Below are 144,179 nucleotides of genomic sequence, written 5' to 3'. Positions count from 1 at the left end.
CCGTCGGGTGTGTGCAGCGCACGCGGAGGCAGCGGCTAGCAGGTTGGCTGGTTTGATTGGTTTCGTTTCGTCCCAAAATAAACTGAAAGATCAACTTGTTTTGTGCACTTTTTATTCAGAAACCAACCGCCTCTGGTTCTGAACGAGAGTAGGAGTAGTAGTCAGGCTCAGAGTTGGACACAATTACAAAATGGTGACAGAAAAAAAAAAAGCTAAACAGTATATTCATAAACGAAAAATAGTTTAATAATAATTATTTATAAACTTGTTTGTAGCTGTAAAAAAACAAGGCTAAAAAATAAACCACGATGAAAAAACCCTCAAAATCATAGTTTATTTTTCATATTTTGTTTTTAGATAGCTAAGAACATGCGTATAAAAAATTTATTTATAAATTATTTTTCTTTTGCATATATTACGTTTCGCTTATTCCTTAGAAAAGCTAAAAGATGAGCACCATTGGTCAGAATGTATCTAAGTTGTGATTTATTTTACCATTAAAGATTATTTAAGCATAATCTATAATTTTGCATATTTATAACAAATAAGTAATCAAACTTAGATTGAAAAATCAACGGCGTCAAATAAAAAATCAATGGAGAAACTGGACTGCTATTGCCCTGAAATTTGTGGATTTGAAAAAAAAACAGGTCTTCAGTGAGATGGCTTGAATTATTCCAGACGTGTACTTAGTTCATATCCAAATTTGTACGTCCATCTTTTCGTTTTTACTTATGCGTATAAACTAGAATTTTAAATTTTAAATTTAAATTTAGAGTTTTTATCGTAGTTTATTTTCCAGCCAATGCTTTTAGATCGGCAAGAACATGTATATAAAGGTTTATTTATAAATTATTTTTCAGGTATAAATATGTCATTTGGCTTTTCCGCTGAAAAAACAAAACAGTAAGCCTTCCTCCTCGTTTCTTCTTGAAGGGATTCGAATTCCTTGTTGGGATAAATTCAGGAGCGAAAATGTCGCTCGTCGGTGGTGCAAAATGCAACATGTTAATATGTCATGTCCTCGCAAAAAAAAAAAAAAGAAAAGATATAAGTAGGAGAGAAAATGTGCCATGTTCTGTAATGACAAGGGGGGATAACAGCAGCGCCAGCCCAAGGCCTGATGGGCCCATTGTAGGCCGAGGAGAGGTGAAAATCAGCCTATGAATATGCAGTTTGCTGGCCCATGTAATTTGGATTATTACATTATTGGCTCTAGCCCAGACCTCCTCCATATATCTTGGGTCAGATTTGTCGTTTGAGACTTTTCTCTTTTTTGAGGAAAGATCGTTTGAGAGTTTTCAGCGGGGTTAATCTAGTTTTATTTTTTTTATGAGGGTTAATCTAGTTTTATGATTGTGTACTACCTTTAAAAGGTATATCGGCTCTCGATGAAAGCCGAAAAATTTTCTGATTTTTAGTCATATAGTTATTTAATGGTATAATTGATGAAATTAATCACAATAAAATTAAAATCTATTTTAGAAAGGTGAGATAATGAACTTGTATATAATAACTTTTTATGTAATAGTTTGGAACGAAGCATGCGTCCAAAAGCCGAGGAAAAATATGGTAAGAAAACACAATTATCCTTTTCCACGATTTTACTTTCGGAAACCTTGCAAAATTCAAAACTTTTCATTCCATTGAATTTAAATAGAGGTTTTATTTTAAAAAAGTCAGTCAATGTTATTTCAAATTTTAAATTTTTGTAAGACGGCTATCAAGATCGAGCCAAATAAAAAACAATATGGGCAAAAATTATGCTTCAAACCAGTACAGTGTGACAGGTGCAAAGGGTAAGCTCGTGGGATTAAGCTCAAATTTCACCTCCTCCTGGTGGCAACCCCATATAAGCTACATCGATCCACTCAAGCTCTACCCCTGCGTTTGCCATCCTTGGCTCCCATTAGTTCCAAGACTGTGGTCGCTCCCCATTGGTGTGGTCTTTCATGTAGCTCAAGCTCTATCTACTACTCTCTCTGTTTTATAATATAATATAAAACTTTATAATTTTACCTAGACTTATATAGATACTAATAAATCTAAACACATATATAAATTATATACATTCATCAATTAATGAATTTATGCAAGACTACAAAATCTTACAATATGAAACGGAGGTAGTAATTTACTCAAAGCTCGAGATCTGATGGGTGTTAGTTAGCCATATATTCCTCTTGATTTTCGTCTCTACGTATGGGTAGCCTCTCAAATAACGCTACTGGAGAGGGATTGAGACAAGAAATAGACACAGACAAGTGAGACGCAAGTATAAAGTTTAATGTTTTAGTAATAAAATCTAGATTAAATAAAAAAATCCGAATAAGAAATGGTCCAATATAAAACCATGACAAAAAATAGATACACCAATATGTATATTCTTAAAGAACCCCAAAGTCGGATATGCGATAGATAGAACCATATAAATATTTAAAAATCACGTTACATGTACACAAAGCGTCAACTCTAATTTTGCCAAAAATAGTCAACTGGAACCAACGGGTATATTCTATATAAGATAGAAAAATGCTATACATACTATGTTATCTTCTGATATTGGTATAATCAAATGTAACGGTGCTTAGGGTAGCAGAGAAACGTAATAGCATTCATGGACCCCTAAAGTCCAATACAAGAGAGACGTTTTACCATACAAACATCATATAAAAATCGTTGTACGTGTAACAGTGTTGTACAGGATATGAGTTGTAGACCGAGCCTGACTTCAAAAATAAAAACATCATGGCATTATTTGTCACAAATGCCTTAGGCCAGTAGGTAGCACTTAGTAAATCAGTAGTACTGCTCTCCGCGTTTTATGTTATAAGATTTATATATGTCTAGATTTATTAACATCAAATGAATATAGGATAAGATTAAAAATTCTTATAATATAAGAATGGATGGAATAATATTTAATAACCAAGTTAGAAAACAATTCCATTAATTGCTTTTGCTGTCAGAGTTTGCAAATGATCTCGACCTCACTCATTGCAAATCTTTCCTCATTCTCCAAGCTTGGAGCGGGTACAATAGCAGAAGATAAATCAGCTAAAAGAGGAGAGAGAATAGCAGCAGATACAAATCTATAGCCAGCTATAACACAGACTCCAAAACAAATATATATATAATAGATAAGACCGAATACTAATTATGTAATATATGACTATTATATAAATTGACTGTTAAATTCGTTATGGAAGATTTATAGCCAGCAGTTGCTCTTAGGCCTTGTTTAGTTTCTAAATTTTTTTTCCAAAAACATCACATCGAATTTTTGGACACCTAAATAAAGCATTAAATATAGATAAATTAAAAAACTAATTACACAGTTATGGAAGAAATCTTGAGACGAACCTTTTGAGCCTAATTAGTCCATAATTAGTCATAAGTGCTACATTAACTAATATGTGCTAATGACGGATTAATTAGGCTCAAAAGATTCGTCTCGCGGTTTCTAGGCTAGGTGTGTAATTTGATTTTTCATTCGTATCAAAAATCCCTTCCGACCTCCAATAAAATATTTAACGTGACACATCTCCCAAAAATTTTCTCCATCAAAACACCACTTAACCCAAGCGGTGTATGCATGCAGTTGGGTACACGCACTCCTTTCGCTTCAACAAACGGAAAAGCCTGGCACCATGTATACGCCGATCACCATTTGACATATAATAAATTAATTTCGTCGCGAATTTCTCTGTGAGGGTGACATAAAGCGGGTGAGGAGATTAGAGTTCCGTGGGCCATGGCATGGCACTCTGATGCCGTCGCGATCGCATCATTAGGGGGGCAGCACCACCTGACCTGACCACAGGGTGCTCTACGTGCGTGCTGCGAAGCCTTGCATAGATCTTCTTTTCGCCTATATGCTTAGGCAGCGTTTAGTTTGCAAAGAAGGTTTTGCAAAAATATCATATTAAATCTTTAGACACACATATGAAGTATTAAACATAGTTTAATTACAAAACAAATTTTAGATTTCGTCTTAAATCTTTTAAGTCTAATTAATCTGTCATTAGCATATGTTGGTTACTGTAGCACTTATGTCTAATTACGTCCTAATTAGGCTCAAACTCACGATTTCTCCCATAACTATGTAATTAGTTTTAATATTTATGTACATTTAATGTTTCTTTTAGATGTCTAAAGATTTGACATGATGTTTTTGGGAAAAGTTTTTTAACCAAACAAGCCCTTATTTTATGAACTAAAATTTGAATATAACTTTAAATTTAGAGCTGTCTAGGTTTTTTATTATATTTTATTTCTAGATCTTTACTTTTTAAATTATTAAGAATAAGTATATTAAATTTATAAATTATTTTTTTGGTTTGAACAATGATCACCAATATTTACCGTGTTGTTGGTGTAAATGGCAAGATGGATACGGATGTGCAGATTTGAGCTGTGCGGCGAGGTGACGTTTGTAAGTGACACCGTCGCGTGGGGCATCATGCATGCTGCTCCTGCCTGCCTTTTTTGACCGGGCCCCAGCCCACAGGTGCACGGGCAGGATTTCATCGGATTAGATAAGCCTCACTAAAATATCATGTAAGCACGTAATTATGTAATATTTGTAGACACCCGAAATTACTGATGATATTATTTTGTATTTTTTTTCCAGCCATGTATGCACCACGTGTTATTACACAAAAGCAAATTAAATTGGGGACTAGTTGACGAGTATACACAGTCTAAAAACTAGCAATTGCGAACCTATTGTCAAGTACAGCCGTATGATCTATCTAAGAAATGCCAAGGTGGCTCGTGTTGTCACCCTTGTGCAATAGGGGCAAAACCATAGCACCCAGGTGATAGCATGCTCGACAATAGATCATTTAGGAGAAGCTATGGATGTGATAGCATGCTCGGCCATAGATCATTGAGGAGAAGTTGTGGTGGCAGCCGCATCCCAACCAGGTTATGGCAGTGGTTTTGACATTGTTAGGGTTGAATCTAGCTCTTGCGGCTAGATCTATGACAGTGTGTGATGATAGTAAGGCCGCGTTCCGGGACATGGCTTTTAACTAAGCCTACCTCGTTTTCAGCGTGCATGTTTTCTAAACTGCTAAAGGGTATATTTTTTATAAAAGATTTTTTACCGGAAAGTTGTTTTAAAAAATCATATTAATCTATTATATTTTTTAATAATTAATAATTAATTAATCATGTACTAATCTATTACTATGTTTTTCGTGATAGGGCTCAGGGCATAAATTAACTTATGCCCACGTAACTAACGCGGCCTAAGGCGTGTGGGTATGGATTATGTACAAACTTATAGTGGTGTTGCCAGTAAGGAGGATGTGGTGACGATGAATGTGTTGTTAATTCCATGGCGCATGTTGTGGGGCTAGCGAAGAATGTGTTGTGGTTCATGAGGAGGTTGGCCGACGAGAAGAGGCAGCAACAACGTTGGTCCTCACGGTAAGGGCGGGTGTGAAATCTCTAAAAGAGATCACAATGCAAAAAGTCCAATGTACGATGGTTTGTTTGTTTTTATTTTCTTGATTATGTATACATCCTCGTCTTTTCATTTTTACTTCTGCCTATAAAACAAGATTTAAATTATTAACCTTAAATTTAGAGTTGATTTTGAAGTTCTCATCAAATTTAATTTCTCAACCTTAGTTCGCTATTTGTACACACATATAAAGTTTTATTCATAAATTATTTTTCATAATGTCATTTTTGACTTTTTCATTCAAAAATGCAAACGATCACCCACATGTAGTCTTCTACGGTTTCAGTTTTGTAATTTTTATTCTTTCTTGCTATATGCCAATCTGAAACTTCACACTGTTGTTTGCAAAAAAAATTAACAACGAAGTTTACATACATACATACGTACGTACGTACATATATATATATATATATATATATATATATATATATATATATATATATATATATATATATATATATATATATATATATATATATATAATACTATTTGTATAGAATATTGTTTCGCTGGAGCTGTTTAGATAGATCAGGGACAAAACGAAATGACTTGGATCGCATGCTTTTGGTCATTTCGGCCATTTCTTAATTAATTTCTACGCACGTCGTGATCAAATCAAACGTTAGTGTGTACTCCGCCTGCACGACGGCACACGGGCTTTACAGGACGAAAAATTCCCACAAGCCAACAAGCTAGACGACGACGATATGCTACGTTCCTACGTGACACTTGCTGTGATATGTATGATGCCGTGTCGGGCCGTTGGATATGTTTTTTTATACAGCTTATTCTCGTTTTTTTAGCTCGTGTTTTTTAAATTGCCAAGCGATCAATTTTTAATAAAAAAAGTTTATAAAAAGTTGTTTATTAATTATTATCATCTGATTTTTTAAAAAAATATAGTTTTTTAACTTTAGCCTCTTCATCTTTATTCATTTGTCACCGTTGATCATTATTGTTTTAGTTTTAACCATGATAATCTTTAAATGATTAGTTGATGACGAGTGAAAGTTGTATAATTATATATGTGTATACTAGTCATCGCCACTATAACATATTATAGATATACATAACATTTTTTCCGAACATAACCTTTTTTTCAGAAAACACGACCAATCAAAGTTAACAAATAAACAGTAACCAGTGATGATTAATATTTGAAACTGGAGGAATTAATAGTTAATTTCATCATTTATACTATTAAATAGTTATAAAAAATCAGATAATTTGTCATCCTTCATTTTTCATCCAAAAAAGAATTATTAAGTTCCAGTCAAATAAAAACAACTCTTTGCAAATGTCCACAGGAATCACCGTTCCTTATCCAATGTCCAGGGGCGGATTTAAAGGGGAGCTAGCGGGGCTCTAGCCCCCTACGCGCTGGATTCCATGTGGAAAATAGAGAGGAGGGGAGGGGAAAAAGAGGGGAGTAAGAAGAAGATGTGGCTGAAGGTGGAAGAAGTTAATCAACTTCTCCAACCTTTGGATCCTAGATCCGCCACTGCCAATGTCCATGGATCAGCTTTTGAAACAATTAATGCTCCCTCCACTTTGAAATCTAATTTTTAAATATGTGATGTTATTTAATTTTATATATGATGTTTCTTATTCAAAAATTTAGGTGAATATATAATATAGGTGATGTTTAATTACCTTTAACAATAAATGACACTTCTATATCCTGTAAAAACTATAAAAATAAATTTATTATAGTTTGAGGAAAGATTTTTTTAAAGCAAGATGGATAGTTAAACGAAAGTATAAAGTTCAACTGTGTCGTATATTTAAAATGAGAAAGTATCAAGCTTAGGGAATAAGTTTCCAGGTCTTTTGTTGCGCTTTATACAATTGGCCGTCTTTACAATAGGACAATTACGAAAGCTAACATCTATAGGTTTTTTTTTTCTTGGGGTGGGGTGGGGGGGGGGGTCGGGGGTGAGGAATCGTAGGAACTTAACTAAATAAATTTAAGGTGTAATTGTTTTTTCCCTCATCTTTTCAAAGAAATTACCACCGCTTATTAAAGTTGTTGGCTCAGAAAATATTTAAAAATTAAATACTACAGTACCAAGTAACAAAAGATAACAAGATGAGATACAGTAGTCCTACTGGAAGGTCTCTACTCGAATTTGAAGAAGATTTATATAACCGTTGTTTCTGCTCATGCTTATAATCTAAGATTATAGCTTTAAATTTAGAATTGATTTTGAGATTTTTTATCGTAATTTATTTTCAGACTTTGCTTTTAGATTAAGCTCGCATATAAAAGTTTTATTTATTATTATTTTATTTATAAATATATTATTTGTCTTTTTCACTATAAAAACCAAACCATGACCCTTATATTCTGATTTACAAGAGAGAATTACTTTCTGGTAAAAAAAAATGCATCAGTACATACACTCCTACGACATAATTTTACCTTCTTCCTCGGATACGGGTAAAAAGAGGTAATACTCGCACACCGAGACCTTTTCGGCTTCCCGAGCGCCTCGGCCTTCTCCTCGCGATCTTCCTCCGCCTGCCATGTGGGCCCGGCTCGGGCCCGCAGCACCGCCTGCGCAGGTCGAGCGCCGTACTTGACCCCATCACTGACAGATTGGGACCCACGAGAGAGTGGGCCCACGGTCAGTGACCGTGGGTGTACCAGGCGTGGCGCGCGGCGGGGGGAGGGCGGCGGCCGGCGCGCGCAACGTGCGGAGCAGGCGGCGGCGAGTTGGCGCGTAGTTTTGGCGGGAGTTTTTGGGTTTGTGGCGGGTGCGGCGGGCCGGCTTTGGCGGGAGACGCCGTCTCGTTGGCGGGAAAGGGCTGCCTGTGTTCACACTCGCTACGAATCTCTCCCGGCTCCTCCGGCCGGCTTGCTCACTCTGTAATCTGTACTCTCTTTTTGGACACCACCTGAAAATATAGATTTTGGATTTTGGATTTTTTTAGGGGAATGACTTGTGAGGACCTAAATAAGCATGTTTTGTGTGAAAAAAAAGGTTATTTGTCTTTTTTAGAGTAAAATTTCAATTTCAATTTTGTCATTGTTGATTAATTCATTTGCACCCTGAAATAATTATAGAAAATAAACATTCTGACAATACAAAATCTTTAGAGGTTTTAAATGGGGCCTTATTTTGAGGAACACAATGGTGTGATTATTAAATTGTGAATAAAGTTTTTATATATGTATTCTTAGTAATTTAAAATTTAAGGCTGAAAATTAAACTTCGGCAGGAAAAAATCCTAAAATTAACTTAAATTTAAGATTAAAATTTTAAATTATGTCTTATATGCATAAACAGAATAAACAAACAAAGCGAAATGAATTCTATCATGATAGGATGGGCCCACCCAATTATAAACTATTACTCTACCATAGAAGTACATTGTATCGGGGCATGGTGAGACAGATCATTGGAGCACACCAGCTTGAACAAAAACTGGATGTGGCTGCTAGTGCATATTAAAGATTCAAAGCTCGACATAAAATGTGCAGAGAATAACGATAATCTTTTTTTAGTAAATTGCACATTAGGCCACTTTTTATTACATATTTTTACTTTGGCCTATCCTTAAGTTTATCTTTTAACTTTGGATTAGTTAAATTTATAGTAGTTGTTATTTGGACCACCTCACCACACAACTCTCTTCTCTAGCTATATCGAGCATTCTCTCTAGCCAGTATATGAACTGCATATAGATTTAAGAGTTCACGGATGTACCAAAATCGATGTGTTAATGTCATTCATGTGTACGTGTGTGTGTATATATGTATATGAATATGTATATGTATACATATGTATGTATGTGTGTGTATATATAGGGGCGGCAAAAGAAGGCAACAATGGTAAATTTATTCAGTCCAAAAAAAAAGGTCTAACTGTTTAAATGTGGTCCAAATAAAAGTATAGGCAATAAAATGTGGTCCAATGTATAATTTACTATTATTTTTTGCGATGAATGACATTACTAAAGACTCCCTCTGTATAAATATTTAATGGCTATTTTGTTTTGTTAGGATAAAACACCGACCAACAATTACTCCATTGGAATTTTTTTTATGATGTGAATCCATATTTTCCGTATTTTGAAGTGCCTTTTCAGTACTACTATACTTTTATGTCATATAAATGATATATGAGTAAAACAATTATTTGTCAAAGTCTAGGCCGAGCAAAATAAAACACAACCTATATTTATAGGGTTCTCATATTTATATGGAGGGAGTCACTATCAACTAACGTTTTAAACAATTCAGTAGAAACCAATTTCTTTTTAGAGAAAACAGGAGTTAATTATGGGATTACGAAGTAAAAAAATCGACGGTAATAATCAGAATGCACTTGGGAACAAAGACAGAAGCCGTATGCAGCCTATTACTATCTCTGGTATGAAATAAGATCATTTTTCGTTTTTCCGTGTCCAGCGTTTGACCATTCATCTTATTTGAAAAATTTATATAAAAACTAAAAAAATTAGTCACGTATAAAGTATTATTCATGTTTTATCATCTAGTAAGAACAAAAGTATTAATCGTAAAAATTTTTTAAATAAGATGAATGATCAAACATTGGACACAGAAAAACAAAAAATAATCTTATTTCGGGATACTAGCTAAGCTGGCAGCATGGGGTTGTGTATTGCTGCCTCCAACCTCCAAGAAATTCCGTGAGGAAGAAGATGGATACGTGGAGCGCACGCTAGCAATCTCAGCTTATGTTTATACTTAAAAAAATAATTTTTAACCTTAAAATTAAAGTGTATTTTATATTTTTTCATCATATTTTATTTGTTATATTGACTTTTTATTATTAATAACATATATATATAAGTTTTATTCACAAATTATTTTTTATTTATAAATATATTGTTTAAGTTTTATACGTTAAAAAACCAAACGATCACATGCTAATGCTAGTAGTAGCAGGGTGCAGATGATGATGTAGCCGTGCAGGTCGCAGGGGGAGACCATACCGCATAGCGCTAGCTAGCTCCTCTCGCCGCATGCATACTCCATACCATCCATCTCTGCATGGACAGGAGGCCAGTCCTGCATCTGCATATATATGCAGTGCATGCATGCGTTTCCTGTCTCGAGCAGCAGCAGCCAGCAGGCAGCAGCTGCTGTTGAGCTGTCAGGAGAATTGGCACTGAAAATGACCTTTTAGGTGCGTTTAGATTCCAAAATTTTTTTTAACCAAATATTATGTTAGACTTTTACCAAATGTTATAAAGGGTTTTTGGACATAAATGAAAAAAATAAATTATAGATTCTGACAAGAAACTGCGATAGATGAAATAAAAAACTAATTGCACAGTTATAGAAGAAATAATAGCTAATCATGGCCTAATTATGCTCAAAAGATTTGTCTTAATGCTCTATTTATATGTCTAAAGATTTGATATGATGTTTTTGGAAAACTTTTTGGAACTAAACAGGGCCTTAGTTTTCTCCAGAAAAGAAATTTCAGCCAAACGATATATATACAAATAAATGAACAATACATAAATAAAACTTTTATATACTTGTTCTTTACGAGTTAAAAAGCAAATGCTAAAAAAAATAAAGTACAGTTTTCAAAAATAAAATCAACTCTAAATTTAAGGCTAAAAGTTTAAATTTTGTAAGTATAATATAAACCAAAAGGTGATTCCATTTGATCGATCCATAGTTGCATGCTGCTCGATCGCCAATCGGCATGGACGTGGCTCAGGGCACATCACACCATGCAGAATATTTCGAACGCTGCTAGTGTGTTGCAGCTATTGGGAAGATTGTGAGGCTCGTGAGCTGCATGCTGGAGAACGTGCATGTGAGCGTGAATGTGGCACCTTGTACCTGCATCGATGGGTTGGTTATCTGCGTCTAATTGTACTCTCTTAAAAAATAAATCAAAAGCTACAATCATTGTGTCAATATTTATTCACATCGAACAATTTTTCTATGGATTATTAATTTTCAGTTAGTTAGTTTTACCCATGTTTCATATTACGAGATGTTCTGATCGATTCCCACTGGATTTATACCGATGCTAATAAATCGAGACACAAATATAAACCATATAGGTTGATTTATAATGAATTTAGACATAACTAAAACATCTTATTATATAATATGGTAAAGCTAGAGTACATGAGGATGCAATAAATAATATCCCCTCCATGTCAAACTATATGTTTTTCTAGGATTCATTTTTTAATCATAATATAAGTATTTTTTATCGATTCTCATGACTTGAATCATTATAATGTATAATTCTATAGCCAACAATTAGATGCTTAGAAAAATTCTTATAAATTCATAGGTCAAAAATTGACCACTGAATAGTTGTAAAAATACATTCTTTTGATATCTTCTTAGTCTATATTAAACAAGTAAAAATTATTATATTTTAATACAGAGTTAGATACGTACGTGGTCTCTACTGGCGTTGGGCATGGCTAGCTCTACTTGGGATCGGCACAAATCCATTCCGGGAAGCCATGTATGCAACCAAAAACAGGGCAGGCAAAATACAATGGTCACAATGTCGCTTCTCTTGGTATATAATATATTTCTCTGAGCAACAACGGTTGGGAGCCGTGTAACGTACAGTACAGCAACACGGCATGGGCATGGCATCGCATCCTTACACAGTAACCATCATTGTGCAACGTCCATTTCTTTAAGTGAAAAATGACATCCATGGCATGCACGTATTTGTTCCATGCATTGAGTACAAAAAAAAAAAATCCAAATCGATCGATCTGTTTAAATAGGCAAAGATAATTTGATTGATAATTCTTTTGGGGTGGGTAATTTGCAACTATACGTGAATAATGTAAGTTTTCAGAGTCTATCATAGACCTAGTGTACATTAAAAAATACACACGCACACATATATACCACTGCAGATACGGGCAACCTTTTTTACTTTTGTTTATGTTTGTAAGTCAAAATTTTCGAACGAGTAGATTTTGGTGTTTTTTCATCACAATTTATTTTTCAGCATGGGCTCTTAAGTCTCTTGTAACACATATATAAAATTTTATTTATAAATTATATATATATACCAGACACACATATCTATAAGTTTACCTCTAATATTGACACTTATGCGTTAGTACCGATAGATTTGCCACCCATCTCTCATGGAGTGTTATGGGTGATTGGGACATTTTCAAACGTAGAACCTATGATTGATTTTCTCTTATCCATGCCAGCAATAAGAACTCACCTTATAATGTTGCGTAATAAAAGGTTAAGTCACAGCATGTTTTCTTTATTAATATAATAAAATATTTTGTATTACCTTTATTTTTCTTTTTATTCACCTTATACGATAAGAATTTCCCTAAATAAATACTAAGAGTCAACTTTAAGCCGTTGTCGTATATGACTATTTCCTCAGTTCTCTTTCATCCGTACCATCATATTTATTTACATGGCGACGAAGAGAGTCGGCTGCTGATAGTCGTCTTTCAACAAGCACCTCCAGCCACCCAGCAAAAGTGACAAAAGAAATTAAGGCCTTATTTAGTTCCCAAATTTTTTTTTCCAAAAACATCACATCAAACTTTTAGACACCTAAATAAAGCATTAAATATAGATAAACCAAAAAACTAATTGCACAGTTACGAAAGAAATATTGAGACAAATATTTTGAGCCTAATTAGAAAGTGATTAGCCATAAGTGCTACAGTAACAACATGTGCTAATGACGGATTAATTAGGCTCAAAAAATTCGTCTCGCGGTTTCCAGCCGGAATCTGAAATTTATTTTGTAATTAGACCACGTATCCGAAAACTTGATATGATGTTTTTGTAAAAAAAATTTGCAAACTAAACACCACCTAAATTACCCTAAATTTATAAACTTTTGAAATGCACGCTGAAATTCATGCATGGAGATGGAAGAAAAGAAAGCTGGAAAGGGCAGTACATTCAGTGCTGAATTCCGCATCGGTGATCTCATCTCATCTCAGCAACGTACACACGCTCGGCTGCCACTTTGGACGGTGCAGCACGGCACCCGTATATGTACGAACTGCACGGGTTAAAAACTTTTTCAAAAACATCACATACACCTAAATAAAGCATTAAATATACATAAATATTAAAATTAATTATACGGTTATGGGAAAATCGCGAGACAAATCTTTTGAGCCTAATCACGACGGTGCTACAGTAACCAACATGTGCTAATGACGGATTAATTAGACTCAAAAGATTCGTCTCGCGGTTTTTAGACGGAATCTGAAATTTATTTTTAGTTAGACTACGTTGTCTAAAAGTTTGATGTAACATTTGTAAAATGTTTTTGAACGAAATCAAACGCCAAAGTTGCCGTACGCGTGCACGAACGGCGAGATATATGGAGTTTTCATATCAGGTTTTTCTAAAAGAAAAATTAAAATTCCTTATGAACAGTCATAACAGAGAAACGACGCTAGCTCTGCTAACAACTCTGGCGCCGGCGGCTTTGCCTCCCCTGAACTTTGATACTCGTCAAAATTTGGTCGTCGTTGCTGTAGATATTTTACATGTCGCTGGAGAAAACGTCACGGTTGGTAAGCTCTTTTGCCCATCTCTCTATTTATGCTTCTTTATTGGGTTGCTGAAGGGTTGAAGAACATGTCTTAGGCTGAGTTCTTTTGGTCGATGAAACATCATTTAAAAGTTGCTTCAGTTATTTAATGGTAGAAATGATGGATTAACTAATATAAAGTTAAACATCTACTTTAGAAATATGAGATGATAAATTTCGGTATTGATTTATTTTAGTAATTTGGGAAACACGTGTACAAGAGAGAGGAAAAAACCAAGAATAATCTGCCAAAAGGATACAACCTTAATGCAAATCCAACCGTACAGAAGCAAGTTTTGATTGACAAAATTAGTGTAATTATATTCATTATATGTCACTCTTGTGTAATATAACATAATTTTAAATACTTATTATTATTTTCTGGATAGAAAGTTCGAAGGAGGATAATATGCAATGATAATTACCTACTCATGAATAATATACTATTTTTGGGACGGAGCTAGTGTATATATATATGGAAGAAGACCGGTTCCTCTGTAGTAATAAAAGAAACAAGAACAGTAAAGAAACATTATGAACAGTATCAAAATAACATAGTAACGATGTTGCTAAAGTACTTGTTCATTACTATAGCTTTAAATATCAGCCATCCATTTTGATTAAACGGTTACAGGATAAACAAATAGTACATGGGACGATCTTATTCCTTTTATTCCTTATAGGAGGCTAACAATTTTGAAGGGGGAATTCTCTTGTGGCGATAGACGGGAGCACCCACACGAACAGGACGGCCGGACGTCGCAGCGGCAGCGTCGAATGGAAAAGAATCTTTGAAATATTTTGAGAAGTATTGTCAGGTTGTTTGGTACTACTGGTAGCTGGCTATTGCAAGTCACTGTCACGTCATGAGAGTGGAGTGGTCACTGCCACACAGTGGACTACCGCATCAGTAATAGAGCTATAAACATCGTTTATAATTTGGACCTTATGTGATACATCAAACTAGATAATTATCGAGGCAAATTTTACAACTTTGTAGGCACCTCGGTCTACGCTTAAAGACCTATTATGTATTTTACTCTGGAAAAAAATTTGATCAAATATAATTAGTCTAACTATAGAGCTTTATGAATTAAAAGTTATACACCTTCTCTAGCAAAATGTGAATGGTAGGCCATTACTGAAGTATTTTTATAGCAATATATTGCAACGTTTGACCATTTAGCTTATTCAATGATATTTTCATAATTTCTTTAATAAGACAAACGGTCAAACATTATGAGAAAAAAGTCAAACATCTTGCATAACATTTAATTTGAGGACGATGATCGATCGATAAACAGCACGTATCGGGCCTTTTGGTTTGAGCTTTTTGAGGGAAAGGGTACATTATATATTTATATGTCGAAACTTGGCTTGGCTCAATGAATGTAAAAAAAAACTTGTGTCTTGTGGTAAAATCTTATCTGTTTACTTTTCCGCGTGTATTAAATTAGGAATCCCTTAAGCTCCTCCCCCCCCCCCCGATTTTGCATTTCCATTTGTGTGCTTTCTAAGATTTTAAACAGTGATTTTTTTCCTCAAAAGTTTTCATACAAAATCTTCTTGGAATATATACTTAAAACTTTGTAGGAGCTAACTTATTCACTTGTATTCTTTAAAAAATTACGTAATGCATTAATCCATTAATTTAAACATGCCTAAGCTAATTAACAGCTCAGATCTCCTGATGACGATCTAGCACACGGTGACCACAAGAAAAACCAACCTTCGAGCGACCGTAAAAACAAGTGCCAATTCAGTACATTACAGATATACAGATCAGCCAGAGAAGAAGCTAAAGGGAAATAGAGGAGGGTGTCACGAGTATCTGAATTTGAATCGGAGGAATGAATATATGGTAAAAATTCATAAACTTTAGTTAATTTTTTTTCCGAATGCCTTCTTGTATGCTGAGTATGCAGCTTCGCCACTTAGATCAGCGCTGCTATACACGATTTTTTACGATGTTGGTATACTGACAATTTTTTTCTTAATTGCGCTTTACGGCCCAGGAGCGTTGTTACTTGTTACGTTTTTCTCCAGTCATCCGCGTCGTTAATTCGTTATGTTTGATTAATTGTACTATGATCGAAAAAATATCATACGCATAGAATTTTTCTTATATACTCCCTCCATTTCATAATCTAAAATGTTTAATTTTTTTGCTAGTAATGTTTAACCATTTATCTTATTCAAAAAATTATAGAAATATCGTCTATTTGGCTTGTGACTTACTTCATTATAAAAAAAACTTTAAGTATGACTTGTTATTTTTTATATTTATATTAAATTTTTGAATAAGACGAATAATTAAAAGTTGTAACCAATAACGTTAAATATCTTCCGTCCTGAAACGGTCCTGAAACGGAGGCAGTAGACCGTACAGCCCGGTGCTATCGTATTTTTCAGTAGTGAACAAAGATTCTCGCAGCATTGGATTCTAGCGATCAAGGCGTACATGAATATTCCTGATCTGCATGCCTTGGAAACAGCATTATTCAGGCCATGCATTTTGACTGACTAAATCGGAGTTATTTTGCCAGTAATTGATGCAACTAAAACTAGAGTACTACATCCCAAAATACTGCCTTCCTTATAATTTTTAAGGTGGATGCAGTATACAATTCGCATGCATATATGCTGAATAATCAACACGATGCACGTGGTGGATGAGTTGCGGCCATGACAATACGTACTGTGATGTGTGGGGTTAAAAAAAATATTTTGATTACATTTTAGAAAGCTACAGAATTTTGCAAAAAAATGTTAATTTGCCGTAATGTTAGCTAGTCATTTTATAAAAGAAAGTAAAATGGTACTCCCTCCGTTTTCCGTTTTATAATGTAAGATGTTTGATTTTTTTGCTGGTAATGTTTGACCATTTATCTTATTCAAAAAATTATAGAAATATCATTTATTTTGCTTGTGACTTAATTTATTATCAAAGAACTTTAAGCATGATTTGTCATTTTTATATTTATGCTAAATTTTTAAATAAGACGAATGGTCAAATGTTACAACTAAAAAAGCCAAACATCTTACATTATCATACGGATGTAGTATCTGCTAGTTTTATTTTAAAAACTGTAAACAACTAAACTAAGGCCACGTTCATCCATCCCTCTTAGATAACTTACCACCCTCGTTTTCCACGCACACACTTCCCGAACTGCTAAACGGTGTATTTTTTTCAAAAATTTTCTATAGGAAAGTTGTTTTAAAAAATCATATTAATCTATTTTATTTTTTTAATAATTAAAAATTAATTAATCATGTATTAATCTAATACTATGTTTTTCGCATCGGAGTAAAACTCAGTTGTACTGGCCTTGTTTAGTTCTCAATTTTTTTTTCAAAAACATCACATCAAATTTCTAGACACCTAAATAAAGCATTAAATATAGATGAACCAAAAAACTAATTGCACAGTTATGGAAGAAAACTTGAGACGAATCTTTTGAGCCTAATTAGTCCATGATTAGCTATAAGTGCTACAGTAACCAACATGTGCTAATGACGGATTAATTAGGCTCAAAAGATTCGTCTCGCGGTTTCTAGGCTAGCCGTGAAATTCGTTTTTTCATTTGTGTCCGAAAACCCCTTCCGACATCCGGTCAAACATTTAACGTGACACTTCTCCTAAAAATTTTCTCAATCTAAACACCACCTCAGGGTCACATGTCATGCACATATAGAGTTTTACTAACTCCATCCAACGACTTAAGAATGGTTGGATTTTTTTTTTAGATACGAAGGTTGAGAGAATAGAGTATCCTGGTTGGTAGAGACTGGGAAACAACGTAAAAAAATTTAAATGATCGATGAGAAAATTAAATGATCAATGGTTATGATTGAGTGAGATACTAGTGGATATATATTATATTGCAAAATTAAATGATCGATGTTTGTTATTAGTTAAAATGATCAAACTTTTTTGTTATTGCTGTATTTTGTTCAAACGATTGATGTTTGTTATTAGTTAAAATGCTCGACTAATGTCGCAGCAAAACGATGACCGGCCTGTTAATTTTGACCAAACTAATAGTTACGGTCCTTTTCAAGTTTACTCTTCTATCACGTTATCATGCATGCGTACGTTCAATACCGAAACATCTTGTTATAACCTAGAAAATCTACTCTGTAAATTATGAGATAACAAACTTTTATATAACTATTTTAAAAAATAATTCATTTAGTGCTTCGGAAAATATTCGTGTAAAAGCCGAGAAATATTAATCTGGCTGCAACGAACGCAAGCTGCGCAACGAACAATGTTACGACGAAACAGTGCTGGCTTTGTAGGTTAGTGTGGTTTCAGAGACATCTGTACTACGCTCCCTACCGGCTTTTGGGCTTCAGTATAACATATAGAAAATTAATATACAAGATTCTGGCATGCATGTATACTATATGTGCGCGCGCATATATATATATATATATATATATATATATATATATATATATATATATATATATATATATATATATATATATATATAGACACACTATCTCTGTCCCATAATAACCTTATTTTTCGTTTTTCCGTGTCTAAATTATTTGTCTTAATTAGTTTATGTTTTATCATCTAGTAAGAATAAAAATATTAATCATAAAAAAATTTCAAATAAGATGAAGAGTCGAAACATTGCATAAAAAAAACTAAAAAATAATCTTATTTTGAAACGGAGGCAGTACTATTATCATAATAATTTTAGCATCGGATTGCCAGGGAGCTAGGAGAAGAGTCTGCACTGCACAAGGTAGAGGTGAGGCGTTTGATCGTGTGATGACGCGCATGCACGTAAGAATGCCTCCTGCCTGCCTCGATCGATGATCGGTCGCTGTACGAATGAACAATTAAAGGGAGGAGCAAATTATAAACAATGGCATGGCACTACTATTGTTGCAAGAAAAATTGTCCTAAGGTTTTAATTCCCGTGAACCGAACAAAACCTAAGAGTTATCGTAGTTGGTCTATTACCGATCGATCACCGTTACATTACAGTGATGTGATGTCATTTTGTAGTTATTCTGCAGTCTAAAATAGTCTATTTGAGTTCGGACCACGTGATTTAATTTCTTATAAGAGCATTTTTAAGAGCTTAGTCAAATCTTGCTCTCCAAATGACTATATGACCACTAGTCATTTCATCTTTAAATTTCCTATGACAACATATTTCTTAGCGGTGGTGCCAGGCATCAATTGGCTATTAAGGATTAAGCTTCACAAATAAAAAATAATTTCTAAATAAAACTTTTATTTATATGTTTTTAGAGTTTTAAATGTAAATATTAAAAAATAAAATAAGATGAAAAAACTCTATTCACTATAATTTGAGATTAAAAGTTTAAATTTTAGCTTTTAAGTATACACGTAAGCGAAAATATATGCGCAGCGCATGTGCTTTATCCTCTGAAGTACATGTACGAGTACCGTGTATATTTATATACGTGGATCTTGCATGCTATTTAGCCACGTGTCACTAGCTAACACAACATTCAAACACATATATTCAAACACTAGCTAACGCAGTATAAGACAAAATTTTAATTTTTAACATTAAATTTGAAATTAATTTTAAAGATTTTTTAACCAAAATTTGTTTATAGTCTTTGACTTTTAAATTAGTAAATATATATATATATATATATAACTTATACTTATAAATTATTTTTCGTTCGTGTCGATCAGCCATACCTAGCGTCAGGGGCAAACCTACGTATAGATTCTCGGGATCCTCAAACCCCGGATAAATTATGATATTCTTACTAAATTATATCAAATTAATTAATATAAAATATAAAAATTAGATAATTAGTACTTATTGGATCCGATACCTTTTGTTATGGGTTGCCGCTGCCCAGCGTGGTACAGCTATATATGCAGTCAGAGTTGTATGACGGCCATGTCGGATCGATCCAGGGCAGTGAGCGAGAATCCTATGATGATTTCCGGTCGGGTGCCGGTGCCGCCGTGTGTCCCAGTTGTTCTGCGCCATGCCGTCCACGTACGCTGTTCAAAGTGGACAGCCACCATCATCTCAATATTGTTGCTACTATACAGTACGCCGGCCTAATTCTTAAACCCGTTCCATCGACGACTCTGACGTCCAAAAGTTCATTCACAGTCTCAGACCAAAATGTGATGCATCAAGCCTGATGACGTGCATGCCTGCATGTCAAACACACGTAGATAGACGGTATATTTCCGGCGTGTTTAGTTTTCGAAAAGAAAATATTTGAATATTACATTGAATATTTAACTGGACGTCAAAAGCGGTTTTTGATATAAATAAAAAAATTAATTTCATAACTCGTCTGGAAACCGCGAGACAAATCTTTTAAGCATAATTAATTCGTCACTAGCACATGTGGATTAGTGTAGCAATTATGACAAATCATGGACTAATTAGACTTAAAAAGACCCGTCTCACGATTTCCCTTTAATTGTGTAATTAGTTTTTTTATCTATATTTAGAGCAACAACAATGTATATGGCAAAAGTAGTCCATACAGATAGGACCTGCATATATAAACTTTAAATATTGTAACCTTCACAATATATATGGATAGCAAATAGCATTAGAAGGAGAGAAGAGAATGAGAGAAATCATATATTTTATTCTCTATGGACAGCCCATATGCTTGTGGGTAGCTTTTGTTATTTATTTGTTATGGACTAGTTCCACAATGTTGCTATTGCTAGGTGGCTGAATGCTTGAATCACATATTATATTGTTTATTGACCATTTTTAAATCACATTATGGCATAATGCTTTAGTGTTTCATGTATGTATCTAAAGATTCGATGTGATGTTTTTTTAAAAAAATAGAAAATAAACAAGGACTAATTGTCAGCCTTGGTCATAGTTTTTTGATAATTTTTTTTTCAGGCCTGACACAGGGTTTGAAATTGCCTAAGTACTTGTTAGTACCAGAACAACTCATAAAAAAGAATTAGAGTGTTGGACCAATAAATACCCACCTAGTGATTTTCTTATGTACCTCGAAGATCGGTTAGAATTGAAATTGCAAGACAAACATGAACATGGTACATGTCTACGTGGATTTTCTTATGTAGTTAGTAATTTCTAATCTACATTGCGACGATGATTATCATATACAATAATGTGCCCAAGGACATTTACACTACAAAGTGGGGTCTCGTGGTATAGTCTTGAGAGCGGGTGTCACGGAGAATAAAATTGCGTCAAGAACGTCCGCTTCTTAATACTACCTTCATTTTAGAATATAATTATTTCTAGATTATTTAATAGATTAAGAAGAGATGTTAAAATAATACTACCTCCGTTTCATATCGTAAGACTTTCTAGCTCTATCTATATTCATCAATTGACGAATGTATATAATTTATATATGACTAGATTAATTAGCATCCATATGAACCTAGACAAAACTAAAAAGTCTAAAACGGAGGGAGTGCTTTGTAGTCACTTTGGTGGTTAATTTTTAAATTGATTAGACTTCATTTCTAAACTATTGGCTCTATAATCACATATACAATTAAAGTTTTGCAATAAGTACACTAATACTTCTATTATGTTATCGTACCTAGGTCTCCCATCGTTTCTTTTTTTGAGAAAGAAGCGAAAACGTGTTTTTTAAATGAAAAATAATTTACAGATAAAACTTTTATATACATATCCATAGCGATTCAAAAGCGAAATATGTAAAAAAACCATGATAAAAAAACTATAAAATTAAGTTCTAAAATTTAAGCTTATAAGCTGTTGCAACTGCCGCGAAGGAATAGAGCCCTAGGATACTGCTCGATCGTACATGTGGTTCTTGTGGTGTTGGCTTCACCGGGTGATCATGTGCCTTGGCACACACGCACACACACATCTCCGATGCTAGCCCCGGCTCCCGCTCGACTCTGACGTGGAAACATCAGGTTACTTGCCATGTCATCCAATGGTAATAAATGCACTAGAAATCATCAAATCAAATTATTCCTCGGTTTTTACGTGTATATTTTTTAAACCGCTAAATGGTATTTTCTAAAAACAATTTATATAAAATTCATCATCGTGCCTTTTAGAGTAGACTTTTAATTTTAGTATTAATTTCATCATTTATAATATTAAATAGCTATGAACAAATCAGATAATATTTCACCTTTTATTTTTCATCGCCAAAAGAACATAGCCATACGAGCTACTCCACAATTACACATCCACGGTCTCTTTAACGAATCTGTTGTTTAATTGTATAACTTGTTTAGTAACTGCATCACATTTTAAAACTATATTCTGGAATGGAGGGGTAAAATTTTTAATAGGCCCCCACTTACGATTATGTTTATAAGCTAAAGTTTAAATTTTAGAACTTAAATTTGGAAGTTGATTTTGGGTTGTTTTCATCTAGTCCATTTTTCAACCAATTATTTTACATCGCTAAGAACGTATATATAGAAATTTATAATTACATATTACATTTTTTAGTCGCTAATAAGTTGTTTCGTTTATGCTGACCGTGCAACTGAATCGTTGTGCTTTTCTCATCATAATATAAAGAGGGTGAAATCCTCTGCCGTGGCATCGATGAATGATATTTGCTCTAGTCCAATAAAAAGTACCTCGCGGTACCGAATACTTTCTGATCATCGGATCAAATGGTACACATCCTACTCAGCTAGATCCAATAGTAGTAAATGATTTGGTACCTCGAGGTACTGATATCTCGAGATACTTTTTGATAGACCGAAAATAAATTATAGTAAATGATTTGGTACCTCGAGATACTTTTTTGTTAGACCAAAAGCAAATCTCTCGATGAATAGTTTCCGTAGTAGAGCTGCAAAACACGAGCAACACAGGGAAGCTAGAAATAAACCCTACATGCTCTGGGTGCCAAGTGAAGACAAGTTGACCCCTCATGAAACATAAAACTTTATAGTAAAAAAGAAAAAAATTAATTAATCAAGCACCCGTCCTAATTACTAAACTGATCGGCTCTCATTGTTTGACCCAGCGAGAGAGAAGATTATGCCTTCTGGGCACTCTCTCACACACGAGAGTCAAATGCAAAATTAATTAAGCATCTGACCACCTAATTAATTAGATGCAGCGTAAATAAATATACTGTATACTTTAGGTGAGCCCGGTGGCAGTATCTAGACGTATAGAATCCACATTGTTTGACGCTGTGAAGCTGAATTCATCAAGACGGGTTCGGTTTTCTTGTCAAAGGCCGGCGCAGAATGCAAGTGTGGTTGCAGAGGAGGGCAATCTCAGCGGTTCGTTTAGATGGAGTTAAACTTTTTAGCCCTATGTCACATCGGATGTTTGGACACTAATTTGAAGTATTAAACGTAGACTAATAAAAAAACTAATTTCATAAATGAGTGGTAATACACGAGACGAATTTTTTAAGTCTAATTAATTCATAATTAGAGGATGTTTACTATAGCATCACATAGGCTAATCATGGATTAATTAGGCTCAATAGATTCGTCTCGCGAATTAGTCCAAGATTATAGATGGGTTTAATTAATAATCTACGTTTACTATTTATAATAATGGTCCAATTTTAGCCCCTTGTCTCAAACAACCCCTTAATAAATTATCAATGCTTGCAATTTAAGACCCACCCTTAGCTATAGCTTCTCCCATCGATTGTTCTTGCTATCCATCCATCGATGATCGATGTGCAAATATTCACCATGAAACTAATTTTCTTTTTTTATGCAAATATTAACTTTTATACTGATGTGTCACCTAACTAATGTGCATGACATCTGGCCGTATACTAGATCGAAAGTTTGCTTATATATCGTCCCAAAAATGGCGCTGTCGCATCTTTAATCCAAGTTGGAGTATGACATGCCTGGCCCCGTCCGGCCTGGCCCGGCTCAGCCCAGCCCAGCCCAGCCCAGCTCAGCCCGAGCTCAAAGTACAGTTCATTTGTAGGAAGCTCAAAGTACAGCTTGACTAGGCCAAAATGTGCTGGTCTACTAAAGATTTAGGATCATCATCGTCATGTTATGGAAAAGATAATCCCCGAATTGGGCCAGTTCAAGCCTGGCCTGAAACATAATTTCTGCATTTGCTGTTATATGCAAGTTTTCTTGCTATGATCAAATCATTCCCACACCCAGGTCCACAACTTAGAGGGAAAGGCTTTTCATCTTGTTTTTGTTTATGCTTACAAACCAAAATTTAAATTTGTAATCTTAAATTTCAAATTGCTTTTGAGGTTTTTCTTATCGTAGTTTATTTTTGAGTTTTAGCTTTTGGATCACTGAGAACATGTATATAAAGTTTTGTTCACAAATTATTTTCATTTACAAATAACTAAAGTTATCTATGTGCTACATAAGAGGGTGCGTTAGTAGTTTATACCATGTTCATGTTTTTTTTCCGTTCCAAAAGATAGTAGTCGGAGGAATATAATAATATAAAAGTTTATATGTGAGGAGTAAAGTAGTATAACGGTTGTTAGTCAAAGAATAAAAATATTTAAAAAAATCATGTATGTGTAGTAAAGTTATGTCCTAAAATAAAAAAATCCTTCATATTTTACGATAAAATTTAAAAGTAAAATTTTCTTAGAATGGATGGAATTATAAAGCTTCCTCATGTACCATGTAGGAATGGTCTCGTGTGGCTACATTTCCGATAGTGTGCACCGGCCCCGTCAACAAAAATAGCTTAACAACCTCAATTAATTAACCTGGCTGTTTCATTAGCATGAACATTATTAATTCGCTAGTTGCATATTTTACCTAATTAGAAAAGTCACCAAATTTACCATGAATACATCTTGGAACAGAGGCAGCAGATAGAACAATCGGTTTCCCCCGTGATGAACTTACTTCTGTTTGAGTGAACATATCCGGTAAAAAATGGGTTAAGCCTCGAAAACTCGTTGGCTTACATGAGGCACAGGCAAATTAATTTTGAACGGCGAAGCTATTTTTAAAAAAAGTTTATTTGAGTTTTTATTTGTCATGGTCTGCTTTTCAGCCTTATCTTTAAATAACAAATGATACATGTGTAAGAATTTTATTACCGAATTTTTTTTTGTTAATTTGTTTATTACTCTACAACTTACTAGGTCACTCTCAATGCATATGCATAGTTTCATAGCATAGTTACCAAAACTGTAAATTAGATAACCGAGTATGAAACTTCTCTTATCTTATGAAACTCTCTCATTCAATGATTCTGTCGAGTCAGTAATTTTAATGTGACACCCTATTTAACGTGCATGACATCCCTATAAGACATGCATTGAGATAGCCTTAGCTACAACAACAACTAACGAGACTTTTTTCACATATAATACTTATGTAATTTTCGAATAGAATAGGCCGAAATGCAAGATGATTTTTCTACATTCGGGCATTAGTTTGAGCGTACTGTACTATGCCGATATAATAATTACAGTACAAACCACTCAGCCGCTAATGCCACTGACCTAAAAGGACAATGCAACTACGGTAATTAATATAGCCATTTTGTACCAGGTCATGCCACTTTTGTTTCCCAAATTCCAGTACACAAGCAGGCTAGCTTCAATTAAGGAAAACTCCAGTGCAAATATAGCAGTACACACAACCTTTCATCATCTTTGCATCCTCATATTCAAAGTCCATATTATCACAGTCAGTGGATGGCAGTGTGTTGGATGGTCAAGGGCTAACAAACCATATTATTATGTGCTAACACACAATCATCCTCATAACATATGTTATTTTCCTACAGTGAGCAGAATTGGCACTTTTTTATCAGGTGAGTTATCTGATATCTGCACCACAACCTTCCACTTTTCAATGCCACCTTCTAAGATAGCAAAACAGAAAAGAAGAAAGAAAAGCTATACCTTTCCATCATCAACATCTACCAAACCATCACCATCATCATATCTTATATGCATTAATTCCTAAGGACATGCATGGATGATGGATCTTCTGGACCATGACTACCAAACTAGGGGGTAGAGAACCTTGAGTAACATCATTTTAACAGTAATTCATTTTCTTTTCATGGCGGTTAAAAATGAATCACTTGTATTTTTTTCAACTTTGACGTTCAACTAAGAGAAGCACACATACTTATTTTTGCAACTAAAAATTTATTATCTGGTTAATACCATAAATATGAGAGATGTTATCTTATTGTGTTATTCCATTCAATTTTCACCTCCGTCTTCATTAGAATAGCCTGAGAAAACTTAAGTACCTCAAAATATAGAGAAGATGGTTAGTTGCATGGGTCTTAGATTTGAGGGGAAATAGAAGTTTGGCCAAATCAAAGTTTTGATGCCATAAAATCCTTCCACCAAACTTTCCTTTAGCAGATATTGAGTCATCGATACAATTTATGCTAATTGAATTCCATACCAGTTTACATATATAATCAGAGGCGTATTTACCTCATAAATTGTTGAGATGGCTGCAGGAGCCCTAATTTCACACCTCATGAGTCAACAGCCATTACCATATCCATGCAACCTTTTTTTAGCTTGAAGCCATAGGTGGTGCTTCAAGAGATATGTATCTTGTGTGGGCATGGCTCACGTCAATGCACCTCCTCGTTAGCTCAATGCCTGCCCGTAGAGATATCTATCTTATACTTATACGTTTTGGACCGATTCATTAGCTCCAAGTCATTAACGATATCAGTGGAGATATGTCTTGTGTAGGCATTAGCTTAATAGATATGGTATGTGGAAGAATGATGATTGACCTTCCCTACATGTATATAGACAAAACTTAATTATAAGTTTATATAGGTAGATGATTCTTTTTCCTGCTTTTAAAGATCATGGTATAAATGAGGATGCAAAACGTTGCACTAGTTACAAGTGAACTTCATGTTCAGAGGCATAAAAAAAATATAGGCCCAGACCATGGTAAGTGAACTCCAACATTTTCCACCGAGAAAAATTATGAATTTTATTGAAAGCCATGATTCACTAAATTATCGCTACCATTATTAGGGCAAATTAAAAATATTAAGAAACAAACTTAATATAATCTTACCAATGTAACTGGAAAAAATCTTAGAGTACATAACCTGTGGCAACAATTTAATAAATTAGCCAAAAAATTCATCATCACCATCCAAGTAAACCAATTTCACTTAAAACATACCACCAGTCTAACCTTAACCACATGCTCAAAAAAATCCCTTTTCAAAAGGAATGGAAGAAAAAAAACAATCTTCCCTCCATTCATGAATCCAAGCAACCCTTTTCTTTTCCATCCAAAAAGAAGAAAAAAAAAAGAAATCCATCCAAAAGCAAGAACCCTATCTCTCTCTCTCTCTCCTCCCTTGTGTGTTTCTCTCTCTTACCTAAGCCTCCATCTCTAAATAGCAACACCCACCCATCCCTCCCTCCCTCCCCTCTCCACCACCAGGCAGCCCAAAGGAAAGGCCTCTTTCCTGTGTGCACGGGCCCCGGCTCCCCCTACCATTTAACCCCGCGGCGGCTTAGCCGCTAATGCGCCCCGTTTGAAATCGCTAAGCGCACCCGGAGCCCAAACCCTAGGAGGCGCGCCACCCACCCACCCACCCACCACCATGGGCAAGTACATGCGCAAGGCCAAGGTGGTGCCCGGCGAGGTGGCCGTCATGGAGCTCGCCGCCGCGCCGCTCGGGGTGCGCACCCGCGCGCGGGCGCTCGCGCTGCAGAGGCTGCAGAAGCAGGAGGGGGTCGGGGCGGAGGCGGCGGGGGAGTACATGGAGCTGAGGAGCCGGAGGCTCGAGAAGCTGCCGCCGCCGCCGCCGAGGGAGCCGCCGGCCAGGAGGAGGGCGGCTGCGGCCGCCGCCTCCTCCGCCGCAGCTGCCGTCGCGGCCGCCACGGCGGAGGAGGCGGAGGTGTCCTTCGGGGAGAACGTCCTCGAGCTGGAGGCCATGGAAAGGTGGGGATTTTCTTTCTTTTTTGCCCTTCTCTTCTGCGATTCTTTTTCTTGTGCGATTCTTGTTCTTGGTTGGATTGATTGTTTCTGCCGGAAATCGCGTGATTAGGGTTCAGGGTTTAAGCCGTACCGGAGTTGTTGATTGATGTTTCCGTGAGGTTCGTATCGAAAATTTGGGATTTTTTCCGGTGCTATTGTGGCGCTCATGCTCGAATTCCTGTGGCCTGTTTGGGTTTCGAAGGTATCCAAATGGAGGCAGAATCTTTTTCCCCCATCACATGGTTGTAAAGCCCTGATGCTTTCTTGGGGGGATTCTTGTACCTTTCTTTGCTAATTGAGACATGCAATTTGTGCTTTCTTGCTGCTAAAATTTGTTCTTCTTTCATGTTTCCGGTAGCCGCTGCAGCCTTTTCTTTCGCTAAGTTGTTGGCCTTTAGCTTGCCATGAACGCATTTAACTTCTGAATAGAAAAAAAAAGGTATTCCCAATTTGTAATCCAAATGGTTGCAAGAATTACTTACTTGTGACCAATTTTGCCTCAAAGAAGCCCCCAATTTGTTATTGTTTTCATTTGCAGATTAAACAACTTGTGCTCAAGTTTTCTCAAGTCAAATTATTGTGCCCAAACACCAATTGAAACTGATCAAATTGATTGAGCGCCCCCTCTTAGTGGGGTTTCTCCCTGTGGCCATGGCCTCCTTGCTTTTCTCCTTAGTGGAAAGGAAAAGCAGCATCCTTTCCCTCCTTGTTTTTTGTTTGGGGGAGGAGGTTTGGGCCTAATGGTGGGGATGGTGTAGTAGGGACCCCCTCAATCTTTTACCAATCAAAAGCTCTCACCTTTTGCAAGAAATTTCTCTCAAAACATCCTCCCAAAAGCAACCTCGCCTCTCTCATCTCTCACCCAACTCAAGGCCTCATTCTTGCTCTGTGCTGTGCTATGTGTGAGTGTGCGCTCTGTTTCCCTCACTACTAGCCTGTCACTTCTCTGGGTTCTGGAATGCGATGAAATGGCATGCCTTGGTAAAACCATCTTCCTGGGCCATGCCCCCAAATTGTCACCACCATTAAATGTTTGAGGTGAAAGGGGGGGGTGGTGTCCTCCCCTCCCACAAGTACTGCTAGAAGATGATTTGTGATCTTTGGTTCAAGCTAGGGTGATGGAAGAACATTTTAGGATCAGCTAGGAGGCTACTACTACTACTACTTGCTTCTGCAGTTCTTGGTTCTAGCATTATCTTGTGGAGGAGGTGGGGCTCCCTCCTCAGCCTAAACAGGTCAAAGTCCCTATTTTGCTGGCGTGCCGTTTGGTAGGATAGCTCCATTTGTAGCTTGAATTGTGTGAAGAAAACTACATGCGTTGCACCATCACCCAAGTACCCATGGTGGGGGCAACTTGTTTGCAAAGGACAAATGGTGTGCCGTATGCGAGAGAGATGAGCAGAGTGCTGCGTCATTTTTGTTGTCATCTCCGGTGCAAGATCACGGCTGCAGCTGTTCTTGGTGTTAGGACTTGGGGTAGTGCCATTGTCCAAGAGCACATTTATGTTGCACCTCTTTTTTAACCTCAAGGACTGTTGTCTTTGAACCAGTGTTGGATATCTATATATCTATTGTTTGTAATCCTTGGAACCACCATGCGTGGCCCAAATAGTACCCTGAGTTGGAGATGGTTGTGATCTGAACAGTGAGCAGCTAAACTAGCCATATGGCCCTCCCATGCATTTGCCATGGCAGCTGCTGCGCAGAGTCAGCGTGTGGTGTGGTTGCTGGGCCACTGTTGGTGACCGGCCTACCTTTTGCATGCAGCAGCAGCAGCTTCGGATGCCGGTGCTTGGGTCTCCGGATGGAGTTATGGCTGGGGGATCACCTGAGCTAGTCATGTGATTCAGAGATGGGAGATCCCTAGTCCAAACCATTTTCTTGTTTCACTTGGCCTTGTGTTTGGTTGTCTCCTAGCCTTTTTTTGGCATGTGAGCTAAATATTCAGATGTGGAACATAATTTATTTTGCAGGACCACAGATGAAGCTGATTTTATTTCAATATTACCAGTGCATTTTTCGTCTAGTTTTTGGTAGAGCAAAACAAAAAAAAATGTTTCTTTTGCATGTTCTGTTTTCAATTTTTGATTTTGTTTCTTGCAGGAGTACCAGGGAGACAACGCCTTGCAGCTTGATCAGGGACTCCGAGACGATTAGCACCCCTGGATCTACCACAAGGCCAAGCCACTCGAGTTCCCATCGCAAGGTGCAAACACAGGGGCGCCACAACATTGTTCCAGCCTCCGCGGAGCTGGAAGCGTTCTTCGCTGCCGAAGAGCAACGGCAACGACAGGCTTTCATCGACAAGTATGGTTTTTGCTTTGCACCTCAATTATGTTCAGTAAATATTCCTGGATGCATTGTGGCAATGTCCATTGCCTTGCAACTTAGAAATATGATAATGGTGTACTGTTGCTGTCAATTAACTGCTTTGTCGTAATCTTCAGGTATAACTTTGATCCTGTGAATGACTGCCCTCTTCCTGGTCGGTATGAATGGGTCAAGCTAGACTGATAGATTTTCAGGAAAAGAAGGGCACCATGGACCTCTCTGCTCCCTCCACAGCAGTAGCGTGGCAGAGGCGCTTACCGTCAAGTTAGCTTTGATCCTGTTGTAAAAATTTAGGGTTAGCCTGTAGACTCAATGGTCAATGTGTAACATACAGAACTGATGCTGAGTTACACCCCTAATCCCTCAACTACAATGTAACCCTTAACAGCTCATTCTGTAAGGAACCACCTCCCTCCTCTAGGGCCTAGCTAGCCTTATCATCTGTTACCAGTTGTTGGATTAATGAAGTAGAGCTAGATATTGTATCAGAGTTTAACTTTGTTCTGTGGGTGGTGGTGGTGGCATTTGCATATAGGTACATGGCAGTGTGTGGTGGTGCATGCTGCACTGCACCTGAAGCGCTGTAATTTTTGTCTATACTTCTGCTGTTGTTGTCCATCTGAAAAGCTGGTTGCAATGCTTGAAAACTTGTGGCCTTGACCTGTGCTCTGCCCCTCTCTTGATAGGGAGTGGCATCTTCATCAGACCCCAGTATACTGCCTGTGCCATTATTGCTACCATGCTTTGCATATCTGTGTGCAATTTGCTCATGCTCCTCCTCTCCCCCAGGTTGCTGCAATGCTTCATGTGAGTCTGGGATTCTGCTTGGAATTCTCTTCCATCTGGTGAATGTGTGTGTTGGTGCATGCTTACCTACCTTTGTGCAATGTGGTGCTCTCTTCTCAGCTTAGTGGGTGATCCTTTTACTGTGTAAGCTGCCAATGCTTTTGACTGTGATGGGCCATTTGGGCATGTTGCACTTGCACAGGGCACATTTGTCAATTGTCATCCTTTTTTTTACTCAGCTGGTGGTAACTGGTAGTGGTAAAAGAGGTGCCTTTTCACAGTTTATCCTTTCACCACAGTCCTTTTTGGTGCCTGGCCTGACCAGTGGCCTTTCACCTTTTCACTAACCTTCCTGGGCTTTCTTTTTGAGTTGAACCACAGTACTTTTTGATTTTCCATTAGATCACACTTTTTGTTCAAGTAAAATATAAGTAAAATTGGACTCAACTTCTTGAACTGCACACTGTGGCTTGATTAAGGTTTGCCTACTTGTTTGCATTGTCCTGTGTGTTGTTCTCTGCTCTTCTTGTTCTGAGTTGAGAACCTGAATGTCAGAATCTTCAGTAACATGCATATCTGGTCTGCATATTTTTTACATCTGAAGGTAGTGAAAGCTAGTATGCTGGTTTTTTTACTTTCTCATCATAATTTTTTTATCTCTATCTGAAAACACCATGATATTTATTGCGTTGTCTTAGTAGGCTCAATTGTTTTATCTGCAAAAGAGCTTTGTGTCTGTAGGAAAAAGAAAATCAAAAGTTCCTCCCATTTGTTTCATATAATATGCCAATATGGTGTGTCAGGTATCTTCTGAAAGTAGTCTGATAGATACAATACAGTGTTCTGCTGTTATCTTATCTCAAACAGTTCTTCACTTGGAACATTACTCCAAATTCATTAGAATCGCACTGCATGTTATAACAAATCTGGTGATGAGACAATTCATACATCAAACTGTTCTACTTTGACAATGTCAAAGCTCAAGACAAGGTATATGTTGTGGGGCTAATCATTTAATATGGAGCCTAGTAAATTCTTTGGCAGTATCTCTTCAAGTACGAGTACAAGTACCCCGACCAGCAAAAGACGATTTTAATTGCCGGTCTAATACCCACAATTCTGCTCATTAATTTTGTTGTCGCATATCATTAAAATATGATATATAATGTTATTTTTTATGAAATTTGTTCCATAACATGAATTTACCTGTGCAAACATGTTAGTACAAATTCTTGGCCAGGATGAATCTGACAGCTCCACTCTTCTCAGGTTGGAGCATCAGATGTAATATCGAGTTTGCAAAAATGTTTACTGCAGCTCTTCCAATGCTGAGTAATCAGTAATTTGGGGTCAGAAACAGCAGTTGGTGGATTCTTGTTGACAAGACAAATTTGAAGGAATCCTTTTCATGCATCAAGAACTGCAAAAGACAAGGGGGAGCTAAAAAAGTGTAGGTAAGAGCTGGGGATTCCCTATCATACACTTGTGTGTACATCTTAAAAGCCCCAATATGTGTACTTCCTTCTTGCAAGTCCAGTTGGCCTTATGATTGCCAAAGTACTCAAAACTTCATGTGTTTCTAGGGCTATGAAAGAGAGGTGCACAGGCATCCTTGCTGCTGTGATATGGAGAACAATTATTCCAGCACTATGCCGTGTCTAATCTGTATAAGTGGTACAAATTATCTGGATTTTCTCCAGCAGGTAATACTAATCAAGACTACATAAATCTTGAAGCACCCAAATTTGCCATTTTGTTCTCGTAGACTGCTCAAGTTAGTCTTTTCTTGATAAGCATTTCAAACATAAACAGCGATTTGTTTTTCAGACGAAGGAAGTACAACTTCTGGCTTCACATGTACATACCACGAGCATTTTTCCCCTCCTTGAAGAGACACCACTGTTTTTTATATAAAATTTGGTATCTCTTGGTACCTTAAATTTAGATACTAGAAAGTACCAAACTTTATATAGAAAACAGTGGTATCTCCTGGTACCTTCTCAAGAATGGTAAAATTGCTCACATATCACATAGTCATAAACAAAGCGATTTGTAAAATCATCAGAGAATCCTGAATATTTTTGTTGTCGTTACTGTTTGGAGGACTGCATCAAGCACAGATGTGTGGTGACTTTCGCACAGTGACGAAAAGGTTTAGGGTGTCCTGAATGGTGATCCTCTCCTTTGAAAGCTGTGAGGGTAATAACTTCTTGGATAGTACTTGGCCAGTCTTCATCAGAGGTTTGGAAGCCATACTACGGACGAATTTAACATGAGCTCTGTGCCGTCTTCAGAAGCAGCAGACTGGGCAGCATTTAGAACAAACATACTACCTATGGAGAGGTCCCCCCAATCACTTTGGCACTTAACTAGAGGATGATTTCATCTGACCACTTGGTCAGGTGTCACATAATTTTATAGTAATTACTATGGCTTTCAATGGAACTGAGATTTGATTGGTGCAGTTCCATACTGCAATGGACACTGCAGTTAATACAAGAATTAATCCATGTTTCTGGATACAGTTAACTACTATTACTACAACTTAACTGAAGCCATCCTCAAACCACTCTCTAACTCTTATTTGTTTCTTTATGTTCTTTTTTATTTACATTTTAGTCAGTAGATGAAAATATTAAAAAACACAATACTTATGGCTTGATTTTTGTTTCCTATCCTTGCCAAAAAAAAAAGGGTTACTATCCATTTCCTAAGTAGAACTTAATGATTATGTGGTTCAATTTCTGAATCTGATGGTGCAGATCACCAGAACCAGCTAAACTTTTTCTTACTTTATTGTTAGGAAACATTTAGCTTTTATAAAGAGTAAAAAGTCATGAATATTTAATAGAGACTTTCATTGATGACACCTATACGAACTGTAAGATCCTCAAGCCTTCTCTTGCATTCAAGAAGCAAGATACCCTGAGTCCCAGACAGGAAATGGTACTGGGTACATTAAACACTAGCAGGAGAAAAACCAGTCAGAATACCTGATTTCTTTTCTTGAAGAAACCTTAATAGTAACAACTGCTGGAATTAATATCTGAAAAAAATATCATCAAATACTACTTACCTTCCCACAGTTAATGTCATTTGCCAAATTTACAACCATAAACAAGGTGTTGATAATCATGAGGTCCATGGCAACACAAAAGCATAGCTTCTGCTTGCACTTGCACCGAAGAACCAAGAAGTTCATACTCCTAACTCATTTCAGAGAGATTCTGAAGTGAAAGACCTAACCTAAACATCTGCTGGATTCTCCTTTTTCATCAGCTTGTCAATGTATGTTCATGAAACTACATCCAGCTCTTTTCGGCAAAGATAAGACGACAGAGCAACCAGCCTACCACTGATCCTACACTACATGTACATAGGGCAAAGTCTGATGGAAAGATGCAGCTGCTCCTGCAGGTCTAGGGGGATCATGCACTGACTGCCATTGAAATCAACGGTCATCTTCACCTGGTGTGTGCATGTGTGCAATCAAGAGACGCCATACACTTGCTTGCACTGCATTTACATGGCACATTGAAAGTGTCTCCAGTTTTTGTTTATCTTGCTAATTTAAAAAGACAATATCTTCTTCTTATTATCATTTTTAATTATCCTTTTAGGGGCAAAAGAAGAACCATGGTGAGTGGGGAGAGCACTACTAGCCTGATATACAGCCAGTAGCCCAGTACTACCATTGATTGTCTCATTTGCTGCACTGTCTGCTTATCCTGAAAGTTTTTGCAGTGCTTGATGCAGTGTGCGCTTAGACCAATCATCACACATGCTGTGATTTTTGCTTTGGGCATGGAAGAATGAGAAAATCCATCCGATCCTCCTTGAGGACCGGGAATGGAGAAGAGCAAGAATGATTATGGTGTCCTTTTATTAGTGAAAAAAATTCTCTTACTGAAGCAATGCAGTTCCAAGCTGCATACCGAAATGGTGAAAAAGAGATCACAATGACAAATCTACAAGGTTTCGAATGACAACCCGTCAAATATTTACTCTGAACGTCTCAAAGAGAAGTGTCAGAAATTGAATTGTTTCCTTTAAAAAAAAGAATAAAATTGTTTCATGTAAAATCCATATATTATAAAGCATGCTATCTAGCTACCTCATCGTTCTTATTTATCAGAATAATTTTCCTGAAAGCTATCACGTAGATAAAATAAAAATCAGAGAAAATCGTATATCAGAAATTTTTTTTTTGCTTAAATCTTTTAACAGGTGGCCTAGCTAAGCTAGCACATTGGTTCGTGAATGGAGAAAATATACCTGCATAGGTTTGCTGTTCGTCGGAGGCAAGGGAGAGGCCCAAGGCCCATGGGCCCTATTCAGAAACCTAACCAATGGGCCAAGATTCACACTGTAGTAGGAGTACTAGGTCACTTGTACTTGCTATCAGATTTGCAACTTCCATTATGCCAAAAAAAACATCATATTCTTCCTGTTTGTTTTCCTTTATTATTAGTTTTTTTACAGGGCAAGAAGTTTACATGAATTTAAAAGAATGATCATTCTATGCCAATATACGTCTTTCACCCCATCTTTTCGCTTCTGTTTGTAAAATTTGAATTTTTAACTTTAAATTTAGAGTTGATTTGAGGGGGGCTTTTCATCGAAGTTTATTTTCCAGACTTGACTTTTGGATCACTAAGAATACATATATAAAAGTTTTATCCATAAATTATTTTTGTTTGCAAATATATTTGTTTGAGTTTTTTTCACAAAAAAGCCAAATAATCACCTCTTTTTTTTAGATAATGGAAATTTTGTTGAACTCGATCAATTTCATCAAGGTGATACAATTGTTCTGAGAACACTTCCGGCCTCTGCATAATCACCCCTTTGTGTTGTGTAACCCAAGAACCATCCCATCTGAGTTTCAGAGTTGGCGATAACCGAAATTTACTCGGTATTCCATTTGCTTATGGTTTGATGATTGGCCAAAGTGCAAACTTGACTGAATACCTGATGTACACACCAAGCTTGGTATCTCAACTTTCTCAGTTCTTCCCTTTGTTTTTTTGCTTTTGCGATGAGAGTAGGCTACTTTATGGACACTTTTAGTTTAACCACCCTCCAAATGACACATCATTTGGACTAACAAAAGAAGCTGCCACAGGTGTCTTTTTCCTCTTGTTCTTTGCAGGCAAGGAGGTCTTTTTACCTGTCATTGTTGAACAGCAAAGGAAGCTGAACTGTATCCAGACTTGAGGATTGGACCTGTCCTGCACATTACCTGTCATACAGGATGAGCAGATAAAAACGACAGGAAAAGAATTTTATGAGTAGGAAACACAGTTCAGTTCATGTTTGTTTCTTGCTATCCTTTTCTCTCTCCTGATAGCAGATGTCCTCTGAATCTCACTGAAATTCAGAAGTCTGAATCAATTGTGGGCACGCGGCAATGTACAGCAATCATCTAGAACACCAAGTCTGAACTTCTTTTTCTCTTTTGCAAATGCATTGATTGCAAAGACCCACAGCCAGCTAGAGCAACAGCACGAATGTCTCTTTCCTTCTTCTTCTTGCTATTGGGGGTCCAGATCGATTTGCATTTGTTTCTTGCTCTTTGGGTGCAGAGTGCAGATGGATATCAAATGGACAAATGGTCCTTTGTGTTGAGCACAGTGTAGTAGACTTATCTCATTCCTTTCACCGCACAAAATGGGGCATGGCTTGCCCACACAAGTTTGGTGGGGGAAAGGCTGGATTTTTAAGCACATTGTCTGCAGGTAAATGTGTAGAAAATGCCCTGGGATTTACCAAAGAGCAATTTGGTACTATAAATTTTTTTTACCTCTTTGTACAATTGCACTTTACCAAAAGGATTGTATAGGATTAGAATAGAATTAGAAAGCATGGGCTTGGGGAAAGGGTAATTAAGAAAAAAAAATCCAGATTTGAAATTTGGATAACTATTTTTTTTGGCGTTGTATTGGGTGGTATGTAATGTTGAAAAATTTTAAAGTAAGATGGTGTTTAGATTGAGAAAATTTTTGGGAGAAGTGTTATGTTAAATGTTTGACCGAATGTCGGAAGGGGTTTTCTGACACGAATGAAAAAACGAATTTCACGGCTAGCCTAGAAACCGCGAGACGAATCTTTTGAGCCTAATTAATCCGTCATTAGCATATGTTGGCTACTGTAGCACTTATGACTAATCATGGGCTAATTAGGCTCAAAAGATTCGTCTCAAGATTTCTTTTATAATTGTGCAATTAATTTTTTGGTTCATCTATATTTAATACTTTATTTTGGTGTCCAAAAATTCGATGTGATGTTTTTGGAAAAATATTTTAGGAACTAAACAAGGCCTAAAATTACACTTTGCGCCAGTTAAAGCGGGCTCTATTGCACTTTGGAATTTGGACCAGATATAGCATATGCTTTCCCTTTGGAGCATCTCCAACAGCTAATCTAAATTTGGTCATCCATATCTTTATTTGGATAATCATCTAAAATATTTTCATCCTTTATATCCCTTTGTACTCCAGCAGATCATCTATACATGGCATCTTCTATATCTATTTGGAGTATTGGAGAGAGAACATCTAAATATAGAGTTTCTCTCTCCTAACATGGATGACATCCAACGATAGATGATGAGATAGATGTTCTGCTGAAGCTCAACTTTTACTCTTTATCCTCTATTTCTAGGACGAAGGAAGGAGTAGATGAGCTGTTGGGATGCTCTTACACTAGGTAATAGGTTGTATTAAAAAAGATTTCACTTAACACCAGAGCACACCATCATATCTACATGAATTTCATAAAAAAATATGCAATCTGAAGGAAAATTCAGGAAACATAATCTAAATTTCAAAAGCTTCACTCATATCTTGTGAGATTTATCTTTAATTGTAAGCAATTGCGGATCTAGGGGTGGTCTGGGTAGACTCAGTACCACCGAAAAAAAATCAATGTAAAGCATATATGTACGTGAAAAAGTAAAAAAAAAAATATATGAGGAGAAAAAAAGGAAAAAAATCTCTTGATGGTTTTTTTTTATTAATTTACTACTTATCTAGTATATTTTTTGACCTGTTTTGACATGTATCTAATATATTTAATATGGTGCATTTATAATATTTAAATAAATATATATTAGTTGGGTCACCTAAACTTAATAAAATCAGGGCACAGAGCAAACTAAAACCTGCTAGGTGCAAAGTGATACACACTGACTCTACCCACTACAAGGCGCATCTCAGTATCTCACCTAATTTTAAGTATTCGAATTTCCATTTTAAATAGAAAAAAAAGATAGAAAACAAATAATCACCAAAATACCCCTCCCTTCTTTCTCTTTTTCCACACACGACTCTTCCCTCCCTCCCTCCCTGTTCCCAATCTGCACTGCTCCTCCCTCGCGCTTGCGGCGGCCGGCGAGCACGCGCGGCGCGGCGCGGCACGGGCGGGCTCCTCTCCTCCTCTCCTTCCCCGCCCCCCTCGCCTCCTTCCCCTGAGCCAGGACGGAGAGGCGGCGTGGCCGGAGCTGAACCTGACTGAAGGTATCCTCCGGCTCTTTCTTCTCTCGGTTCCTCCGCGGGCGCCTTCTCCATGGGCCAGGCGCTGGGCGCTAGGCTGGAGATCCGTCCTGGATTGGATTGATTCGTTTTGTTTCGTTTCTTGCTTGCTTTGATGCTCTGTGCAGTACAAAAGGAAGATCTTTTTTTTGGGGTTATAAAAAGAGTAAAATTTAGGGTTCAGATGACCCCCCATGTCCTACGTTAGGTCGGGAGTCAGGACTCGCGAATTGCTGTACTCGAGCTTGGTCAAAGCTGTGTTCTTGCTTTTCACATACCGCAAGAAAAATATCTCGTGTTGCGGAGTATCCGTGATGCTATGTGATTATTTACTAGAGTTTGGTAGTACGAGATTGCCGCCTTCTGTGCTGTATTATGATGCGAATCTTGTGGTTATCTATCACATGGGAAGTTGGTAGTAATCTTGAATGTGCTATCAAATGTTAGGTAATTGTGTGGCGAGATGGGAGGAAGACCTTATATGATAGAGAAGGATGGAGGGTAGGGAAAAGAGGGGAAGATCCAGGGGTGTTGTCCGGCGGATGGCAATGGAGTGCCTGTGCTCCGGGGAGCAGCTGAAGGGGGCAGATGAGATCCTCCGGTCACCAGAATCCGCGATCACCAAAGATTGCTCGGCCAGTGGGTACTCGTCCCGGAATGGAGAGATCGAACAGTACCTTGATAATGGTAACATTGAGGAGGCTGAGCTGTCCCTCCGGGAGGGCGTTTGCCTTAACCATGAGGTTTGTACCGCTTTTTCTGAAATTAATTTTGATCTTGCGACAATTGCTTGGTGAACTCAAAGTCTCTGAACATGTTTGTTGTGAATATATCCGTGCTTCCCTGGGAAACAATTTTATCATGACAGCCAATATGCTTCCTAGTTAAGTTAATCTTGATCACCTCTTTTTCATGTTATGCTCTCATTTGAAGACAATTGTATTTGTATGCAAAATTCAACATGTGCTGAACTTACATGTTTTTATGGGCTTACTTTAATACATGTACTCCTGTCTTATCTTCTACCAGAATCAACTCACTGATTACCTTCTGTACTTTTGATAGGTCATCAGCAATATCATTTTCTTTTTATGATTTGCCAGCAACACAATATTCTCTATTTTGCAATTCTTACGACCTGCAATATGCATGGCTGCACTGGCACCTCAGATGATTATTTGACAACCTCTAAGTCTCTCATTCTCTCTTTGAGGATCATATGCTAGTATCTTTTGTTACTTCACATATTCAGGATATTAGTATTTGTGACTTATTGATTGAAAGCTTGATGAACACCCAAACCGGTGCAAAATCATGAAATATATATTTAAATTTTGCAGGAAGCAAGGGCGTTACTAGGAAGGCTAGAATACCAACGTGGGCATGTAGAAGCAGCACTTCGTGTATTTGATGGGATAGATATATCTGCTTTAGTCCCTAAGATGAAAATCTCAATTGCTAGAAAAGCAGATCGTCGAAAATCTCGCTCTCAATGGGATTCTCCACCAATGCCCTTGCATGCTGTCAGCCTGCTCATGGAGGCCATATACCTTAAATCAAGAGCTCTTTATGATCTTGGAAAGTTCAAAGGTAACCCATACCTGTCACACAACATGCTTGTGTATTTGTTGTCCTTTGTCTTATGAACGAGAGCTGAATCAGTCCTGTTGGCAACTTGGCATTCCTACAATTTTGTGCAAGATTCTTGCAAGAATAACATCAATTTAATATTTCAATTTGGTTTTGCAGAAGCTGCACAAGAATGCAGAATGATATTGGATATTGTGGAGGCAGCAGTGCCTGAGGGCTTGCCAGCAGGCTTTGGAAAAGATTGTAAATTAAATGAAATAATCTGCAAGGCTGTAGAGTTGCTCCCTGAGCTATGGAAACTAGGGGGATTTTCACTTGAAGCCATTTCTTCATATAGGAGGTCTCTTCTAAATAAATGGAACCTTGATGGAGAGACCATAGCTCGTATACAAAAGAAATTTGCCATTTTTCTTCTATATAGCGGCTGTGAAGCACGACCTCCAAATCTTCATTCGCAGTTGGATGGTTCATTTGTACCTCGCAATAACATGGAAGAGGCTATTCTTCTTCTAATGATTCTATTAAGGAAGTTCAATCTCAACAGGGTTGAGCGGGACCCAACTGTAATGCATCACCTTACTTTTGCACTGTCCATCTCGGGACAACTAAAGCCACTAGCTGTACAATTTGAAGAATTATTACCTGGTTTGCTGGACAATAGAGAATGGTCATACAATGTTGCATTGTGTTACCTAGCCGAAGAAGATGATTTGACCGCCCTGAATCTTCTCAAAAGGATTTTGAAATCTGGAGATGATTCTGACAAAATCCAAGAACTCCTCTTAGCTTCGAAGGCTTGCACTGGAAGGAGTGCCCATACTGAAGGTGCTTCCTTCGCACGGAGAGCAATAACCAATATACAGGGAGGCTGTGAGCAAATGGCAGGTGTTGCAGACCTTCTGCTTGGAGTTAACCTTTCTAATCAAGCTAGATGCGCCCCATCTGATACAGAGAGAGCTTCTTGGCAGTGTGAAGCTCTGGAGGTGCTTGAAAATGCTGAAAAAAAGATGCATGGGAAGGATTCTCGAGCAATGTACAGTCTCAGCCTTGAAAATGCTGAGCAGAGAAAATTAGATGCTGCTGCCTTTTACGCCAAGAAGTTGGTGAAATTAGAGGCTGGATCAGAATTGAGGAGTTGGCTTCTTTTAGCTCGAGTACTGACTGCTCAGAAACAGTTTGCTGATGCTGAAACCATTGTTGATGCTGCTCTTGATCAGACTGGGAAATGGAATGAAGGAGATCTATTGCGAACCAAAGCCAGAATTCAGGCTGCACAGAGGCAACTTAGGAATGCTGTCGAGACATACACCAAACTTCTTGCTGTCATTCAACTCAGAAAGAAAAGCCTGAGTGCTGGGATCTTCTTGATAAAGGTGCTTTCAATTTCTATTTTGAAATCATAGTGAATCACATATTCTTGTGCAACATCTCTCAGATTAGTAGTTCTTACTTGTACTGTTTCTGTTAGATCAATTATCTGGTAGCATTTTCTACGAGCTGAACACAAGATTTTATGTTCATTTTAATTCCAATATCCATGGCAAGAGGATAATCCTTTTATGTATTGTTACCTACTTAATTTCTTTTCAGAAAGCAGGATAAGAGTTTCAAAAACGTCAGATTTATACATATGTAACTATCAATAGTCAGCACACTTTTCTTTTAGTTTTGTTTGTAATGAATTTGGTCGCATTCTTGCATGGAACAAATAAGCATGTTGACCATGCGAATGCTGAGCTTGTAAGCATTTTGTGTTGATTGTGATGCAGCTGACAAGTAAATAAAAGGCACCTCATCTCTGACAATCTATCTCAACTTTTTACAGGGCACTAAGGATGATAGAAGCCTGGAATTGGAAACCTGGTATGATCTAGCTCTCTTGTACCTATGCATGTCACAGTGGAGGGACGCAGAGGTTTGCGTATCCAGGATAAGGGTCATCAGTCCATATTCTGCCTTGGCTTGGCATGCTACAGGTGATTATTGTTTATTTCTCATAAACGTGTGTGACAACTTTAGATGTGGGCACCAAAGATAAAATTTCTACTGTTTTATACTCTCTTCCTTCTATTTGACATTGCAAAACGCAAAATGGCAACCCATAAGAAAAGCTTTAGATTCTTTAACATTATTCACATATATGTTTGCAGGAAAACTGTATGAAGCGAAAGGTCAGTCTAAAGAAGCTTTGGGATCCTATTTCAGAGCATTGGACCTTGATCGTAAACATGTTCCGAGTTTGATATCAATTGCTATTGTTATTCGAGAGGTTGGCAACAGGCCATTGCCTTCTGTACGGTGCTTTCTGACTGATGCATTGCAACTGGATAGAACAAATCATGTGGCTTGGTTTAACCTTGGGCTACTCTACAAAGAGGAAGGTGGCCGGTCAGCAGTAGAAGCTGCCGAATGTTTTCAGGCTGCTGCTCTTCTTGAAGAAACAGCACCTGTAGAACCTTTCAGGTGACATTTGTATGTACAGGTGCTATAGAAACTGTCAGCTATTGTTTATCTTTCGAAATGTTTTACTTGTATACGGATGAAAAGTAGATTGCAGAATTCCAGTCATGACCTTTTGGAGATTATACCATCAGAAACTGTTGGAAAAAAATGATTAACAATCAATATAGAGCCTCAGTGTATTTCTATGTAAATTTCTGGGAAACGATACTTCTCTCGACTTTAGAGCAACTTTGCTTACATAGATTTATGGTCAGGGCAAAAATGTGCTGTGAGTATATCTTGAGAAGCAAAATGTCTTCGGATCTATGGTGTTTAATATAAAATCTTCCAGCATTTAGAAACTTCAACAGCAGATGAAAAGTTGTTGATGCACTTACTACTAAGGTCCTTAAAATTTTCTGTAATCCAGTGGAACTATCGTATGACTGCATTTCTGTTTGAACTTTTGGACATATTTGTTTATATATATTTTTAAAGCATTATATTGTTTCAGTTTCAACAGAGCCTTTATGCTGTTTGAACTTCCCCTGAGGCATTCCTTCATTCCTCCATCAAGTTCCTTCAGCCTTTATGCTGTTCATTCAGCGGTCTATCTTGTACTGGTTTAAAATGAATGCTGGTAGATATTGGTCTCTTTTCATGTACTTATGGGACTGTCTGCTACCCACCAAAATTAAATGGTGCCTCAATCTTCTTGGTGGTTTTGTTGAGTCTGATGGCTGATGGATGGAAGGATTCCCACTCCTTTTTGTCTGGTAAGCTTGCTCCAAATTGGCCCATTTCTTTTGCCCCATCAATGAATTCCTTCATGATCTTGTACTGAAACAGGAAGCTGATTTGCAGCCACCTATTAATTAGTACCTCACATAAAACCAATTATAAAAAATTTAGCTAGCTAACTCATTTATTCTCACCATGAAACCTGTTCTTTTTGTGAAAATCCAGACCCATGCTGCTTAGAGTTAACAGTGCTTTCATTCTGGAGCAACTTTGGAAATGCATTCTGGACATCGATTCATGTTCTTCTCCTAATGCAGGTGGCAACATGTAAAAATAACTCTTACCATCCAATATGAAAATGCATTCTGGACATTGACTCGTGTTCTCCTAATGCTTCACGCTCACTGAAAATTTTATGCCCTTTGCTGAAGCCTTCTCCATCCAGTTCATTCAAACTTGGTGTGGATAAATGGTTCAGCGTTATTCCCTGAAACGTCAGTAAGGCCCTTGTGCATGAAATGCTGAAGTGTTCAAGGTTTTCTCGTGACGTCACTGTGCTGTCCATTTTATGACAAGGAGCGTTGTTTTTAACAGTCATGAAATTCCCATTGTTGTGTACTCTTTCCAATCGATTTTTTCTAGCTGAATTTGTACCAACTACCAATTCCAGTTCTGTTAAAGTATTTGGTCTCAGAACAAGAGTCTGTCAAGTACAGGATGCCTCTTGGAGTAGTATTTGATATCAAAACAAGAGTCTGTCAAGTACAGGATGCCTCTTGTAGTAGTTCTAAATATACTACTCCGGTCAAAGAAATATTTGATGTTTGGAATAAAATTTGGTCAAACCTTTTCAAATACAAAGAAAACATACACAAATATGTCTTGAAAAGTATCAAAGTGTTACAAACCTGTTCTAATAAAATAATTATTGTCAGAATTTTAAAATTTTGACATAATCTTATCGTAAACATAATGGCCGAAGGAAAGCACACACCACGTACCTAGCGGTCTGGCCTGTTTAGAATGGCTTTTAACTTCAGGATTCTTAGCAAACTGGAGTTTATTACATAAGATAAAACTGGTCTACTAGTACGAACATAGAACTACTATAAAATATGAGCAAAATGTCCTCACAACAACAACCTTAATTCAGTTCCATTAACGTCAATCACACCAAGGACCAAGCCATTCAGAGACAAAACATAAAAAGAAAAAAGAAAAAACGGAGAGTGAAAGAGGAGAGGAATCGAACCGGTTTGCCGTTCGGGCCCACTGGAATGTCGGCCCACGGGTCCAAACCCAGGTTCCACTACTTTCCACCGGGATCCGCATCCGGATGTCTATATTTCCTCCTCCCCCTCCCCCGTGGCGGCGGCCCGGATGCTCGTCCACTCTTCCGCGTGCGGCCGCCTCCCTCTCCTCCTCCTCCTCCCCCGCGGCGGCGGCGGTTTCCTCCCCTGCGCGGCGGCCACCACCACCGCCTGCTCCCGCAGACCCCTTGCTACCGTATCCGCTCGCGCCATGTCCTACCGCGGCGGGCGTCGCGGCGGCGGCGGCGGGGGCGGGGGCCCGAACTCCCAGCGCGGGCGCGGGCGCGGGGGTGGTGGGGGAGGGGGGAGGGGTGGTGGGGGTGGGAGAGGGGAGCAGAGGTGGTGGGACCCGCAGTGGCGCGCCGAGCGGCTCCGGCAGATGGCCGGCGAGGTGAGAGGGGGTGGGGGTGCCCGAGCTTGTTGGTGCCGTGGTGTTTTGGGGTTTGGATCCGTTGCTGCGTGGGTGATGATGTGGTAGTATGTGTGATCTAATCGCGATTCGTGATGCTTTCACGGGAGTTGGTTCGGCGTTAGTTTGGATCAAACTAATGTAGTAATTAATACCTTCTGGAGCTCGTAGAAAACAGCTAGTTGTACCCACTATTTCCTTTCATTGGCGAAAGCAGTGATACGCTCGTGCTGCTTGACACAAAATAGTTAGCTGCGTTGAGAATCAATTTTTTTAGAAGGTTTAAGCTTACCAGCTAGAGTTAGACTCCATGTTCATGTCCTGTGATGTTCTCTTCTGCACGAGTTTGATGCCAGGAACAGGTCCGTGTGGACACCAGCCGCTGGTCTGGTGCAATTGAGCCTGACATAAAACTTGACCAAGGCCCTGTTTGTTTCAACTTAGGATTATAGAAATAATCTGTAACAGACAATTAGATCATTGTGATAACTTATTATAATCTAGAGGCCATATTACTGTACTCTGATAAGCTACTGCGATGGTGCTTTTTTCAAATTATTGGGTGGCTAAAGACCCGCTACCCTTGGGTACTTTAAAGTAATTACCCACCTTGTCATCCATTACATACTCTAGCTTATAGTAATCTAGCTCAATGATCTAAATTGCAGTAATCCTAAGTAGAAACAAACATGGTCTAAGCTGCTTTAATTTCTTATAGCAACTTACACCCTCTATTCCAAAAATAAGCATTTTTAGATTGTTTAGTAGAGATTAAGATTGAGAGGAAAAATACCATGGTGCCCTTCAATAAATAAGGAATGGATGGGAGTAGAAGGGTAGAAAGGGATAAGATGGAAAGAATTTTGAATGGGAAGTGATTAATGGGACAAGTAGTACTGTGAATAGTGCTAGTAATGCTTATATTGTGGTACAAGATTCAAATTCTAGAACTGATTACATTTTGAAGTAGAGGGAGTATAAGATACATGCCTCTTTTTCATCTTCAGGTGGAAAAGGTTGATGAAAACGAGTGGTGGAATAAGATAATACAATTAAGAGAAGGGTCTCAACAGGAGCTAGTTGTTAAGAGAAATTTTGGGCGTGATGGACAGAACATACTGGCAAATATGGCTCAAAGACAAGGGCTTTACTTGTAAGGGCCACATTTCTATTTAGCCTTCTACTTTTCTTTACTAGATTCAACTCCTTGCTCTCATCACCGTTCTCAGATTTTGTTAATTGTAATTGGTGCTGGAACTTATTTAACTTGTATTCAATAAAGCGATGAAATGACTACCTGATAGTATCTAATTGATCATTTTGATAATTTGATGCCTTTTTCTATATCTATAACTCACACTTGGGGGCTGACAAATTCCATTTTCATTATCCCCTTTTAACCTGGGGGAAGTTAGCAATGCATACAACAAAGGGAAGACAGTTGTTTTCAGTAAAGTTCCACTACCTGATTATCGAGCTGACCTTGATGAGAGACATGGATCAACACAACAGGAGGTGTTATTTAGTTCCTTATTGATAGAGTATTGTGTACTCAAATAATATAGGTGCATTTTCTTATCATTACTCGTCTTGTTATATTTCTATGGACAGATTAAGATGTCTAGTGAGACTGAAAGACGAGTAGAGAACCTTTTGGCCAATGCAAAGTCGAATAGTAATGATTCTGCAAGCACATCTACTCTAACATTGAGACAATCTCGGCCAAGCGCATCTTCGTCAGTAACTGAATCAACAACATATATTAATAAAGAAAAGCTCAGTTCTGAGCTTAGGGACATGCAGAATTCAAGGAAGGTAATGCCCATGATTCTCCAGTAATGCAAACTCCATCGTTTTTAATTGTTGTGCCATGCATGCACACACACACACACAAAACACACACCCACACCTATAGAAAAAAATGCTGAAGTATACATTTTTCTCTGGTTGTTCTAGAGATCTTACCATCTGTGTTTTCCTTCCAGCTGATGCCAAGTGCTAGATCGATGCAATCTTTTAGGGAAAAATTACCAGCATTCAACATGAGAGAGGAGTTTCTAAAAGCAGTAGCAGCCAATCAGGTAAGAGACATAAGATCCAATTTTTCATCTATGTAGATGAATACATTCATTTCATATATTGAAATTGTGTTCTCTAACAGTACTGCACATATATCCTTAGCAACTACTTCTCCGTCCCAAAATAAGTTCATCTTTCTAGTTCAAATTTGAACTAGAAAGATGAACTTATTTTGGTAAGGAAGGAGTATTAGCTTATGTTACATTCTTTATCATTTATGGTTACTGTGTTTCCTTTTGTTCAGAAATCTAGTTTCTGAATGGGATCCCAATATTTTGTTTTGATAGATAGGTGGTAGCTTGAATATAGTGGTCCCAGATTTACCATATTTTGAACTTTCTGATGATGACATAGACACATAGTTAATGTTGTCCATTTTTGGTTTTTTTGCTGCTCATCTTTATCTTTTGCAATTTAGTGATATTTATATTATTTAGGGTTCTAAAATATGTTATTGCCTTATTGGTCTGCCAATTTAATCTTTGTACATGCCTTACTGGTTTTTCTTTGGTAATTTCAGATTCTGGTTATTTCTGGTGAGACAGGCTGTGGTAAAACAACACAGCTTCCGCAGTTCATACTAGAAGAGGAGATAGAAAACCTTCGTGGTTCTGATTGCAGCATAATATGTACTCAGCCTCGCCGTATATCTGCCATATCGGTTGCAGCTCGTGTAGCATCTGAAAGAGGTGAAGAGCTTGGTGATACCGTTGGATACCAGATTCGCCTTGAATCAAAACGATCTGCACAAACCAGACTGCTATTCTCCACCACAGGAGTTCTACTTAGAAGATTGGTATGTGTTTGACTTCACTGTTCACTCTAGTTAAGGTATTTATGATTTATGATTTTTACTCTTTTGTTTTGCACTGTTTTTTCTGTTGCTTTGCTTAAAATTGAACAAAGTCTACCTTGATTCATTTTTTTGGTTCATAATTGTTGTGCTCCGTCATGTTGACATGCTTCTTGCGTGTGTCTGTAGCTCCAGATTTTATTTCCCATTATTTCCATGTGGATAAGCTCATTTTGTTTGTTGCATAGCTTACATTTGCTGCAAACAATTATGAACACAGGTTCAGGAGCCAGACTTGGTTGGTGTAAGCCATTTACTAGTTGACGAAATTCATGAACGTGGCATGAATGAAGATTTTCTCATCATAATTCTTCGTGACCTTCTGCCAAGGCGTCCAGACCTCCGCCTTATATTGATGAGTGCAACTATAAATGCAGAACTTTTTTCGAAATACTTTGGAGAGGCTCCAATTATGCATATCCCGGTACTGTCACATTTCATGAGCATTGATAAAAGACATGCCAGATTAAGCATTATGCACTGCTTACATTTAAGTACTTTGAGCAGGGATTCACGTTTCCTGTTACTGAGTTGTTTTTGGAAGAAGTTTTAGAGAAGACCCGGTACAGGATCAAATCTGAACAGGACAATTTTCAAGGGAACTCAAGAAGAAAGAGGCTTGCATCAGTTAAGAGTGATCCAATATCTGATGCTTTTGAGGTAAACTTCAGTTACTTTTTGCATTGTGCCAGCCCAGCTACTTGATCCCTCCTGTTCAAAATATAAGGCATATAAATTTACTTTCATAGTATACAGCAAAGTGTGTCGCAAAACTAAAAGACATTTCTCTCAATTCCGTCGTCTATTTCCTTCTCTCTCTCTCTCTCACACACACACACACTCATTAGTGTTTATAACTAGACACTCGTTAACTAGTCTCTCTTATTCCGAGCACATTATAACAACTGGGCTATATCTACCATTCTTATTTTTCTACCAAAAATAAATTGATAGATTATAAGTAGTTTTGACGTCAAAGAATCATCCAATTTACCACACTTATTCAGTTCTGCTCTCACTAATTCTGTTATTCGTATTATCACTCTTGAACATTAATTTGTCGGAAAATATTGCCGAAGTGAAATTCTTGATTTTATATCCTCAATGACTGCAGGGAACACTGTTTTTTTACTCACTTATTATTTCTTCTCCAGAATGTCGACATTAATAAGGAGTATGGAAATTACAGCGCTGCAACTAGGCAGTCCCTTGAAGCTTGGTCTGCTACCGAACTAAATCTGAGCCTTGTATGTACTTTTACTGTCTACTCATTTGCATTGTTGCAACTAAGTGGAGATTGATGAAAGACATTGCCAAAGGGGACATTGCTCATTGCCTACTAATAGTTGTGCTAGTTCAACTTCATTCGTATTGAAATTTATCAGTAGTAAGAGCATAAAGAAAATTTTATCAGTAGTAAGAGCATAAAGAAACAGTTGATTATAAGGACTATTCCATGCAAATATATGTACAGCATTCTTCTCTGCAAATGAAACAAAACTGATGGAAATGCCTTTTATATTTCATTCATACTTGATTTATTTCTTATCTGTTTTTATATTATTCATCAGAAGATCGAAAACTAGTGAACTGCTCAACCATCCGGACAATACTCATGACTTTACAATTCTTTCATCTTGCTCATTTTGATTCGATTCAATTATATGACATTTATGTAGTGCTAAGAGGATTCAATCTTACTATTAGTATTGTCCTTGGTGATGTTCCAAGTGTCAATTGCTGCATTCTGTTTATTGCCTCTTGAATGGCTGCACTGCACCTGCACTCACATTTATTTGTTCTCAGTATTGTTTATATTATATATATTCACTTTTAAACTGCGCTAATGTAGAACATCTTTGTGCTGACATTTTAGGTTGAAGGTACCATTGAGTACATCTGTCGTCATGAAGGGGAAGGTGCAATCCTTGTGTTCCTTACTGGTTGGGATGAGATTTCAAAACTTCTCGACAAGATTAAAGGGAACAATCTCCTAGGCAATTCCAATAGATTCTTAGTTCTTCCACTCCATGGTTCCATGCCAACTGTCAATCAGCGTGAAATTTTTGATAGACCTCCAGCTAATATGAGGTAAGTCACCTAGGTACCTACCTAGAAATATATAAAAAGATGTTCGTTATGGATTTGTAAGTATGAATCTTTGCTGTTTAGTTTTTGTGGCTAATGCATAATAACTCATAACCAAGTTTTTGCCTTTCTACCTGGCATCCCTTCTTGCTTTCTCTGGTCATGTCTCTGCCATTGTACTTCTGTTAGGAACTTATAGAAGGATGCTGGGTTTCCTACCTTCTAATTACCTGTGGCAGTACCTGTATTCTCTAATGGTAAAGCCAGTTTTGGTACATATATGGTTGGTGCAAGTAAAACTATGGTTGGCAAGTGAATTTGTGGTGGAAAATTATGATGATAATAAAATAACTTGCAAGGCCTTCAGTTTCTTAAAAAGTTTCTACTGCGTTTTCTCAGTTTCCTTTTGAGCTATCTGAGTTTCTTAAAAAGTTTCTTATTCCCTGGCATTCAGTTTTATTTCTTTGCTTCATTTTTCATTTATTATGCTTGATTACCACTTTATTTTATTTTACTTTTTTTTGATGTTTTTATGTTTCATTTGAGCCAGCTGTGCTCTAGTGGCTTCCTGATTTGAACAACCTGCATGCTTATTCCCGTGACATGTATTTTCCAGGAAAATTGTTCTGGCCACAAATATTGCAGAGAGTAGTATTACAATAGATGATGTTGTCTATGTGATTGATTGTGGTAAAGCAAAGGAGACAAGTTACGATGCCTTAAATAAGCTTGCATGCCTTCTACCATCATGGATATCAAAAGCTTCTGCCCGTCAGGTATATTAATTCAGGCAATATCACAGTTTGTAAAAGCTGAAAAATCTAGTTATAGATGTACTTCATGATTTTTTGTGATGTTACACAGAGGCGAGGCCGTGCAGGACGTGTTCAGCCAGGTGTTTGCTATAGGCTGTACCCTAAAGTCATTTATGATGCAATGCCGCAGTTCCAGTTACCTGAAATTCTTAGGACTCCTTTGCAAGAACTCTGTCTTACTATCAAAAGCTTACAGCTTGGAGCTACAGCCTCTTTCTTAGCCAAGGCATTGCAACCACCAGACCCTCTTTCTGTTAAGAATGCAATTGAGCTTTTGAAAACTATTGGAGCATTGGATGATATGGAGGAGCTCACTTCTTTAGGTTTGAAATTTTGTTGCACCTTGTAGGCTTGTATGTTGGATCTCTTCCTTGATTTTGATCCAGCTGTTTTTACTTAGTTTGCGCATCTTCTATCTTTTGTTTATGCAGGACGACATCTCTGTACACTTCCATTAGATCCAAACATTGGAAAGATGCTACTTATTGGATCTGTTTTTCAGTGCCTGGATCCTGCATTAACGATTGCTGCTGCTCTTGCATATCGTAATCCATTTGTCCTTCCAATAGATAGGAAAGAAGAAGCTGATGCTGTCAAAAGATCCTTTGCTGGTGACTCCTGCAGGTAATTATTACAATATTTTCTTCCAGTTACTTTAGTGAGGAGCTATGTATTCATTTTTCTTTTGTCGTACTTGTATTGAATTTTTTTTCCGCCACCATATAATGCAAAGAATATCTATTTTTATATTTCGCATGTAGTTGAATATAACATTCTGTTCAATAATCAGTACAACAGGTACTGGTTCATTCATAATACCTATGTGATGGTTTTCTGTTTTTATTTACGTGCTGTTAGAGGAACCAAAGTACCAATTGATGTAGAATTCTGGGGTATGTCCTAGGTTATTAAAGCTGATAACATGTCATTTGACAATAACATTTCTACAAGAACATTTGTTTTGGTTTAACTTACGATGATAATTTCTTGTTAACTGATTTTGCCAGCGATCATATTGCTCTCGTTAAGGCATTTGAAGCATGGAAGGATTCAAGACGTAGTGGAAGAGAACGCTCTTTCTGCTGGGAAAATTTCCTGTCACCCATGACCCTGCAGATGATGGATGACATGCGCAATCAATTTTTCGATCTACTATCTGATATTGGATTTGTTAGCAAGACAAGAGGATTGAAGGTTTTGGCCTTTCTTTTCTATGCTACATTTCAAACATGTAGCTCAATCTATCATTTTAGAATTAATTAGATAGCTTCCTTCAACTTCTGATTGCATTTGTTATCTGTGTTAGTAAATAGCAGTATAGCCATTTCACCTAAGCTGAGGTCTATATTTCCCCACAAGGCAGCATTAGTTTCACTAGTAGTGTTGTTTATGCCTTCTTCTTTTCACTTATCCAAATAATTACTGTGATCTTGATGCTTAATACTGTCTGTAAAAAAATTATAGCTTTAACTGTAGGGTCACATGTAGGGCCTGTTTAGGAATTCCAAAATTCTGGCCATCCATGTAGATGGGCCAGGACTCTAGAGCCTCCCAAACAAAACAAGCCTATAATTATGACTGTTGTCATTTCACCATACTCGAATCATATCTACTTTTGTGTTCCAGAACATAAGTTTTCAGTATGGCTACTTACTTCCATGATATAATTTCAGGCATATAATTATTATGGGAAGGATCTGGAGATGGTTTGTGCTGTCCTATGTGCTGGGCTTTACCCAAATGTCGTACAATGCAAAAGACGAGGCAAGAGGACAGCGTTTTACACCAAAGATGTTGGAAAAGTGGATATTCATCCATCATCGGTCAATGCAAGAATTGATCAATTCCCATTGCCTTATCTGGTTTATAGTGAAAAGGTGAAAACTGCTAGCATCTATGTCAGGGATTCCACAAATGTATCAGACTACGCTCTTCTCCTCTTTGGTGGTTCCCTCAGTGAGAGCAAAACTGGAGAAGGCATTGAAATGCTTGGGGGTTATCTTCATTTCTCTGCACCAAGGCGTATCATAGAGTTGATTCAGGTATTGCTAACTTCCCTACAAAATAACTTGTTTGAACTATTTTAATTATTCTGTTACATTTTTTTATTCACTGGTGTAAAATTTATGATTCACTGTTCTGCACAGGAAAATGGCTTAATTTTGTTCGCTATGAGCAATAAGCTGTCGTTTTACATGTCCCTTAAATTTGCTGATTTCAGTCCTTCAAATTCGTTCTAGCGAGCATAACATCCTTTTCTTTTACATGTCTTCACAATACATGTTTTATTCTCTTGTTGGCACGAGCAATTGATGAAAATAGTTTCGGATTTACATGGTTGCAATAGACCTATGCCTCTCCTCTAATTAAGGAAATGCTTTCATTTGACAGAGATTAAGAGGTGAATTGGACAAACTCCTCCAGAGGAAGATCGAGGAGCCTGCACTTGACATATTTTCTGAAGGAAAAGGCGTTGTGGCGGCAGCAGTAGAACTGTTGCACAGCCAAAATGTTTACCACTAGGTGCTACTGCCTACCCATTCTGTATGAACGAGGTTTAGAACTAAAAAGTGACAGCTATTAGCTCTATACCAGGGAGTGGTTTTGTATACTCCCTTCGATTTCGTTTGCTTGTTAGAGTTGACCACTTTTTTGTAATTTTTTTGGAAGCAAAGCACTTCTTTTTATATGGACAGACTGGGATAAATGAGATAAATGAACAGAAAAAATAGTATGGACAAAAAGATAATTAAAGGTCTGTGCAAGTACATTACGAAACATTTTTTTTATCAATTGCCAGGAATTGTAGAGTGCAAAACTCATTTGCCAACGACGATGTCAGCGTGACCGAAAAGTTTGTATTAACGATCTGAAAGCAATGTAAGAACATACCAACTACCAAGTTCTCGAGTTGTAAGTAGAGGCACAACAGGATTTGATTTGTGGTTTGTTTCATGGCAAAGAAGCGCTTGCTTGACCTGATCCAGTATAATATTGAAAACTTCTGTATTTTTTTTTAACAAGGGGCTAAGTATTATACGCAAGAACACAAAATAGTATTTCTCGTCTATGCAGTTTATTACATTTTCTTTTGTCACTGGCGACGCTCTTGCTAAAAATCAGGTAACCAACGAACTTGAATCAAATTGCAAGTGCTTAACAATTTAATTTGCTCACCTGTCGTTTTGTGCTTTGCGAAATATGTAGTACCACGAGACAGTAAGTTACATGGAGCGACCGTCTAATCTGAACAAGATGGTAGGATTTTATGCTCTCATTTTTCATATATTGTCAACTTGCGGCATTGCACTTACTATAAACATATCTAATATGTTCACGCAACTTTATTTTCATTCTTGATACTAAATAAAACAAAATGGCTCAACGGAAACAAAGTGCAAATTGGCCCACTTGATTTCTCAGACTTTTTTTCTGTTCGACACAATGAAATGCAATTTAACACTTCATGTGTTGTTTATTAACTTTATTCAATGATAGAAGTAGTAAAGGTGACAACAAACTGTATCCCGACTTAAACAATTTATTCATGTATACATCAATACTTTTATTTCATCGGTTATTGCGAGTAAAAACATGCTCGGCACTTTCCCATCCACAAGCAGAAGCAGATGATACATCATGTTTGTCCCAACACCAGTCATCTCAAGATGTCCTGCGATTCAGCCTAGACATCATATGCTCAGATCTCTGCAGATATGAAAATTGCGTGATTAGAATTTCTTGTTAAATTCAGATCAGCAAGAAAAACAATAACTTGGAAAGCTTATAGTAAAAAGATAGAATGGCTATTACGATTAAACAAGAAACACTAACCTGCTCACTGTAAGGAAGATATTTCCCATCAAAAGTGACCACCACACGATCTTTTCCATCAGCACCCTGTACCTTGTCAACTGAACAGTAGAAGTCAATAGCTGACATGCTGCAGAAGGACAAATGCCAAAATTAGATGGTTAGTATCCTTGAAAGATGAAGGCCTTTATAGCATTCTGAAGAAAAAAAAATACTCCCGATACCCACATTTTAACATGTTACCAGTTACAACTATTAAGATATAGTGATCAATCTAGACAACAAAATGGTGAATCCCCAGGGATGGGTGTTAGAGAGGATACAGGCTTCACGCTATATTTATTCCCTTTTTGAGAGAGAAAGGTGCATGTTTTACATCAGTCCTTACTGTATATAAATCCTTAACTTTGTCCACGCGCAACTTACCAGGAACGTGAAGTCAAGAACTAATGCATAAATGAAGAGAAAATAGAATGAAACATAGGCAAAAATCTTACATTCCGTCGCCAAACTCCTCATTGATAATTTCCTTGATGCTCTCTCCAAAATGCATAACAGCTTCGTTCAATCTGCGCAAAATTGCATCGTTAAAAAGACTATCCACTAGGAACTAGAATGCTATTCTGGTGTGTTGCCAAGTCGCATTGCCAACATGAAATGAATGTACTAAAATTGTTATCATCTGGTAAATTTTCATATATTGGAAATCAGAGACAATATCTTCCAGTACAATAGCATATCATTTATACCCAAGTATTGAAATTAGTAGTACAAAGTAAGCCACAAATAGAACGAATCATTTTTTTAGCATATCATCATTTATAACTCATTCAAGTATTCAAATTTCAGAACCATGTATAGCACAAAGGAATCAGTGCTTAATTTTGGTGTCCTCACAACCCTAGCAAGCATGTTCATCCACAGGATCAAAATTTCACGCAGGCAGGCAGAAGGAAGCATTCGACATGTTGGCGAATGAGTAGAGAAGCAGCACCTGTATACGGCGGGCTCGTGGATGATGTCCGGGTGGTAGGACCGGAACGGCGGCTGCATCATGAGCGCGACGAGGTCGTCGGTGAGCCCCGGCACAGCCGCCCGCAGCGCCGGCGCCGTGTCGGGCTTGAGCTGCGCCTGCCGCCGCAGAAGCTGCGCCACGTACACGTTGGTGAGCCCCGTCTCGGCCGCGATGTCCGAGAAGCTCTTCCCGCTCTCCGCCTTCGCCGCCATCAGCCGCCGCACCACCGCCGCAGCCCTCTCGCCCTCCATGCCTGCGCGACGACGACGACGACGCAGCCCCCCCCCCCTCCCCGCCTCGGCTTCTCCTCCGACGCTCCGACGTGTGCTGTGGATGGCGCCGCCCGTCGCCGTCGAGGGTGGCTGGCGCGAGGAGGAGGCGGCGGCGGCGGCGGCGGCGCGACGCACGGTGGCCTCACACAGCTCAAGAAAGAGAAAAAGAAAGATAAATTTCGCACGGAGGGCGACACGACACGACGCGCCTGACAGGTGGGGCCCACCTTGCGCGGGCGTAGAAAGATGGCCCACATAGACTTGGCCAACCAAAGATTTGGATGGGCCTAGGCCCGTGATAGTTTAGGATGGGCCTGTGCTGGTTGGGCCTAGGCCTGTGATAGTTTAGGATGGGCCTCAGCCCGTGATAGTTTAGGATGGGCTTATACTAGTTGGGCCTAGGCCTGCGATAGTTTAGGATGGGCCTACTGGTGGGGGTTTGGCCCGCCAAAGCTTGGATGGGCCTAGGCCCATGAAAGTTTAGCATGGGCTTGTACTGGTTGGGCCGCCTAGGCCCGTGATAGTTTAGGATGGGCTTGTTCTGGTTGGGCCTAGGCCCGTGATAGTTTCGGATGGGCCTGTACTGGTTGTGCCGCCTAGGCTCGTGATAGTTTAGGATGGGCCTAGGCCCCGTGATAGTTTAAGATGGGCCTGCCAGGGGTTTGGCCCATCATAGTCTAGAATGGGCCTAGGCCCGTGATCGTTTAAGATGAGCCTGTACTAGTTGGGCCTAGGCCTGTGATGGTTTAGGATGGGCCTACCAGGGGGTTTGGCCCACCATAGTTTAGAATGGGCCTAGGCCCGTGATGGTTTATGATGGGCCTGTGCTGGTGGGTCTCCGTCTCTTAGGCCGGAGCCTTTTGGTTTAGGCTGGGCCGGTTGCAGGCCTGGTTTGTGCTGATGGGTCTACGTATTCTTCTTCTTTTTCTTTACTGATGACTAGCAGCAGCCCCCCTTTTTGTGTTATTGTTGTTGTAAACTACGTAGTAACAAAATGATTTTATTCCTTTTCAGCATAAAAGTAGTGGATTATAGTCATCCAAAGACCATTAATGGTTTTGGAGAGCGATTTTGCTATACGTCTATCTACAGGTTTTCTTCCAAAAATCTGTCAAAACGTCAAATTTATATATGCATTGTATCTTGTATATACATAACATATAATATAAGTATATAACGGGTAACTTTCATGTAATGGACCGTTAGATTTGTTCTGAGATAAACAAGCCGTAAGGGAAAAAAAAATCACAGCACACTTTGATCTCGTGACTCCACTTAACAGGCAACAGTTACATGTATAATTATACTATAATTGTACTCCATATTTTTTTACGCCATTGATTTTTATCTATGTTTTACAGTTTTTTTTAAATATGCAAAATTATAGGTCATTTTTAAAGTTTCTTCAGTAACAAGTCAAATCATAACTAAATTAATAATAATTATATAATTTTTTTAAAATAAGACAAATCATTACAGATAGATTTAAAAGTCAACGACGTTAAATAAAAAATAGCAAAATGAGTATTATATTTACACTCGGCAGATGTATATAAAGAGTCCCTTTCGAGAGAGAGAGAAAGAAAACGACGGTATGGTCCACCGGAGCATCCAGCGCCCTTTCACACATGTAGCAACACGGCAAGCAGAGGTTGCACACATGCATAACGAGGGGAGATGCTCAATTCCTGGTCCATTTCGTGCCAACTTTCCAGCAGCAAATGCATCCCAACGCCCCAATCTATGCAACCAAAAGCTGCACGCACAATCGTTTTATCTGATCTTGCTAGCTGCTGCCCACCACTGATCGAATGCATGGATGTATGCAGAGAGAGATCGATCGATCGATCGATCAAGAATGGCCAGACAATCGTGAGTTAGTTCATATCTCTGCATTGATCAGCCCTACGTTTTCTCTCAACATTTTTGACCTAGCTACTCCCTCGGCCCCAAAATAAATCTATTTTTCAGTTTTTGGATATAATATTTTAGTCTTTGTCTTATTTAAAAAATTACAATTAATAATAATAATAAATGATAAAATATAAATAATGCTTTATGCCTGATTTTTTTTAAAAAAACTAATAATATTTTAAAATAGGATGAATGGTTAAACAGTGGACTAAAATAATCTTTTTTTAGACAGACGCAATACTTATGTACCTTTCGATTGATCGATCGATCGTAACCGTCTAGCTCCATAGCATTTGGTCCATCTCCTCTCCTGCATATCAAGATTCAGAACAAGTAGCATTAATATTGGCCTGACTACATATAAATGAACTCGCCCTAATTAATTAATTAACTAGCTAGGCTACGTTTATATTGTACTTACGTGTTTTTTCAATGATCCATGGACCATGGCTAGCTAGCTAGCTGGAGATACTGCACTATTATCTGTTGCAATGAATACAGTATTATAGTACTAGTAACACTACTGATATTTATTGAGTTCTCTCTAGATTGCCAGAATGAAACCATGTGCTCCCATTGGTTGCGACTTTGCAATCTGCGTCCTCTGACGAGCACTGTGAATATAATGCGCAACTCTTGTTATTAGTACCAGTTGTCGTGATGAGATTAATTTTCATGCGTTCCAGACGAGCATAGCTACCTAGCTACCGCATGAAATTTACTGGATATATATCGTCAGGAAACGCTAAAATATAGAGTTGATGTTATATGCTATCCACTCCGTCGTGAAATAAACAAACTTAATATTGGATGAGCATGATGTATATTGCGAGGAAACGCTAAAATATAAAGTCAATGTTATATGCTATCCACTTCGTCCTAAAATAAACAAACCTGGTATTGAACGATATATATTCGAGTATTTGGAATTTGGACAAATATTTGTCCAAATTCATAAGTACCAGAATGTGTTACATTTAGTGCTAAGTATGTTAATTTTGAAACGGAGTGAGTATTACATGTGGAGTTATGAGTGTAAAAAAAAAATCAAATCTCTCCTGGATTCATCTAGGCTGGAATCACAGTTAGGTAACTCGCTGATATCTCCCACCAAGAATATATATAAATGTATTTAAAGTTTTTTTGAGAGATTAAAGACTAAGGTAAATTTTGTTAGAATTTCTATCGAATATAGTTATAATAGTTATATGTAGGATGGATTTAGATCGAAACAGATGCTGAACTAGGCTCGGTTTTTAAAAGAGAAAGGTCACTACTGTAAATGGGAAATGGTTAGGCATTGAGTAAAAAGGTAAAGTTATTTTGGGATTTTTTTTAGATAATGAATAGATATCTAGCCTTGACTAAAGTTATTTTGGGATAGCGAAAGTATATTCGTGGACACCATGAGAAGCCGGCTCACCTTTCATCTGCATCTATTTATCACTCATATTATTTTTTGGTTTTTTTACATGTTTACCGAACTGCTAAATAATTATTTTTTTAAAAAAAATTAAAAGTTCATGATTTTACTTTGTAAGGTAGAATTTTAATTTTATAATAGTTAATTTAACTATCCATACTATTAATATCTATAAAAATATTCTTTTATCTTTTACAAGAAAAAAAACACATCTATATCGAGGGGTAGATATATGAGTAGGGTATTTAGGGCTATAGCCCTACTCTTGATTCTAAATATGCATTAAAACTTTATTTTAAAACTTTAAAAACTAGAAAATAAAGATAGAATTATATAAATTCAACTAATTAAGCCCTACGTTTGAAAAAATTCTGATTCCATAGTATTTATATAGGCATCTATCTTCCTCTTCGGTGCTTCTTCATGATACATTCGCAGCCTGCAAGCCAGATCCAGTTAGCAGTCAACTCAAATGCTTGGTTTTCTCCCTGGCCCCTGTTCAACCGTGCAAATTTTGGACACTACTGCACCGTTTGATTTCTGTCTCATCAGTTCGGTTGCAATGATCATTGTTATGTCCTGTCAGTTGTCACAGGCTTCAAATGTCACAGCCTAATAATCCATCAGTAGTTCACAAATACAGTTAATTATCTGGAACATAGTGTACGTAGTATTACTGCTAAGTACTATCAGGGCAACCACTATAGAAAAAAAAAAGGTAATATCGTTGTCCCATAACTTTATTTTTTCGTGTCCAACGTTTGACCATTCGTCTTATTTAAAAAAAATTTATAAAAACTTAAACAAATTAGTCACGCATAAAGGACTATTCATGTTTTATTATCTAGTAAGAATTAAAATATTAATCACAAACAATTTTCAAATAAGACGAAATAAGACGAAGAGTTAAAACATTATATAAAAAAACTGAAAACTGAGCTTATTTCGGGACGGAGGTAAGCAATAAATGTTGTCTTTTTACTGGGTAACATACGTTGTGGAAGGAAATGATAACTATTGTCAACAATAAGTAAATATAGAATATTTATTGACTGTGCATGTAAGTGAGGATTGATAATTTTTCTTGTAGTGGATCCCACCTTAAATCTCTTCCAGTACACTTATACATCGTGGTGAGTGTGAATTTTTTTAATGGTGGGCCCACATGTCATAACCCTCTCTCTCCCTCTCCCTCTCCCTCTCCCTTCCTCTCTCAGGCGAACAGGGTGAGGGCAGCGAGCGCTCGGCGGCTCGGCGCCACGCAGGGACGGTCGGACTATGGGCGGGCGCGGGCGTGCGGGTGGCGGGCGGACGACTGCGCCGCGACGACGAGGTGGAGCAACAGGATGGAGGCGGCGGCGAAGCAAAGGAAGCCAGGCAAACAGCGGTCGGTTGGCCGCGCCGTGACGACGAGGTGGCGAAGCAGAGGTAACGCCGTCCGCCGTCCTCCCTCCCGCACGCCGCCGTCCACCGTCCTCGCCCCCGCCCGCCCTCGACCTCGTCCCCGCGCTCCGAGATCAATGGCATCGCCCGCCACTGCCGTCCCCCGCTTCGCCGCCGCCACGACGAGTCCTCCGCTTCGTCGTTGCCGGCATCCTTCGCTTGCCGTCCGCACGCCCGCACCCGCCCACCGTCCGGCCGTCCCCACGCGGAGCCGAGCGCCCGCTCGCCGTCCGGCCGTCCCCGCGCGGCGCCTAGCGCACACCGCCCTTGCCGCCTTGCCTTGTTCGTCCGAGAGAGGGGAGAGGGAGAGAGAGGGGGTTATGACATGTGGGCCCACCATTAAAAAAAGAAAAAATGTTGACTGGGCTGCCACGTAGGACAAAACCATTTTGAATTGGGTCGAGGGGTAATTTGCCCAATATTGAAAGTTCAGGGTAAACGATGTCTGATTTTCGGGTTTAGGGAGATAATTTGGCTGACCGCGATAGTTCAGGTGAGTAATTCGTACTTTTTTCTTAAAGAAATGCTGATGAAGAGTTTGTTTTTAGCTTAGAAACCCTGACCACAAAAATCAAGAAATTAGCTCACCCAAATATTCAAGTCGAACGGGCCCTAATAGTCGACGAAGCACTTACTGCTGTACACGCCCTTCATTTCAGTATTTGGAGTGTAGTGATTAGTTCCTTTTCTAACGAAAAACCAGCTTTTCATGAGATCGCTGGCTTGATGAGTCACTGGAGCCAATCTTAATGAGAGTTTTATGGATAACAAATAGGGCATCATGTAGACATTTTGATGATGTGACAAAGTACTAAAAGAGAGAGATAAAATGAGTTTCATGTAGGGATGAAAACGGATCGAATACGGACGGTAACTAGCTGTATCATATTCATTTTCATTTTTTTTTCAGATTCGAAATCGGAATCGGAAACCCCGGATACGAAAACGGAATCAAATATTGTCGAATACAGATACGGACCGAATATGAAACGGAACGAATACGGTAACGAATAATTTTTGGAATATGAAAACCCCTCAAACCACGCTTCTCAAATCAAGGAAGATATATTCCTGATTACCTTTTCTAAAATAATAGTTGTATAATTGACTTTCAATGAAACACATCATAAAAAACCATCGACATCACCCCATCGTCAGTTCATCACCACATTCACGTGTTGAAATTAGAAACACCACATGTAAATCACACAATTCATATCTGTCACAGATTCAAATTTAGAGAGAAGTACATAACAGCATAAGTTAATCATAAATAAGTTCATTACAGCCACAGCCTGTCACACATTCACACTTAGTTCATACATAAGATAGTTCATCCAGAAGAGAGCAGTAAAATACACAAACAAACACCAGTTGAGATGATGAATCGCTGAGTTAAGATGGCTCCACGACGATTCGTTGGTGGTGATGGTGTGGCAGGCGTCGTCGTACTTGTGGTGGTGCAGCAGCGGCGGCGTCACATACGTCGACTTGACAAGGCGTCGGTGGTGCCGCGACAGGCGTCGCCGTGTCGGCGCGTGGAGGTGGCGTGGCGGGGCGTCGCCGTATCGACGCGTGGAGGTGGCGTGGCGGGGGTGTCGGCACCGTCGGCAAAGATGGCGAGGAGGAAGACGAGGGGAGGTGGAGAGACGCCTGACGTTGGGCGACGGCGGCAGGGGTGGGCGCGCGGCGTGGGCATGTGGGGATGTGGATGCGCCGCCACCCACCAACGGCGTCGAGGGAGTTGCCGATGCTGCACTGGTCGCATGCTCGTAGTCGTAGCTTGCACCTCACGCATGCACGCACGTACTGGGTCTAGGTTAACTTGGTTATGGTCTTATGGGCTATTGGGCTCAATCAACAATATTTGGGCTACCTATGCAGCTGCGGATATCCGGAAAAAAAGACCGGATAGTTTCCGACGGATTTCGCAATCCGACGGATAACAACGTTACTGTATTCGAATTCATATCCGGGAAAAACTATCCGAATTCGAATCCGAATCCAGAAAAATCCGAACCGGCCCTATCCAAATTCGAAAATAGCTTCGGAACTCGAAAACTATCCGTACCATTTTCATCCCTAGTTTCATGGGGATAACAACGTTACCTAGACAGCTTGTGTCTTACATGTAACCTAAAAAACAACAATAGATGAAACTATGCATTAAGAGATAAGTGTTTTATTCTAGTTTTAAACTTTTTAGATGACATGTCACTCTAGATAATCGTGTCCATGAAACTTACATTGATGATGGCCTAATAACACATTCCCTTCTAAAATCAATATAAACATAGGGGGTGTTTGTTTCACTTTTTAAAGGTTAAAAAGAGTCATACGACATATTTTCAAACAAAAAATAATTTATAAAAAAACTTTTATACATTTCTTTAAGCAATCTAAAAGCTAAGCTAAAAAATAAATAAGAAAAGTCCATATCAATTTTAAATTTAAGATTTAAAATTTAAATTTTAGCTTATGAAAAGCAAAAAGATGGGGGCAGTACTCTTGCAGGTAGAGTGCATGTTTTTCATGTTCTCCCAAGTGGTATGGGCGCATGGACGATCAGATGTGATGGTATGTGCACAGTTGGAAGCATCAATTGCATTAATTTGAAGGAGGTGCATGATACTGTGTGAAAGTACGAAGACATGTAAACTGCTGTTGTTATTTGCTGGTGTTAATATGACATTAATTAATCGAATTAAAGTTTAACTCGATTGATTCTAGACACTTTTAGATTCTGATTGTCCGCAGGTGACCAATTAAAAGGAATATAGTTTACTGATTATTAATCCTAGTTTAGAATTATTAGACCGTGAAAAAGCTTAGCGCAACTGCAGACCGATTTACAACTCAATACTTCTTAATTGTTTTTCTTAAATAATTGTTCCGAAAAGGTAATTGTGACGACAAAACCCAATTACATCTTGGTACATATAAATTACTTATTTTTGAATTATTACATCATGAAAAGTGATAACTGAGAAAAACCGGGCATTGGTATCTACTAATATCAAATTTAATATCAACAAATTATGGAAAAGTTGTTGTACTGTATTATAAAGAAAACTTGCTCTACTTATAAATTCCTAACTAATAAAAGATAAATTAAAATAATATTCCCTTAGTCCAAAAAAATAACTTATACGAATGTGCTACCCATATAAGTTAGTTAATTCTTTTTACAATATATCTAGAGAGAGTAATGCGATAGCCCGTGCAGCATACGAGTTGACAACTAAGTTATTCAAATCGGCCGCTCAGAATAAGATAGAAACTACTAGCAAAAAGAAAACAATTAGATTAATTTCATAATTCTAGGGCTTTACTATATGTTATATATATATAACTGTAAATACGCGACCAGACGCGGTTTCTCAAACTTAAGTCAGAGGAATGTGGGTGAGCCCCATCGTCCACGGGCCCACATGTTAAGTTAGAAGATAGACCGCCATCTAAAGTTGATCTCTGGCAACAAACTTGTAGGGGTCCAGGTCTCTCAAGGACCGATCCAGAGTTCACTAGCTAGGGTAGCCAGCATGCCCAGCTCTCCATCAACTCGACCATACAGTAACATATATCGTTAAGATCGTACTTAATTAAGCTCATAATTGACAGGGCTAGAATTAATGTTTAGCTCTTGACTCTTCAAAAGCAGGACACATGCATTGAAGTCAAGTACTCTCGCCATCTCTGGTCACCGGGTCTCTTCCTTAGCGTTAGCACACGCACATAATAGGAGACGGAACCAGTTAGGAGTCACCACTATAGTTCAAATCAAGAGAACTTCTCCGATACATTCTACTACTACCAGTAAGAATTAATCTGAGACATATAATATGGTTGGTAATATAATATGGTTGGTAATATAATTTAATTGTAGTCATCCGATAAAAATAGATCAATGGTACGTGTTGATTAAATTCTACTGCCGGTAAAATGCACCGGAGAGGTCAGGTCAAATTAAATATGTTATTTTATCTAAACTCTTTATAAATTCATATTTTCTCTGAAATTTGCATAAAATTAATATAGAATTTGGAATTAGGGCTATAAACTGAGCCTTCGCTGTCCTTGACCCTGTTCCGCCCCTGGATCAGACGAAGGCTAGTATAATCACTGTGAGCTTATCGAGAGCTTTGTGTGCACACATGCTCAGTCAATTGTTTCCAACACAAATATGCATTGTCTGTGACTGTCCATCCCAAATTAAGCTCTACCCTCTCCGTTCCAAAATAAAACAAAATAAACTCTAAAATTTTTTTATCCTAGAATAAATCGATTAGTGTCGATCATCTTATTTTATTTCCTCTCGAAGATGGATCGTCTTCTTCCTCGATCCACCGTTTTCTCGCGCGCGGCGATGGCGATGGCGATGGCGGCGCGGCGTGCAGGGCCCGGCTGGCCGGCCGTCCATCGATTTCCCCTGCCTGCCATGGATGAATCGAGCACCGTGCAGTGCTATTCATGCATTCACGGGCTCGTACCTAGCTAGCTAGTAGCTAGGGTTTTTGATGTGATCTGACGATGGAAGACGACGACCTCCTTGTACGCCTCTGCAATCATCTGCACGCACATTGTCACCGAGCACGTACCGGCGCACGGCCGGCTAGCTAGCTGGCTGGCTCTGTAGCTATTGCACGCAATCAATGGCCGGCCGGCCGGCTGCGTGACCTCATTCAATGAAGTGGGCCGGCCGCCGGCGAACGACGACGACGGTGGTGGCCGAGTCATGATCTATTGATGTCTCCAAACCTTGTAACACAATAGAAGGTACGTATGTGTCTCCAGAGTCAGACCAATCGGGCCGCGTTCGTTGGTGGGAGTTCGTGGCTTTGTTAACCGGTGCGGAAAAACATATCAAAATATGATTAATTAATTATTAGCTATAAAAAACTTATAAATAGATTAATACGATTTTTAAATTAACTTTTTTATATAATTTTTTTAAAAAAGTACACTATTTAGCTGTTTGGAAAGTCTGCGTGTCGAAAACGAAGGAATATGGATTATTTAGCCGGGTAAATGAACGCGGCCTCAATAATATTAATTTGGCGTTGATTTCATAAACGTATTTTACGAACATATATAGAAATCAACATATAGATAGGTGTTTACTATCTCGGTTCCACGGAGACTTCTTTTTAAGCTTTATTCATTTGTCCCTAAAAATTACTTTTTAAACAATTATTGCATTGGAGGTTCGTAAAGTTGGGATAAATTAATGCATTGGGATTTTGCAAAAATAGGAGATAAAATGCATTGAGATTTTAAAAAGCAGACACCGTTATAGTCTTTGCGGATTGTATTGATTTGTACAAGGTAGATTAAAAATGAAGTTTTTTTTGGATGGATGGAGTAATTTTGTAGCTATAAGGTTATTATAACTTACCCCTATGTTCCAAATTAACTTCATTTCACATTCATCACACACCTGTAATTACAAAAGCTAAAAGACTAAAATAACCTTCAGTTTATTAAATCCCAATATAACTATCTCCTAATTTATCTTTTTCCAATGCATTTATTCTTTGATTTTCCAAATTCCAATACAATGATTATTCAGAATAAACTTATTTTGGGACAAACTAGAGCAACTAAAAATAAGTTAGGATTAATTCGTACGAGAAGCTATGACACACCTCTGAGCCCCTCCAAGTTACTAAAACACTGCAACGGAAAATTGACGTCGATCGCCGTCTAGCTTGTGGCAGCCAGCCAGCACGCCTCGCTGGCGTACGTACGTACCTCCTGGCTCAATTTCTGCCCTGCCAATTAAGTACTACTTATCCGTCCTAATAAAACTAACTTTTCGGTTTTTTTAAACATCTGACTATCCGTTTTATTTAAAAAAATTTAAGAAATTTTAAAAAAATAGTCACACATAAATTATTATTTATATTTTATCATCTAATAAAAATAAAATTTATTAATCGTAAAAGTTTTCTGAATAAGACAAAAAGTTAAATATTGTATCTAAAAACTAAAAAATTAATTTGTTTTAGGATTGAGGGAGTATTTGCTTTCAACAGTAAATATAGAGAAGTAGAAATCAGCCTAACCAGCCGAAGTGTGACAAAACAAAAGTCGCACTGTGTCACGTACCAACCCCTAACCAAATGCATGCACTGCACCCCCCTGCTCGTCTGACAACCTGATCGACCATGCAACCCAACGGTAACTTCTCAACCACTCTGAGATTTTTATCTCCCTTAAATTTAGATTTTTTACCTTATAATGAAGTTAATTTTAGGCATTTTTATTTTAGTTTATTTTTGGCACTGTATACTCCCTCGGTAACAAATATAAATATATATACACTATATTTAAATCTTATACTAAAATATAAGCATTTTTAGCACTGTTTAAACTACTTATCTCATCTATCACTTATCATTCTTTTTCTTTCAATTTTACCTCTCACTTATCCTTTCACGCTCATCCCGATCCATTTCTTATTTATTAACAAACACCATATTTTTTTTCTTTTCAACCTTTTTACTAAAGAAACTACAAATGCTTACATTTTATAATATTTCTCCTTAATTTCTAGCAAGATTGCTTTTAATAAACACCCGTTCAAGAATAATTACCGGGTCTGATCGAATGTTGACCGTGTTTATTAAGGGTCAATACCGAAAGCGGGGAGATTTTTGAATTAAGATAATATTACTAAAGTACTTTCGATTATCCAATAATAATTAAATTATCAAAAGTAATTATTGGGTTAAACAGGACAACCATATAGTCAAAACCGACTGTTACTTATGAACGGACGATTTCTCAAGAATAATGAAGGGACGTCGGAGTATATGCCAAAGGTGTGAGAAATATTGTTGATTGGTTCAATGGTTACTAACTAGTGATAGCAGTGCACATATAAGATATAAGATATAAGTATTTCCATCTTAGTAATTGTTGAGGTTGGATCAAAAGATGGTGTTTTAGTCACTTCAGTTGTTAATTTCTTAATTCTGATTCTGAGTTGCTTAGACTTCCCTTTCAAACATTCGTTTTGTTATGTAATATCAAAAACCGTATAAATCAGTGCGTAGATACTTATATTATGATGTAAAATTTAACTTTTAAAAAACATACTCTTTCTATTTTTTGACGCCATTGACTTTTTTATTTACGTTTGATCACTCGTCTTATTCAAAAATTTTGTCCAAATATACAAAATTATAAATCATACTTAAAGTTACTTTATAATAAATTAAATCATAATAAAATAATCAATAATTATATAATTTTTTTGAACAAGACGAATAGATAAAAAGTTAACAGCGCAAAAAAAATCGGATGAGGTATATTTTATACGGAGTGAGTATATATCTCTCTCGATACGTTTACCTATATTTTGCACCAATTTTGATTGAACCAGCTGCGTGGCTCAGGACGAGTGTACTGTGCATTGACAGCCAAACCTAATACGAAACCACGTTCTTTTCACATGTCCGTAATGTTGCTGCCAGCGTGAGCTGAACCGTGTGCATATGTCCAATAATGGCTGCGTTCGAAGTAGGATGTTGCAAAAGCTGATTAGCAGCACGACAAACGATAACGTAATTAACACATAATTAATTAAATATTACTTATTAAAAATTTGAAAAGTGGAGTTATTTGATGTTTTAGAACAATTTCTGTATAGAAAATTTTTGCACGAAATACACCATTTAATAGTTTAAAAAGCGTGCTAACGAAAATTGAGGAGTAATCTATCTCAACCTGGTGAATCAAACGCAGCCAATGTATTTATTTTATATTAGGAATATATATATGAAAACAATATGCATTATATATAAAAAATATAAATAAATGTCAAACGCTAGCTTGACTTTCAATTTTCAAATTCGGAAACCATTATCGATCGCTGGTAACTAGTCGATTTCAAAATTCCGTGGTACAATAAAAAGCTGGAAAGCAATCCATATGGTTCATGTGCATTGACTAGCTAGCTTGGGATGCATTTGTCATGGCTATTTCAATCAAAATTCATGTGCATGCATTAATTGTACCTTTTCTAGGCAGGTGTGAATATCTTAGGTGGGGGTTAAAAACTTACTAGAATGATGAATGTACTAGATAAAAATTAGAGTAAATTACGCTAACGATAAGTGAATTTGCAACACAGTTTTGTAGATAAACTTGTAAGATATTCGTTCTAGTACACGAACTTACATCGTATTTGTGAACCAAGTCTAACGATATACCATGAATAACCTACCTTTTCGTATATGGGGATATTGATTAGGAGATCAGGACGTTATATAGAGAGAAGAGCTTATGTACGTTAGTCGCATGTTTAACATAAGCTTGGCAGTACTAATCTAACATTAATAACTTAACATGATATTTTCAATGTCAATTTGTTTTCCATGAATTAACACAAATCCTAAATTATTATTACTCCATAAATCTGAAAAAAATTATCACAATTCTTTTTTACAATGACTAGCTATAAATGTAAACCAAAATGAAGAACATATTATTCTATTTTTAAAAGAAATAAATATTTAAAATGGATAAATTCTTCACAAAAATCATAACATTAGTTTCAATTTATATGAACTAGAATACACACCATGAGTGTCTACATATTATCCTAATCGGTATCTAACTTAGGAAAATTAGCTCTTGTATGACATCTTCACCTTGGTTCACACACACTATATAAGTTCCTGCACTAAAATCAACATTTTGCAAGTTTGTGTACTAGATTGCACCCACCTCATAAGTTTATGTATCACTGGCATAATTTACTCTAAAAGTTAAGCTAGTATAAATAAAATTTAGAAGAGAAGTACATATATCTATTAATGAATGGTTTACACAGTCATTTGTGCCCACAATATTTGCCATCAATTCCATTTTGAATGGATTGGTAGGTATTGCCAAAGTTTTACTATACCTTGGGCCACTCTTTGCTAAATACTTTTGCTTCAGACTAGGTAATTTTATCCTTTTTTGCGATTTGAATCACTCTAACTTTTATCTTAAGTACATGAACAACCTCAAGGTATACCATATACTAAAAAGTAAATCTGAAAGAGTTCTTTTACCTTATTTAAAAAATACCTTAAGGTATCACACTTTTTTAGTATAAAAGGTGTGGTACCTTAAGATACATGGTAGTTTGAGGTACCTAAAAAATTGTACTAAAATTCTTGGTACCTTGAGATATTTTTCAATGATGATAAAAAAACATTGTACTAAAATTCTTGGTACCTTGAGACACTTTGTAAGAATGATAAAAAAGCCTTAAATACAACGTCTGTGCAATCATCAAAATTATGTGCTTAATTTGGTAGCCTAGGAAAAAAACTAAAATAGCATTTTCACGATGGAATTCAAATACAACAATTATTTTTTCACAACACTAACCCATTTCAGTTAGTATGTTGCAAACAAAAAACACAAAAAGTAATTAATAGAGGAACCCCGTTTCTGGCGTACGTCCACGACCATATTCAAGAAGGTGATATATATCTTCTCCATTTCGCCGTTAAGGCAACCTAACAAATGAAGAAAATTTGCAAGATATAGTAAAAGAGATTTTCTTTGAGTCTAACAAAAAGTAACAAAAGTATCTCGAGATACCGGTATCTTACGGTACCAAAAGTACCTCATTGGATCGACGAGTCCACATCATACTCATCCTCATCATCCTCCTCATGCATGCCTGACCAAGTAATGGTGGAAAATAATTTGGTATCTCGAAGTACCGGTACTTCGAGGTATTTTTTGTTGAACCGGAGCAAATTTGATAGTAAAAAGTTTAGAAGTTACAGTAAAGAGATTTGCTCTGGTCTAACAAACAGTATCTCGAGGTACCGGTACCTCGAAGTACCAAATCGTTTCTCACTATTGGATCCAGTTAAGTAGGATGTACACCGTTAGATTCAACTATCAGAAACGATTTGGTACCACAAGATAACGATACCTCAAGATATTTATTTTATTATTTTTATTTGACTGAAAGAAATCTCTACGATAAAACCGTACTCTGGATTACTCTAGCTATCTCATCGACTCTGACACGTACGTACAGATTTGAATGCCCCTTTCGAGTTTATAAATTTAGATGCATCCTTCCATGGCGAGATCGGGCTAAGCTAGGCCGGCCAGTTCTCGCAGGACGACGACTCGATCGATCGATCTTGCGTGTGCACTACCGTCTGCAGCTAGCTGCAGGAAGATTCATCGTCGTGATCGTCGTCGTCGTCCAACATGGCCACGAACCCTGGACTCTTCACGGAGTGGCCATGGAAGAAGCTTGGTAGCTTCAAGGTAAGCCTCACTACCTACTCTCTCTTCAGTCTTCACCAACGACCATGCATATCCTTCTACTTCTCCGACTCCACTCTCGATCTTCTGCTAGCTCAAGCATGGCAGAGATTTCCATGGCTCTTTGTTCTTGCTTCAGTTCGCTAGCTTGCTTCTGTTCTGCACCATACCACACACAACACACTGGCGCATGTATCGACGGCAGTGGATGAGATTAATTCAATCTCTTGCATCTGCAGAGATATGATCCAGTTGTTAATAACACAAAACCAGCACGAAAAAACACTTGCCACGTCGTCTTTGCTCCGTAAAAAATAATAAAAAGGTACATCAATCATTGATTTCCGACCAGAGTTTATATACAACTTATAAAGGGTACATCAATCATACAACTTTCAACCAGGGTTTATAACATCGTATCACACGATTAATCTAAATAACTCTCTCTGATTTTTATTCGCTAAATTCACGAAAACAACTAGCGAGCTTGACATGTGGATGATTCATAGCAATTTAACGGTTCTTGACATGATACTAGGAGCAGTGTAAAATTGCTCAATCATGATAATGATGTGCGTGAATGCAGTACGTGTTGCTGGCGCCATGGGTGGCGCACGGGTGGTACGAGGTGGCGACGAAGGGGTGGCGCGCCGCCGACCTCGGCTACCTCGCCATCCTCCCGTCGCTGCTCCTCCGCGCGCTGCACAACCAGGCCTGGATCACCGCCTCCCGCCTCCACAACGCCCGCGGCCGCCGCCAGATCGTCCGCCGCGGCATCGAGTTCGACCAGGTCGACCGCGAGAGGAACTGGTAAGCAAATGCAACACGGCCGATCGCCATTGCTGCCGGCCGCCATGACCATCATCCTCATACTGATCATGCCGCCATTGTTTGAGAGGGCTGCAGGGACGACCAGATCATCCTGTCGGGGTTCCTGCTGTACCTGGGCGCGCTGTACCTGCCGGGCGGGCAGCGGCTGCCGCTGTGGAGGGCGGACGGCGCGGCGGTGATCGCGCTGCTGCACGCCGGGCCGGTGGAGTTCCTCTACTACTGGCTCCACCGCGCGCTGCACCACCACTGGCTCTACACGCGCTACCACTCCCACCACCACGCCTCCATCGTCACCGAGCCCATCACCTGTACGTAATTAACCTAACCTCCTCCTGCTCTCTCTCTCGAACACACCCATCCACCGATAGTTCATTCCGTCCTTCCCTTAATTCCATTGGACATGGTTCACCTTCAAGGTCTTCGACCTTTGAATACTCAAAGAACGTTTTGTTTTGGTTTGCGATTATATGACAGACGCGGACACACAACACCGTACGTACGTACTCACCGTTTATACGAGCAATTTTACTGTTCTTTATAAAAGAATTAGGAGTTACCATATCTTATATAGTAAATTTTCTTAATTTTGGTTAGTTCGTATCCTAAGATACCATAAAATTTTAAATGTAAATTTTGGTATTTCGATACACTTATTAAGAATGATATAAATACCTCGTGAATACACCCTTCACGTGGACTTAATAAGACGAAAATCAACAGCACATCACTAGTATGACTAAATTCACGTTGAAAGTCTAGTTGTATGTGCATAATATTATTTACCACCAAGACTTAATTAAACTCTGGTGAATAGCAGGGACGGTTCCAGCCAGCTTAAAAGGGTAGTTGCCTTCTTCGTCCTTCAACCCCTACTCTTCGTCCTTCTGCATCCTTGACTCTTCCCTTGAGTCCTCTAGCACCTAAATTGGATCCATCCCTGGTGGATAGAGTCATGCACCCATAACTTTATCACCATTGAAGCGTGTTGCATCATAAAAATATGTTTAGACAAATTTCATTGCTAGTAATCTAGCTAATTATTCAAAATTACCTATTACCAAAGTTAAACGGTAACAGTGAAATAACTATACTGAAATTTTTGACACCTCCCAACGTCTCCTCAATCACTATAAAAAGGCTTCCGTCTCTTCCGATAAGTATACGAAAACGGACGGAGGAAACAAGTTGTACTGTGGCCTCCAATTAATCCAAACAAGCTGGAGTACACCACAGATTAATTAGGGACTGTTTACGTGGAGGAACTTATTCACTTTAGTTCCTTTTAGCCTCTAAAATACCAAACAAGAGGAACTAAAAGGACTAAAACTATTTAGGTCCATAAGTCCATAGGAGATGTGCTAAATGGAACTAAAGGTTTATAGTACACATTTTTTACTACTCTAAGCCTATAGCTATGTGTGCATGGTGTGTACTATTGAGTATGTCATTTAATAAGGTTTTAGTCTCTTTTAATCCTCAACCAAACATGTAGGACTAAAAGCGAACGGCACATTAATTTACTACATGGATAAAACTAAGCCACGTACGTTAACTAATCTTGGTCCGGGCTGTGCTCACTTCCAAAGGAACAAAGTTAATTAGAGCAGGTCTTTTCCGGAAGGACACGAGCAGGGCGTGTACTCACTCGGTGAGATGCAGTTGCAGGAGTGTCGATCGATGTGCGTGTCCGTTCTTCAGGAAACAGGAGCAGATAGGAACAGTACATGGATACTTAACTCAGCCTGTCCTTCCATGCCTGAACTTTAATTAATTCCAGTGTTTAATTTACAGTTGGGATCAGTGACAGGAGAGAGAGTTAAGGACAAGGTATTTCAGGGGACCACAATTTGGAAAGCTGAGTAAGCTTAACTGGCCGAGATTTTCGTCGGTCGAAAAAAAATAACAAAAAATATCTCGAGGTATCGGTACCTCACGTACCAAATCATTTCTGATCGTTGGATCTAACAGTACATATTCTACTCAGCTAGATCCTACTTTTTTTTTAATGAGAACGATTTAATATCTCGAGGTACCAATACCTTGAGCAATTTTTTTTATGGACAGGGCAAATCTCTAATTGGCCCATCCAAACCGTAGCTGCGCGCATGCCTGACCAAACAGGAGCGAAACGTGGTCCATGAACAGGAGGAGCCTGGCCTTTTTGTCATGGAGAGAAATCCTCCGTTTTCCTTTGGTGTCCTCGGGTAACTTCTCGCTAGACATTAGAGAAGTACTATATCCAGTTGCACGGTTGGTTTATGTCGTTTCGAAGAAAAGTGTGGATAAACTTTTAAAACCTTGATTATTAATAACCAATAAAATATTTAGTTTGATACATGTATAAATGAGTCATAAAAAATAGTTTAAGTAAATTATTTATTTTTCAGATTTTAATAGAAAATTATAGCCAAAGATATATTTATAAGACCGTTTCATTTTCCAATACGACAAAAAATATCAAAGTATTTAGAAGGTACCATAAATTAGAAATTAGAAATTAGAGACCATTTTTGACAGTAAAATTTCGTAAGTCTACTAATCCATTGTTTCTTCCAACAGTTTACAAGTTGTATATGGTTTTGTCTTTCTCAAACTAGAAATCTGAAACATGCCGTATATATCTAAGGTATTTTGATGTGTATAATTTTACAAGGAATTTGTGGTCATTAAGGTACCATATTTTTTATTGTAAAACCTGGTACTACATATATGGGGATTTGCTCCGGTCCAACAAAAAGTATCTCAAGATACCAAATTATTTCTCACCATTGGATCTAGCTGAGTAGGATGTACGCTGTTAGATCAGAAACGATTTAGTATCGTGAGTTACCGGTACCTCGAGATACTTTTTATTACTTTTTGTTATACTGTAAAATTGCTCTACATATATACCTCTCCGTACATGAGACTGTGGTATTTCCTTTAATTGCCGTAAAACAAGGTTGCCTGCGTTACAACCTCCTGTAGAAGCAGATATACATATATATGTGTGTTCATGATCTTGCAGCCGTCATCCATCCGTTTGCTGAGCTCGTCGCCTATGAAGTGCTCTTCTCGGTCCCACTGATCGCCTCTGCCTTGACTGGGACTGCCTCCATCATCGCCTTTGAGGCGTATATAATCTACATTGACCTGATGAACAACATGGGGCACTGCAACTTTGAGTTGGTGCCGAGCTGGCTCTTCAAATGGTTCCCTCCTCTCAAGTATCTCATGTACACACCATCGTAAGTACTTCTGTCACTCTCATCATATGTACAGACAGACAACCTCAAAATTTTCAGTAATGTACATGTTCTTCAGATAATTTTCAGTAATGTGTACGTATCTGACAGCTGAAACAAGAAGGTTCAGCTAATGTATATGGATTTTCACTCTGCAGAACCAAAACTAAAGCTTATTACATCAGTGGTTAATCTGAACTTTCCATGATAATCTTAGGTACCATTCTCTGCACCACACCCAGTTCCGGACCAACTACTCCCTTTTCATGCCGTTCTATGACTACATCTACAACACACTGGACAAGTCATCAGACACTCTGTATGAGAGCTCACTGAAGGAGGAGGAGGAAGAAGCAGTGGATGTGGTTCACCTCACACATCTGACCACCCTGCATTCCATCTACCACATGAGGCCCGGTTTCGCCGAATGCGCCTCCAGGCCCTACGCCTCCAGGTGGTACATGAGGCTGATGTGGCCTGTGTCATGGCTCTCCATGGTGCTGACATGGGCATATGGATCATCATCATTCACTGTGGAGAGGAATGTCATGAAGAAGATCAGAATGCAGTCATGGGCCATACCAAGATACAGTTTCCATGTAAGACTCATACATGTTTAGTGCATGGCAGTGGGTGTGTGTGGATGATGATCAAGTTGGTAACCTCCTTTTTCTTTTGTGCAGTATGGATTGGATTGGGGAAAGGAAGCTATCAATGATCTCATCGAAAAGGCGATACATGAAGCTGACAAGAATGGGGCTAAAGTTGTTAGCCTAGGACTCCTGAATCAGGTATCTCATTTCCTATTTAATTCAGATTATACAAGTTAAATCATATCATCCATACTTCAAATGGTGGAAATGCCCACATATAATGCCAAATTCAACAGGAAGAGAAATATTAGTACTAAATAATTAGATATCTTGAGAAAATGGTTTAGTCAATAATATAGGGAAATAAGATATTAAATGGCAAGGGGACATTGACTGTAATCCAACAGAACAGAGAAAATGAATTTTGCACATTTGATGCCAATACAATATGTAGAGATTAGATAGAGTATGGTGTCATGCATAATTGAAATGGTAATTGACACTCAATATCTTCAATATAAGGCACATACCCTGAATAAAAATGGAGAACTATATCTGCTGAAGTACCCAAAGTTGAGAGCAAGACTTGTGGATGGCACCAGCTTAGCTGCTGCAGTGGTTGTGAATAGTATCCCAGAAGGCACAGATCAAGTTATTCTTGCAGGAAATATTTCCAAGGTGGCGCGTGCTGTGGCACAAGCATTATGCAAGAAAAATGTCAAAGTAATAATCCAGTACTCACTCTGCCTTATTTTAGAACATGCAAGAATGATATAAAAAATGTAAGAAACTACTCTCCTTGTACAGGTCACAATGACAAACAAGCAAGATTATCATTTACTTAAGCCTGAAATGCCAGAAACTGTAGCTGACAATCTTCTGTTTTTGAAAACAGGCACCGCAAAGGTAAGAAGGAATTTCTCCATTGTTCTTCCATTCTCTGAACAAACGAACAGGACTCACTGTGTAATGTTATGCCAAATAAACCAAAATTTTCAGGTGTGGTTAATTGGTGATGGTTTAGATGCTTCTGAACAATTCAGAGCAAAGAAAGGAACAATGTTCATCCCATACTCACAGTTTCCTCCAAAGATGGTACGCAAGGACAGCTGCAGCTACTCAACAACTCCTGCAATGACTGTACCAAAAACGCTGCAGAATGTGCATTCATGCGAGGTAACAATCTGTTGAAACTCTCAGCTCCAGAAGAACTTCACCTGATCTGATCACAAAATTTTGAACTTTATTTTTCTGGGGCAGAATTGGCTGCCAAGGAGGGTCATGAGCGCATGGAGAATCGCGGGAATTCTTCATGCATTAGAGGGGTGGGATGAGAACGAATGTGGTGACAAGGTGCTTGACATGGAGAAAGTTTGGTCTGCTGCAATTATGCATGGCTTCTGCCCAGTTGCTCAAGTTTGATGCTTCAGTTGCAAAGTACTAGAATAATCTTTTAGGTGGATATGCTATATGAGTTTGATGCTTCAATTGCAAAGTACTAGAATAATCTTTTAGGTGGATATGCTATATGTTCACTGAATCAGGAAGAGATGCAGCATGGCGCCTGAGTAGTTACATCTGCCATAGTTTTTGCCGTATTGTTCATCATCTCCTTTCATCAGATTGGCAATTAAAAGTTTCTGTACAAGTATCTGAACTTTGATCCATAATAATGTAATCCAGCAATGAAGCGTACTTGGCATTGTTATGCAGTCTCAATAATGTGTTTCCAGTGTAAGGATCAACATGGCCATAATCCATAAACAAGAGATAGAGCGCAATGTATACTCAGTTCAGAGTTTTGTCAGTATGTTGCCCTTGACAGATGCAAAATTCTAACAGAACTGCAGGACGTTCTCTGCAAGCACTTCTGATTTCTTAAACATGCATTCAAAACGCATTGTTTTAATAGTACTAAAATTTCTCATTAAGAATATTTTTACCATACTTGAGAAGGTTTCTTTAAGGTATTATATTTTCTAGCGTAAAAACTTGGTATTTTTAGGTATTAGTTATCTTTAGGTACTTCTTAAGTATCATAAAATTTCGCATTAGCATATCCACCTGAACTAGAAGATGGTGAATAGTTATGCTGATGAAAAGTGTCACAAAGCTGATTTAACCAGCTTGATTCTCCACACCGTGGCCATATACTCAAGCTTCTATCAGCTTAGCTTTCTGAAGACATTGTCCATCTCATCATAATGGTTGATCAATCAAATGCATCAGAAGTCCTTTCCTTCTTAAGACTTCAATTCTTAACTCCCAACTAAGAGATAGGCCATCATGTTAGAAAAGGAAAAAGAAAAATGAAAAAGAAACACTTAATACCCGCTGCAAGAGAATGGCGATGCTAACATGATTATATATCTTGTCGATGTTTGTGGCTAAGTGACTATACTAGCCAAGTAGTCCTATAGTACTTTCACCTTAGATTAGTCAGAAAACTTATGTACATTCGTGAAAAGACCATAGGGCCATTTTGGTTTGCTACCCCTACCCTACGAGAATTTTGATAGGGTAGCAAACCAAATATCCCTTCAAAATTTTGCCTACCAATATTTTTGGCATTACCCAAATATTTGTTTCTTATTGGCACAAATACTAACATAACTTATAGGGGGTTATCGTTAGCCTTTTTCATAGAAAAAGCCAACCGGTATTTTGCAAATGAAAAATAATTTAAAAAAAACTTTTTTATATATATTCTCATCAATATAAAAGCCAAAGCTAGCAAATGAACTTCGGTGGACAAACCATAAAATCAACTTTAAATTTAAGTTTGAAATTTTTAATTTTGACTTGTAAGCGTTAGCAAAAGCGAAAAGATGGAGGTGATAAACACTACCCAATCAGATGTTTTGCTGTGCCAAAACTTGCGCAACATTTGGCACTACCAGGGCATCAAACCAAAATGAGTGTAGTTTTTTGAACACAATGTTTCAAACTTTTATACATATCTAGCTACAAAATATCTTGATGAAGTTGGGTGTAAAACACACCATCACATACAACTCATCTTTTAAGGAGTAAAGATATGGAAAGCGATACTTGTACAAACAAATCCTTATAAAATATTTACAAAATCTAATGTGGCAAACTTAACTCTAATTGCATCTTGACCGCTCGATCATCGGTCCTCCCAAAACCTAAGTTGTGTACCGTTATGAATCTCAAAACGTCCTCTAGCAAAAGAACAAGTCTTTAACTTCTATAAGGCCCGACTAAAAATGATAGTCCCCTACTTATTTCTTAGCTTGAGCTCATATTGGGCTGATTGGGAGGCTAACTTTCCAATTTAAAATAACTGCATATGTCCAATTAGATATAGAGGCCAGGTAAAAAAATACCTTTATCTAAAAAAAACTAAAACTTGAGTGGCTATTTTCTTAGCCAAATATTTGCTCGAAGCTAGATATATATCCATCATCTCCCATGAATATTTTTTGAGTGGTGGCCATATTCCACCTTGGAAGGTAAACAGACCAAAAAGGTAATGGCCATGTTCTATCTAGGTATATCTTAACCAAATACATCCTCACTTATAACCACAGTAAAGCCAAGAAAACCCTCATAAAAAATTGCAGAAAATTTAAATGTATGTTTAAATTTGAATACAGGACAAGACGACGAGCGGTCGCGCCATATTGGCTTGTCGTTTGCGAATTGCAGGTTGATTCGTTGTGATGGAAGTGAAAATGGCACAAGATTGAAACTTTCAAATCCGTGCCAGAAAATTTTAGATATTCATACTTGTGTGGGGATTACACATTACAGTTCGTTAATTTCATGGAGACGATGAGGTGTTAATTCTTCCAAACTGCAAAATCGCGAAATCTAGAGGTGTAGCTACCGTCTTGCTCAGCTCCGGTGGGCAGGCGCCATTGCTGATGAGCTTGAGACGACGCCTTCATCACCGTCGCTTGGCGAGCTGGAACGTGCGCTTGAGGAACTGGCTGGCGACCTCGTCGTCGCGGTGGCACAGCACGCGGAGGATGGTGTTCGGGTCGGCGGGGTCCCACTGCCTCGGCGTCGGCGGCACCGGCGTCGCGCCGCCGGAGCCGCCGCCGCCGCTGCTGCCGTCGTCGTCGCGCTCCCCGGAGATGGACTCGCACGTGGCGTGGCCGAACTCGTCGATGAGGTGCTCCGTCGGCCGCGCCATGAGCTCCACGACGCGCTCCGCCGTCTCGGCCTCCCGCGCCACCACCTCCTGCGGAACGAGCCCCTCGCCGCACGTGCAGAACGCGCGCCTCAGGCTCCGGAAGTCCTCCTCCACCATGGCGTGGTCCGCCCTCGTGAAGCTCCGGTCGCCGCCGCCGGCGAGGAGCACCATCAGGAACGCCTCGAACGACGCCTTCATCACCTCCCGCACCGCCACCGGCTGCGCCCGGTCGGCGAGCACGGACACCAGGAACGTCAGGTTCTGCTTCAGCGCCCGCAGCGCCGTCCGGATCCGCGTGTCGGCGACGCCGCGCAGGTAAAGGCCGTGGTAGAAGGAGTGGCGCGAGTCGAGGAAGACGAGCCGGAACGCCGCCACCTCCGCGACGTGGGCGACCGCCGACTGCGCCGCGCCACGCGCGCCCTCGAGGCGGTGGGACGCCGCGTTCAGCGACTTGTCGACGGCGTGGAGGTGCGTCACGACGTACTCCAGCGTGTTGAGCCGCACGTACAGGCGCTGCGTGCCGCGGCTGATCGACGGCCCCGGGACGTGGTGCGACCCGCCGCCGCCGCCGACGGCGCCGCCGTGCACGCCGCCCTCCGGCGCCTGGCACGACGGCATCACCGCCTTCCTCCACAGCTTGAAGAAGCCTGAGTCCTGGTTGCACCTCGTCAATGGTGGCAGCGGCGGAACGTAGCTGTGCTTCGACCCTGTTACAAAACGTCTCCGACGTGTCACAAGCTCGATCCGAACGCTACAAATATCACGACGACGTTGCCGTCTTTACCGCACGAGGCGACGAAGGAGATGTATTCGTTGAAGATCGCCTCGAGGCCGTCGACGAGGTCTTGCACCACCTCGTCTTTCGCGCTCGCTGGGATCTCGGAGAACTCGTCGACGGTATACTTAGCCAGCCTCATCAGCTCGATCGCCGATCCGGCGAAAGGTTCTTCCTTGGACTTGGGTATCCAGCTCTGCACGCACAAGAAGCAGCACATTTGTGAGAAAGAAATTTTGAAGTTTGGCATCGTCAAGGTGTTCGGTGAAATTACTTCGGTTTCTTTGGCCCTGGTAAGGCAGTCCATGGCGATCTTGAGCTTGTCGTCCATCCACACCTTGAGCAAGCCCATCACGACGGACTCCACCTCGTAGGGCTCCATGTCTCCGACGACGGCCTTGGCCCGGTCGTCGGCGCAGTCCGCGGCGTCCTCCGCCGTCATCTGCGCCAGGGCCTTCTCCATCCTGCTCGCCGCCTGGAGCACGCGGACGAGCTCCTCCGTGAGGATGGTGACCTTGCCGAGGTACTGCCTCAGCACGACGCCGAAGCAGCCGTGCAGGGCGACCGCCGCGACCGCCACCGGCGCCGGGTGCCACCGCCTCATCACCGGGCTGAAGCTCCGCCGCTCGACCATGGCCAGCTGCTCCGTGTCCCTCGCCAGCTGCGTCAGCACCACGCCCGGCTCGTCGTCGCGGTCGAAGACCACGCCGTCGCCGTCGCCGTTGCCGTCGCCCATACCACTCTCGAGTATCTGAAAATCACATGAAATCGAAACAAAGATGAATTAACGCGGCAAATTGTGTGACAACAATGTGTGGTCCAAGAACTCACTTTGGCGAAGGCGTTCTTCATCGAACACCTGATGTAGTAGTCGACGCGGTCACCGGCGAAGTTGGCGGCGCAGGCGGCATCCCGGTCGGCGGCGATCTTGCCGGCGGAGAGTGCCAACGACAGCAGGATCTCCATGCCCTCGGTGGGGGCGCCGCCGATGCCCTTCTCGTAGCTGTCGTGGTAGTCCAGCAGCCGCTTCTCGGACCACTCCTGCATGGCGCCGAGCACGCTGAGGAGCACCTTGCTGTACACCGCGTCGCGGCTCCCCTGCTGCTTGGTATCGGCGGCCACGTCGGCGAGCACTGCCAGGGCGGCGGCGGCGAGGTCCGGCTCGACCTGACCGGTGACTACGTACTGCTGGAAGAAGGCCCAGGCGAAGCACACGTTGTGCACCGGCTTGGTAATCCCGAGCGTCGGCCACGTCTTCTTGATGAGCTCGAGGAGCTCGTCGACCTCGTCGAGCACGACGGTGCACTCGCGCTGGTCGAAGACGGTCTGGAGGAGGGAGACATATAGGAGCACGTTGAGAGGGTAGCCGTCGGCCCAGTGGCAGGCGTCGCCGCCGCCGCTGCCAACGCCGGAGCGCCAGGCGAGGGCGTGGACGGCGTTGGTGAGGGTGCGCATGGCGTCGGAGTTCTTGGCCGTGTCGATGGCGCGGATCTCGGTGGCGCGCATGACCTCGCGGAAGCGGAGCACGGCGGAGTTGAGGCGGTCGAGTGGGAGGGATGGGTGGAGAATGAGGCCGGCCTCGAGGAGCTTGATCTGCCGGAACTGCCACTGGTGGTACTCCTCACCGTCGGCGAACTCCGCCGGCTTCAGCTGCCGGAGGAGCTCCAGTGGGAGGACGATCGTGTCGGGTTTCCTCCCGACCTGGCCGACGACGGCGCGCATGAGTGTCCGGCGGAGCCGCGCGTCGCTCTGCTCGGTGACCCGCATCTGCTGCCGCATGATCTCCGCCGAGGTCATCGCCCGCCGGCCGCGGCCGGGGGACGCCGGCCCCGACGTCTGGCTCAGCGTGCGCACCATCATCGGCTGCGCCGACGACGACAGCCGCCTCGCCCTGAGCCCGAGCGCCTTCTTGACGCGGCTGCCACCCATGGAAGCAGCCGCAGCCGCCGCCGCGCCGGCCCTCGCCGCGGCCACCGGCGACGACACCTCCCCCTCCGCCGCCCCGCCACGCGCGCCGCCGCTCCCGCTCCCGCTCCCGCCGGACGACGAGCGGCAGGACATGAAGAAGATCTCGTACGCCGTCTCGCGGAGCTCGACGGGGCCGAGCGCGTCGACGCGGCCGAAGGGGCAGCCGAGGTCCGCCGCGGCGAAGTCGAGCTCGGTGACGTCCGACGACCGCGTCGCCGAGGAGCTCAGCGACGCGGAGCGCGAGCGCTGGTGACGCCCCATCTCCCCCGTCGTTCCGGCCGGCCGTGCGACGCGACGGAGCGACGAGCGGAGCGAGCACGCAGCGAGCCCCTTCGGGCGGGCGATGGCGAAGGCGGGGAGACGCGCGAAGACCAGGAGAGAAGCGGCCCAAGAAGGGAGGCGAGAGCCCAAATGGAGGGGGAGCTATTTCGGTGCCGGAGCTGCAGCCGAACCATCGAATTCCAACTCGTGTTTCAGCCTGTTTTTTCTCTCTCTCTTTTTAACGTTTCATTGAGATTATTGAGTCGATTATAGCTAAGAATAACTCCCTCCTCTTCGGTTTTAAACTAGTTTATATAAAAAATATAACAATAATTTTAACACAAAATAGATATACTATACAAAATATTCGATGATGGATTTAATTAAAGTAATTTGGTATTGTGGATGTTAATATATTTTTCTATAATTAAACTTGGTTAGATTTGACTTAGACATACCCAAACTAAGTTATAACTAGCTAAATACCTGTCCAAAAGCTACATATAAAATTAGTTATTTTTCAAACTTTCATCCAGAAGTGATTTTACATGGTAAACTTGTATTCTAAGCTAAAATAATATATTAATAATATGTAGAATGTTTTTTTAACATTAAAGGATGTAAAGTAGTTGTAAAAAAATCAAGGTAAGAAGTGAGACGCAAGACTCGATCCACCATTGTGTTTTTTAAAGGAGTTTATAATCGATATAAAGCATCGAAGGAAATACTTATTTAATTATGAAGATAAATTGAAAATTTTGATAAATAGACTTAACAAATAACTTCAAAATGAGCGGTTTAAAGTAAATTGGTATGGTGCGTGTTAATATATTGAAGAGTAGTGCAAATAATCCGTTTTAATAATCCGATGAAAAATCTGAAAAGGTATATATTTCACCTTCCTTGCTGACTGCTTTGCAAACGGCAGAGCAATTTCTTTGTTAGTTTCTAGTACACATGAACCGATTATTTTATGAGCTGTGATGTTTCGATCTCAGGTTATCAGATCTCAGGTTCAGGAATTAGAAGACAAAAAACCCAACTATATTCACAAGAAAGGCATTTTCCATTTCTGTGGAAGAAAATGACAAGGCTTTCATTATGACGACAAATAAATCATTTCACAACTGGTATAGCATAGCAATGTTACTCCTATTGTGTAGGAGGACCAACATTTTCTGGCAATATCCCAATGTTACTTCTAAGAAATCATATTCAATATAATTTATTAACTTGTCATGCAATGAGCTCAACAAACATCTCCAGATTGATGTCGACAAACGCCTGAACCATTCCATCAACAATTTGTAAGGTAGGGCATCAAATGGCTTCAAACAACTGGTCCTTCAATATAAAGTCACAACGCTGGTGTGAGGATCTCCATTAAGAACGAAATACATTGGACAAGCACAAGTCTTGTGGTCATCATATATGCATGGCCGCTACAATCATCTTACTTTTGGTGTATTTGCAGATGACCTTTCAGCAATCTGGGAGGCATATTCCATTGCATTGACTTCAAGAAAACGAGGTATTCAAAGAGGTTAATAGAATGATGATAATAGATCTGCAAATGATTGGTTATTTCAAATACATGAGTAAAAGCATATCACAAAAGTTGGGCTAACTTTATTTGCTGCATAAAGATTGCTTGATACTAGTGCAGTTATCAATAACACTTTCCACTATATGTGGTATATCCAGTCAAGTTTCCAATTTTCTTATTTTCATCAGGTTTACTACAGAGGAAAACATAACAGCAACAGATCAAAAAATATGATGAGAATCCATGAAAATAAGTTATATTATTTCTTCCCCAAAGCTATTAATAAAATCTAAGAGATGGCATAAATAGACTATTAAAAATTAAAGATCAACGATGCTCTCATCAAATGGAAATGTAATTGGTCATTTCCAAATATCTGTGGTAGTACAGTAGAAAATCCAGTGATTGAGCTCTACGGTTAAGATATAAAGCAATTTGGTTATATGATAATATGCCACATCACGTCCCCAAACACTGCATGTACTTTTATGGGACTGAGCAACTAGATTTATCTAAATGAAGTCTAAAGTATTTCAGATCTTAATCAAGTCAAACATCTGAGATGCACTAACATAATTTTTTCTCTCAAAAAGATTGTATATTTTTCACTTTTAGAAATAGTCAAATGCAAAGCTGATATTCAACTTTTAAACGTGTATCTCTGTCTATGTTTTCTTCTTAAGGAGATAACACATATGGTGGGATATATTTGGTGATTCTCATGCTGGATTAAAAATGCGTGTAGATATTCTGCTACTCATTATCTTCTCTGCTTGTTCGCCAAATCTTCTAAAAATAATACTATGCATGGAGAAACCACCGTCTCCTCCCTCCAGAACATACTGTTCCTCAGTTCCTCAGTCCTCACTTCTCCCACAACCCTAAATATGAAAATCCATTAGTTGGTAACAGCATAAGCACATAATTACGACATCATTTGTGCTTTGCCTGTTTATATGTTGACTTATAGGTTTAGATATAAGTGGATGCATATAAGTTGTAATGTTCAACAGCATGCTCAAAGCTTAGCCATTAAATCTACTGCCACAGTACTTTTGTTCTCTCAACTGATAAATACATGCTCTTATATCTTAAATCAGTGTGGTTCCTATCATTTCTAAAGCCAAGTACTGGTGCATCAGATCGATCTGCAGTGTACAAGTAGATCTTTGCAAGCCCTGCCAGGCAAGTAACAGGAAAGTATGTTTTACCTAAATACCTAGCTAACTCCAACAGGCAAGTAACTGTTTTCTTTCTCAAATGAAAATAAAGATCAATTAAAAATTTAGATTAATCTAACTGCATCACAAAACAGAACTACATAACCTCAAATGTGCCTCTAATTTAACAAGGGTGCTGACATGATGTTGTGAAACTGATTGCAAAGGGTAAAAAACATTGATCATTTGATCTGAAATAGTTTAGAAGTTGAGAAACAGTAAGTGGAAAGCAATGCACTATACAATTCTAAGGGTATATATGTGTGGAACATATATGTTAATCTATAAAGCAAACAATATTCCATATGAAGAAATATATAATTCTATTTACTATAATAGATAATATGCATTGGCTAGTAATGTAGGTGCTATAACACAGCAAGGAAATAAATTTGCATTGGAGTATATAAATATTTGGAACCATAAATTAAATGCTTGAATTTTAATCTACATTGAACATATAAGTATGTCATAATAAACTGGTATTTTCTATTTTTCCACTTATATCAATCCCACAATACCAACTGTGCAAGGTATAGCTGAGTAATGAACATGATACCCAGGCTTATTGGGTGCATAAGCAATTTTTTTTTTTTGGAACCTACTGGATCCTAAGTTTCCAGTTCTCCCAAAAACTTAAACATCATTCTAATATGTCGATACAAGTAAAATCATGCTCATCGATTTAGTAAAGAAAGAAAAGGGAAAAGAATTAACTCGTCAGAAACCATTTGATTAGGGCAATAAAATATATTTTTAAAATTTGCATCACCTCTAGTTACATTTGAATGATGTTTTTGTTATCACATCTCCATGGCTTAACTTTCCTTACTAGTTTGTCTCCATGACTCAACTTTCCTTACTAGCAAGTGTGTATGTAAAAAGGAAAAAAATAAACATAAGGTTTTGCAGTTATAATTTTGAAAATTTACTGGTTTATTATTATTTACTAAACTGATCATAATTGTCAACTTACATTGGGGATGGAAATACTGGCCAAAATTAACAAGATTTGACTAAAAACCTGATATATCCCATAGTGAGCTGGTAAGACTTTCTTTCAACCAGAATATATCATTTGCTATATCGACAAGGAAAACTAATATATATTATCTTAGCATTCCTGGTACAAGTACCATGGTGAAAAGTTTTTTCTCTAAAATTGAAAATGAAACTTGATTCCACATACCACCATCTTGTTGCACAGCACAAGATCCTTCAGAAATGAGGCGCTTAAAAGCAAGATGCTTGCATTCTGTGTCAAATGCCTCAGAGATTGGAACTCATCAGCCCATCAAGTAAAATCAGTTGATGACTCTGCTGTTTCTCAGGCAGTTGATTCACAAGCCCCCACTTGGACATGCTCTAAGAGTGAATGGCATCTCGTCCAACCTGTACAGAAAGGAAATGTACGAGGAAGGACAATTATTTTGCTTGCCAAATGTCTGGAGTATTCTACTCTATGGTTTCTACCTGTACGTCATTCATCAAGTAGCATCACAGACTTCTCTGTATCTATACTACCTTATAAATTGGTGCTACCAACTTGCTGCTAATATGCTCTTATTGCTTCTCAGGTAGGGCTAATTGTTTGCCTCTACTATGCTTGTTTATCCATCTACACACCAAATATCAGCAACATACTTGTATCCTGACCACATACTTTAATATTATATCATTCCAGCATAAAAAAGCAGTTGCACTACACCTGACGTACTGCTAGAAGCAGCTACAGTATCAAACCTCTAGCACTGCATAGAAGTTTGAGAATTGTCATCTGTTACAAACAATCAATGTTATGGAATAATACGACATAACACCTTAACTGCAAGGTGACTAGAGCACATGGTCCAGCACGGCACCAGAGAGAAACAACCAAAGATAGAACATTTCAGATATAAGTAAAGCACGATCCAGCATAAATACTACTGTCAAACACAAACATATGATTCTGTAGAATAAAATTACAACTAGATAGTTTTTTTGTCCATAAGTAGTGAAGCTACTCTAGCTTTAAACTAGAGACAAAGCAACCTCAAATCCCACTCATGACAAAGCACACCGATAGATAAGGCTAAACTTAAATAAAGCATTACTCAAGATACAGCTACTTCATATAATAGCTAGAAGCTAGTTATTGACTACGTTCTAGTAGTAAGCCGCAAAAGGTTCAAGCATTCCAACCCGAAGAAATACTGATTAAACCAGCAAATGAGTGATCTTCAAGAAGCCAAAAGCAACCAGAGGGGCCAGAGTAACACAACATACATAGACTGCCCAAATTTGCTGGCTCTTCTCATAGATTCTCTAATGGTCTTGCTTACTGAGCAACCCTAGGTTGCACACCACCATAACCACTGCCATAATTTGATTGCCCTTCAGCAGCTCCATTGACTGAAGCCCCAAATCCTCCACCTTGTGAAGGATCAGCCCAAGCATTTGGATAAGCAGAACCACCATTCCCACTTCCATAACCTGCACCATACCCAGATGCACCGCCAGCAGCTGGATTGCCAGCACCATCTCCCCTCCCTCCATAACCCCCATATCCTCCATGGTTACCATATGATGCATCTCCACCATATCCACCATAGCCGTAACCCTGGCCCCCATAGCCTGCAGCTGCACCAGCAGTCTGACCAGAGGGTGCATTGCCTCCAGCAGAAGAGTTGTTCCAAGCAGCATACCCTGCATTACCTCCATAACTCCCAGTGCCATAACCAGATGGAGCTTGACTACCCCATGGTCCCCTGTTTGCTCCCGGAGGACCACCCTGGTAACCTGAACCAGGTCCGTTTGGATTGCCATAATGTCCACCATACCCAGCAGGAACACCTCCAAATCCTCCAGTCCCATAATTCCCATAAGCAGTTCCAGGGTTCGCATGCCCATATCCATATCCAACCGCACCAGCACCATATCCACCGGCACCATAACCTGGATAACCACCACTACCCTGCTGTGCCTGACCATATCTGCTAGCATCAGCTCTGCTATCATAGCTTCCAGCATTAGAGTTAGGCCCGTTGTTACTCTGGTAACCTCCACCTCCCATGGAACGCCCACCACCAGAACCAGGGTTCGCCTCCCTGGGCAACGCCCGCTTCACCTCCACCATCTTCCCGCTCAGGTCATGGAAGGTCTTGTGCAGCACGCGGTCCACCGCGTCCTCCGAGTCGAAGGTGATGAACCCGAACCCCCGGGGCCGCTGCGTGTTCTGGTCGTACATCACAACGACGTCGGTGACAACCCCGTAGGTCTGGAAGTACTGCCGGAACTCGTCCTCCGTCAGATTGGAGGGCAGGCCGCCAACGAAGATCTTCTTCGTCCTGGCACCGCCGGCGTCACCGCCCGCACCCCCACCGCCGCCGCCGCCGCTGCCACCAGCAGCGTGCCTCCCCGCGCTAGGGTTGGCGGCCTTCGCCGCCTGCTGCTCCTCCCGCGACAGCGCCCGCTTCACGTCCACCTAAGGAATAAGGATATCAAAGACAAGGACGAAGTTGAGAGAGAGAGAATCCACGGCGCAAACAAACCCAAACCCTAATCACCCGCAGCACCACCTACCGGTGCACGCGATAGGGCCGTGCCCGGGGGCGAGGAGAATATCCAGGCGAATATGCCGCCGCTAGGGTTTCCATCGTGGGGGGGTTACTCACCGTGCGGCCGTCGAGGGTGTGGGGGTCGACGAGGGCGGCGTCGACGGCGGCCGGGTCGGCGAAGACGACGAAGCCGAAGCCGCGGGGGCGGCCGGTGAGCTTGTCGCGCATGACGGCGGCCTGGGAGACCTCCCCGTAGGCGCCGAAGTGGTCCCGTAGCTTCTCCTCCGTGGTCTCCCACGAGATGCCGCCGATGAACAGCTTCCCCTGATCCGACTCCATCCCCCTCCTCCCTCCCTCCTCCCTCTCGGATTCTTCTCTCGCTCGCTCTCGCGCGTGCGGGAGGGCGAGGGCGAGAGGCGAATGGGGGATTTGGGCGGAGATTTGGAGGGGGGGGTGGACGGGGGAGCGAGGGGTTGGGGGGGGGGGGGGGGGGGGGGGGGGGGGTGGTTTGGGGATATTTTAGGGCGCGTGAGGAGGAGGAGGGGGAGGGTGGGGCCGGGTTTTGGTCTCCTCCTTCTATTCTGTGGGCCTTTCCGGGTTTTTTTTTTTACTTTATGTTCCTTGTATGGGCCGAATTTGGTGTGAAATTAGACCCACTTCAAAAATCCTCTTTAAAAATCAAATCACGTGTTTCGTCGTAATCGGTTTAATATATCAACCTTGTGTTTGTTAGTTTGGATTTAGGCTTTGTTCGGCGGTCATTTCCTAGACATATATTTTTTTAACTGTTAAACGGTGCGTTTAAAAAATATGTAGAGAATTTGATTTAAAAATCATATTAACTAAGTTTATAATTTTTTTACTAATACTTAATTGATCATGTGCTAATAAGTTATTCACCCTGTTTCATAATACAAGATATTTTAGATTGATTAGATTTATCCATTAATCGGTGTATATAATTTTCTATATATTTCAACGTACAATATAGCATCTATTCATTTATCTAAACAAGCCCTAGAAATACCACAATTAAGATTCAAATCCGAGTACAACTTGATGTTTTTTTTCAATTGCAGGTTTCAAAACTATTATTAAGTCGTAAAGAAACTAACTAAGGCTTTAGACATGTACCTATGGGTATTTATTAAATTCTAATTTTGGGACTATTGTACCATCAAAACTCTGTTATTGTCACCCTATACTAGATTTGATAGACAGATGCATATGCTTATCTTTTCATAGACCATCATAAGAATTTCTAACTTTTTTATCTTTTAATCTTTTAAAATTAATAACGTAGGGCTTGTGAGAGAGCCAAATTTAGTTTGAAAGTAATACTCTCCTATCCCCACCATCCATTTTTAAATCAAATCCCGTGGTTCTTTAAATCAAATCCTTGAAACAGCGGATTTCTACAGGTCAAGATTTTGCATGAATGAATGAATCTTACCTACTTTGAACCACCCAGTTTTGAATGCATTGCTAAGCATGGAAACAATAATAAAGTGCATTGACGGGCCACATTTTCTACCATTTACTGATTTAGAGAAGCTAATATATTTTTAGAAAAAAATCAAAATAACCAATGGTTAAGATTTATCGATGACTCTTGGGGGCTCAAAGTGATCTATTTTTCTATACGGCTGCTTAAGGCCCACGTGAAATATGGATGTTAGAATATAGTTGGACAGTCTGCTGGTAAGGAAGCTAATTATCTCACACGTAAAAGGGTACTAGCCATACGACCTAACCATATGCAAAGATTAAAGTTTAGGAGACTAATCCATTGGTCTCTCCACTTTAGTCTCCTTTAGTTCTTATAAAAACCCAAAGATGAGGGAAAAAAGATTAAAATTATATTAGTCTATTAGTTCCTTTCAGAGATACTTATTAAGACTAAAACTTCTTTTAACATATGTTCCCTAACCAAAATTTGTATATATAGTGTACTTTTAGTTTTTTAGTCCCTCTAACCAAATAATATGGACTTTAGTCTAGAGACTAAATTTTAGTCCTAGAGCCAAACACAACCTAAACTGAGCCTAATTCTGATCGTCTGCAAAGATGTTTCTGCCGTAGTGTATTTTTGTTGCAATTAGGAGGCATGAAAAAGATCCGTGTTCGAGATCTGCTTTACCTTGAAATTTCGAAAAAGTTCGAGTTTTTTTTCTCTAGTCAGAATGCAACTATGTAGGAGCTGACGATAATTTTTGTTAGCATTTCTGTGTTCCTGCAGGTGATATTCATTTGATGGTGTATACATCGGTAATGGCGATCCCGGGTCAGTGATCTATAGACTTGCCTCCACCATGGCCACCTCCTTGGGCTTGAGCTCCTTCTCGCCGCCGCCGCCGCCGCCGACGTCGACGACGTGGGAGACCTCGGCGTTGTACACGTAGAGGCGGCAGACGAGGAAGAAGAAGACGAGGTTGACGCAGTTGAGCACGGCGAAGAAGGCGAAGTAGTGGTCGAGCCGCGAGGCGTTGAGGTTGTTGAGGATCCAGCCGGGGCGGCCATGGCGGCTCGTGACGTGCGACACGGTGGAGAGCAGCAGGCTGCTGAGGAAGTTGCCGACGCCGAGGCTGGTCATGGCGTACGAGGTGCCGAGGCTCTTCATCCCCTCCGGCGCCTGGTCGTAGAAGAACTCGATCTTGGCCACCTCCAGGAACGCGTCGGCGACGCCCATCAGCACGAACTGCGGCAGGAGGATGAAGATGGAGAGCGGGATGGTGGTGCCCTTGCTGTCGGTGATGCCGTGCTCGCGCGCCACGGCGAGCCGGTGCCGCTCCGTCACGGAGGCGATCCCCATGATGACGATGTGGATGACGAGCCCGACGCCCATCCGCTGCAGCAGCGAGATGCCGCGCGGGTTCTTGGTCGCCCGCCGCATGAACGGCATGAAGGCGCGGTCGTAGAGCACGACGGACACCAGCATGGAGACGGTCACGAACCCCTGCAGGCTCGCCGGCGGGATCTCGAACCGCCCGCCGCCGACGTGCCGGTCCAGCGTCGTGCCCTGCTTCACGAACAGCGTGTTCACCTGCGCCATCATCGCCGCCGGCACGAACGTGATCGCCAGCACCGGCAGCATCTTGAGTATCTGCTTCGTCTCCTCCACCTGCGTCACCGTGCTCAGCGACCACCGCGACGGCGCCGTCGCGCTCCCGCTCCCGCTCCCCGCCGTCTTCACCGCCGCCTTGCTCAGAGCCCTCAGGTGCGGCGTGTGGGGCAGCGGGGCGGTCTTCTTCTTGGCGTAGTGCTCGGCGTCGAGCTCGTGCAGCTCCCTCGGGTCGGCGGGCGCCGCGACGGCGCACTTGCGGACGGCGGCGACGATGACCCCGGCCATCTTGGCGAAGCTGCTCCCGGAGGTGGGCTTGTGCCGGTAGAACGGCGTGCCGGCGGTGAAGATGGCGATGGAGACGGCGAGGCCGAGGGTGGGGAGCGCGTAGCCGACGGTCCAGCCGACGTTGTCCTGGATGTAGACGAGCACGGTGTTGGCGAAGAGGGTGCCGAAGAAGATGCTGAACATCCACCAGTTGAAGAAGGAGAGCTTGTGGCGGCGCTCGCGCGGGTGGTGGTCATCGAACTGGTCGGCACCGATGGTGGAGATGTTCGGCTTCGTGCCGCCCGTGCCGACGGCGAGGATGTAGAGCGCCAGGAAGAAGACGCCCAGCTGCAGGCTCGACGCCTCCTCCGAGCAGCCCGGGTCCGCCGTGCCGGCGCCGCACTTGGCCGGCTTCAGCGACGGCACCGACACCGCCAGTGTCAGCAAGCTCATCCCCTGCACGCATACACGCCCAAAATTCGTTAAATTTGACCACCTAAATTTTACAAATTTGGGTTGAGTTGTGCAGGGCTTTTCTAACATTAATAGAATTCATTATGGCATTTGCTTCAAATAAGCTATAATCAATTAATATATAGGTATTTTAAGATGAGTACCTGCGAATTACAATACCATAACTTGATTAAAAAAAACACCTGGATAAAACTTCCATATAAAATTGTCAAGAATGTATTTAACCGTTGTTTCTTCCCTGCAAACTTGTAGTTGAATTTAGCCGAAATCAACAGGCGTCAAGTTTTGCAGGGTTTGGTCTGAACTGTGTTGGAATTGGGCTTCAGTTAGTTCTGTGGGTTTAAGCTACGGGCCTAAGGCCCATTTAGAGTTATTGGGCCTCTTTTTCGGAGCATCTAGATATGGGCTTCCCCATAGAACGACTTTTTTAAAAAAGTATTTTGCGAGAAGTATCCTGAATTCCTGATCACTACTGTAAGCGCACGTCTCTTGCTACGTTGGTCATCAACAAGCAATAATTCAAGCAATCGAATCTAGATTCCGCTCGTTCTAAAGATTCTTCCTTGTTTTGATCAGAAAAAAAATCAAACAACAGAGTTGTAAATAAAATAATATATAAATTATATATATATTATATATATTCTTCGTGATCTAAAAGCCAAAACTGAAAACTAATCTACTGAAAAAAAACTTCAAAATCACTCAAAATTTAATATTAAAAAAATTAAATTTTGGTTTAATAAATGGAAGCGAAAAGATGGATGTGTATTCAGAACCCTAATGATTTTCCTGACCTGTCGTTGTCAGCATTTGTACAGCTGCGCACATATAGATAGATAGATAGATAGATAGAGGGAGCTAAGAGAAAACAAATACATTAAAGCAAGTCGTACCAGCGGCATTCCTATATATTAATCGTATTATCAAATAAAAATAAAAATATTATATGTGTGAGAACTCTAGTAATTTTTATTCTAGCTTCGTCAGTGAGTTGTAGGTCGCCGTCGGTGACCGAGGGGGATGATGGATGATGGGTACTTACGATGAGGTAAATGAGGGAGGCGATCATGAAGGTGCGGTAGCGGCCGAGGTGGGCGTCGGCGATGTAGGCGCCGACAATGGGCGTCATCCAGATGGTGCCCACCCAGTTGGTGACGTTGTTCGCCGACGACACCGTGCCCTGGTGCAGCTTCGTCGTCAGGTACAACACCAGGTTCGACGAGATGCCATAGTACGCCATCCTCTCGAACACCTCGTACACTGCAAAACAGGCAACCACCACCACTGCCAATTAAAATTCCATTCAAATTTGACCATAATCCATCATTTCAAATAGTTTTTGATCGAGATCCCCGGTATTTCGATCTATTGGTGCCCCCCATGAAATAATTACTGAGACCGATATATCAAATCATTGGGATGCAGTAATGGTAGAGGTACCGTAAGGCAGTAACTCAACCAAGGTCAAAACAATTTCAGTAAATAAAAGTTGAAGTTTTGGTGAAAATTATCTCCTTTTCCTCGGTTTACCGCGCGGAAAATGGACTTACCATTGAGAGGATTGATCCCATCCCCAAACAGTAAGAGAAAATCTTGAATGTGCTGTGCTGATCATGCTACAAACATGACATATGTTGACACTTTTTTAATAAAATAAGAGCCGGTGGGCAAGCCGACCTAGGTTCGAACCATCACTTCTGCCTGTTTAATAGATATTAGGTCCTTTCCTGATATCCAAGTTTTATAAAATACCGAACATGATAAGTTGATATTTACCAAGAACCATGCTGATATAAGTTTCTTTACCACAAGAATTTATCCAGATATAACATATTTTTCATTGTAAAAATCTGTTAACGTATTTAGATATACAAGAAATATACACTAAATAATACCAATAGATTTTTCTTAAATACCGTAAAATTTTCTACTGATATATGTTTGCAAAATGAGCTCTTTAAAATATCATCATTAGAATAATAACTTGATGTACCATTTTTTAGTGTAAAATTTAATACATCCAAATACTAGTTACTTCATGATATTAAAATTTTACGCTAATAATTTAGGTTTTTTTAAGGACAGTAAGATTTCTCACAAGATATATGCATGTGACAAAACTTTCTAAAGAGGTTCCATTTCTCATGAGTCAGGAGACAAGTACTCATGATTTCTGCATTTCTTACCAAACCGTAACTACCACACAAACATGCAACAGAGCCTCCTATGTTTCCATTATTTTTTTAAAGAAAAAACACGTTGCAGTTTGAACAGGTTGTCCATGTAAACCAGTTCCAACAAACAACGTTTCAATTTGTTGTTTTCTAATATGGAGCCACCCCGGTTAGCCAATTATCAATAATATGTTATAAACGACCTGTTAAAGAAAAAAATATTTTATGGTTAAGTTTTTATATTTATGTTTTTAGTGACGTAAACATTAATACCGAAAAGAAACTATAATGATAAACATCAAAATGACTAATAAAATTAAGATTTATAATTTGAATTTTGATCGTAGCATATACGTTTTAGCTAAAAGACAAGCCTATGACATGTAGACGTACTTCATCCATTATAAAATATAAGTATTTTAGCAGTTGAATCTCGTCATAAAATATAAGTATTTCTATTATTATTTACATGACTACACCGTCGCATCAATAACTTCTTACTCTTTATTTACTCACACATACCCTCTCATCCCTATCTATTTCTCATTATTAAATTATACTATAATTTTTTTCTCAACTTTACAAATTCACCATGAGCTAATAATGTTGCAATCATTGGATACAAGCATCCACTAACATAATCTTTCTTTCTTGTCATGAACAATAGTGCGATGAGATACGGAGTCCAACTGGGCTGGAACAATACGCCTCTTTCCAGGCAATTGATAGGGGATCCGCAGCTGGGTCCCTACACTAAACTGTCGATTAATGCAAAGGTCAATTCCAAACTCCTATCTGTCACTCCAAGCAGACAGGACACAACAGCCATCGCCAACAATTGCTTAGGCTCTCTCTCTTTTTTTAATCTGTCAGATTCAGTCTAATTGCATCTCTGATGACGCAAGCTATTGTGGATCAACTGCTAATTAAAGCGATGTGCTACTGCTAATTAACTATAGGAATCTGAAACTAACCCGTGCCTTAAATCGTTTCAGCTAGCGAGCCTGAACCGAGCTAACACTGGAAACAAAACAGCAGCTCATGTTCAGGTGATAATTCCAGAGAGGGGGGATCAGTAGGACTAGATTATTGCCGCATATTATAAGTACGACAATCCCATTGTTTCGCCTACTCTGATTAAAAGCCATGACGCCTTATCAGCGACCACAAAATAATTTATAGTTGAATACTTTATATATGTATGTAATTGCTATTTTAAAAATAGATTAAGTTTATAATCCAAAAGGCGCAAGATCTGTCCATGAACTTTGTTCAGTTTCTTCTCTTTATAGCCACCACTGGTGTATCTATCTGAATATCACGTAGATTATCTGCAAATTATTTCACAGCTTTTGCGCGTATATTTTTTGAACTGTTAAACAATATGCATTTTTACGAAAAATTTCTATATAGAGATCCGCTTTCACTTTTCTGGAGTATATTTTTAACTTTATAATAGTTAATTTTATCGTTTATATCGTTAAATATATATAAAGATAGATTATATTTTATCACCGAAAGAACACAGTCGTAGTAGCATACAAATTCAGTGGTCCCGAAGATACTGAACTTTTTTTGACAAATTTCTACGGCTAGAAATTTTTGTGGATAGAGGGGGCATGTTGTACTAGTCTCTTTATAGATACAGGGAAAATCTAGAAAAGAAGAGAATGGAGGGAGCAGTCCTGGTGCCTTTCAGAATCAGCTTTGACAAACTCCAACCATTCCTCAGACTGATAAGTCAGTACTACATGCATACGCAGCCATTGAACCGTAATCCCTCCATTTTAATATTGTAATTCGTTTTAGTTTTAACCTAAGTTAGATTACTTTACTAACCAAGTATATAGTAAATGCACAAATATATACATCATTAAATTGTTTTCATTAAAGTCTACTATGAAATATGTCTTGACAATATATCCATCTGGATTTATAGATGATAATTGTTTTTTTAATAAATTTGGTCAAAGTTATCTTGACTTATAATATATAGAACAGAGTAAGTACTAGCCAGTCCATTTCTACATGAGAGTGGTCCACGCACTGCAGTTCATGTTACTATTCATTTTAGAGACTTTACAGTATATCACTGTGCTATGCTAATTATGAACCAAAAATAACGATGCGATTGCATATTTGTTTAACATGGTTCTTGTATAATTAACCTCCATAAACCTATCGCATACTTTCTGTCACCAAAAAAATCAACTTACAGACGATAATTCCAGACACCAAATCATCTATATTTATATCCGGAAGTTTTTCTTTTCTCGAAGAAAATAAGTACTCAATGAAAAGTTATTCGCCGGTGTTGCATCAATGAACTACCTACTCCTAGGCCCCTTTAGGAGGTACAAACAGGTAGGATCCCAAGTACACAAAGAAAAAAAAAAACCTATTTGTCACAAAATTGACCATGTTAATTCAGTTGCTTGGTGCAGCCAACTGCTACAGCAGTACAGCCGATGCATATATCAAGCAGCCAAGAACACGGCCATTAATTTGTGCTAATTAAAAAGGTGAAAAGATCAAGAGATGGTAGCTAGAGGGTTGGAGATGTTGGAAGGAAGGAGATTGATTGGCCGGATAAACAAAACAAACAAAAAACAAATCAATCTCCCGAGTTTCCAGCATGAGCCACATGCAAGCGAGGGAAAGGAACAAAATCTCGTGGCATAATAATTAACCGCACGCAGTTTTAAATATACTAATCCAATCACAACACGAGCCTCGATATGTCTGTCTCTGTCTCTCTCTCCCATGAACGATGAATCAGAGGAGAAAACCATGAACTAGAAATTTTTTATATATATAAAAATAATTTCTGAACTGATATATGTGTGTGTGTCAGTGTGCGCGAGCTGAGCTCGATCTCGTGGCTTACCGACGACGAAGCCGCAGGCCTTCCAGCCGCCGCGCTTGGACCGGAGCACCGGGTTGCCGCGGAGGTCCACCGTGCCGTCCTGCGTGTAGTCGTCGTCGCCGGCGGCCGCCGCCGCGGCCTCCAGCCTCTCCTCCGCCATGGACGACGTACGCAGCCCTCTCCGTCGACGGAGGAAGGTGGCGTCAGGGAGAGAGGAGAGAAGAAGAGGTGAGCCTGATGAGCAGTGAGCTGCCGCTGCTACTGCAAGGAGCTCCAGCTAGCTAATTGTGTCGTTAAGTGTCCGTGTTTATATAAAGCCCCAGAGGGATCCCTCACTTATTAGTCAACACTCCACACTCTGACACTCGTGGATATCGAGCCTAAACAATTGGAGGAAAACAAATATAAATTAAGCTTTTTTAAATTCTGCTGCTAGCTGTTTCTTTATATATATATATATATATATGATCGCGTGAAGCTCAATACCTCTGGTTGATTTGTCGAGAGACCGAAATTTCAAAGGTAGTTTTTTTAATCATTCTGTAATGATATTTTTGGAACAGTAATTTAGACCGATGATAAATTGTAATCGTTCTAAAATAAATAAATAAATAAAAACATGCCATTCTCCGTAGATCGCCTGAGTGCTGCTACATAGTCCACCATGAAGTAAAATAAAAGTTTTATTAATGCTCAAGTGTTGTGACTAATAACCATGCTACGAAGAAGCCATGATGCGTGGAAAATAAGGTGCATTATTTGGGTTTTCATGATAGTGCTATCTCCGTTTCACAGGTAAGATATTTTAGTATTTACATGATTTATATAAATATTAATAAGATACAGATAATATATATTGACTAATAGATAAATTTATGTATAGAAAACGTCTTACCATATAAAACGGTGTATTATAACCGGTAAAAAAACCAGTCAGGACTGACGTGACTTATGTTCACAACAGTAGCTGGTGTGTAATCGTGCACTACATTGCTATTCTATCCGGCCTAAAACATTTTAATTTGAAAATTTAATGCTACAAATTAGATGCGGCACGTCTAAATTTAATCTAGTGTACTTGACTTATTTTAAGTTGTAATGTTTAACCATTGAGTAATTTTATTATCCTTAAGAAGGTACATGAGTTATTAAAATTTCAGTTGATATCTTGTTTTTATATAAAATTTGGTACTCATAGTACCTCTTTAAAAAATGGAAAAATACTCTTAACCATTTGTTTTATTTAAAAATTTATGAAAATATCATTTATTTTGCTTGTGACTTACTTCATTATTAAACTCTAAATATAACTTATCACTTTTTATATTTATACTAAATTTTGGAATAAAACGATTGATCAAACGTTAAAAAAAAAAGTCAAACAACTGTGGAATGGAGATCGTAATATTTAAGGGTTGCCGTTGCGCACGTGTGTGTCGTCAGGATTTGGACAGAGTGAAAAGGGAGGCAAGCACGGTCACATGCCAAGCACGGTCACATGCCGTGTGTTTCAGCCACGTGACGACGCCTATACATATAGCCAAACTTCACCCTCCCGAGATCGGCGAAACGACTGGATGTGGCCGCGCCATGGCACCTCACATCCATACAGGGGTGATCAAAATTAATTTATAAATAAAAACTTTTATATTTAAAATAATAATAATAATAATAATTAAATTTTAGCTTATAACTATATAAACAGAAATAAAAAGGATGGAGTGACACCTTTGCCCTCAGCTCCTCGTCAAGCTTGACCAAGCGTTGCTGCCTCGCCGGCGATCGTGGCCATGGATGGAGTCGCCGCGATCAAGCTCGATCAGGCGGCGGCGCGCCGGCGATCGACCATGACGTTGTGCGTGAAGAGCTCTCATGAGAAAACCGCCACGGGAGGAGGAAAGGAAAGGACTGGAGAGAGCTCAGAAGTTTGGCGGTGTCGGACGGGATGGTCGATCGACCAGAAGCTTTACCGCAATATATTTTTTTTGTTTATGTTTATTAAAATTTAAAAAACTTTAAACAGGATTTTCAAGCTCATTTTAGATTTTTTAATCATAAGTCTTTTACTTTTATAATGTTAAAAATATGTATATAAAAAATTAATTATTTAATTATTTTATAAATATGCTATTTGACTATCACCCTGAACCTTCTTTCATCACCGAGAATCTTGGGAAGTTGCAAAAAAAACTTTTGAGAGAAAAAGAATCTTGGAAAGTTTGATGAGGCCTTTATCTGAAGAATGTGCGCGTCAATTGTGACAGCATAAGTGCTAAACCGACTGATGGAACAGAGTAACTCAGTTATGTTCAGGTCTGATCTGTACATATTCAGAAAAATCCCGTGCTGTTGCTACCGCCGTAGAATCATGAGAATAAGCTATCATCTTTTCGTTTATATTTATATGCTAAAACTTAAATTTAGATTTAGAGATGATTGTTGAGTTTTTAAATCATAATTTATTTTTTAGTCTTGCTTTTGTATCGCTAAGAACATATATAAACATTTCATTATTTGTTTGTAAATAAGTTATTTTAAAAGTAAAATCCTAAAAAGTTAGCTCAGCTCAACTCACAAGCTGGCCAGTTACTCAGTTAGACTCATTAACAGATTATTTCTATTTCATATGTTTATATAATAAAAGACACCGTCCAAAAATAAATCACTGACATAGATAGTTTGTATATAGTTACAAGACTAAGCACTAGGTAAGAAGCTCTAAATATATGAAGATATACTGATCTTTTATACTAAAGAGCTAAACGAGGAGATCACAGACTTGTTTGTTATGCTCACGAACTAAAAGATCAACTCAATTTGACTCATTAACAGCAGGGCTTCAAGTCTACTTGAGTTGAGCTCGATCCGAGTCACCACAAGGTTAAGTTTTTTGTTCACCTTAAGCTAACAATCAACTAGATTATTGTTAATATTTTTATCATTTTTGTGCTCACACTTCTCAAACAGCTAAACCATCTTTTTGAAATGTTTTTATATAGAAGTTTGTCATCTCATATTTATAAAAGTAAAATTTTAATTTTATGTAGATTAATATTATCATTTAGACAATTAAACAACTAATCACCAACGAAAAGAACACATCCCTAGCTGTGTTAACTTTGATTGGTTCAGTCACGTGAAATAAGCCATAGCAAAATAAATGAAGCAATAAAAATAATTTGGGTACAACATTCAACGGTTTCTTTCCCATATAACTATAGTATAATTATTGAATAATTACAGTATAATTATACTATAATTCTGATATAATTTTTTATAACTCATATATATGAATTAAAAAGACGCATTTACGCTCAATGTCACCGGTTCGATCCCTGCTCCTACGCGCACGTAAAATTATTTTCCCTTTCCACAGCATGAATATCAAATATCATATCAAAGGGCATTTGAAGGTCCAAAGAACAAATATTTATTTCCGATTTTTTTTTTACATTTTTGGTATCCACCTGTAAATCAACTATAAAATTAAAGCTTCGAAACTTAAAATTTTTGATTAGGATGGATAAATCAACACGCAGACCAGCACTATCAGTCACTACACAGCATTGGCGATGAACGGTGTAGAGCCCGAAACCAGTTAAGTTCATCCCGCACGTTGGGGAATAATTCTCTGGCTGGTCTGTCTGTCTGTCGCGAAGGCCACAGCTGACTGGCATCTCTGCGTCGCAGAATCATGGACACTTGGCCGGACGCTCGGCCGGCCGGCGCGCCGCCGTCCAATCCGAGCAGCGCCACGCGCAGCTCGCCGGCCGCCGGCCGGTAGCTTTGTTCAGACTTGAGACAGCGTGGTGATGGGGGCACTGAACTGGAAAGCGTATTCTCTCGCGCAAAAGAACGAGCTGCACAAGGGATACTTTGGCATCCATGTGTTATGTGTGGGGGCATATATAGGCATCCATGTGTTATGTGTGGGCGGAGCTAGGAAATTTTTTTTAAAGGATACTATAAATACGACTAAACTAAATAGTTTTTTTATAGCTGTATGATCATATTAAAAGAATGTACTAAAAAAATATCATTCGATAGATATAAAATGCAAAGAAACCAAACGGGTAGATTAAAATTATCATGTTGAAGTCAAGTGCATAGTGTGCACGGTCAATTTTGAATGAAGTAAATGCATCCTTGGGGTATAAACTACGGAGTATTACACCTTGTGAGAACCTCCATAGCTTATTATCTGGATATACATTTAACCCATATACTTGTTGATCAATTGCAATTATGAACATACCATATCATGTCCCCTGCTGTTCTCCGATAAGTTTGATAATTTGGTATTTTATTGGTTGCCAATACATGGACCATCTAGGCTAGGCTAGGATGTCAAATAAATAAACATTAATATATAAAGTATCGAAAAATCAAATATGTCTATATCTCCTCCTCCCTCCACCACTGTATATACTAACTTTGCCGGTTGCCTCTATTATATTTTATCTTCCTCACGAGGACGGCTCTGTACTTTTCTCACGAGGTTTTTCTAATTTTTTGAATAATATAATTTTATAGCTATTTAATTAAAGAAAGATACGATAAAGATCATTACATAGAAAATTTTATCTAAAATATATCGTCTAGAAGACTAAGAATTGTGTTCGTGATAATACATAATCGACGGTGAGACAGAGAAAAGAACATGACCGGCTGACATGTATGAGTGGACCTGCTGAATTCACGACCTGTTAATTTGAAAATGTGTATGATGTTGCATTGTTGTGTGTACGTGTTTATTGGAAAATGTACATGATGTTGCATTGTGCGTACGGAAATTAAGGTCAGAAAAATCCACATGGGCAGCCATCCTTGGATCGGATGGAGGTTGAAGAAGACTTTGCAACGCACGAGTTTGACCCAGACTCTCCAAGTCAAAGAATCTGATCCAACCAGTATATTGCCAAAAACCATTAAAAAAAGAAAAAAAGGGTACTAGTCGGCAAAAATTGTCTGAGTGCATAGCATTATCGATATATAGATATACTCCTGGTATCTTTCAATTAATTAATAAAATTTCAGTTGCCAAAAAATGATAAAAATCTGCTGCCTTTAGACAAGCTGTAAGTTTCAATATCTATAATGTAATTTTCAATATTTACTTTGCAACTTAATTTTTTCCGGTGCGCACTATACACGAGGATTATGATAAAATTAGTTGATTATCCGCTACTCCCTCTGTTCTATATTATAAGACTTTTTAAGTTTATCTAGATTTATCTATATATCAATATCAATGTATATATTTTGTACATTTGTCTAGATTTATTATTCCACAAATAGATTTAGATAAGACTAGAAAATCTTATAATATAAAACGGATGAAATAGAAGAAGACAGTATGGGCAGATATAAACAAACTCTCACGGACACATACACATATACATGTACATATATATAAGATAGAGATAGCTATCTCACTTGGAAAAAATGAGTAAAATCAAGAATACAAATTTTGCCATATTTTTAGCAAAACGAAAAATAATCATTACTCCTTCCATCTCACATGCAGGACTTTCTAATCTTACATAAACTCATACGTGGAATTTAGATCGATGTAGCGTGAAACGGAAATGAGCCGTGTATTGACCTGGTGCAATAATTTTCCTGAGATTGTGTGCTGCTGCCACGTACAGGTGGGGCCCAGGATATATCGAATACTGCAGATTCGAATCGATTTTTTCTTTTCTACTACTCTTAACTCTGCTATAATAGTCTTGTAGTAGTAACATGCTTCCAAGGGAGTAGGCAAAGAGTGTACTGGTCTTTGTCCACTAAAATGCTGATTCTGGTCGAACAATGTGCACTAATTTAACACGAAATGTACACTTGAAGTAGTTCTAATCTTGATAATCAAGCAGCCTGTCAGAGTCCAGGGCCGTCTCTAAAATATCTGTTCCTCAACAAAATCCGGCAAGTGGAAATTAAGTTTAGTAGATTATTAGTAGTATAGTACTGCAACTAGCTTAGCAGTAGTAATGTGGTATGCTTAAATATGTAGCGGCTGATCTGGTGCATCGACTGCTCTCACCAATCCTGATCTACTACCTGATGTTTTTCACATATCAATACATACACCCAGTGCTACAAAGGTGAGAGAAATTTAACTTTTTGCTACTCTTCTAAACGGTCAAAACAGATTTGCCACTTAATGTCTATGATATGTGAGCTCTCATGAGTCTATGACAGGTGGGTCCAGCGATAAATCTGTTATGAAAATCCGTAAGAGTGGCAAAAAGTTAAAAGCCCCACAAAGGTGACGATTGGTTGGCTTTTCTAAGGAAAATTGAAACATATATTTGTAAATAAAAAATAATATATGAATAAACTTTTATACATATTTTTTTAGTGTTCTAAAAGCAAAAACTAGAATATAAACTACGATAAAAAATCATAAAATAAACTCAAATTTAAGGTTAATAATTTAAATTTTGGTTTATAAATATAAGCATAAGCACTACAATTAAGAAATCACAAATAGTTTTTGTTGTGCATTATAAAAGATGAATTGCTTTAAGTTTTTAGAGAAATACCATTTGTTTATTTATACTTCTTTAAAAATACTCCAACGAATGGCAGTGAATATGCTACACCACCTATATTTAATAAAGAATAGTTGAAAAGGCTGGCTAGACATTCTAAAACGACATATTTAATAAAGAGTTTAAATGGATAAAACGACATATTTATTTATATTTGGAATCGGATGGTATATGTATTTTAATTCTAACGCAACCCATGAGTGGCCATTAAACTTGACTTCATAGTTGATACATCATGTATATAATACTATATATGTTACGTGTGGGTTAGCCTTTTTCAGATGGAAGCAATTGAGCACAGAGAACAGGCAGCAGCATAATTGGAGTGAATTAGTCAAAACACATAACAGTCTTTTGACCATCTCTGTGACGATTGCTTTTGGACTAAACCGCCTGTGCTAAACTTTCAACAACGAAAGCTACATATATAGTCGTAGCTGCAAAATTTTTCTATAGTTTGGAACATCGTATCTGCAAATTGATCATGGATGACATTAATCTTTTAGTCGAGGAAATGTGCAAGTGTATAAGCAAGCGACACCTTATACGTACTCTGATTTGTACGTACTTATCTGCTAGCTCTTGTCTTTAATTGAGTGTTCATCCACTCAATCACCATCAAACACAGCTCATATGTCTGACGATTCTCTCCGGGATGCTATTAAATTTTCGCTAAAAATGTCGCACGTGCTATCAGTGAAATAGCAGGACTGCATATGATGGGGAAATTGTGTATGTGAATATATATTGTAGAAAAGCAAAAGATCATGAGAAAAAAGATAGATAGATACTCCCTCGTTTCATATTGTAAGTTATTTTAGCTAGGTCTAAATTTATCTATTGATTAATATATATTATTTATATATATGTTTAAATTTATTAGTATTTATATAAATTTATACAATGATAAAAAGTCTTATGTTATAAAACGGAGTGAATAGTTGACATGGTGATAGTTTCAACATATCCTCAATTAGAGGAGATATACATGGCATGAAAAATAAATAGCTATACAATATAAAATATCTCTAACTTCCTATGTATTCCTTCTCTGTCTCACTAATTGACCACGAAAATTTGCTGTCTGTTTATGATCGATTTTTTTGGAAGGGAATAACGCTTATATTATTCATTTATTTGCTGCTTAAAAGTAACTTTCAATATAATTCTGAACACATCATTTGATATTTCTTTTTTAATAACTACTACAACATTATTTGAATTTGATTTTATTTTCAAACAATCACTAATTCACTATAATCTTCTTTTGATGGTAACTCTCTTCTAGATCTTTGAAATCTTCTTTTGTCACTTTCCAAAATTCGTGTAAATATACTTGTATCCAGTACAGAAATTGCAGAGTTCGATGTTTCCCATCTTTGACTGGAACTCTGAAAAATCAAGTTTTTCGCCCTGATCAAGTAGACCATCACTGATCAGTGACGAGTCAATATTATCGGCAGCTAACACCACAGATATAAGAGAAAGGTCGTGATGACAGCTGACAGCTTTTAGCCAATCTTATTCAGGCTACTTCTACTGATGTTAGTGATGATTAAAGCAGGTAAGAGCATCTCCATAAAACTAACTATTTGATTTGTTATATCAAAGTTTAACAATTATGTAAAAAATTATCTTTTAAAACATTACATATTTAACTTGACGTATCATTTGAAGCCTCCTCGGTGGTCAAATATGACATCATCCTATACATTAGATTTCTATCCGTGGGTCTCATATACTTAGGCACACAGGTCATTCTTTTAACCGTTAGGATTTGAAGATTAGATATGAAGAGTCTGTTAGAGTACACATCAATTTAAAGATAATTTTTTTTGACATAAATGACTAAATTAAAATTTAGAGAGTTAAAATATTAAATTTTAGTCATTGTAAATGCTGCAACCAATCTTCAAATCTTAGCACATGCATGTCACCGGCCCATTCCTACATCATAGTATCAGACTATCAGATTTCCATCTCTTTTGAGGACAAGATGTAAGCAACTTTTTCTGAATGTTCTTCTCAACCCATCTGTTCTGTCGCGCTCTCTCTGATTGGCTCTCCACCGCAGCTTTAAAGTGTTTCACATCCTATACTATTGCCACATCTAATCGACCGACAGCGCCACAACAAAATTGCAAAGTCTCCGTTCCAAAATACCAAATTATAAGAATGTATACTTAGTCTTTTTTATTTTTGCAAAAAAACAAGGTCAAGAGAAGAAAAAAAAAATCTCCTTTAGTCATTTCAGTTGTCAAAATATTCTCTTTCTTAGCATCCCTTAGTTGAAAATATATGAATTGTCATACATCGAAATTAGTGTAAAACATTAATATTGCGATATATAAAGTCTAAAACCTATAATTTTACTGCGGTACTTGCTCTTTCGTGAAAATAATCAAATTCTAATTAAAAAACTAAGAATTATTTCTTTTTTGAGACGAAAGTAGTATCCGACACTAGGGTTGTTAACGAGATGGATCGGTGTTGGCTTGGACCCGAACGGCCCTAGCTCCGAAGCAGATATTAGGGGAAAAATCGTCCCCTGTTCGTGTCCACCGTCCCTACTGGCCCTCCGACCCCCGCCTGCCTCGACGCGCTGCCGCGCCATTGCCCGTCGTCGGCTGGCTCCACGCCCCCGCCCGCTAGCCCCGCACTGTCCGTCGCTGCTGTCTTGCCCCGTGCCGCTAACTCGTCGCCTTGACGCACCACCGCCGACGTCGTCTGGCATCTGCAACGAGGCAGGAGGAGGGAGCACCTAGGTTTAATACCATATATATATATATATAGGTTTAATACCATATATATATATATATAGAATGCTACTATATGTACGATTAAGTTGTACGATGTACGTACGACTAAAAACATATAACTATCGATCAATCAAAAAGGTGATACTACAGTCATTGATCAATTTAATCATACGTAAATCGTACACTTTGATCATACACATAGCAATTTTCATATATATAAGCCATAGCTAGAGTTACATGCAAGATGAGCTTTTGGACCAAAACTGTAGTATAGCTTTAAAGTCTAATGCAGATCCTGGGGCCTGGACCCGGCCCTAGCCCCGCAGAGAAAATTGCCATCCATACCCGGCACGCGGGGCTGCAAGTTGTGTGGATCGTGGAAAGATGGCATGCATGGAGATGCGATAGTGACAAATCCTGCAGCAAGCTGCACAGTAGAAAGCGTGGAGCTCCCATGCCAAGTTGCCAGCGGCGGCGGCAGCAAACAAAGTCAGCCGGCCGGCCGCACGCGCGCATGTACATGGAGAAGACGAACAGCAGCACAAGTCTTTCGTGTGTGCCCACCACCGCTGCAGCATTCAACGTTGGCTTTCTGGCTCAATCAATCACGCTGACTGTAACTTGGGTGCTCAAGCATGTGCAGCTCTGGTCTGGGGAGTGATGGTCTCGACGTATTTACAAACGAAAAATAATTTGTTAATATATATATTTATTTTGATGTAAAAGATAATGCTGAAAAATAAACTATGGATAAATCTCAAAATTAACTATAAAATTAAAAATAATTTAAGGTTAAAAATAAAATTTTGGTTTATAAGCACAAGTGAAAAGATAAGAGCGTTAGTTTGTGGCGAAGACTCAAGTCAAATCAGTTTTAAAACGTGCTAAGTTGATTTAGGTTTTGGAGATATTTGTTTGCTTGGATTCTATCTGGAGATGCCTCTCTCTCTTCCCTGTCTCTGTAAAAGAAGGGCTTCTGGCCGTTGAGCAACGTCGACGTCATCCACTGCCGCAGTGCTGCCATGTTCATGTTCATGTGTGGCAAGTTGACGTTGACCCAATAAGGGGTGATTATTTGAATGTCATATTTGTAAATAAAAAGTAATTTGTGAATAAAAATTATATATTTTTAACGATCTAAAATCAGGCTGAAAATAAACTTTGGTAGGAAAAGCCATCAAAATCAACTTTAAATTAGGGTTAAAAATTTAAATTTTAGCTTATAAATATAAGTAAAAAGAAAAATATGGGTTGAAAGATATTGCCATACTCCATGGTGATGACCTGGCTTTCAGTGTCTATACGGTCATGGACAATGGGAAGAATTGTTATCTGTCAATTTAGTATATTTATGCAGCAAAAGTATATCTAGAATTCTTGGCCTTATCTTGGTGGATGAAACAGACATATTCAGGTTATTTTTAAACAAACTCTTTTTACTCCAATATATATTTGGAAATTTCTTATAGAAAATTTTTTTATGAAAAAAATTACTAGGCATAGGAATTTTAATAGAACTATAATCATCAAGTGTACAAACATTCCATATAAAAAATCTAAATTATTAAGACACAAATTTAAAAAGGAACAACTTCCATTAATACTTTTAAAAAATTTATAAGATTTTAAAGTTGAAAATTTTGGTTTTAAACTTTAAAAACCACTTATTAAAAACATAAATTTCTACTAGAATGAAACCCAATCTCAACATAAATACTACAAATTTCTAATTGAATCTAAATCTCAACATTCAGAAATTAAAAAAATAAAAGATCATGAGCCATCAGATTTACATTTATCCAGCTACGGCTCATGCCCATCATTGCCACTTAGAGTTGGTAAAACCCCCGCTGAGATATTGCCCCTACGGTGATTCATGGTCTAGAGCCCGAATTTTTAGGAACAGGGGTAAGGAATGAAAATCACTCACGGAGAATCCATGAGGCCCCAAAAATAAAAAAAAATCGTCATTGGCCGCCTGTGCGTGACGTCTCGCTGCCCACGCGCCGTCTTGCCGCCCATGTGCGCCGCCAAGCTGTCCGCACGTCTCGCCGCCGGTGCGTGCCGCCTCAACATCCACGCGAGACTGCCTCGCTGCCAGTGTGTGCCGCCGATGTTTCGGGACAACGGTCCAGTTCGAGCCGGGGAGCACATTCCCCCGAATTCAACGGATTATTTTTAGGGTCGGGACTAGGGCCGGGGCCGTTCTTGCCATCCTCGGTCCCGTCCCACCCTGTTGCCAAGCCTATTCTCACTATAATTATTATTGTTGATCCTATGATAAATTATGTTGATCCTATAATAAATTATGTTGATCCTATGATTTATAAGGTTCACCACTGACCAGTGATCGATAACCACTCAACTTTTATCTTTTTGCCGATGGTATGAATCTCGTCAATTGATAAGCTGGATTATCGCGATAACCGAACAATTTTCTTTGATAAGTGACCAGACAGGTCGCAGTGAGCCTACAACTGCAGAAAATTTTATGGGACCGAGAGATTAGACAACTTTTCTCAAAAGTATTGCTCATACAGAACGGCCTAAGAAATCGCCCTACCGTCTATAACTTTGAAAAACTTTACTATCTCTGAGAAAATACCTTAGAGGTACTAAAATTGTCCATAACTTAAACCTCATCATCTGTATTTGCTCATAACTTAAGCCCAAACGATCAACGCCAAAGGATGAAACGTCATTGCTTATACATACAAAACTGCCTAAAAGCCATGCCTACTAGTATCAGTTAATACATATCAAATGTCAAGGATTCAGCACGCTTATTATGGAGCAAATGCACATTTGATATGGGCCCATCCTGCACGATCAATAGATGAAGCACATAGATCTACATACTCAGCCTTCAGGGGCATTTTTTCTTCCTTGTCCAGTTGAATGAACCATCACTTGCACCATCATCATTACTACATCATGGTCTCTATCCCCAATGAATAAAGGTCAGGGGGCTCTATAAGAGCAGTTACAATAGTAGACTATAAGTTAGCTGTAAATATATTTTAATGAGATAAGAGAGGAGAGAAGAGCAAGGGGCTATAGATTTGTAGCCAGCTGCAGCACGGATTCCAAAACACAGTGTGTATATGGTAGGTGAGATATAGTAGTATATGTTTTGTATATAACTATTATATGAATTAACTATTAGATTAACTATAAATGAATTAGAGCTAATAGTTGGCTATACTATTCAACTTGCTCTAAAACATACCAAACACAACATACTTATCATCCCTGCCAACAGTAGCAATGAAAGTGAAATCTTCGTTGAATGTTGTCATGCACCATGATTCATTTGACCCTCTCCTCATCCAAAGAGCCTGAACAAGATAGGGATAGCAAGATAGTTCAAACCATTCTCATCGACTAGCTCAAAGGCAGCGAGGCCACCTCCACATGGCGTGTAGATGAATCCCCCAATGTATATACATCTCCCACGCAGCATGCCAAGACGGTAGGATATGCGTGGCCTGACGACACGCCATTCAGAGCTCCTCAAGTCAAGCAGGAAGCAGTCGATCACTGGTATTGGCATCGGCCACCATGAAAGAGGCATCATCATCATCCAGGATCACAAACCCGGAAACATCGATATGCCGGGTCCAGTCTAGATCTGAGCTCGAGGATGATGTCGCCATGAATCGCCGCCATCTCCTACCTCTTGCAGGGATAAACACGTCCTTCAGAGTACCACCTAGACCAACGATGTGATGACGGCCGACCATGAAAACAGCTGAAAGAAACATGGGAGGCCGTTCTGTCTGAACAAAGCGGACTGCGTTAACCCGGTCGTAGATTAGGTCAGTCTCAATGCATATTTTATGGGGTGTCATGCACATTAAATAAGGTACCACATCAGCAAAAATGCTGACTTAGCAGGGTTATTAAATGAGGAATTTTCATGAGATAAGAGAGTAATTTCATCCCCATGAAACTCATCTGGCTCAGTTACCTAGTTTATAGTCTTGGTAACTATGCCATAAAACTATGCATTGAGACATGTCTTATGCCGATCTTTGCCCGTGGAAATGAAGAGACGACGTAGAACATTGATCCCATGTGTATGAAGTGATTTGCAGGAAGGTCCTCAGCTACTTTCCGATGGTCCACACGGCAATGTGCCTCCAGAATTTTGTCGGGCAACACGAACTTCCCATCTGAAATACTGACTCGATATAGCAGCGAACGTGCAGCGGTTTCAGCTAGGATCGACATACAGATGTGTGATGGTTGGCGTTTTACAATCCACAAGAGCACAGCGTAATCTCTCATCTCCTCTTCCTGATCTAAGAAATACCTGTAGAAGTTGTTTAGCAACCGACAATGTTATACAACACAATAGAAGTTAGGCAGGAATATTCACCAACAGTGATAACAAACATGGTAATGTAAGCTTTTAAAAGAATCTTGTAAAGATTTAGCACCAAAAGTTAATTCTTTAATGAACGTGGTGATCTCAACACTGCGGCAGGTCGAGTGCAAGATCTCTACACCATTGGGGGTGAAGCAGCCAGCTGAATCGCTATCCCCAGTGACAACGAACGTGGTGATCAGCAGGTGCCTCGTGGTGCAGGCATAGGAGAGCTGATCGCCGAACCAGACGGCGCACATGGCTCTGCCCACCAGATGCACGACGTAGCCGAACCCTTCTGCTTCTTTGAAGGGAAACAGAGTGGCCACCTTGATCGGCGGCGAGAGGATCCGCCGCGCCGTCGTCATCTTCCACATATGCTGCCCTGTACCAGAAGGGGATGTATCGGTATATGTCGCCGGAAAGCGTGACCGGAGCCCAGGTGCAGCTGGAGCAGTCGAAGACGAAGAAGACGGCGGCGAGCAATGACACCAGGATCTTGTCGCCGCCGCCGACGACGTAGCCTTGCATGACTCCACCGCAGAACCTGATTTTGTGGCTGGTATGGTCGTGAGGGAACTCGTGTTCAGCGACGACCACCCAGCGTTGCCCGGCGTCCAGCCTCTCCATCCGGAGGAATGGAGGATTGACGTACCGCGCAGCTCAAGCTTGTAGAACGGCCGCTCCAAGCACAGCGCCCAGTCCTCACCTCCGGCGAAGACAGGCCAGTGCTCGCCGGGAACGACAGGTAGGTGAGGTCGCCGCCGAGCGGGGTTAGGGTCTTGTCGACGAGGTTCACGGCGAGCGACGTGTACTTCCGGCCCAGGTGCAGATCATCGATGATACAGCCGTATTCGCCGTCGGTCTTGAGTCGCCAGCATTTGCAGATGATGTGTAGGCGGTCGCCGCGGCTGCCCATCTCGGCGGAGGCGTTGGCGAAGACCTCGGCGGCGGCGTCGTCCGGGACGACGTCGAGGAAGCGCTCGAGGAGGTCGTCTCTGCCGCCGAGGACGCGGCCCGACCGCCGCTACGCGAAACCTGTGCAGGCGGAGGTTTACACATGTATATTTTATGTCTAAAGTTTATACATATAAGTTTAATAAAGTATTCGATAGAAAATATTCGCATGAACGTTAGTCAAATAGATTTACCAGATCATCTGCCTTCGCTCTAGAGCTATGAGAAAAGTATCGATAGTTAAACCCACACAACTGGGAAACAAATCTATACCCAATAATCTGTATATTGAAACAAACAAATAAATAAAAATGAAAAAAAAATACTCAGATGGGATTACTCACTGCTAGAGATACGATTTTTCCATGCGGTCAAAAACTCGAAATGCATTGTCCCATGCGGAGGTCCCGCTCGTCTGCGCCCAGGGGTCTGCGAAAATTAACATTTTCTCGTGCGGTCGATCTAACCGCACGAGATAATCTATTATCCCATGCGGTCGGGTTACGTGGACCACACGGAATAATCCATTATTTTGCGTGGGCCGAGTTAAGCAGATTGCATGGGATAATCGATTATCTCATGCGATTTCGTTATGTCGACTGCACATGATAATCTATAATCCCATTTGGCTAGCATGTGGATCCAGTGCATTCGGGTTAGCACATGCTAGCCGTTTCACATATCACCCTAAGTCTCAATTTTCACATGCCACAACTTACACATATATCAAATATAACATCTCACAATTTTAAAGAAATAACATCTCACACATCGAAAACTAAACATTTCTAAATAGCACATCTCACAATTTGCTCACATATCAAATAGCACATCTCACAACTTGCACACATCTACTCTGTATAATACACCAACATGAATCCTCATATCCAACTGTTCATATCAATCTATCTTGAAATCAAGGTTTGAGATCATCTACGCCATCTCTCGCCTAGCAAACGCCTCTCCCCTCCACCACACCGCCTGCCTTAGCCCCTCACCTCCTCCATCATCGTGGACGCCACCTCCGCCCCCTGTTCACCGACTCCGCCGCCACGTCCCTCGTCGTCGCCCGACTACTCTACAGCGCTGCCCGCGTCGCCTCCCAAATCTCCACAGTCACACCGCCTCCGTCCGCGCACGTCCACCGTGTCCCCTCTGCCTCTCAAAAGCAGAAGCAGAAAGTAGAATAGATTAGCTACACACGTCCACCACTACCATGAACCTCTGCTTCAAGGTACTGCAACCATCTGGTCTTGTGCAGCTGCTCCTGCCTTCCACCAACACTCCTCCCAGGCACTGCTGTCACAAGGAGCAACTTCACAGCACCCCTCTGCAGGTTGTCCTCTTTAAGCCTGCCAATGAGAGTGACAAATGTGCTCTGTTCATTTTCCTCTTTTATCTCATATTTTTCTTGGATTGTGTCTCCAATTGTTTTATCTTCTTCAAGAGCTAATAATCTTTGTGTGAACAATATATAGATAAATTTTCCAATATCACTTTATATTTGTTTTGATCCTTAGAGATATTGCAATTGCACCATTCAATTTTTTTCGTTTGATATGATTTCAGATTTTTGTTGATGTGGATGAGGGAATTTTGGTGCTTGCATTCTTTGTTTGAAATTGGGGGTGCAAATTACAATGCAGCAGCAGCTTCTACCGCAGTAGCATCAGTAGAGGTATAGAAGATGTGAGTGCTGGAGCTTGAGGATATGCCATTTTGTCCTAGATGTGTATTGTGGAATTTTGGATCCAACATATGATGTGTTTGATGTAATGCTCCCAAGAGACGTGGAACAATAATTTGTTAATTTTGATGTTGGTTTGAGTTACTTTTAGGTAGATTTAATGGATTTTAATTTGTTAAATTGATCTCTCCCATGAAGAAGAGACACAACAAGCCAAAGTTGAGTAGGATTTGCTTTGGGCGACTGTGCCTCCTCGATGCAATGCAATGAGGTGGCGGCCAAGGTGATGATGCAGCGGCTTATCCCATCAGGTACAGTGGATCTCTCTCGATCATGTGTATTTGCGAGTTAGACTGAATCAAATCTGTGCTCAAGGGAGAGGAACCTTGTGGAGTTTCTTCATTTGCTTGATGCATTGATATACTAAGCAGATTTTCCCCAACGTTGAGTAGATTTTGCCCATCGTTTGTTAGAGTTTCCTGGATATGAACCACACATGATGTACGTGCTTTCAAGTTTGTTTAATGTAGTCTGTTGCTATATTAGGGGTACTTTTGTTTGGGTTTACTGTGTATCCTCAAAGATATTGTCTATACAACTCAGGTGCTTTCAATTAAGTACACTGACCAAACAGTGACCTTAAGGTCTAAAGAACAAATTCAATAGATTAGGAATGATTTGATATACTATTTTGGTCAACGGGCTTAGACCTCTATTTAGAGATGGCAATGGAGACCCGCGACCCGAAACCCGATGGGTATTTATTCCATTAGGGTATGTGTATGGGCTAAATACATTATCCATGGGTAAGTAAACGGGTAAATACCTTCATCCAATAGGTATACGGGTATGAGAACGTTCCTATGATACCCATACCCGTTTACCCGCAGGTAATAAATACCCAGAAGCCCAAATGAACATTCTGGCCTATATATGAAATTAGCCCAATATGAAAGCCTAGGTATTTAAGCTTTAACTCATATATGAAATTACGCGGATTTATGTATTGTATACTACTACTTAAGTACTACTTGATGAGATTTATGGTATTTTGTAACTGATGCGGATGCCTTGTCGTTGGTTGGTTGCTACAATTGGATCAAAATATTTTGTGTTATTTTTATTGTCATGTCAAATTTGGCGGGTAAATGGGTGACCCGCGGGTGAGGCTTACCCAGGCGGGTACGGGTATAGGGAATTTTTTATACCCGTGACGGGTATGGGGATTTTGGTGGGTCTAAATTTCAATGGTGGGTATGGGTATGGGGTACCAATACCCGATGGGTATTTACCCGTTGCCATCCCTACCTCTATTCCATATGCCTTTTATTTTTATTTTGTTTTGTAGAGTTTGGTTATAACATAATTGGTTTAATACGAAATGCCATTATTTGTTTTGTAGTTAACTCCATTACATGTTCGTGGTGATATTTTGATCATTCAATTGACAAACTTCTATGTGCTAGGTTTGTTGCAGTGAAAAAAATGGAATTAAACTGCTGCAAGATATACCGAAATCGAGTTATTAGGTAACACAAGTCTGACAAATTACCTACCGCACTGGAAATCTTTCCTCATGCGTTTTGTGTAGAAGGTATCCAGTAACATTTTTTTCCACAATTATAATTAACTTGACAGGGAGAAAAATTGAGGAAAAGCTCCTAATATCATTGCAAATTTCATAGGTTTTCTTTTACTTTGTGAGTTAATTAGATTTTTATTTAGTAAATTACCATTTTAATTCCACCTTGGGTTTTGCTTTGGTTTGTGGAAGGGATTATCTGTTCTCTATCCTGCAGTCTGGTGTTGACTAGTATTTTTTTTTTCATTTCGGAGCAAATAGCAACTATCTTGTCTTTGGAAAGAACATGCTGCCATTTCTTAAAGAGCACTCTCCTCATCTCCTGATCTATGTTCTCATAAATCACCCTCCTGCCCTAATTTGCTTGGATATAGACAACAAGCAATAATTCAGCACCAACACCAAATAATAAGACCAAGCAACACTATGCCACAAGAAAAATGCAGATAGCATGCAATAGCCAATAGGTCTGATGATTGTGTCCCTGCTCTCTACCATATGTTTGTTGAAGCTAATTCATTTTCTTAAATATTCTTGATAACTTGTGAATGACTAAGAGACTAAAGCATTTCTGGAAGGTTCTAGCTAACCCATGAATAACTAAGAGACTAATGCATCTCTTGACGTTTCTAGATCACTCATACATGGTTGAAAAGCTAGTTTGTTTCTCGAAACTTCAAGCCAACTCATGCATGGCTAAGCATGGAGCAAGGATCAAGTAATAGCTAGAAAACTATGAAAATATCTAAAAGTTGTAATATGTATATATATGTTACATGTTTTAAAAGACAAGGTGTAGAACAATCTAGATAAATATAGAGTAATCTATACTAGTCATCCAATGTGTTGGATGGTGGCCTATAAATAGGTAACCAAGGGTGAGTGAAGTGATGTACTCTTACACATTGAAGTGAATGAGAGCTAGTTAACTATATACACCACTCAAGCTTTTCTTTTTATTAAGACACAAAGTAAATCAACTCATCTATTCCCTTACTTCTAACCAATTCTATAAATTAATTAGCACCAATAATGTAAACATAGACTACCATCGACCGATAAACTAAATGATTTAAGCCTCCCGTTAGATAATCTCACTAGGCTTAGTCTCCTTGAGTGATGCATATAATGCGATGATGTATTTTAACAATACTTAAAAACGACACCAAATATGTTTGGATAACTTTCAGATACTAGCATGTACATTAGAACATCCTCATTAGAAGGAATATTTTGCTTCCCATCATTATAATATTTTCTTATAATAAAACATATTGTCTTATTCAGATGACGCATAATGGATCCATAGTTTACTATAGAAAAACTCACGTTTTTTAAAAGCGATAGCAGTGTATGTTGAATCAACTAGTTAATCCTATAGTATATATTAAAACTTTAACTATATGTAAATATACCAAATATATATAAAGTATTTAAACTTAACGCTGTATGTGTGGCTTACGTATCAGCATGATAACTCCTTAAGATTAGGTTCTTACTATTTAGTATGCAACTTATTGAAAAACAACTCTGAAAATGCTAATAGTTACTCAGTTCTATCAGCGACCTTCTCATCACTCCCCCTCTGAATGTTGAAAGGCAGAATTCTGATTCTAGCTAACATGACATAACTACTTGTTATCCAATCCATCAAGGCTTCAGTTATAACACCAAGAACAAAACTGCAAAATAAAATCATACATCTCAAACTAAACAATTAGCAAAAATTATACAATTTTAAGTTTGAACACATCTATTTAAGAATATAGTACTGTGGTACGAACAACTAGAAGAATATTAATACACGATATTTCATGTCAAAATTGAGAGATAAATATTCTCTCTCAACATATTAATAGTTCAATACATGATAAAAAGAGATTGTGAATTCTAAAATCATCATTATGATAAGTTGAAAATTGTAATAAAGTAACAATCGGAGCCTTAGCACACATGTGACAGAGCACTTAATTTTTATAAAAAAGTAAGAAGAAAAAAGAAAAAAGTTAAGCAAAAATCGAACTTCTTATTGTATCTGGTGAAGCTTTCAATTTTTTTTTTCGATTTTCATGTTGAATGTAATTAAGATTGGCTTCATTATGGCTGGACGATTTATATCCCACAGCAGGCATGTTGAGTGCTCTACTTTATGGCTTTCATCTTAAGGGTAAGTCCATATGATCACTTCTTGATGATTGTCCTTTGTGAAGTTGTCCTCATTATCTTAGTGTTCAGGAAAGTCTGTCCATTATACCACTGAATTTCAAGTCCACCATACTTTAATTTGTAGATGAACACTACGACTCCCCACCATGACGTATGACATCTAGCATGTTTTTTAAAAATAATTAATACCTCGCTTTCTTATGTCTACAAAAATCTTAATAGTAATCAACTCAATACATAGAAAAAGGGGCATCCATGCTTAGCTGAAATCAAAAAAGAAAAGCTGGTGCTTGTTAAACATGCACAAAAAGAGAATCGTCGAGAAAAATGTAGTGTAATAAATATAACATACGTACAACACAAGTTGCAACAACGGAAGCCATAGCTCTCCTGGAAAAAAAAGAATGTAGTAATAAATGTGGCATGGATTCCTATGTAGTTCTTGCCCCTTCCGGTGCCATACCATACTCTGTGTGAGGCCACAACCACGTCATTCCCGTTCTTTTTTACTCTTCCACTTCCCCTTTACTTTCTTTCCTTTCATCCTCCTGGCCATTCACTAGACACAAGAGCTCGAGCTGATGGAGGGAGCAGGTCAAGCAGCTATGGGGATGGAAGGAGGAGGAGGAGGGGAGAGAGTGGGTGGTGCGAGACGAGACGAGAGGGCGGTGGCTCAGAGAGAGAGCGAGAGAGGCGAGGCGACAGCGATGTCAAATACCTCAGGGGTGCATTTGAGCGGGGTTTTTTACGCCAACATTGTTGATTGGGCCTACAATTGTAGCCCACCAATCCAATTTGCTTCAGCCTATAGGGACGATTGTCATATATATGTTCTCTCGGTAGCCAAATAATAAGGGGACTGCTACTGATCCCGTTTTGAAACGGGATAATTCTGATGAGATCTCATCGGTATCAGATTTCATATTGAAAACAAGAAAATTTATCAGATCTTATAATGGAAATGAGATGATACTGACGAGGTATCAAATATGATACCCCATCGGTACCATATCTGGTACTAGAACGGGTTGATTTCGACGAGATATCAAACATGATACCTCGCGGTATCAGATCTAATACCGCACTAATACCCCGTGATACTTGCCACGGCTGACATGCCTTCAATAGCTGGTTTTGTGCATCGACAACGTTTTCGCCCAATTAGGTAGATCCAGTGTGAAATGTGATTATATATTATCAGTATCCTTAGTTTCTATAGAACATGGTCACATGACACAAACGGAAAAGGGTGCTCTCATAGTCTCATGCTGCCATTGGGGCTGCCTCTGAGCTCACCCTCGCCGTGCCTGCACTTCGGCCATGGCGACGTCGATCGTCTCCGTCGACTCGACGCGGTACGAGTACTTGCAGCTGAGCACGACGAACGCCAGCAGGTTCACCGCGCCGAGGGTGCCGAGGAACGCGTAGTAGTAGTCGAGCCGCGAGGCGTTGAGGTTGTTCGTCACCCACGGCGCCCCCTTCTCGCCGGTGACGCGCTCCACCAGGGTGAGGATGGCGCTGCTCAGCAGGTTCCCGGCGCCATACGCCGTCAGCGACATCGCCGTGCCGAGGCTCTTCATGCTCTCCGGCGCCTGGTCGTAGAAGAACTCGATCTGGCCCACCACCAGGAACGCGTCGGCGACGCCCATCAGCACGAACTGCGGCAGGAGGATGAAGATCGTCAGCGGCAGCTGCCCGCCGGTGGCGACGAGGCCGTGCCTCCGCGCATAGCTCAGCCGTTGGCTCTCGACCACCGACGTGACCACCATTGTTACGATTTGGAGCAGCATGCCCAGGCTGATCCGCTGCAGCAGCGTGATCCCTCTCGGGTTCTTGGTGCGCCGGCGGACGGCGGGGACGAGGAACCGGTCGTAGAGCACGATGCAGACGAGCATGGACGCCGTCACGAACGCGCCCAGGCTCGCCGGCGGCACGTGGAACTTGCCGATGTGGCGGTCCAGCGTCACTCCCTGCTTGACGAACAGCGTGCCCGCCTGCGCCACCAGCGTGCACGGCACGACCATGGTGGCGAGCAGCGGCACCAGCTTCACGATCTGCTTCGTCTCCTCCACCTGCGTCACCGTGCACAGGGTCCACCCGGGCAGCCGCGCCGCGGACCCTCCGGCGGCAGACTTCACCGCCGCCTTGTTCAGGAACGCCATGGAGCTCGTCGTGTCCATCCGGAACCCGCGCCTGCTCGTGTAGTGCTCCAGCTCCAGCTCGTGCAGCTCCTTCGAGTCGGCGGGAACCGGGACGCGGCACTTCCACACGGCCGCGGCAATCACCCTCCCCATCGTCGCGAGCGGGCTGCCCTGAGGCACCTTGTGGCGGTACAGCGGCGTGCCGGCGAGGAAGACGACGACGGAGATCATCAGCCCGAGCGTGGGGATGCCGTAGCCGACCGTCCAGCTGACGTTGTCCTGGAGGTAGACGAGGACGGTGGTGGAGAAGAGGATGCCGAGGAATATGGTGAACATCCACCAGTTGAAGAAGGAGAGCTTCTGCAGCTTCTCCGGCGGGTGGAAGTCGTCGAACTGGTCGGCGCCGATGGTGGAGATGTTCGGTTTCGTGCCGCCGTGGCCGAGCGCGATGATGTACAGCCCGCCGAAGTAGACGCCAAGCTGGAGCGCGGAGGCGCGCGGGCAGGCGGCTCCGACGGCGACGCCGTCGCACGCCGGCGGCTTCAGTGCTGGCACCGACACCGCCAGAGTCAGCAGCAGCATGCCCTGCGTTTGTTTCGATGGTTCAGACACATGTTAATTACTTAATTAGCTAGATCACATCATTGAAAATTGAAACTATTCCATATGCATCCCAATCGCTGCAAATTTCAGTTGAATTTTGTCTCAACGAGCTCAAACTCATGTGCTGCACTTTAAACTCATGGCATGTTCATAGCACGTGAGTTTGATAGTATTTTTATAGAAAACTGTTCAATCCTTCAATTTTTTCTTGAAAATTATTGAGTTTGGTGGAATTTGTACTTAGGATGTGATGGAAAATGTTTTTCGGAGGATCGGCGGCGAAGAAAAGCCCAACCAATTTTGTTGATGGACAAGATTTGGGGTAGGTTAACCTGCCAAGCATGTGTGGCTTTGCACCGGTGAGACCCAAATTACAAGGCAGAGTTCTTATCAAACCAAAAAGATTTCGAATCTGATATTGTACTTTAGAAAAACAAAATCACTACTAGCACTACTTAACCTTTCAAAAGTACGAAAGTACTGAAGCAGAGGAGGCATTTTGTAGCTTATTTTCGTACACTAGCAACAGAATTTTGCTCCAATCTCCACTTTTTATTATAAAAAAATGGAAATGGACTTGAAGTCACAACAAGAACCCATCAATCCTTGTACTAATTTTGGACATTTCGAAAGGGATTACCCCTGCTTGCTTATATTAAAAGCAAAACCTAACTGCTAATCACTGACACGTTGTCGTCCTATATTTCAGGACAATATCTGATGGGGTCATGTGGTTGTTGACCTATTATTTCTTGATGGCTTCGTTTTTGTCGGATTTAGTTTGGATTTCGGAGAGACTCAAAACGATTGTGTTCGAAGATTACAAATAGTCAGAGACAAAAAAAAAAAACTGACGTAATGGCCTTCTGGGATGCAACAATATGGCAAGCATCCTTGTGATTTCTTGGTACGACAGTCAACAGGTATCTCCAAATCCAGGCATTTCCTTGAAACTGAAGATTCTCTGATAATATTTTTCTCCTCGTTGTTCAAGATATTGACACAGTTAATACTCAGTAGTATATATAATTTAAATATATATATATATATATATATGTTTCTCGTACGAGAAATATTTATTTTTTACTTCGTTCTTAGTCTTTCTTTAGGAAAAAAATATAATACTCATTATTAAATATAGTATGGTTATGAGCAAGTACGTAGTTAGAGGTATAATGTGGGGGAATTTGTCAAAGAGATAATGGATGAGATAAGTAGTACAATAACTATTTTGGGATAAAATTTAAATTTTAAAAAAGGCAATTATTTTGGAACAGAAGTAGTATTAGTTAATTCAGCCGTTTAAACACTTCAATAGCTATTAAAAAATTTAGATGATACAAAAATCGAAAATCTTCAAAAGTAAAGCAAAGCTTAATCCCCCCGTATAATCTAATAGATAATCCATTAGCCTTTATCTATAAATAATCTATTTAGAACGCTACTACCTTACTGAAGTAAAATTCCGTCATGACATTTATTTCATTCGAGATAGACTGATTGCCTTTTTTTTCGATGGCTTATAGCTTTCTAGTTAACAGGACGAGGTGACAGGAAGGTGGTCTCCCTAAATACCGATAGGGACAAATGACCAATTACTATAGTTGACGAGAGAGGATGTCCATAATCATTGCATTCTCCAATCATTTTCCGATAAAAAAATAAATAGTCTATAACCTCATTTAATATGACGAACTAATAATATCTCTGATCCTTCTTGTGATAAATCTCACTATTTTCTGGAGATGTTAAAGTTTGATTCACGCATTTGAGAACAAGGGAGTAGAAGACGAGATGATTTCCTAATTGTATTTTCGTATTGGATGAAAAATGAAAGAATTCAACATTAGTGACTAGATATACAGCTGAGATCACACGAAAGAAGAATCGAAGTTCAAACAAATTTAAAAGAACCGGAATTCTGAATTTAAAAATGTGCAGACAAACTCTCTCATCTGAAATCTCGGTACTGACAGTAATTTGTATACGGAAATTACAATCCACGCTACATACTTATAAGATCCCATTTAAATTGCAGAAAAATTTACCGTTCATGCATGCGGAATCAAATCATTTCAAAATTTGCTGTAAAATTCATACGTTACAAACAGTGTGAGTAGGTTTTCATTTGTAGAAACAACGAACTAAACACATGCATAAATATTTAAATTTTTGAAAGAGTTATTAGACGACCATACTTATCCATAAGTGAAATGGGTTTGCGGGACATAGGAAGAAACATAAGCTTTTTTATCGTCCTTATAAAAATAGCCTGATATGTCATATTTTTTAGCGTAAAAATTTAAGTATTTTAAGATATAAACCTATATTTTAAGACATCAATTTTTTGTTCTAAGATTTCTGATAACTGAAGGGAAAAAAACCCAAGAAACATGGGTAGGAGGTAGCCGGAGAGTTGCAGTTAGCTCACTGACCATGAGGTAGACGGCGGAGCCGGCGACGAAGGTCCAGTAGCGGCCGAGGTAGGCGTCGGCGACGACGGCGCCGATGAGCGGCGTGATGAAGACGGTCCCGGACCAGTTGGTGACGTTGTTGGCCGCCTCCACGGTGCCCTGGTGCAGCTTCTCCGTCAGGTATATCACCAGGTTCGACGCTATCCCGTAGTACGCCATCCTCTCGAACAGCTCGTACACTGCACCACCACCACCACCCCAAGGTCACCACACGACGTGGCCGCCCGCCGGCGACGGAGACGACGACGACACACACGTACGTACCGACGATGAAGGAGCAGGCTCTCCAGCCCCCGCGCCTGGACCGGAGCACCGGGTTGCCGCGGAGGTCGACGGAGCCGTCCCGCGTGTACTCCTCCTCACCGCCGGCACCGTTCTCCATGGCGGCAGGCGCAGCTAGCGAGCGAGCTCACCTTTCACCTTGTTGGGGCCGTCAATGGCGAGGTGGTGGTGGGTGGCGACTGGCTGACCACCTGACCGGGGCCGTGCAGCGTGCAGCCCCAGCGAACTTAAAGGCGCTGAGCTCGCATTGAATTCCTATTGGCAGGACGGTCGCTGTCGAGCTCCTGCAATGGCTGCCACGCTCCTTGGACTTCAATTCCAGCCATTATTACTCCCCCGAGATAGATAGTAATCTCTTCGTTTTTTATTTAATGCAGCTGAATTTTGGATCTAACTTCACACATTTATTTTATTTAATAAATTATTTAATAATTAATTATTTTGTTATAATTTAATTTATTGTTAAATTTATTTAATGATTTTTTATAATTTTACATATTTAAAATAAAATTTTAAATAAAATAAACAGTCAAACGTAAATTTAAAATTCAACTACATATCAGACGGGAAAAAACTGATGAGTACTGGTACTGCACAACACGCGACAAACTATACTGTACCTCACATAGGATTGGAATGAAGTAACATCACTATGGCCCTCGCCAGCGCTATTAACTACAGTGGGTTCCATGCACGACCATTGAACGACACGGTGTTAATTTGAGACCTTGAATCGAACGAATTTTAACGGCTACAGTAATAGCTAGCTAGTACGATATTAACTGTGGAGTAGTTTTCTGCCCGGGTCCTGTATTTTGTTGTATTAGCATGTATTAATTATATTATTAGTAAAAAATAAAAATATTATATGTGTTATAATATATATAGGATCTCTGATAATTTTTGTTTTGGTTCGTCACAAGTCGTTGGATCATCTCGGCAGCTGAGGATGCGAGTGCGACTAAGCTAATACACTGATGCGCGCGCTAAGCCGAGCCAGGCACACGTACCATCCTTTGGAGAGGCAGACTGACGGATGGGCCCTCACCCATTTTTATTTGTTTTGGCTTAACCACGATGCCACGTGTGGGTCTCATAGGATCAAAATCAGTCTAGATTGAAGTAAGGAGGCTATAAGTTATTCGGTTCAAAACAGCTCGGGAATGCCCAATATCTGGTATTGAAGTTGAGGAGGGTAAATCAGACAGTTGCAAAAGTTCATACGATAATTTGGACCTTTTCTGGTCATGACCATGCTCCCTCCCTGTTGTACAATAAGTTAATTCGTGTAGTTTAAATTATATCCCAATACAACTTGATTTCTATCTCTTACATATCCTCCATCCACAAATCAATAATTTTTCACTCCATCTTTTTGCTTTTTTTATATTTATAAGTCAAAATTTGAATTTTCAATCTTAGGTTTGGAGTTGGTTTTGAGTTTTTTATCCTAGTTTATTTTTCAGCTTTGACTTTTAGATCGCTAAGACATGTACGTATATAAATATTTTATTTATAAATTATTTTTCGTTTACAGATACGTAATTTGACCAAGCAATCAACCCCTTTATCACTTACCTATCCTCCATCCACAAATCAATAATTTTTATCACCTCAAAACCTGCTACTGACCAATTGCTTTGCATTGTCATTTCTCCTTTCTACTCACATTTTCTTGATATGTTAGGAGTTCTTTATTTTAAGACCGAGGAAGGACTCTCCAGCAATACTCTATCTAGCTCCTGTAGATGACTACATTGGCTGACATTACGATCAATTTTAGCCATTTGATCCGCTCCAGATCAAATACTACGTGTTAAAATCGCTACAATATAAGAGGATCGGTACGAAACACCGCAAATAATATATACTATATATATAAATATAAGCACTCTATTAAAATTTGTCTAACAATATAAGTATTTCCCATGTAGATAATCTGCGCTCGATTTTGTTATGCTCAAATTGTGTGTTCTAAGGATGCATTGGGTTGAGTCGGGCACGGGTGAAGCAAATCCATGCCTAATCCAACACCTGACTTTGCTCGCTTGACCCATACCCGATAGTGTTAGTAGGTAAAACTCCACCGATATTGTTAGTAGGTAAAACTCCATGTTTGTACCCAAACCTAATAGGCATGGGTATATCTATTTGGTCTCACATGAATAATATATCAATACATATGTAATTTAATAAAGAACAACATAATTAATTACTTATAAAATTATCGCTAGTAGTTAACAACACAAATTATCATCAAACTCGTTTAATTTCATCAAAGCAAAAGACTTTAAATGGTACAATGACAAAGGGGTATTAAAAAGATAAACTAAAATAAAATCCACGACACATCATACCTGGATTACCCTTAGAGCCATATATAAAATATAAAATTGGCTCGTGCCACTAGGTTCCTGGGTCTCAACCAGGCACACCCATGGGCAAAGAAATTGAACTCACATCCTTGTTCATCAATCATGTTACCCACACATAACCATACCAGCGGGAAAATGAACATCCCTAGTGTGTTCATGGATGTGTTCAAACAACTATATGTCTATTGGTCTGTGTAATAGGGTTACTCAGCTTTTATGTGTATATTTTCTAAACTACTAAAAATATTTTTTTAAAAAAAGTTTTTATATAGAAGTTTATCATCTCACTTTTCTAAAATATATTTTTAACTTTATATTAGTTAATTTTATCATTTATACTATTAAAAATATATAAAAATCAGATAATCTATTATTTTTTTCTTGACAATGACAAAAGAACATAACGTGTATAAATCTGAAATTCTTTTCTGAGAAAAGCTTAGAAATTCGAGCAAAATGTTCATCGTTCATGTAGAAACCTCTATTCCACTAATTGTCTGTACTGCGCCTTTTCTTTTAGAGGCGCTACTGTCTCTAGGTTAATTGACATTGGGAAAGCTCCCTGCGTCTTAAAGATGAAACATTTTCTGTGGCTAGCTTTAAAAATATAGCTCAATCAGCTTCACAACTTAAGAAAAAGTGTTGGGTATCCAACTTATGTCAATTATGTGGTGCTTTAGTGCTTATGAGAATGCTGAGCACGTCGTTTTCCATTGTCACTAAGCTAAATATGTGTGGTGTTTATGCAGAGATGCCTGGGGATGTGCTGTACCCCTACATGTTTTGAACACATTTTTTTGATGTCTATTAGTTGTGATCATGGGAATAAAAACGTAGATTGAGTTTAATGATCGAAACCTTTAGATAATGTGAAACAAATAATATGCTATTCAGAGACAAAAGTGTATCCACTCTATACATAAACGGTTCTTTTGGCATCATGCATGTCTATTTTGATGCAATGAAAATAGGGTTGACAACGGAGCAGGTTATTGCCGGGTTGGACAAGAACCGCCCCGACCCTAATGGGTCTATGGCCCTGACCAAGGGCCCCGTGGGGAAAGGTGGGGTCACGTTGTCGTCGTCCTCGGAAGAGAGGCGGCAGACGGGGGCATGTTAATTGGCCGGTGGTGACGGACGGGGAGATGGCTGTGGGCCACGGCACGTAGCCGTGGAGCAGCCAAGCAGGTGATGGTGCTGGCAGACGGCGGTGGAGAAGAGGAGATGGGGCATGGCGACAGAGAAGAGGAGATAGGGCATGGCGGCAAAGGAGAAGAGGAGATGAGGAACAGGTGCACGGGCGACAGCGGAGATGGCGCATAGTGGTGGAGATTGGAGAGGGCAGTGGTGGCTAGGTGTGTGAGAGGAGAGAGATTAGAGAAGAGGGATAAAATAAGGTAGAGTTTATATATGGTACTCTCTTCGATTTTTTTATTTGATGCCGTTGACTTTTTTTATCTACGTTTAACCCTTCATCTTATTCCAAAATATTATATAATTATTGACTATTTTGTTATGATTTGATTTATTACTATAGTAACTTTAAGTATGATTTATAATTTTGTATATTTGGACAAAAATTTTAAATAAGACAAATGGTCAAACATAAATAAAGTCAAAAAAAAAACTAGAGAGAGTATAAGTTATTGAGCCTATTGTGCCAAATTTATCTTGGATATTGCATTTGGAGGTCCATGGGGATTTTTTTTGGGTCCGTCCCTAGCCCCTGAGCTTGAAGAACTGGAAGCCAGGGTATCCTCTCTTTTGCCATTGATAATGACGTTTTGCTTGTGTTAGCTGAGGTGTTTATAGATGATTTGTTCTAGAAATGGCCCTGACGTCAGCTGGTCATCATCCTGACGACGTGCACCGTCGCTTCGCCGTGGCCCGTGGTAACATGTACGGCCCATTTCCTGTAATGGGCCGCGAAGACGACGGAGCGGAATTGGTTTGGGCCGAGCCCGCAAAAGCGAGGACGAAACTGGGCCGAGGCCTGAGGGAGGGCATGAGGCCGTCCCGTGAGCGCGACGCGAGCGCGCTCGCGGCCGGCTTCTATCCCGGCCGGCGCGGCGGAGGTGAGAACCCCCGGCCGTCGCGCGCGCCGGTCCCGTGGCTCCAATCGACGTGAGGCTGCGTCCGCGGTCGTCCCGCCGCCTACTAGGGGGGGCATTCACCGGCGGCGCGGCTCGACGGTATGTCAAGGCTGGCCGGTGTGTGGCGCCGGCGGACGGTTCGCACCCAACGTGCTCGAGGAAATGCCTGGGAAGAGGAGGAGGAGGAGGAGGCGTCGGCGGCGGCGTCGTGCATTCCTGCGAGCCTTTCAAGGTACCATCCATCTCTGACAACCCCCCATGCTGTGAAAATTTGACTGCAGAAAATGGACCGCTCGCCATTGGCTTCGTCCTTGACTGGATGTACTGGCTTCTGCGTCAACGCGCTCACTCGCACCCACTCACTGTCTCGGGTCCTCAGTCCAGTCCCCCCCACTCACGTGGTGGATGGAGCTGGCTTGTCCGTTGCTCTCGCCGTGCCGTGTGAAACATGCACTGGCCGGCGACCGCGACCCGGGGAGTGCTCCCTGATGACTCCATGGTCATTGGTCAACCTCACCTCACCATCTCGGTAGCCGTGCCAAGAAATACTCTTGCCACTTGCAAGCTGGTGTCCAGTTCCACAAGCTCGCTTCCACCTTACCAAATCCAGCCATGGCAGAGCACGCCGTGCGCCTCTGTCTCTTGCTCTGCCTCTCCCACTTCCTGCTGTCGTCTCCCAGGCGGGCAATGAGCATGGGCCTGGGCCTCGACGCCGACGACGATGACGACTACTTCCACCACTACGATGGCGACGACGATGAGAACTACTACCTTGATGAGGACGACGACGACGGCTTCATTGGCAGGCCGGCACGGAGGCTACACGACGGCGACGGTGACGAAAACTACTACCATGACGAGGACGACGACGTCTTCACCGGCAGGCCAGCCCGGAGGCTGTACGACAGCGGCGCAGTCATGCCGGAGAAGTACAGCGTCCTGAACAGCAACTCCTCCAACAGTAGCTCCGGCTCGGCCTTCTGCAGGCTGCTCTCCCTCCAGGTTCTTGACCTGTCGAACAACAGGCTCACCGGTAAGCTTCCCGACTGCTGGTGGGACCTGCAGAATCTGCAGTTCATGGACCTTTCCAACAACAAGTTCTCAGGTGAAATCCCTCCAGCCCAGACGAGCTACAATTGTTCTCTTGAATCGGTTCATCTTGCCGGCAACGGCTTCACCGGTGTTTTTCCATCGGCGCTACAGGGGTGTAGAACACTGGTCACTCTAGATATTGGGAACAACAGGTTCTCTGGTGACATTCCTCCTTGGATTGGGAGAGGCCTTCCATCTTTGAAGATTCTTAGCCTCAAATCAAACAACTTCACTGGTGGAATCCCTTCCGAGTTGTCGCATCTTTCTCAACTTCAACTGCTAGACATGGCCAACAATGGTTTGACAGGATCGATTCCCAGATCCTTTGGCAACTTAACTTCCATGAAGTATCCCAAAATTATATCTAGTCCGGGATCACTAGACGGATCTACTTACCAGGACAGAATCGATATAATCTGGAAGGGGCAGGAGATAATTTTCCAAAAAACTCTTCAATTAATGACGGGCATCGATTTGTCAGGTAACTCATTATCTGAATGCATCCCTGATGAACTAACGAACCTCCAAGGCCTCCGATTTCTGAACTTGTCAAGAAACCATCTGTCATGTACCATACCAAAAAACATTGGTAGTTTGAAAAATCTCGAGTCCCTTGATCTCTCGGCGAACGAACTTTCAGGATCCATTCCTCCAAGCCTTGCCGGTATATCTACCCTTGGCACTCTGAATCTATCGTATAATCATTTATCAGGCAAGATACCCATCGGGAATCAACTTCAAACCTTCATTGACCCATCGATCTACAGTAATAATTCGGGGTTATGTGGCTTTCCCCTGAAGATATCTTGCACAAATGCATCACTAGCTTCAGATGAGAGAGGCTGTAGAACATGTGAGGACCAGTACTTGTACTATTGTGTGATGGCTGGAGTCGTCTTCGGGTTTTGGCTATGGTTTGGAATGCTGTTTTCCATCGGGACCTGGAGGTATGCTGTTTTCGGTTTTGTTGATGGCATGCAACGTAAGTTTATGCAGAAAGTGTCCTCCATTGATCAATTTATGTCAAGAGGAAATAGTGATCAGTATTTGTAGTTGCGTTTCCATCTAAATAGGAAGTTTTTTTCACTGTTCTGTAATTAGCACCTAAGGGCAGGAGTCACAGGTCGTCAGGACCCAACATGCTTCCTTTGTATCAAGGCTAAGAAAAATGTAAGAACTTAGTCTATACATTAAAATTATATGCCATACTTTCAGTTTTATCGTGTGTTTCCATCTTACATACTTTGTTGTGTTTCCATCAAAATATAATCGTCTCAATCAAAGAACAGTTCATATTAAGTACTCCATACATTCCAAAATGTAAGCATTTTAGGGATTTAAATTTTGTACCATGGTATAAGCATAATTCTCATCACATCAATGATTCCCCAACCAATCAAAAGTTCGGAAGTTGATCCAAACTATTCTAAATTTAAAAATTGACTATTGTAGTAACTAAAAATATGTATTTTGACCCAATCTTAATATTTGCTAAATAACCTAAAGTAGATGCTTGTCGAACGTGTGGACACCAACTCTGTTGATTTAGTGCGCCAATCACACGTGAAGGTTTGAGAGTTTTGCTTTGCTCTAGCTTATGTCATAAATAGGACACAATGTTAAACCAAAAGTAGACGATCGACCTTCTAGCCAATGGATACTTTGGGACCAGCCGATCATAGGAATCAGTCACATAGGAGTTTATGTACGAGAAAATAATAAAAAGAAACTGTCATCGGCTAGACTAAAATATAACTCGTTGTAAATCATGCTATGATTGAAAACAATATTAGAAGATCAAACCTCACCAAAACAATTCAAGATAGAATTAAGCTTGAAGTAGCTCCAGATTGAAACCAAGTTGATAGCATGTATGATCTGTGATCGGTAAACTACCGTTAATATAAACATGTGTCATCTAGATAATAATGGAATTCCTGATAAAAACCCAAAAATAAATCAACTAGAATATCGAACATAATCAAGTAAGTCCTAGCATATCTGGTTGATGGGGTGACAAAGCTAACTTACATCGTATGAGGCTAAACTAAATTGATGTAGTCTTACTCCAACAACTCGCTCTGTCAAAAGGTTATTTGGCAATGCATCAAAATGTATTGATTGAAATATGATCTTACGAGGACCGAGGGTGTACATATTTATACCATTAGCTTCGGGTCTATCCTTATCGAATTCGTAATTGGATCTATCCTTAATTACAGTTATAGATACAAATTCAATACAACTTATTAGCTAATATCTATTTATGGTATACGTACTCTCACAATCAACCCTCTTCTCGACTCTATCTTTTAAAACATTTTCCAAATTATTGCCCTTGTCCAATTCAGATTCTATCGGCCGCACTGCTTATGTGCTATCCAATTGTTTTCCTTCATCAATCAGCTTTGACCAGGTCAATTTCCAGCCCAATCCTATAACGCCCACCTTTAATGATTGTTAAAACCAATTTCACCATTAACAATGGGCCTAGTTCAGCGGGCCACCTATCGGCCTAGCCTAGTTCAACGGAGGCCTTGCGTTGTGGGGCGTGCCGATCGGGGGACTATCGGTAACCTCCTGATCGACAGGAAGCTTGTCGTTCCTGGGTTGTTCGACAGGTCCCCTGTTAGGCTACCACATGTTGATAGGTCTGCATGAGCTAAAAAAACTTTTTGATTGAAAGTCCATTTTTTTGTTGATTGGTAAAAACTAAAATGAGAAAAATGTGGGAAATAAAGATTTGGTTGATTGGTAATAAGACTAAGGTGCAAAAAAATTGGGTCAATTAATAAAATTTTGTATGTAAATGAAATCGGTGATTGGAAATTATGGCTAGTAAAATGTAAGAAAGATTGCATAAAGAAAATTTATAAAAGCATTTATAAATAATGCATAGGGAGTACAAAGGAAATAAGCTCAAGAGATAATTTACATAAACAACATTTATAAAACATTTAATTTAGCAAAAGTGAAAACAATGATAGTTATTAATCATAACCAAGCCCAGCCAAAACTGATATTATGTTAAAGCACACAATACCAGTTCCACTAATATCGTGTTAAACCATGCAGTACTAGCTTTACCCATCTATCTTATAACAAATTATAAACAATGTTCGTTTAATAATGAAAATGATGTAACTAATCACGCCGAGTCTCTCATCAATCACCCATAAGCGTGAGCATAGTTGTTCGACCAGTTTTATTCTGATCAGAGGTATACAACTTAACCCTAAGATAGAGCCTCACATACGTACTGGTACGCCGATATGTCATCAGGAGATCCCGCGGAGTGGTTGTGACAGAACCGTCCATGTAAACCCACTTCTAACCATTCACACCTCATTGAGGTTGCAGCCCTACACCCTCACCCAGGTTGGGCAGACTACTCCCTTGTGCCAGGTAGATCCAAAAGCTGATCAACTCATTCTCAGACCAACCCAACTCCTTCACGCGTACCCTTGCCTGGGTGTCTAAGAGAGGAGGAAACTATATTTCAAGTCCAGTTGTTGTCCATGCTAGCTTGCGGTAAGTATGGATAAGTCTCCCAGCGGTTTCCTATGAACCGATCCTTAATTATCATGAGCACTACCATCAAAGCCACACATTCACAATTCACCATTAGTTATGCTTTAGTTGTATTTGTAAAACCTTAAAAACATAAGCCACTTGCATTGTTAGACCGAATCTCGAATTATTAATTAGGAGAAATATAATGTCCCACCCCAAATTATGTAAGGTAGAAAACTAAACATGGCTAAGCATTCAATTTAATAGCATATAAATATAAATAATCATAAGTTACAAGGTAAAAGGTAAATACAACATAAGGCTTAATATCGAAGCAAATGTAATTCTCATATAGCATGTAATTGCAAAAGAATGCATATATAATTTATAATATAAAAATAATTTAAAAACATGGATCAACATGCTCAAAAGTTTGAATTTGATTTGCCTTGCAACACTCAGAAAGCTGACGTTATGGAGGATGTGCAGACATGAGACGACGACGATGTCATGCAACCGAGAGGGAGAAGATGACGACGAAGTCATGCAACCAAGAGACACTTTTGCTCATTTTGAGTTCTTACTAATTTAATTTGATGTTAAAATAAGTAATTAACAAGTTCTCGCGGACATTAACTCTTTATTAAATATAACCGTTATAATTCTCACTAGATGGCCAGATCAAATCACTAAGGCCCCCTTTGATTCAAAGGGAATTCATAGGAATTTTGGGGGAGTTCATTTCTATAGTAATTTTTCCAACATAGCCATTTGAATCAAAGGAATAGATCCTATGAAATTTCTATGGAATATCTCTTCCTATACAAGTTTTAAAGGAAATTTAGGGCCCCTTTGAATCATAGGAATGAAAAAACGAAGGAATCCTAAAAACATAGGATTCTGACATAAATATAAGTGTAAAATAGAGGATTGCAAAACACAGGAAAAACGTAGAAATGACTGTTTGATTGAACCACAAGAAAAACATTAGAATTTGAGAGGAGATAAAGGCTCAAAGGATTTTTTTTCCATGAGGTTTTACCTTTTGTTAAATTTCCTCCAAAACTTGTATAGGAAGAGACATTTCATAGAAATTTCATAGATTCAAAGAAAATTTCCTATAGGAATAAAATTCTCTAAAATTCCTATCAATTTTCTTTGAATCAAAGGAGGCCTTAACAAGAGGTTGAATCTTATGAAAATAATCCTTTGAGTTTTATCTCTCCTCAAATTCCTATGTTTTTTTTATAGTCCAATCAAACGGTCATTCCTATGTTTTTTCTGTGTTTTACAATCCTCTATTTTAAACTTATATTCCTATCAGAATCTTAAATTTTCCCTGTTCCTTTGTTTTTTTATTCCGTGATTCAATGAGCGCTAACCAGTGTGCTGTGTCCGTCCAGTTGTTCTTAGACTACATAGATTGGACTATTGGATTACGAATGCAACGTAGATATTTATTTTTTATTTTTATATCACAAAATAAATCACCTAGGCTAGGAAGTAGTTGCACACTAGCCTTTTTTTTTCCCGCCTTTCGTCGCTTCTTCATCCAACCAAACCACGCGCTCGTGGCTTGACGTAAGGGACGGAAGGAAGCCGACTTAAGTGAGGCGACGACCCGTGCTGACCCATCCACCACCTCCGCTCCGCTGGCCGGCCGCAGCAGGCAGAGCACGGGCGCCGCGGAGGAAGGAGACGACATGGCCCTCGTCGCCCTCCCTCTCCTCGTCATGGCGTCGGCGGTCGGAGCCATCCCTGCGACGGTGGCGGCGTCGCAGGCCGCCGACGCGCTGCTGGAGTGGAAGGCCAGCCTGGCCAACGTGACAGCGCTGTCCGGCTGGACGCGCGCCGCGCCGGTCTGCGCCTGGAATGGCGTTGCCTGCGACGACGCCGTCCGGGTCGCCTCGCTCCGGCTCCGGAGCTTCGGGCTCAGGGGCACCCTCGATGCGCTCGACTTCCAGGCGCTGCCGGCGCTCCGCGAGCTCGACCTCAACGGGAATGGCTTCACCGGTGCCATCCCCGCCAGCATCTCCTGGCTACGCTCCCTCGCCTCGCTTGACCTCGGCAACAATGGGTTCGACGGCTCCATCCCGCCGCAGCTCGGCGACCTCTCCGGCCTCGTCGACCTCCGCCTCTACAGCAACCACCTCAACGGCAGCTTCCCGGAGTTCGTCCTCAACAACGGCAACATCACCTACCTCGCGCTGTCGAACAACAATTTCTCCGGACCAATACCGGACACGCTTCCGGAGAAGCTCCCAAACCTGACGTACCTCAACCTATCCAGCAATTCGTTCTCCGGCCGGATTCCCGCGTCGCTCGGGAGGTTGACGAAGCTCCAGGGCCTGCGGATTAGCTCCAACCTTCTCACCGGTGGCATCCCGGAGTCCCTCGGGTCTCTGCCGGAGCTGGTGGCTCTTGACCTCGGATCCAACCCTCTCGGCGGGCCTATTCCGGCAGCTGTTGGCCGGCTCAAGATGTTGCAGTGGCTCGACCTCAGCAACGCCGGGCTTGTTTCAACTCTGCCGTCGCAGCTAGGCAATCTTGAAAATCTCGCCTATCTGGATCTGTCCTCGAACAAGCTCTCCGGTGGCTTGCCGCCGGCGTTCGCCGGGATGCAGGCGATACGGGATTTCGCAATCGTAAAAAACAAACTCAACGGCGATATCCCGCCGGCGATTTTCGTAGGCTGGACGAAGCTCGTACTCTTCGACGTGCGTAGCAACATGCTCACAGGCAGCATTCCTCCAGAGGTCGGGAAGGCAAGGGAACTGCAATTTCTGTCCATGGGTGGCAACAGATTATCAGGGGGCATTCCGGCGACTCTGGGGAGTGCGGCAAGCTTGGTGTTTCTTGATTTGTCAGATAATGATCTGACAGGAGGCATTCCGGCGGCTATGGGGAGCTTGAAAAGCTTGACGTATATTGATTTGTCAGCGAATCATCTGACAGGAGGCATTCCATCTGAGTTGGTTCATCTCAGCAATCTGGGACTCCTCAACCTGAGCTATAATCACATTTCGGGGCCGATTCTAGGAAATCTGGGCAATAATTTCAAGCTGCAGGGAGTCGATTCGTCAGGGAATTCCTCCAACAATAGCTCCGGCTCGGCAATTTGTGGGTTGCTCTCCCTCTTGGTTCTGGACCTGTCAAACAACAAGCTCACTGGTAAGTTGCCCGACTGCTGGTGGAATAAGAAGCAGCTGCAGTTCATGGACCTTTCCAACAACAAGTTCTCAGGTGAAATCCCTCCAGCCCAGACGAGCCACAATTGTTCTCTTGAATCGGTTCATCTTGCCGGCAACGGCTTCACCGGTGTTTTTCCATCGGCGCTAGATGGGTGCAGTACACTGGTCACTCTAGATATTGGGAATAACAAGTTCTCTGGGGACATTCCTCCTTGGATTGGGAAAGGCCTTCCATCTTTGAAGATTCTTAGCCTCAAATCAAACAACTTCACTGGTGGAATCCCTTCGGAGTTATCGCATCTTTCTCAACTTCAACTGCTAGACATGACCAACAATGGTTTGACAGGATCAATTCCCAAATCCTTTGGCAACTTAGCTTCCATGAAGTATCCCAAAATTATATCTAGTCTGGGATCAATAAAGGGGTCTATTTACCAGGACAGAATTGATATAATGTGGAAGGGGCAGGAGCTAATTTTCCAAAAGACTCTTCAATTAATGACGGGTATCGATTTGTCAGGTAACTCATTATCTGAATGCATCCCTGATGAACTAACGAACCTCCAAGGCCTCCGATTTCTGAACTTGTCAAGAAACCATCTGTCATGTACCATACCAAAAAACATTGGTAGTTTGAAAAATCTCGAGTCCCTTGATCTCTCGGCCAACGAACTTTCAGGGTCCATTCCTCCAAGCCTTGACGGTATATCTACCCTTGGCACTCTGAATCTATCGTATAATCATTTATCAGGCAAGATACCCATCGGGAATCAACTTCAAACCTTCATTGACCCATCGATCTACAGCAATAATTCGGGGTTATGTGGCTTTCCATTGAAGATATCTTGCACAAATGCATCACTAGCTTCAGATGAGAGAGGTTGTAGAACATGTGAGGACCAGTATTTCTACTATTGTGTGATGGCTGGAGTCGTTTTCGGGTTTTGGCTATGGTTTGGAGTGTTGTTTTCCATCGGGACCTGGAGGTATGCTGTTTTCGGTTTTGTTGATGGCATGCAATGTAAGTTTATGCAGAAATTGTCCTCTATTGATCAATTTATGTTAAGGGGAAATAGTGATCAGTATTTGTAGCTGTGTTTCCTTACTGTACCATCTAAAGAAGAAGCTTGGTTAGTTGTTCTCTAATAGGCACCTAAGGACAACAGGGTGTTGACTCCGGTGCATTTAATTGGTAGTATAATGTTATCTGTACCGTTGATTTATTTTTATCTGACGACTTTGATTAAATTATATTACTAATAATATTAGATGTAGTAGAAATTTGAGGGGGTTATATCGTCCTTTTTATTGTAATCTTTGCTTAAAAAACAAAATCATAAAATACTGCTAATCAAGTAATTAACAAATTAAAAAATATTCTTTTTTACTGCTAATATAATATTACCAATAAAATACAGCGGAGAGTTGCCCGGACAAGAGTCACATGGCCCAACATGCTTCCTTTGTATTAAGACTAAGAAAAATGCAAGAAGTTGTTCTATACATCAAAATTATGTGCCATACGTTTATTTTTGTTGGGTTTTCCGTATTACATATTTCGCTATGCCCGGGAGATCCATTACATCTGAAATTGAATTACTATATACTTTGCAGGTAGGCAAATGATATGAAGCCTACATATTATCCTAATTTTCATACACGCTCAGCTCTTGGCTTATGTTTATGCGTATAAACAACAATTTGAATTTTCAGCCTCAAATTTAGAGTTGATTTGAGGAATTTGCTATTTTAGCCACTAAACCATACGGCTTCGTTAAATAGCCACGGGAGCATGGACTTCTCTAAAATGATATTGTATCTAGTGTCACTCCTTTAATTAAAACTAGCATGGTGATCCGCACATAATGTGCGGCTAGCATCATTATATAGAGTCTCTTATCTTGATAATAATTAATTCAATTGTTAAATCGAAATTATTTTTTTCTAAATTTATTTTTACATGGAACCTTATTTATCTATATTCTAAATTGTACTTGTATATAAACTCTTTTCTGTATAATAATTAATTTGTAATTCAAATTTTAAATACTTCTAAATTGTATTTATATATAGACTCTTTCTATTAATTTTACTTTTTAACCAGAATTTAGATGTTTTCAAATTATATTTATAGATGGTCTTTTCCCTCAATATCAATTATTTTAAAATTTTTAATCCGAAACTTGGTTTTTTTTCTAAATTATATTTACACGTGGACTTTTTTCTTTTACTTTATTTTTAATTCCAAAATTGTATTTCTAATTAGATTCTAGATGTTTCTAAATTGTATTTATAGATGATCTTTTTTCCTCAATATCAACTATTTTAAAATTTTTAATCGAAACTTTGGATTTTTAGACCGTATGATTAGATATATTATGATCTAACGGTTAAGTTTTTTTCTAGATATATAGAGTGTGTTCTTGGAAACCAATTGTAGCACCATATCGTCAGACTAATAATATTCGTATGTCGTTGATCCATGGCTGAAGCATATCTAATTACATTACTAATTCTTTTCATTGTCCGAATGATACTTTCTTTTTTATTGTCCTTTTTCATTGTCCGATCGATACATGCATGATTTGATTGAGACGTACCCGATTGTGACATGTACTTGGTAAAAGATAATTATATTAATCTTTTCTTTATTCCAAAAGATTCGACCAAAGATAATTATATTAATCTTTTCTTTATTCCAAAAGATTCGATTGAGGCGTGATATTTTCCCGGCTTGTCCAATTGACCTTTTAATTTTTGTTTTATTTTTCTCCAATTAATCTCAGAATTTCTAGTCCGCGAGAGCAACGTGGAGCCTCATTTTCCGGTTGCTTTATATATAATTTTATATATAATAGATGATCATACCTCTTTGAAATGCATATTTCTTTTTTTTCCCTAAAAACCACTTGAAAGTACCATACTACCCCTAACTCCCCCATGTATATGGATGTATATTACTGTAGAAAAATAGTTTACAAATCAAAACATATTAAACTTTTAAACATATGCATAAAAATATGTTCCACCACCATATTCATGGACATTAGTTATCCTTAAAATTATTAAAATTTTAAACATATGTATAAAAATATGTTCCACCACCATATTTATGCATAGAGATTTGCAACGATCCAACAAAAAGTATCTCAAGGTACCGGTACCTTGAGGTACCAAATTATTTCTCATCATTGGATCTAGCTGAGTAGGATGTGTGCTGTTAAATCCAACGATCAGAAATGATTTGGTACCACGAGATACCGGTACCTCGAGATACTTTTCGTTGGACCGTAAAATTACTCTTATGCATATGTTTAAAAGTTTAATATTTTTAAGGATACCCAATGTCCATGCATATGGTGGTGGAACATATTTTTATACACATGTTTAAAATTTTATAATTTATAATTATAAAATAATTATAAAATATTTTATAATTTATACTTTTTATTTAAAAAAATTAAATAATGAAGTTCTGCTCTGTAGTTTGGTTCTCCCGTCTAGCTAGCCGCCGCCTCATGGGACAACATGTGGGAGATGGATTTTCATCGTTCAAGTTGGGTATCTGCCTTTTTATAAAATTATCACAAAAATGATAATATAAATTAATGTAAGATATATATCACTTTATAAACATGCAAGATCATATTCGATTTGTAAATGTTGTAAAATGATAAATTAAACTGAAACTACAGTTGAATTTCTTCTTTTTGCTATAATTTATGGAAGTCAAATTTAAACCCGATGAAACCATATATCTCATATGAATTTAATTTTATTAATTTAAGAAAAAAACTATTCAGATATCATGCCAGAAATATATAGATATAGAACGAGTGCTAAAAAATACTTTCCCTGGCAAGTGCGGTGCCCCTTCCCGACTTGCCGTCCGTACTCTCCGTTTGTCGATTGTCTGTTTCTTCACCGACGGCGATGCGATTACGAGTACGCGATTCTATGCACACGCTGAAGATTAAATCCCTTTCTAACAGTTGGCCAATTGGCCCAGCCGAAGTCTAAAATGGCGGGAACCCATCCAGGCGCTCGTGGTGGGTAGGAGGCGCGACAACCTGTCCAGTGAAGGAATCGGCTGCACGCATGGCACGGCCACGCCGCGTCTTCCCTCTGCTCGTCCTCGTGGCGGCCGCCGCGGCCATCTCTGTCTCTGCGCCGGCAATAGCAGCGACGGCGTCGGAAGCCGACGCGCTGCTTGCGTGGAAGGCCAGCCTGACCAACGCGACCGCGCTGTCCGGATGGACCCGGCCGGCGGCGGCGGCGGCGGCGTGCAGCTGGAGAGGCGTGACCTGCGACGCCGTTGGGGCCAGCGTCGTGGTGCTGCGGCTCCGGAAGCTGGGGCTCAGCGGCGGCCTCGACGAGCTCGACTTCGCGGCGCTCCCGGCACTGACAGAGCTCGACCTCAACGGGAACAACTTCACCGCCGACATCCCGGCCAGCATCTCGCGGCTTCGCTCGCTCACCTTGCTCGACCTCGGCAACAACTGATTCATTGGCTCCATCCCGCCGCAGCTGGGCGAACTCTCCGGCCTAGTTGAGCTCCACCTCTACAACAACAACCTCGCCGGCGAGATTCCGCCGGCTTTGTTCCCGAGTTGGCCCGAGCTCATATACTTTGGAGTCCAGCTCAACTCGCTCACCAGAAACATTCCGCCGGAGCTGGGCAAGGCGAGGAAACTGGGCGTCCTGTTCCTATACACCAACAAGCTTAACGGCTCCATCCCCGCGGAGCTCGGCGAGTTGGGGAATCTGACAGAGCTGGATCTGTCGGATAACTCGCTCACCGGACCGATCCCCAGCTCGCTCGGCAAGCTCAAGCAGCTCACGAGGTTGTCTCTGTTCTTCAACAAGCTCACCGGCCTGATCCCGCCGGCGATCGGCAACATGACGGCGTTGGAAAACTTCGACGTCAACACCAACCGTCTGGAAGGCGAGCTGCCCGCCACCATCTCGGCCCTCAGGAACCTCGTGTCCCTCTCCGTGTTCGACAACAAAATGAACGGCACCATCCCGGCGGACCTCGGCAAGGGCCTGGCCCTGCAAACCGTGAGCTTTGCCAACAACAGCTTCTCCGGCGAGCTGCCGCGGCACCTCTGCGACGGATTCGCGCTGGAGCGTTTCACGGCGAACCGCAACAACTTCAGCGGCTCGCTGCCGCCGTGCCTGAAGAACTGCACGGCGCTGCTCCGCGTGCGGCTGGAGGGGAACCGCTTCACCGGCGACATCTCGGAGGCCTTCGGCGTGCACCCTTTCTTGGACTACCTGGACGTCTCCGGGAACAAGCTCACCGGCCGGCTGTCGTCTGACTGGGGAAAATGCACCAACCTCACCTATCTGTCTGTCAACAACAACAGCATGTCCGGCAACCTGGATTCAACCTTCTGTACACTGTCTTCTCTTCAGTTTTTGGATCTCTCCAAGAACCAATTCAGTGGTGAGCTCCCAACTTGCTAGTGGGGATTGCGAGCTCTGCGGTTTCTGGACGTCTCCAGCAACAGCTTTTCCGGTGAATTGCCAACATCAGCAAGCCTCGAACTTCCTCTCAAATCTCTGCATCTTGCTAACAATAGTTTCTCTGGAGTTTTCCCGACAGTCATTGACAAATGCGGAGAGCTTGTTACCCTAGACATTGGGAGCAACAAGTTCTCCGGCCAGATTCCTTCTTGGATTGGAACTAGTCTTCCTCTCCTAAGAATTCTTATCCTTCGATCAAATAATTTCAGTGGAGAGATTCCTAGAGAATTATCCCAACTTTCTCAGCTTCAACTTCTTGATTTGGCCAGCAATAGGTTAACCGGGTTCATCCCAACAACACTGCTCAACTTACCATCCATGACAAAACCAAAAACCTTGCCCACAACACAATCTTTTACTTGGGAAATCCCCATTTTCCAGCCACAAGCACCCCAGGTTACCAACCCTCGTCAGAGAGGAAAACCAAACAATCAGTCCCCTCTTGATCAGTCTAGAGACAGAGTAATCATATTATGGAAGGGACACGAAGAAACTTTCCAAAGAACAGCGATGATAATGACAGGTATTGATTTATCAAGCAATTCACTTCACGGTGAGATCCCAAACGAGCTAACATACCTTCTGGGCCTCCGGTTTTTAAACTTGTCGAGAAATGATCTTTCAGGCAGCATTCCAGAAAGAATTGGCAATCTGAATATCTTGGAGTCGCTTGACTTATCATGGAATGAGCTTTCAGGTGTTATCCCTGCAGGCATTTCAAACCTATCATCACTCAGTGTGCTAAATCTCTCGAACAACCGCTTATGGGGCCGCATACCCACAGGAAATCAACTTCAGACACTTTTGGATCCATCAATCTACAGCAATAATTTGGGCCTCTGTGGCTTCCCTTTGAGTATAGCCTGCCATGCATCTAGCCTGGATGAGAAAATTGAAGAATTTGCTTTTGATATGGTCTTATTTTACTTTGTAATTGCTGGCGTTGTTTTTGGGTTTTGGGTTTGGTTTGGATCTCTATTTTTACATAAGCCACTGAGAGTTTTTGTTTTCCATCTTGTTGACCGCACACAAAGAAGTTGCGCAAATTGCAAATGTTTTACGCCCTAAAGTACTCTTCAGATGCAGGTCAGCAACGAAGTAATGCTTTCCTGTTGCTTTTCTTTGAGAGAATTATACAGCAATGTCATAAATTTCATTTCTCTTTTCTGTCTTACATTTACAACTTTGTTGTTTGGGTCCGTCTCCGGTGCATTCTACGGGCAATATAATTTAATTGGTCTATTTTTATAGAACAACTGTGATTAAATTATACTACCAAAAATATTAGGTATAATAGAAATTTGAAGGGCTAATATCGTTGATCTTTATTGCCAAAAAACAAAATTACAAAATATTACTAATCAATTAGAGTAAAAATATAATTTTTAATCAATAGTTAAGATTAGTTCTACTAGTAGCATACTATCAGTAGAATGCACCAGAGAAGAAGGACCATTGTTGTTTAGCCTATGGTAAAGAAAATAAATCACCACAGAAAATAGTAGCGCAAGGAATACAAATTTGATGAATGACTGGTTTTTGTGATTGACAGACTTCAGAATATTTTTACTACATTTATCACCGTTTAAACCAATGGACGGTCCAAAATAATCTGGGTGTACCTTAGAAAATTCCTAATTGGCACCATGTCAGCACTGCAAGTCTTGAACCTGAACGACAATCAGCTGGATGGTGAACCGTCTGCCACAATAACTTCGCTCCCGAATCTCGAATACATAGGATGGAAGAGCTTTTAGATTCAAAGATAAGAAACAGTTGTTTGGTAGGTTTGGTAGGTAGTTTTAAAAAATAGATTTGCTTCGTTCAAACAAAAAATATCTTGAGGTACCCGTGCCTCGAGATACCAAATTCATCCGAGAATATATTCTTTGTCTCCCATTTAAAAAGGGGCTGCTAGAACGTGTTGCTTTTTGACGAGTGAACCAGAATAGCGGTCCACATATATAACATGCCTGTCAGTTATAAATTGTATTTATATAGGTTTTTTATATTAATATTAATTATTTTCCTATTTTTAATTTAAATTTTAGTTTTTTCTAAATTGTATTTCTAGGTGGATCCTTATTTTACTTTTCGTTATTTTTAGTTCTCAATTTGTATTTATATTTTTTTATGTATACAATTGTATTTATATATTGATTCTTTCAATTAATTTTAATTATTTTTATCTGAAATTTTAGATGTTTTTAAATTGCACTTATAGATAGACGTACTCTCCACTGAACATTAATTATTTTTAATTTTTAATTTGAATTTTGGATTTTTTTTCTAAACTATATTTACAAATGGACTCTTTTTATGTTTCTTTTTTAGTTCCGAAATTGTATTTTAAAACTTTCCCTTTTTTCTATTTCTCATATTAATACGGCAATTCTTGCATCCAGTGCGTTGCCTCGAGTGTATACGGGGTGACATATTTAGATCTGTTTTTATTATATAATACATAGATAGATTATATATACGGCCATGGCATAGTTTACATATTCATTGAGAAATTTTACGGTTCTCAATGAAGTAATTGGATGTGGAAAATTTTATTATTTGAATATATCAACTTTTAAATAAAAATGGTAACTCACGGTAATGATGGTAGAATTACTTTATTAACCCTATGGAGAAAAACAATAATATTTACAACAGGAAGAGTAACCATTATAAGGAAAACAAAGTTGACGAACAGCAGTTTTTTTTTATCCATCTGTAGTAGTGGAAGAGCGTCGGCG

The 144,179-nt window shown here is 39.9% G+C and overlaps 12 protein-coding genes and 1 pseudogene across 13 annotated transcripts in view; 6 read left to right on the top strand and 7 right to left on the bottom strand.

The window, feature by feature from the left end:
* Window positions 1–61, bottom strand: part of LOC102720181 (desumoylating isopeptidase 1-like) — a 3,114-nt gene extending 3,053 nt beyond the window's left edge. Inside the window, exon 1 of the mRNA XM_015841706.2 lies at window positions 1–61. This exon is cut by the window's left edge and continues 96 nt beyond it. The gene's annotated coding sequence lies outside the window, so the exon portion shown is untranslated.
* Window positions 62–27,419: 27,358 nt separating this feature from the next.
* Window positions 27,420–30,888, top strand: LOC102714130 (cyclin-dependent kinase inhibitor 4). Its single transcript, XM_015841731.2, has 3 exons — window positions 27,420–27,922; window positions 30,062–30,265; window positions 30,406–30,888. The coding sequence occupies exons 1-3, from the start codon at window positions 27,582–27,584 to the stop codon at window positions 30,470–30,472; spliced, it is 612 nt and encodes a 203-aa protein (XP_015697217.2). The 5' UTR covers window positions 27,420–27,581; the 3' UTR covers window positions 30,473–30,888.
* A 7,542-nt stretch (window positions 30,889–38,430) lies between these two features.
* LOC102719425 (DExH-box ATP-dependent RNA helicase DExH1) lies at window positions 38,431–53,678 on the top strand. The gene is made up of 22 exons (XM_040528014.1): window positions 38,431–38,592; window positions 39,055–39,350; window positions 39,948–40,197; window positions 40,357–41,570; window positions 42,023–42,173; window positions 42,348–42,662; window positions 44,684–45,081; window positions 46,107–46,252; window positions 46,515–46,614; window positions 46,711–46,914; window positions 47,085–47,180; window positions 47,699–47,974; window positions 48,252–48,455; window positions 48,539–48,691; window positions 49,186–49,278; window positions 49,908–50,122; window positions 50,736–50,895; window positions 50,984–51,257; window positions 51,366–51,558; window positions 51,942–52,128; window positions 52,608–52,976; window positions 53,326–53,678. The coding sequence occupies exons 2-22, from the start codon at window positions 39,102–39,104 to the stop codon at window positions 53,455–53,457; spliced, it is 5,379 nt and encodes a 1,792-aa protein (XP_040383948.1). The 5' UTR covers window positions 38,431–38,592; window positions 39,055–39,101; the 3' UTR covers window positions 53,458–53,678.
* A 725-nt stretch (window positions 53,679–54,403) lies between these two features.
* Window positions 54,404–56,113, bottom strand: LOC102719147 (cyanate hydratase). The gene is made up of 4 exons (XM_006661789.3): window positions 55,742–56,113; window positions 55,245–55,316; window positions 54,769–54,877; window positions 54,404–54,642 (listed from the first exon to the last, which is right to left on the bottom strand). The coding sequence occupies exons 1-4, from the start codon at window positions 56,011–56,013 to the stop codon at window positions 54,598–54,600; spliced, it is 498 nt and encodes a 165-aa protein (XP_006661852.1). The 5' UTR covers window positions 56,014–56,113; the 3' UTR covers window positions 54,404–54,597.
* Window positions 56,114–70,914: 14,801 nt separating this feature from the next.
* LOC102718869 (very-long-chain aldehyde decarbonylase GL1-5-like) lies at window positions 70,915–77,471 on the top strand. The gene is given in 12 exon segments (XM_040528354.1): window positions 70,915–71,107; window positions 71,691–71,914; window positions 72,011–72,243; window positions 74,943–75,162; window positions 75,377–75,758; window positions 75,843–75,950; window positions 76,275–76,475; window positions 76,560–76,658; window positions 76,752–76,887; window positions 76,890–76,928; window positions 77,013–77,071; window positions 77,073–77,471. Coding segments are annotated over 12 exon segments (1,863 nt in total). The 5' UTR covers window positions 70,915–71,047; the 3' UTR covers window positions 77,175–77,471.
* Window positions 77,472–79,286: 1,815 nt separating this feature from the next.
* LOC102713856 (protein unc-13 homolog) lies at window positions 79,287–83,016 on the bottom strand. Its single transcript, XM_015841534.2, has 4 exons — window positions 81,521–83,016; window positions 80,964–81,440; window positions 80,699–80,885; window positions 79,287–80,621 (listed from the first exon to the last, which is right to left on the bottom strand). Exons 1-4 carry the CDS (start codon window positions 82,916–82,918, stop codon window positions 79,666–79,668), a joined length of 3,018 nt encoding a protein of 1,005 aa, XP_015697020.2. The 5' UTR covers window positions 82,919–83,016; the 3' UTR covers window positions 79,287–79,665.
* Window positions 83,017–83,972: 956 nt separating this feature from the next.
* LOC102718586 (heterogeneous nuclear ribonucleoprotein 1-like) lies at window positions 83,973–89,691 on the bottom strand. 2 transcript variants are annotated; one of them, XR_001551284.2, is made up of 4 exons: window positions 89,341–89,691; window positions 87,869–89,150; window positions 86,874–87,076; window positions 83,973–85,345 (listed from the first exon to the last, which is right to left on the bottom strand). XR_001551284.2 is itself a non-coding variant. In XM_006661787.3 (2 exons), exons 1-2 carry the CDS (start codon window positions 89,560–89,562, stop codon window positions 88,005–88,007), a joined length of 1,368 nt encoding a protein of 455 aa, XP_006661850.2. In that variant the 5' UTR covers window positions 89,563–89,691; the 3' UTR covers window positions 87,586–88,004. The 2 variants fall into 2 exon arrangements, 1 of the variants encoding a protein (XP_006661850.2); XM_006661787.3 differs by lacking the exons at window positions 83,973–85,345; window positions 86,874–87,076 and having other exon boundaries at window positions 87,586–89,150.
* Window positions 89,692–91,438: 1,747 nt separating this feature from the next.
* On the bottom strand, window positions 91,439–98,336 carry LOC102718303 (protein NRT1/ PTR FAMILY 5.2-like). Its single transcript, XM_006661786.3, has 3 exons — window positions 98,087–98,336; window positions 94,068–94,285; window positions 91,439–93,007 (listed from the first exon to the last, which is right to left on the bottom strand). The coding sequence occupies exons 1-3, from the start codon at window positions 98,223–98,225 to the stop codon at window positions 91,517–91,519; spliced, it is 1,848 nt and encodes a 615-aa protein (XP_006661849.2). The 5' UTR covers window positions 98,226–98,336; the 3' UTR covers window positions 91,439–91,516.
* A 12,370-nt stretch (window positions 98,337–110,706) lies between these two features.
* LOC121055499 lies at window positions 110,707–114,425 on the bottom strand (annotated as a pseudogene).
* Window positions 114,426–119,317: 4,892 nt separating this feature from the next.
* LOC102718024 (protein NRT1/ PTR FAMILY 5.2-like) lies at window positions 119,318–123,828 on the bottom strand. Its single transcript, XM_040528428.1, has 3 exons — window positions 123,625–123,828; window positions 123,322–123,539; window positions 119,318–120,868 (listed from the first exon to the last, which is right to left on the bottom strand). The coding sequence occupies exons 1-3, from the start codon at window positions 123,740–123,742 to the stop codon at window positions 119,435–119,437; spliced, it is 1,770 nt and encodes a 589-aa protein (XP_040384362.1). The 5' UTR covers window positions 123,743–123,828; the 3' UTR covers window positions 119,318–119,434.
* A 4,806-nt stretch (window positions 123,829–128,634) lies between these two features.
* On the top strand, window positions 128,635–130,465 carry LOC102713306 (receptor-like protein EIX2). The gene has a single exon (XM_006662367.3). The coding sequence runs from the start codon at window positions 128,723–128,725 to the stop codon at window positions 130,253–130,255; it is 1,533 nt and encodes a 510-aa protein (XP_006662430.3). The 5' UTR covers window positions 128,635–128,722; the 3' UTR covers window positions 130,256–130,465.
* A 3,953-nt stretch (window positions 130,466–134,418) lies between these two features.
* LOC102713025 (probable leucine-rich repeat receptor-like protein kinase At1g35710) lies at window positions 134,419–137,187 on the top strand. The gene has a single exon (XM_015841710.2). The coding sequence runs from the start codon at window positions 134,419–134,421 to the stop codon at window positions 136,996–136,998; it is 2,580 nt and encodes an 859-aa protein (XP_015697196.1). The 3' UTR covers window positions 136,999–137,187.
* A 2,817-nt stretch (window positions 137,188–140,004) lies between these two features.
* Window positions 140,005–142,565, top strand: LOC102712756 (probable leucine-rich repeat receptor-like protein kinase At1g35710). The gene is given in 1 exon segment (XM_040528013.1): window positions 140,005–142,565. A coding segment is annotated over 1 exon segment (2,499 nt). The 3' UTR covers window positions 142,504–142,565.
* The last annotated feature ends 1,614 nt before the right edge of the window (window positions 142,566–144,179 follow it).

This window comes from Oryza brachyantha, chromosome 10 (assembly GCF_000231095.2).
Source record: "Oryza brachyantha chromosome 10, ObraRS2, whole genome shotgun sequence".
NCBI classification, from domain to species: Eukaryota; Viridiplantae; Streptophyta; class Magnoliopsida; order Poales; family Poaceae; genus Oryza; species Oryza brachyantha.
This window is presented reverse-complemented; position numbering and strand designations above follow the sequence as displayed.

Coding starts and splice junctions, on each gene's coding strand:
- LOC102718024 (XM_040528428.1), bottom strand. CDS start 123,742: ATGGAGAACGGTGCCGGCGGTGAGGAGGAGTACACGCGGGACGGCTCC. Junction 123,540..123,624: donor AGCCTGCTCCTTCATCGTCG/GTACGTACGTGT, acceptor GTGGTGGTGCAG/TGTACGAGCTGTTCGAGAGG. Junction 120,869..123,321: donor GCTCCGCCGTCTACCTCATG/GTCAGTGAGCTA, acceptor AAACAAACGCAG/GGCATGCTGCTGCTGACTCT.
- LOC102713025 (XM_015841710.2), top strand. CDS start 134,419: ATGGCCCTCGTCGCCCTCCCTCTCCTCGTCATGGCGTCGGCGGTCGGA.
- LOC102718303 (XM_006661786.3), bottom strand. CDS start 98,225: ATGGCGGAGGAGAGGCTGGAGGCCGCGGCGGCGGCCGCCGGCGACGAC. Junction 94,286..98,086: donor GGCCTGCGGCTTCGTCGTCG/GTAAGCCACGAG, acceptor CCTGTTTTGCAG/TGTACGAGGTGTTCGAGAGG. Junction 93,008..94,067: donor CCTCCCTCATTTACCTCATC/GTAAGTACCCAT, acceptor GTATGCGTGCAG/GGGATGAGCTTGCTGACACT.
- LOC102713856 (XM_015841534.2), bottom strand. CDS start 82,918: ATGGGGCGTCACCAGCGCTCGCGCTCCGCGTCGCTGAGCTCCTCGGCG. Junction 81,441..81,520: donor TGAAGAACGCCTTCGCCAAA/GTGAGTTCTTGG, acceptor TGTGATTTTCAG/ATACTCGAGAGTGGTATGGG. Junction 80,886..80,963: donor CCAGGGCCAAAGAAACCGAA/GTAATTTCACCG, acceptor TTGTGCGTGCAG/AGCTGGATACCCAAGTCCAA.
- LOC102719425 (XM_040528014.1), top strand. CDS start 39,102: ATGGAGGGTAGGGAAAAGAGGGGAAGATCCAGGGGTGTTGTCCGGCGG. Junction 46,253..46,514: donor CAAAGACAAGGGCTTTACTT/GTAAGGGCCACA, acceptor GGGGGAAGTTAG/CAATGCATACAACAAAGGGA. Junction 51,559..51,941: donor TTTGCTGGTGACTCCTGCAG/GTAATTATTACA, acceptor TGATTTTGCCAG/CGATCATATTGCTCTCGTTA.
- LOC102718586 (XM_006661787.3), bottom strand. CDS start 89,562: ATGGAGTCGGATCAGGGGAAGCTGTTCATCGGCGGCATCTCGTGGGAG. Junction 89,151..89,340: donor ACACCCTCGACGGCCGCACG/GTGAGTAACCCC, acceptor CTTATTCCTTAG/GTGGACGTGAAGCGGGCGCT.
- LOC102719147 (XM_006661789.3), bottom strand. CDS start 56,013: ATGGAGGGCGAGAGGGCTGCGGCGGTGGTGCGGCGGCTGATGGCGGCG. Junction 55,317..55,741: donor CACGAGCCCGCCGTATACAG/GTGCTGCTTCTC, acceptor AATTTTGCGCAG/ATTGAACGAAGCTGTTATGC. Junction 54,878..55,244: donor GAGGAGTTTGGCGACGGAAT/GTAAGATTTTTG, acceptor GTCCTTCTGCAG/CATGTCAGCTATTGACTTCT.
- LOC102714130 (XM_015841731.2), top strand. CDS start 27,582: ATGGGCAAGTACATGCGCAAGGCCAAGGTGGTGCCCGGCGAGGTGGCC. Junction 27,923..30,061: donor GAGCTGGAGGCCATGGAAAG/GTGGGGATTTTC, acceptor TGTTTCTTGCAG/GAGTACCAGGGAGACAACGC. Junction 30,266..30,405: donor CGACAGGCTTTCATCGACAA/GTATGGTTTTTG, acceptor CGTAATCTTCAG/GTATAACTTTGATCCTGTGA.
- LOC102713306 (XM_006662367.3), top strand. CDS start 128,723: ATGGCAGAGCACGCCGTGCGCCTCTGTCTCTTGCTCTGCCTCTCCCAC.